Raw genomic sequence first — 138,157 nt, 5'->3', positions numbered from 1 at the left:
GTGCCAACTGGATGCCCTTGGCCACAAGACTTCCTGTCCTTTAGCTGCTGATTCCAGGTTTCCCAAAATGAGCCTTGCCTGAGGCGGAATCTCTGAACCCACGAAAGGGACAAGAAGAAAGACAGGCATGGGCTTTGGCCCCGGTCATAGGAATAGCTAAGGCGAAGACCACTCTGACTTTAGAGGCTGAGGCTCTGAGTGCGAGGCTTTCCACGGGGGGCCACAAGAACAGGCTTTTTTTTTTTACTGTCTCTGTATTTTTTCTATTTTCTTTTTTTTAAAATAATATTTTATTTGATCATTTCCAAGCATTATTCATTAAAGACAAAGATCATTTTCTTTTCCTCCCCCCCACCCCCCATAGCCGACGCGTGATTCCACTGGGTGTCACATGTGTTCTTGATTTGAACATATTGCTTTGTTGATAGTATTTGCATTAGAGTGTTCATTTAGAGTCTCTCCTCTGTCATGTCCCCTCAACCGCTGTATTCAGGCAGTTGCTTTTCCTCGGTGTTTCCACTCCCATAGTTTATCCTTTGCTTATGAATAGTATTTTTTTCTCCTAGATCCCTGCAAATTGTTCAGGGACATTACACCGCCACTAATGGAGACGTCCATTACGTTCGATTATACCACAGTGTATTAGTCTGTGTACAATGTTCTCCTGGTTCTGCTCCTCTCGCTCTGCATCACTTCCTGGAGGTTGTTCCAGTCTCCATGGAACTTCTCCACTTTATTATTCCTTTTAGCACAATAGTATTCCATCACCAACATATACCACAGTTTGCTCAGCCATTCCCCAATTGATGGGCATCCCCTCGTTTTCCAGTTTTTGGCCACCACAAAGAGCGCAGCTATGAATATTTTTGTACAAGTCTTTTTGTCCATTATCTCTTTGGGGTACAGACCCAGCAGTGCTATGGCTGGGTCAAAGGGTAGACATTCTTTTATTGCCCTTTGGGCATAGTTCCAAATTGCCCTCCAGAATGGCTGGATCAGTTCACAACTCCACCAGCAATGAATGAATGTCCCTACTTTGCCACATCCCCTCCAGCATTCATTACTTTCCTTTGCTGTCATGTTAGCCAATCTGCTAGGTGTGAGGTGATACCTCAGAGTTGTTTTGATTTGCATCTCTCTGATTATAAGAGATGTAGAACACTTTTTCATGTGCTTATTATTGATAGTTTTGATTTCTTTGGCTGAGAACTGCCTATCCATTTCCCTTGCCCATTTATCAACTGGAGAATGGCTTGATTTTTTGTACAATTGATTTAGTTCTTTATAAATATGAGTAATTAAACCTTTGTCAGAGGTTTCTATGAAGATTTTTTCCCAATTTGTTGTTTTCCTTCTGATTTTAGTTACATTGGTTTTGTTTGTACAAAAGCTTTTTAATTTGATATAGTCAAAATTATTTATTTTACATTTTGTGACTTTTTCTAAGTCTTGCTTGGTTTTAAAGCCTTTCCCCTCCCAAAGGGCTGACATGTATACTATTCTGTGTTTACCCAATTTACTTATAGTTTCCTTCTTTATGTTTAAGTCACTCACCCATTTTGAATTTATCTTGGTGTAGGGTGTGAGGTGTTGATCTATTCCTAGTCTCTCCCACACTGTCTTCCAATTTTCCCAGCAGTTTTTATCGAATAGTGGATTTTTGTTCCAAAAGCTGGGATCTTTGGGTTTGTCATATACTGTCTAGCTGAGGTCGCTTTCCCCCAGTCTATTCCACTGATCTTCCTTTCTGTTTCTTAGCCAGTACCAAATTGTTTTGATGACTGCTGCTTTGTAATATAGTTTAAGGTCAGGGACTGCAAGGCCCCCATCATATGTGTTTTTTTTTTCATTATTTCCCTGGATATCCTTGATCTTTTGTTCTTCCAAATGAACTTTGTTATGGTTTTTTCTAAATCAGTGAAGAAGTATTTTGGTAGTTCAATGGGTATGGCACTAAATAGATAAATAAGTTTGGGTAGGATGGTCATTTTTATTATATTGGCTCGTCCTACCCATGAGCAGTTAATGTTTTTCCATTTGTTCAAGTCTAGTTTTAGTTGTGTGGAGAGTGTTTTGTAGTTGTGTTCATATAGTTCCTGTGTTTGTCTTGGGAGGTAGATTCCTAGGTATTTTTTTTGTCTAAGGTGATTTTGAATGGGATTTCTCTTTCTAGTTCTTGCTGCTGAGCTGTGTTGGAGATATATAGAAAAGCTGATGATTTTTGTGGGTTTATTTTGTATCCTGCAACTTTGCTAAAGTGTTGATTATTTCAATTAGCTTTTTGGTTGAATCTCTAGGATTCTTTAAGTAGACCATCATGTCATCCGCAAAGAGTGATAACTTGGTCTCCTCCTTGCCTATTTTGATGCCTTCAATTTCTTTATCTTCTCTAATTGCTCCTGCTAGTGTTTCTAGTACAATGTCAAATAGTAGAGGTGATAATGGGCATCCTTGTTTCACTCCTGATCTTATTGGGAAGGCTTCTAGTTTATCCCCATTGCAGATGATATGAAGAACAGGTTTCTTGAGAAAACCCAGGAATAGGGCTGTGAATGATGGCTATTCATTGTCTGCTCCAGTGAATTTCAGTACTCCATACCATTCCCAGCAAGACTCGCTTGGAACAAGTAAGGAGCTCCTTTGGCTTGGAGATGGAAAGCAATGTGAAGACCGAGTGGCCAAAGGCTTGACCAAGGGACACAGCCCCTGGGTCATGGTTTCCCCAAACCCAGGGCGATGACGGATGGGCCTTGGCAGGAGCGAGAGCCTGGGGGCCCGAGAGTGCTTCCCACGCCCCTGTGGACACGGGAGCACCTCTTGGGGTTCCGAAGGTGGTTTTGTGGCACTGGCAGACGAGGTAACCATGCTTTTTGTCTGGGAACGTGGGTCAGGCAGCTGTGGGCGAGGGGAGCCAAAAGGCCTTTCAGGAGGTGTGTGAGGAGTAGATGTTTGGGACCTTTCTCCAACTTCAGCCTGCCTCTTTCCTGGGGCACAAACTCCCAGGATTCTGGGGAAGGGTGATTTCCAGTTACTGGAGCAAGGGAAGCAAGCCATGCTGTCCTTTGGCCCTGAAGGCTGTTTCAAAGGCAATAGTAACTCGGGGCCTGCAGGAATGCCAGCACGTGCCCAGGGCTACTCTTACTGGGTACGGGCTCTTGTGCCAGATGCCTCAGAGGGAATCTCTTGTTGGGCACAGACTCCCAAGGTGCACCCTGTATGTGTCCCTCCCTCCCTCTGACTTTCCTTCTAACCTTTCTTCCTGGCTCCTCTCTCCCAGCCCCACAGGGCCCTTTCTGCTCTTCCTTTTTTCTCCTCCCCCCAGGGCGAGGCAAAGTTGGGATGGACATAGGAACCTTGAAGCACGACTCGCTCACTCGCTAGTAAATGGAATACCAGAACGTTGTGGGCAGATCTGGGGGCTGGGGCCTGCACTGGGCCCGTTGGCAAGGTTGGGCTCTTGTCCTGGCTCAGTCCTTGCTTGACCCTGCTCCCTCATCTTCCTGTCTCCCTGTGGTTCCCTCGGGTCCAGCTGGCATCAGGAATGTGGCTCCCAATAACCTTGCTTGCGCTGCCTGCCTGCCAGGGAGCTCCCATGAGGGGCGGCAGGAGGTGGGGAGAGCCCCAGGGTTTGCGCCAATCGTTCCGCCGCATTCTTGCCCTTCACACAGACTCCATTTGGAGTGGGGGAGACGCCCAATTTTAGGAAGGCCGGTCAGGAGGGGGAGAGGGCAGGCTGTCTCTGTGGGTGCTCTGTGGAGGAGAAGAGGAGAGAAGCCTGGGGTGGGGCGAGGCTGGCCAGCTGTCCTGGTGGTGGAAGAGGACAGAGCTCACTGGCTTGCCTCAGCCCTGGAGGGGGGCTTCCTTTCCTAGCAATGGGAGTGAAAGGGGCTGGCTGCCTCAGTGGAACCAAAGGGCCAAGATGTGCCAGAAGGCAGGCGAAGAGCTCCCCGGGCTGCGATGACATCACGTCCTGCTCATGTCTGGTCCGGGGAAATCTCAGTGTGCTGGAAGGCCCCGAGCGAGCGAGGTGCGGAGGAAGAGCCTGATAACGCATTTCAAAGGAAGACAAGATAGGAATTTGTTCTTGTCACCAAAGGAAACACTGTTATCCGGTGGCTGGCCGGGGGCTTTCCACTTACTGGAAACACGGAGTGCTGCTGGGGACGGAAGATAAAGGACGGCGCCCGCCTTTGGCTCCAAGGCCCAGCAAAGGACATTTTGTTGTTGCCTCCTGCTTGCTATTGTTAGGGTGGGAAGATAGATGGGCCCAGGGCTGGGCTGCCTGGGAGGCCCCTCTCTTCCTTGATGTGCTGCCTGTCCGCCTGGCTCCTTCCTCATGCCCCAGCCCAGTCCCTTTGGTGCTCCCACCTAGCAGGTCCCCGACCCCAGGCCCTTTGGCAGTATCTCCTCTGAAGACAAGGAAGTCCTCTCCAGAGCCCTCCCTCCGCTCATCGGAAGCCCGAGGCTTTAGGAGCTTTTCCTGTTTCCCTGTGGTTGGCCTAGGGGGTCTCAGAGGGTCCCTCCCAACTCCAGTTCTGGGTTACTCTGTAATTCTATCCCCCCACAGTCAGTGCTCCCAAACCAACTGGCCTTAGACCTGGTGGAATCCTGGCGGGTCTATGCTGGGCCTGGGCAGGATCATCCTTAACATTGGAAGGGATCTGAATTCGGATCCTCCGGCCCGGGACTACTTGGCATTATCCTAATGGCTTTGGACAAAGGCTCTTCAAGGGCATGGAGGAGGGAGCCGCTGAGCCACTGGCTGAGCAAGAGGCAGGATCTGAACAGACCTCAACAAGTTGTCATCAAATTCTAGAGCTAACAGACCACAAAGCCCCCAGACCCCCAAAGGGTGCCGGCTGAGGTCCGTCCTACATGTGAAATCGTGCAAACAGATTCCAGAGGAAAGATGATGATGGCGGCAAGGAAACCGGACTTCCCTTCGCACTCGCAGCTCATCGTGGCGGCGAGTGCAATGCGACTGGCTACAGTGAGGAAATCGAGCTTATCCCACATGGGCTCAAGACTGCCCTTCTCTGTCTTAGAGGAATACCTCATTGCTCTCTGGGGCCCAGACTTACCTTCTCTGCCATCTTGGAATCAATGTTGAGTGGCCATTCCAAGGCAGAAGAGCGGGAAGGGCCAAGCAATGGGGATGAACTACTCCTTGCCCAGGGTCACCCAGTGTCTTAGGCCAGATTGGAACCCAGGACCTCCCGTCTCTGGGCCTGGCTCTCCAACCACTGAGCCACCCTGCTGCCCCTGCTGTCCCAGCCTTTTGTCAAGGCCCCGTGTTATTAGAGTCCGCTGGCAGATCTGGGCATCCTGCCTGTCACTCATGTGTTAGGCTTCCCTGCAAATTTGAGCAGTATGCCACGGATGCTTTTACTGCTAACGTGAGCAACCCAAACCATCGAGAACAAATATCGAACAGCCTAGAACTGTGGAAGAAGAGCCCCCGCAGGGTTCCCCTAGGCACCTTCCTCCAAGCTGGCAGTTCTTGCTGGATGTGTTCACCCAATGGGCCGTTGGCGTCTCAACCTCCGCATGTCCCAAACCAGACCCGTCGTCTTCCTGCCTGCTTCCAGGTGCCCTGCCCTCCTTTACACACATGCCACTGTTTCCTTTGGGGGTTCCACCTCCTTTCCAATCACCCCAATTCGAAAACTTGGCATCCACATCCCCAGGCTCAGACACCAGAAGCCTCTGAGGAAATACCAGATGGGGCTGGAACACAGGATAGACATTGCTCCTGCATACAGGTGAGGAAACTAAGGCACAGAACAGCTCAGCAATTTGTTCAAGACCACAAGGCTGAACTTGGGTGTCTCCGTGGCCCTTTCTGGCTCCAACTGATGCTATTCGAATCAATAATTCTCTTGAGGGTTCCCTTGTCAAGACTCAAGTATGGTAGGGAGGTGGCCCGTGAACCGGATAGCACCTCACTTGAAGATCAGCCATTAGGCAATGTCAAGAAGTGCCTGCGGCCCTATTAACCTGCCTGCCCAGGGCTGGGCTGTTCTGGGTAACTAAATCCTCTGACTGGCCATGGAGTCCAGGCAGCAGTAGCAGACTCTCTGCCGAGTGACTGGGGGACTTTCAGGGTTCCGTCTCTTGGGCAAGTCCCCGGGCTCTGTGATACACCAGGAAGGAGCTGGAGATTTGGCCGAGTGTGAACCAGGCTCAGGGCATCCTTTGGCATTTGCTTGTCTTCCAGTGGTCTCCCGTGCCAGTTGGTTTCTTTGTCATTTGCCCCTAGGATTTTTCTAAGAGTCCAGTACTGAGGGCCACTGGATGGCTCAGTGGATTGAGCACCAGGGCTAGAGACAAGAGGTCCTGGGTTCCATCTGGCCTCAGCTACTTCCTGGCTGGGTGACCCTGGGAAAGTCACTTTACCCCCATTGCCTAGCCCTTCGCACCTTCTTTCTTGGAAGGGATACTCAGTATTGATTGTATGAAAACAGACCAAATGAGTACCCCATTCCAGGGAAGGAAGGGGCTGAGGACGTCTTTGGCTTGGCTTCTAGTGAACAGCCCTTTGATCACAATGATGCCACCCAGGGAGAATCCCTACCACAGTGTGCTTGGTGGTCAGGACCCAGGAGCGGGGGGGCCTTCTAGAAGAGATCCCCCCCCCCCCCCCGCCGCTGCCAGGTGCTGCTGAATGTGTACTAAACTCCTCCTCCAAATGGCACAAACTCACCAACACGACACACCTGGAGATCTCGAATGCTTTCTCGGTCCTTCCTTTTGAAACCCCAACCCTCCTGCAGAAAATCAATTCCCGAGTATTGGCTCAAAGGCAGAAGAACACTCAGAGTCAGGTGTAGCGGTGAGGTGGCTCACCCAGGGCCAGCCACCCAGCTGGGAAGAATCTGAGGGCAGATTGGAACCCAGGACCTCCCATCCCCTGGCCTGGCTCCCCATCCACTGAGCCACCCAGCAGCCCCTTCTAGAGCGCTTTCTTAAGTCTAGATAATCAACCAAATGCCCAAGCAAGGCTCAAGGGTTGTGTCTTAGACGAGAAATGGTGTGAGCAGTCGCTGCTTTGTATTGGTAAAGGGCGTTTCCTCACCTGGGAGTTCTCTCGGGTGTCTGTCCTTTTGCTTTGCTACCTCCATCCCGCCAGGACTCAGGGAAAACCCTCCAGGTCATTGAAGGTCATGGGATCCTAGATCCTGGCAGTGCTCGAGGGACCCCTCGTTTTCCACTGGGGGAAACTGAGGCCAGGGGGCAAGGTCACCCTTAGGCTTAGAGCTGCAAAAGGACCTCAGAAGCTATGAGAGATGGAACCCAAGCCCCAGCAAGGGTCATCTGGCAGCAGCACAGGTGAGCTTTGAACTCTTTCCTCCGCACCAGCTCCCTCTCCCTCAGACATTCTGGATCAAGAGGGCATGGAGCAATGCCAGATGAAGGGACGAAGGGGTTAGAGCAGCAGCTCCAACCCCAGATGTCTTCCGCAGCTAAGGAAGGGGCTCCCGCTTCAGGAACCCTCCCACACCGTCCATTAGCTCTGGCGCACACCGCAAGCTCCTAACCAAGCACTCTCTGGTGAGAGGCGGAATTCAACCCGATTCTGCACCCGGAGCCTCTAGCATAGACCGCCCTTGACAGGTGCTGCCAGAGACATCCACGCCAGTGGGGACGGCACAGGGCACAGGATAGAAGGGAGAGGAGGCCGAAGTGGCCAATGTCCGAGAGCCCTCCGGCATCCCCAGCTTTCAGACCCCCTCCTGTCTGGGGGAGGTCAGTCCCACGAATGCGAACAATGTTAGGGGAAGCCCAGCCCAAGCCCTCCCCAAAAGATTGGCCCAGCATTTCCATTCAACTCCATGGACAACCGCTGGGTTTGAAGTACCTCTGTACGCTAGGCCTCGGGGTCCCACGACAGTAGGGAAAGCGGCTCCAGGCCTCTGACCAGGGGAGATGTGGAAACAGATGGGCCCAGACTAGACCATTTGGGGATGTCGAGGCAGCTCGGTGGCCGCTTTCTGGCCATGTGTGCCCTCACCTCTCCCCCCGTCACTTCTTCTTCTGTCTTCACCCGGTCACCACACCCTTTGCATCCCTGCCCTTCTCGCCTCACCTCCGGGTGCTTCCCTGATTTAGTCCCTTATCCGTGGCCGTAGCCGGGTGGTCATCCTGTTGGCCGCCTGCCTTTCTGGCTGAGCCGCCTTTGGAGGCTGTGGCTGGAGGGGTTTCGGAGCTTCCTGAACTTGAATGGGGAAAAGATCCCATTTTGATTTCAGGAACTTGCTTTCCTCTGTGCTTCTTCCTAGCTCTCTTTGTGTCTTCAATGCCAGGATTCCGGAAGGAGATTGCCAGGCTGCCAAAGGGTGTGTGTGTAGGGGGGGGGGGCGCAGCTGACCCCTTGGTGGTGCACCTATCACCTCAGGGATCATGTGTGCCACAAAACGTGACCAGAAGGTACATGGGTCCACTGGGGAAATCATTCTTAGTGGGCAGGTTTGATTCCGAGTATGGTTTTTTTTTTTAAAACCCTGACCTTCCATCTTGGAGTCAATAGTGTGTATTGGCTCCAAGGCAGAAGAGTGGTCAGGGCTAGGCAATGGGGGTCAAGTGACTTGCCCAGGGTCACACAGCTAGGAAGTGGCTGAGGTCAGATTTGAACCTAGGACCTCCCGTCTCTAGCCCTGGTGCTCAATCCACTGAGCTACCCAGCTGCCCCCTACCGAGTATGTTTTCATTACAAGATAATCAAGTGGCAAGGTACTGTCATTACACATTAACTGTGTGACCCTGAGTGAGTCACTGACCTTTGGTTTCCTCAACTACACAATGGGGCTAATAATGGCACCTCCCCCCCCCCCCGGGTTATTGGGAAGCTAAAATGACAGGCTGCTTGGGAAGCTCTTAGCACAGTGCCCAGCACATAGTAGGTGCATGATGATCAATACTTCTTCCCTCTTCCCTGTCCCAGTTGCTTGCTGTGTGGAGGTATCTTTGCTATGCCACGGGATGTCACCTAAGGGGTACGGAGGGAATGCCCCCCCAAGAGTGAACACCCTGTTTTCTTTATTTCTTTCTCCAGACTTTCTCGAAGAGGCTCAGAGGCTTTGGGGGCCAGTGGGTCCCCCGTGTATAAAAAGGCCGTGTTTGCAGAGTACACCGATGGCCTCTTTCGTCAAGCCAAGCCCAGAGCTCCGTGGATGGGTAATGATGATGAGGGTACCTCAGTGTTGCAAAGAGTTGCAACCTCCACCAGTGGGGCTGCTCTCTTCTCTACTACAGAGCTCAGCCCTTCCCCAGAGAAATCCGCTCCCTCCATTGGCCAGTCTCTCTCTTTCTCTCTTCTCTCTCTCTCCCTCTCCCTCAGTCTCTCTCTCTGTCTCCCCCCTCCCCCTCGGCTTAGGGACACTTGGGAAGCAGATAGCAGAGCTGGGTTCAAAGTCTGACCCTGCCAGAGTTTGCCTTAAGGGGAATTTGTGCAATGACTAAGACAGGAGCAGAGGCAGGAAGTGAAGTGAGCCTGGGGCTTTCGGGTGAGGGGACTGCCTTGGCCCCTTCTCTGCAAATGGCTTAGTGGCAAATGGAACAACAGGCCAGAGGCCCAAAGCCCGAGAGCTCTGGTGCGGCAGCAGCCTGGACTGGGCCCAGCCTTTGCTGGGCCTAGTCTCCTTCCGGGCCCACTCCGACTTCCATCTCCCCTTGATTTGAGAAGGCCCCAAAGGCGTTGTTGGTCTTTGAATTCGACCTTGGCCTAGAAGTGGAAAGGAGAAATTGTTACCTCTCAGACCCGGTAGATGGTGACTAGGCCCCAGCCAGATTGCCTTCGTCTGGGCGAACGCCATCTTTTTGGTGTCCCCTGTAAATGGTGGCTTCTCAAACTGGCCCAGATTCCAGCCGTGGTCCCAGAGGTACAAAGCAGAGCATGTCTGCTAGCTCATCTGCTTTCTCTCTTCTCTCTCTCAGACAACAGTCCTTTGGGTTCCATTTTGTAAACTCTCCCCTTCCATCATGGAAGTCACGAGGCAGAAGAGTGTTGAAAGTTAGGCAGTGGGGGGGCAAGTGACTTGCCCAGGGTCTCACATCTGGGAAGTGGCTGAGGCCAGATCTGAACCTAGGACCTCCCATCTCTAAGCCTGGCTCTCTATCCACTGAGCCATCTAGCTGCCCCCAAGGATCACCTTTTGGCCATGGAGCCCCAGGGCTTTGACTACAAAGTCTGCCTTGCACACAGTAGGTATCTCACAAGTGTTCACCTGAGTTTTCTAGCGTGCTTCGACTTGCCCAGTGAGCTTGGGATTGCCTTGAACCAAGAACCGAAATTCCCATTCTGTTCACCATCCCAAACTTGCAGTGTGTCTTCCTTCGAGACCTGGAGGCTTAGCTTTTGGCCTTTTTGCTTGGCTGTTCAAACCCCCCTTTCAACCCTCACGCCCCACGGTCACCCCCTTTATAAGAACGACTGCATGGGAGCTGGGCTGGGGAACAACAGTGTCTCCATCTTCCAGGTCTCCTGGGTCCTACCATTCGGGCAGAGGTCCATGACACAGTGCTCATTACTCTGAAGAACATGGCTTCCCACCCAGTTAGCCTCCATGCCATTGGGGTATCCTATTGGAAGGCCTCAGAGGGTAAGTGAGGCAGGCAGGCAGCCTTCTTGCCGCTGCCGGCTGTGGGGAAGATGCTGGAGGGCGGGCCCCTGACTGCCACCGGGACCTTCCCAAATGTGCTGTACGTGGGGCGTGGGGCCAGCATCCACATCAGCGGTGCTTGAAGATGCAGACTCTCCTGCAATCAATGGCACCCCGAAGTGACAAAGGACCAGCCCAGAGAAGTGGGCCTCTTAGGAGCCTTTGGGAGTCCAGAGGGGGTTTCCAGGGGTCCCATGGGATGGAGCTTAGGGGAAGTTCACTGCTGGTACATTTCTGAAGTTCAACTTGCCAAGAGAAAGTGGGGGAGAGGCACTTTGCTGACTGCAGAGAGAGGGCCTGCACTCCGGATGCTCTCAGTGGTTTGGGTCCCAGGTGATGGACTCTTCTTGGTTCTGCTTGGGGTCTTCTTGGTACAGATGCTTCACCTTCTCTCCTCTCCTCTCCTCTCCTCTCCCTCTCCCTTCCTCCCCCTCATTGACTCACATGGGTGCAGCCATCATCTCTCTTCACATGTTACATGACAGCCCTAATCTTTCCATGTTGCCACTTAGACAGCCCACAAATAGCTCCAAACTCAAACTACTGGGGGAGCCTGGTAGCACACACAGTGTGGATAGAGTGCCGGGCCTAGAGTCACAAAGACTCATCCTTTTGAGTTCAAATCCAGCCACAGACACTTACTAGCTGGCTGAGTTCCGGCTCATGGCTCGCTGTTCCACCCTTTCCCTCATTCCAAAGCTTCCCGCCATTACTGAACAGGGCCACGAGGATACAGACTCTGTGCCTGGCCATCATCCAGCAGTCCGGATACTGTCGGGCCTCAGTCTGACCATCCTCCCTCTCATGGCTCCAGGGGCCAGGTACAATGACCAGACCACTCGCGCAGAGAAGGAAGATGATAAAGTAGCCCCAGGTGCTAGTTACACATATGTCTGGCGGGTCCTGAAGGAAAACAGCCCCATGGACCATGACCCACCATGCCTCACCTATGCCTATCTCTCCCATGTGGACACCGTGAAGGACCTGAACACGGGCTTGATTGGGGCTCTGCTGATCTGTAAAGAAGGTAAGTGGAAAGGCAGCTAGGTGGCTCAGTGGATGGAGAGGCGGGAGGTCCTGGGATCAAATCTGGCCTCGGACCCTTCCCAGCTGGGTGATTCTGGGCAAGTCCCTTCACCTCCATTGCCTAGCCCTCACTGTTCTTCTGCCTTGGAACCAACACCTGGTGTGGACTCTAAGAAAGAAAGGTTGGGTTTTGAAGAAAAGGAGATAAGTGGAAAGAAGAGAAGGGCAGATGGTGGGGAGGAATGATGGGCAGGGAATGGCAGCCCAGGAAAATGCCCTAAGAAGCTTCTCCTGAGGGGACCAGACAGCTCAAGGGGCCTTGAAGGCCATTCAGTCCAAGCCCCTCAGTAGACAGGGTCACCCAGAACCAAGGTCTGAGTCCAGATGCCTGGGGGCAGCCCCGGGAGATTTAGCAGGAGCACCCTGAGATCTCAGTGAGGAAGAAGAGATGCCTTTCCTTTCCTCACTCTGGCAGGTGGAGAGAGTCCCCTCTTGGAGAACGAATGTATTGAGACTTCAAAGTCAGCTGCCTGGAGCACTGCCCAGAATTCCAGGCCTCGGTTGGTGCTCTTGGGCTTAGTGTTTGCCAAGAGCCAGAGCTGCTTAGGGCACAGCCCAGATGCTAGGTCCCACGGAAAAGAATGAGGATGAATGGATGCATGTCCTTGGTGGGGAAGTCCCAGGCCCGCCCCCCCCCTTCCCTAGAAGAGTAGAGAGTGGCAGGAGACGTCCCAGCTGGGCACTCCTCTCCTCTCACGGGGGGGGGGGGGGCCTTTGAGGCCCACCAAAGGTGTCCGTCTTCTCCTCTCCTTTAGGAAGTCTGGACAGAGACGGGGCACAGCACTTACAGGAGTTTGTGCTGCTCTTTGCTGTCTTCGATGAAGGTGAGCCCACAGCTCCCGACTTGCCGTTGGACCACCCCACGGAACAGCCTGGGTCAGAGGGACACTGAGAGAGCAGCTGGGGATTGGGGGCCAGTCCAGCCTTGGCCTCGCTGAAGGGGGCCTGTCTGAAGGCCGATCCTGCTAAGGCTCCACACTGGGTTCGGGCCAGACTAGGGTCTGTCCGTGGTGCTTCGGAGCTGGGCCATGTCCCCAGTGTTTGGTATTACTGGAAGCGATGATGAATCTGGGAGACGGGGGCGAAGGAACCTACTGAGCATCTTCTTGTCTGCCCTCTCTCTCCCTCCAGGGGAAACCTGGCATTCCGAGGCAGCCGGCCCCAAGACACAGACTCAGGCATATGGGGCCAAGAAACCATCCCCCAAAGTGCATACGATCAATGGCTACACGAATGGGTCTTTGCCAGGTAGGCAAGAACCTTCCCAAGAGCCCTAAAGGCCCTTCCTGGTCAGGCCAATGAACCCTACAATGGGGTACAATGGCCAATGCCCCGTTGTAGTTGGGCACTCAAAGACAAAAAACCTTCCTGCACTGGGCCGCCTCCAGGAGCTAATGTTCTGCTCGGGGGTGCGACTCAGAACCAAAGAAATGGCTAAACGTAATCCAAGGAGAAAGAGGGCACCAGGAGCCATGAGCAAATGAGGAGGGCTTTCTGGAGGAGGTGGGTGGCCATGAAGCCATTCTGGGGGCTTTTGCAGGGGATTTCTTTGTCACGACCTTTTCTGACATTCATTTTGAAAACGTGGAATTCCCAATTGTCTTCCTGGTTCCTCCACTCCCCACCCCTTGAGAAGGCAAACGACACGTGAGACGTTTCCGTGTTGCGCCGACCAGAACCCCGAGGGAGCAAACGCCAGATGGCAGCTGCATTCTGCGCCCCTTCTCTGGAGCTCCGTCAACACCAATTCATTCTTGCAGCAAGCGCCGGATTCTAAGGGGCCTGGTGTGGGAGGCAAGGGGCTGGCCAGTGCCAGGGACGCAGATGGGAGATGGGATGCCAAGTCTGGGGAAAGCACATGGGCCGTCTTCTCTGGTAAAGGGAAGAATGGCCACACCATAGGCTTAGAACAGAGCAGCAAGCGTGAGAACTGACTTGGGTGGAGGCCGGCTTCGAAGGACACCGATGGGGGCTGCCGCAGTCAGTGAAGAGGGCTGGATCTTGGCTGGTGGCCGTGGGGGCACAGAGAAGGGCTGGTGGGGGTGAGAAGAGGGAGAGGCAGAAGCCTCCCATGTTGGTGCCAATGGAGGGTTAGGGTGGGAGATGGGGCAGGGGAGGAGGGAGAGAGATCAGTCTAGGAGGGTGGCCAAGGTCAGGAACAGGAACTTGGGTGACTGAGTGGATGGTACATACTGCTCTCTGCAAAACAAGGAAAGGCCCTTTTGTGGGGTCTGGGGCAAGGGTAATGGCAGCCATCTGGGACAGCTGCAGATGGAGATCCTGGGATAAAAAATGGAGAGCCAGAAGGGACTTGGGAGGTCACGTCCTCCAGGCTAGACAGCATTCTACAGCCATCTATGGGACGGTCCCTTGGAGACATGCAGCTTGAGCTTAGGAGAAAGACTAGCAAGTGTGACTGGCTAGGGAGGGAGGGAGAGACAGGCAGAGAGAGAAGGACAGAGAGAAGTTGAGGAAGAGAGAGAATAGAGGGGGAGACAAGGTGACCAACAGACGGGGAGAGAGACAGAACAAGAGACAGACAGACAGAGAAAATGAAGGACAGAGAGGAGAGAGAGACAGAGACAGAGAGACAGAAGAGAGAGAGGGAGGGGGGTGACAGGGAGAGAATTTTTAGACCTGGGAGCCATTAATGGGGTCACCAAGAGACAAGGAGTAGAGAAAGAAGAAGGTCCAGGCCAGAGTCTTGGTGGATCTCCTCTGGAGGGAGGATGTGGAAGATGGGGGCAGGAAAGGAGAACCAGGAGTCAGAGAGGGAAGAAGAGAAACAGGAAAGAGCTACATGAGGAAGGCTGAGGAAGAGTAGCCAGGCCTTTGGAATGGCCAGACGCTACAGAGAAACCAGGGAGACGAGGTCTGAGATGCACAGGCCTCTGGATCTCACCATTAAGAAGCCATTGGCCTCCCCGAAGAACAGTTTCAGGGGAGTTGGGGCTCACAGCTGGATGGTAAAGGGTCGAGGAGTGAGGGAACAGGAAGCCAAGACAGTGAGCATAGGCACTCGGCTGGGAGGAGGAGGAAAGCTAGAGGGGAGCTCAAGGGATGGGGTGGGGGCAAATGCATAGGGGTTTGGGGACCAGGCCAGAGAAGAGAAAGACCAGGTGCCCTGGGGCCCCTGAGGGGCAAACCAAAGGCAGGAAAGGAAGCCCAAGGGGAGCTGGAGTCTCCTGAAGGCAAGGCTGGGCATTTAGGGTTGTCCAGTAGAAAGAGCCCTAGTTGGAGAGTGAAGAGAACTGAGAGAGTGAGTGCCCAGGACTAGGAAACTGGAGAGCCGGGTTCTAATCCTGGCTCTGGATGACACCAGGCAAGTGTCTCCTCAATGTCTCTGGGCTTCCACAAAATGAAGAGCTACAGCCAGATTGCTTCTTTACCTTTAACTCTGGGATTTCTCAGAGCTTTAGTCCCAGCTCTGCTACTGACTAACCATGGACGAATGCAACAAAGTCCCTGAGCTTCTGTTGCCTCAGCTTTTCGCTGGCCTACCTACTTACTAGCTGTTTGACCTTGGGCAAGTCCCTTCCCTTCTCTCAGTTTGTGCATACAGTGGGGACCTTTTGGCTCATCTCACAACAAAGGCCACAACAGATGCTTTGGGCCTGTTGGCCCAGCAGGTGTCCCAGATGGCAATATCACCCTCCCCAGGGTGGGGCAGCCCTTCTGAGTGCAATGAACTTCTCTACTCTTGGCCATGGCCCAGTGGGGTTAAGAGGGCTAGATGGTCAGTCAGAGCTCTTCTTGGATACTTACTCGATTAGATCACTTAGCACTCAGTTTCCTCAGCTGTAAAATGGGACAGTAACAGGCCTGACTTTCTAGGGCTGTGGTGAGGTGCTCTTCAGACCCTCAAAGCCTTAGAAAAATGGAAGTAGTGATTATGATAGTCTGCTGTATCTAGGGCCCCTCCTTGGGATGCCAAAGTCTCCAAACTGAGAGGGGGAGCCTGATAGGCTAGTTCTCTGCTCCCTTCCAGCTCTCCTGCTTGCTCTATGGCAAGCAGAGCCTCTGAGTGAGGGTGGCTACCACCTTCCTAGGTCAGCTCATTGTCCTCTCCTGTTGCTAGTACCAGCTCCTTGGGGTCTTGTGGCTAGCTCCAGAGCTGGCTGAACTCTGTGCTCCTGCCACTTGGACCCTGAGGCTGCCTGGACACCCCGCCTCTTTTGGTAGCCCTAGTCTTGGGTGCCAACATTCCCCCTCCTCTGAGGGTCCCTTCGAATCACCAGGGACTCAGGAGGACGAATGCTTCATTGGGAGGCAGGGATGGACAGGGAAGGAAGGGCTTCCCTTCTGTGGCTCAGGAGGGCCAGCCAGAGAGGAATGAGGCCACATCTGCTGCATCTTCAGGCAGGGTTTCGAGAAAATGCTGAAATCCATGTTAGCAAGGAAGGGAAAGATGGAAGGCCATGAGGAAGGAGGGGAGGGAAAGCAGACCAAGGAAATGCGAGAGGATGGAAAGGCTAATGCCGAGTGTGGTCCAGGCTCCACCAGGGAGCCCCTCTTGTGGCCTCGTGGGACCCTCACTTTGTTTGGCCCTGCCCCATGGTTCTTTCTGGGCAGAGGGCTGCCTCAGTTTCTGAAATTTGGAAGTGGGGGCAGACCAGCCGGAATCTTCGAGCACTGGCTAAGAAAGGCCACCACTGGGAGCGGAGAACGGGGCAGCAAGCACGCTGCAGTTAGGCACCAAGGGTACTGGGGCGAAGAGCAGAAGGGGGTCCAGAGGAGAGAGGTTGAGGGACATGGGATGGGCTAGTGAAGGCAGGCAGACCATAGGGGAGAGGCAGAACTGGGACTCCTGGAACCACGGATGACAGCCTGGTGCCCTTGGCAGCATGGAGCAGCTGGAGGGCGAAGAGGTCTCCCTCTGGGCGGCAGCCTGAGGGCCTTGGAGTCACCTTGGGCTTCGCTCGTGAACACAGGCAGACCCTCTCCAAGTCATCAGTGAAATGCCCAAGCTGCCCCGTCCCGAGCATCAGTTGGTACACAGCTGTCTGGAATTTGTTGGGGAGACCACCAGCAGTATCTAGGTGGCTTCCCTGCTTGGGCCCCTGTTCTGGAGCTGGGCTTTTGGGTTAATATCTGATAGCTCCTTTGATCTTTGGGGCAGTTTGCACATGACCAGCCACTTCCTTCTAGGCCAGAAACTTCTCTACTACGTGTCTAGAAAGGGGCAGGGAGAGGCTGGGGGTGGGGGTGGCAGCACGAGATATGGTCTGAGCTCCCACCTCCCCTGGACTAACTGTGAGCTTCCAAAGGTGGGAACCAGGGTCCGGTGTTTTCTGTGAATTCGAGTGGCCCAAATGGCGGGGCCTCAGGAAAGGGCCAATGGGGCTGCCTCCCCATTTCTGACCCTGGCTTAGGAGCAAACTCAGGATAAGAGCACAGGGCCCAGGCCAAATGGGGGTGAGAAGGTGACGAAGGGACAGGAGGAAGGGAGAAGGGAGGGAGAGGGGATGGCGAGTCCATTTGTATCCATCATGTAGCAAGCTGATACACATCTGTGCATCTTGTGGCTTTGGTTGGGATGGAAGGTCTTTGAGGTCAAAAAGCACTCGGGACTCTGTGGCTCCAGTGCCAGGAGGGGCTGCAGAAACTCTCTGATCGATCGATTGGTTGGTTGATCGCTTGCAGATCTGGTGGTGTGTCACAGGAAGCTGATCCATTGGCACGTGATCGGGATGGGCACCACTCCTGAAGTCCACTCAATTTTCCTGGAAAGCCACACATTCCTCGTGAGGAATCACCGCCTCACCTCCCTGGAGATCTCCCCGGCCACCTTCCTCACTGCTCAGACGCTGCCGATGGACACCGGCCACTTCCTAATGTTTTGCCAGATCCCGTCTCACCAACATGGTAATGTCTAGGGGACCCCTGAAGGGATCCCCAAATCGAATTGTAGTAGAAGACTCACCGTGGATTGGGGGGGGGGGCACATAGTCTCGTGGTGGACACAGGCCTTGATCTCCGTCTCCACTCCCACATCCTGGCAAGTGGGTGTTCAGGCCCTATTGGCCATTTCGACACAAGGAATGTGCCAGGTCGAATGTTGCATCTGGTCCCCTCAGAGTGCTAGAACATTGTTTTCCTTTCGCCAAGCCCAAACCTGTCTCTTCTCCCCTTGCATTCCTTGCTCTCCATTCTGCCCTGTGGGGCCCAAAGGAACAAGTCCGGTCCCCCTTCTCCTGTTGGTCCTTCGGGTTCTCAAAGGCAGCTCCCCGGAGCCCTGAGTCTTCTCTTCTTCCAAGCTAAATTCTGCCCACGGATCCTCATCCTCCCTGGCCTCAAGAGCTCTGTCTAGCTTGACCCCACTCCCTCTGCACCCTCTTAGGTTTAGTGGCATTCTTCAGATGTGCTACCTAGAACGGAACCCAATCCCCCAGCCGAGGTCAGAGAGAATGCCACCTCCCTAGCCCTCTTTGGGCCTGAGCCTGAGATCCCAAGAGCCTTTGTTCAAGCCAGCTGTGGCACCCTGCCCGCTGGCAAGCAGGTGGGAGTTCTCACAAACTCCAAGGTTGCCTTCCAGGCAGGCAGTCTAGATAAGCTCTAGGTGATGCTGCAGAACCTCTGAGAACTGAGCCCAGCCCCAGAGCTCTCCAGCCCCATCTGTGGGAAAGCGGCCTCAGAGCTGAGAGGACCCGCCTCCTTCCCAGCAGAGCTGCTTCCTTCTCTTGGAGGCTGAGCCAGAGCCTTGAGCTTCTCCTCCTCCCTTGGCAGAGCCCAAAGGAGTGGTGTCTTTCCAAGCCCCCGATGAGAAGAGCCGTTGCCAATGGGCAGGTGGGAAACAGGCCCAGAAGAACTCTCCCGGGGCCCAGATGCTCTTCTTTGGGCCTTTCTGCTCTTCTTTCCCTAGGCTCTTGGTCCCTCCTTCAAAACACGACAGCAAGTTAGTTACGGCTGAATTATTATTGAGAGTCCCATGCTATGGCTGCATGGCAAAGGTGCTAGAAGTCCTGTGGGGGCAGCTAGGTGGCACGGTGCCTGGAGTTAGGAAGGCCATCTTCTGGCCTCAGACACTCACTAGCTCTGTGACCTTGGGCAAGTCACTTCAACCCGTTGGCCTCAGTTTCCTCATCTGTACAATGAACCTGAGAAGGAAATGGCACAACATTCCAATGTCTTGGCCAAGAAAACCCCAAAGGGGGTCCCGCAGAATCAGACACAACTGAAAAATGACCCAAGTGACAGACAACAGATGGACTGTCCTAGCACAGCTGGCGAAGGACTCCTAGAGCGGAGAGTCAATGGCAACCCCTACTGGTCTCCCAATACTATTGCAGCCTGGTCCACTGGCTGTTTCCCATAACCAAAGCTGAAAAGAGGACAGATGTGGGTCTTCCAGAGTAGAGGGCAATATTCCTGTGGGCATAACTGCCTTCATCCTTGGTGTGTGGTGGGGAGGGGGGATTCCTGCCTGGCAAAAGTGGCGAGAGAGCAGCAAAGGCCAACAAAGGAGGAGACAATCAAGGGAGACTGAGGGTGGGCTGGGACAGAGGCCAAAGTCACTCCACCGTCTCCCTCTTTGGGGCCAGAGAGCGGCAAAGAGGAAACATGGGAGCAGATCAGACTGAGAAGGGGGACTCAGCAAGGCACCTTCCTGCCCATGTAGTTGTAGGATGGCTTTTCTTTCACAAGCTCACCAGGAAGGAAAGAGCTTGGCAAGCCCTAAGTGCCCCCTCCCATGCCCTTTCGGTCAAGAACCCCTGCATACTGAAGGCCTGAGGGCGAGAGAGCACTCTGGGCAGGGGGAGCCACACAGGCAAGATCCAGGAGGCTGGAGGCAGTGCATCTGTGCCAGAGAGAGACAACACGGATGTACTCAAGAATGGCCCAGGGACCCTTGGGATTTGAGGGCTGGAGGAGACAAAGGCTGGGGGAAGGCCAAAGTAGAGACTTGGGATCTGGTGGGCAGCCAAGGGATCAAAGGGGAGGTGGGCAAAGAGGTGCCAGCTGTGCTGCAGGCGCTGTTCTCACGCAGGACACGCTCTCAGGCCTTCTGCTAAGAGAGCCTTGTCTCCTCGTACCCAAGATGGCATGGAGGCCTCTGTCCACGTGGAAGCCTGTCCGGAGGAGCCCCAGGTTCGGATGCACAAGGATCCCGAGGCTTACTACGATGACTATGAGGAAGACACTCAGGTGTTCCTGATGGCTGGCGGCGGCGGTGGCGGGGGCACGTCTTCCTTCCTACAAGCCCGCTCAGTGGCCAAGAAGCACCCCAAAGCATGGTTTCATTACATTGCAGTGCAAGAGGTCGACTGGGACTATGCACCCGCAGCCCTTGCTGACCCCTCAGCCGGGTGAGTTGGAAGAACCAGAGAGCAAGGGGAAGCAGGCCTCGCCTGCTCCCCTCTGAGGGTCCGGCCCTCGCTCTTGGACCCCTGCTCCAAAGGCATCCCTGTCACCCCAGAATCTGAGGCTCTATGTGGGGTGGAGCTTGTCACAGCTGAGGAACTCTTTCCCTCTATTTGGAGACACCCAGAAGGTATCTTCTAAACAGACCCCCCGCCACAGCCACACACACGCACGCACGTGCCACGGTAGCTGAGAGCAGACAGGGGTTGTCCCCTTCTATCCCACTGTGACCATACTGGGGGCAGATGGCTCCAAGGACCGAGGATGAGGATTCCAGGCTCCAGCCACTTAGTGCCAATGTGACATCAGACAAATCACTCTAGCCCTCTCGAGCTCAGTTTCCCCTTCTGTAAAATGGGGCCAATAATAGCTGCAAGTAACCACCTTCTAGGACTGAGGAGGGTCAGCTCAAACACAATAAGATCTGGAACCCTTCCTGGTTCTATGTTCAGGCTGATGGGGACCAGGGTGGAAGCCTTCTTCGAGGTCCTTGGCAGCCCCACCTCCTGGGATTAGCTACACAAGCTTGCCTTGCTTAGAGACCCTCAGCTCAATTTCAGCCCCTCGTTCTTCCCTTTGGATGAGTGATGATAGCTTGGTGCCAACTCCCCGGCCTTTTTCCTTCTCCGTAGAGGTTCTAAAAACCGTTATCTGAACGGCCACCTGCAGGGGCTTGGCAGGAAATACAAGAAAGCCCGCTATGTGGCCTACACAGATGAAACCTTCAAGACTCCTCAGTCTAGTCAGCATGAATCGGGCATCTTGGGACCTTTGCTTTATGGAGAAGTTGGTGACACACTCTTGGTAAGAGGGAGAGGGAACCTGCTAAATTGAGCTGGAAGAGGGGCTGGATTGGAGTCCCCAGGCCATCTCTGCCAGTTACTGCCCATGTGACTTTAGGCAAATCATTTCCCTTCCTCTCTATTTCAGCTTTTCAGCTCTTGAAAATGAGAGCTCAGACTAGTCGATGCCTAAGGCCCCTTCCAGTTCTACATCCTCATCCTTTGATTTTAAGCCAGGGCTGGAGTGGGCAGCTAGGTGGCTTAGTGGACAGAGAGCCAGGAGGTCCTGGGTTCCAATCTGCCCTCAGATTCTTCCCAGCTGGGTGGCCCTGGATAAGTCACTGAACCCCACAGCCTCGTCCTTACCGCTCTTCTGCCTCGGAACCAATAATGAGTCTTGATTCGAAGACGGAAAGAAGATGGGGCTTAAAGGAGAAAGCCGAACAGGGTTTTAGGGTTGGGGTTAGTCATAGGGAGGCATCGGAGGCCATTGAGGGGGAGTTGGCATACTTCAAGACTATTACTCTGGCAACTCTAGCCCCACCTCGGAAGTTTCCATGGTTGTTATTTCTTTTTAGAGACGAATAGACTGGAGTGGGGAGAGGCTGGGGAGTGGGGGGCAAAAAGACCAACCATCAGACTCTTGCAATAATCATTCAGGGCTGAGGCGATGTCAATGCAAGACTTCCTCAAGGTAGAAATAACTTGGCCCCCTTGGGCTTCTCTGCCACCCCAGCCTTCTCACCGGTGAATGGTGGGCGGGGCGGGGATTCTGAACATGTCAGGACATCTTCTTCCGGAAATGTCCTCTATATCGCTGTGCTAAGTGCTTTACAAAGCTGATCTCCTCTTCTCCTTACAACGCTGGGAGGTTGGTGCTGTTATTAGCCCCGGTTTACAGATGGGGAAACTGAGGCAAACAGCTGTTATATGACTTGCCCAGAATCACACAGTGAGTATCTGAGGCTGGATTTGAACTTGCCTCTCCTTGAATATGTTGCAGCACCCAGCAGCCCCTCATTGTCCTAGAACCGGAACCAACGTCTCCTTTGTTCTTTCAGATCGTATTCAAAAACTTAGCCAGCAGACCATACAATATTTACCCTCATGGCCTCACCAGCGTCAGTCCTCTGCATTCGGGGCGGCTGCCTAAAGGTAAGAGCCTGGGTTGGGCTGCACGTCCACGCTGGCTACACACACCAGAGGGCTTCAGAAGGCCCTTCCACCCCTATGGTTCCAATTCTCCAATCTTGCAGTCAAGGAAACAAAGCTTGAAGGAAACCGAGACTCTTGCAGGGTGAGGCAGCCCAGGAGGTGATCACGGGCCCCCAACTCTCCAGTGTCCTCAGAGTAATCAGCAAAATGATCCCAAGAGGCTCAAAGCTGTCGCCCAGATGTTGCTTTCTAAGTACTGACAGAGCAGGGACTGGAAGGAGAGAGTTCCAAGCATGGCGACAGCCAGGGAAAATGCCTGGACTCAAGAGACACGGCGTGATGTTAGAGGAACAGCCAAGTCCTCAAGGGCTCTGAAGGCTGCCTAGAGCATTTTTGGGTCGATCCTGGAGATGCTAGGGAGCCAGTGTAGTTTCTTGAGGAGGGGGGGACATCCTCCGATCCACTCTTTAGGAAGACTACTTTGACAGCTACATGGAGGATGGCCCCGAGTGCTCCAGCCATTCTCTGAGCCCACGATCTATGGGGAAATGTCAGGATTTGTGAACTTTCCTCTTCTAACCCTCCAAAGCGTGGCACACCTCCATGCCCTTTAACGACCCCAGGGGAATTGGCCCCTTTCCCTTCTTCCAAGCTGGAGGAGCTGGTCTGGCTGGGTTCCAGCCCAATGGATGATGTGCTTCTCCAGTCAGAGGTGGAAAGATCCTTGGGCAACTCATGGTCGGGGCCCTCTCCGCAGTACTCCTTTGAAAAACTAGATAAAATACACAACTTCTAACCTCTCAGCCAAATGTGGTATGGGCAACAGGTCTGGGGTGTGGGCGTAGGCTTATTCCATTCTATTTGGTCCCCTGACTTCAAGTGACCTTTGGGGAAATGAAAGAGCTGTTGGACATCCCTGCCTCCCTTTAGCCATAGGTACCTTCCTTCTTTTTCAACTCTTTGTCATTCGCTCCCCACCTAGCCCTGGGGACGTCTTGGTGGCCTTGGCCTTGCCATGTTAGGAGAAAACCAGGAAGGCACCCATCCAGTGATTGTGAGTGTCCGGAGGACATCATCCAACTCCCTTCCATTCCCCTCAACCCTCCCACCCCAAAGTTCCAACCAATACCACTGGCCATTTCCACTGGGCCCTCCTCCCTTGGGCATGCCTCTTCCATGGGAAACCAACTCACCTTCCTTTCTCCATGAGTTCTGGACCTGGCTCCTATTCTTCTCTCCTCCCCAACTCCTTCAACAGACATATTGTCTCTCCCCCAGACACCCTAACCACTCAGTTCCTTGACCTACTCACTTGCAACGACCTAATATTCTCCTGTTCCCCCTTGGCCCCACACAAAAATGGCCATCACCCCCACATGCACCATGTCCATGTTCAAAAATTCTGAAATCATCTTCTCTGAGCAGTATTGGTTGGCTTTCCGCTTCTGTGTTCCCTTCCGGAACCCAATTCTTTATCCACACTGTGCCCTCAGTTCTATCCCAGACCATCACTAGAGTTGCCTCTTTCTGCCACTTTGCCCCCTTGGCCTACATCGTCCTCTTCTCTTAAGTCCCTAGACCCCTTAAAATATTGTTGACCTCATCCTGGCAAGCTTTAGGCCACTCCCACCATTGCCCATCTTGCTGCCTCCTAATGGACGGCTGAACAAAGGCACAGAAAATCAGTCATTCCAACAGGTTTATGTTACATAGATATGACGACTGGGCTCTCACTGATGCCAGGCAATCCTTCTACCCTTACCAATTCATGCTGCAGGGCAGCCCTCGTCTTCTAGTCATCTTTCCCTGCTTCTTCCCAGATGCCTGCAGACACGGCCATGTCACACCCATGTCTCCCTCAGCCTCAAAAACCCCTCACTCGAGCCTTCCATGCCTTGCTAAGTGTCATCCTGCATCTCTTCTGCTCTTGTGGCTACACTTGTGGAGCTTCTGACCTTAGAATTTGAGGGAAACTACTCTCTTCAAAGTCAACCATTTCAGTCTCCACTGCCTCTGGGGTGACCTCATTTGGGGTTTTCTCAGCAAAGATATTGAGTGGTTTGCCATTTCCTTTGCCAGTTCATTTTACAGACAGGGAAACCAGGGCAACGGAGTTAAGCAACTTTCACAGTGTTGCCCAGCTAGTAAATGTCTGAGACCAGATTTGAACTCAGGTCTTCCTGACTCCAGGTCCAGCCACTCACCAAAGTTACCAATGACTCTTTTTCTTTTTTTATTAAACCCTTACCTTCTATGTTAGACTGGATAAGAAGTATCTGTTCCAAGGCAGAAGATGAATAAGGGTGAGGCAACTGGGGTTAAGTGACTTGTTTGAGGTGAGTCACGTGGCCAGGAAGTATCTGAGGTCGGATTTGAACCACCACTGGCTCTTAATGACTTTTCTCAGGGTGTTTGTCACCCAGGCAGGTTTTGTACCTTTTGTGCCAAACTGTCAAGTCTCTTTCCAATTCTCTCCTCTCCTCCATAGCTGTCCTTTCCTTTCCAATTTTTCCCCTCAAGCACCCTCATTTCATTGATCAAAAACCATGATGACAATATTTTCAACCTGTTGGAAAAAGTTCTTACTTCATCTCTTCCGAGAATTCTAGTCGAACCTGTGCCCAAGCTGTGTTTTTCTTTGAGGCTTTGCTTGAGGCTTTTTGGGAGCTGTCATTGACTTCTTCTGGGATTGTGGCCTGAGGGCGCATAATCTTTTTAGGGTGAGATTCTTTTTGCCAGTCTCCTTCCTCATTCTGGATCTTATTCCAGGTTGGTGTTCTTGTGCAGGGAGCATCTGGGTCAGGCCCAAAGCTGCTCTTGGGGGTTCTGAATGTGGTGTTCCTCAGGATCTCGGGGACAGCTCAGCCTCAGGACCTGCAAGCTTTCAGTGCTCCTGAAGTCATCTAAGCCAGGGCAAAGTTTGACTACTGCCCCCGGCCTGAGCTCTGTGAGCCCCTGACCCGAGTTTAGGTCTGAGCAACAGTAGATGCTTCTGGCTACTGTCAGTTGGAATTGTAGGCTCCCTTTTGGTCTCGGTTCCTCCCTTATTGGTCCACTGCTGGCTTCCCAACCAGGTGGAGGCCAGAATCCAGACCCTCCTCTTGACCTGTGGTCAGAGCTGCACTGCTGCCGCTTGCTTCTGAGTTTGGGCCTGTGGCCTCTCCCTATCTCAAAACGCCCTCCTCTGGTCCCAGGTCCTCTCCTCCGGGTGCCCTGGCTCTGCTCCATGGAATTGGACCGCTGTTCCCTTGTGCCAGTTCTTGCCCTTTGTCACAGGCTCTCTCCCTCATGCCTGCTCTGGGCCAGACACTGTCCCCAGCGCCATGGGATGGTTCTGTCTCCATTCAGCACCTTGGGCTAGAGAAGTGACTCCCTGGGATTTTGCTGTGAACTTGCCCATCAGGATTTGGCCTGGCATATTCTCTGGATCTGCTTGGGGCGGGGGGAGGGATGGGGACAGCTCAGTCCTACGGCTTCCTCAAGCTCCTGGATCTCTAAGCGGAGGATTCTCGGAACGGAACGTGGGGAGTGACGTTTTGCTCTGCCTATCAAGGGATGCCCATAAGCTGGCATTCCCATGTGTGGTTCCTCACATCTCCTAAGGTTGTTGCTGTTTCTTGCCTTGGCTGGGGGTAGGTGTGAAAGACATCAAGCACGTGCCCATCCTGCCGGGCGAGACGTTCAAGTATAAATGGGACGTGACTTTGGAGGAGGGACCGACCCAAGCAGACCCGCCGTGCCTGACAAGGTACTACTACAGCTCCGTCGATGCCCAACGAGACCTGGCTTCAGGCCTCATTGGGCCCCTCCTCATATGCCGCAAAGAAACTGTGGATCAAAGAGGGAATCAGGTACGTCCTTCCCCTTCCTCCCGTGGGCACCCCCAGACCTCGGGCCTGTTCCAGTGGGAGGTGTGCCATGGGGCTGGGGGCCAGGAAGTAGCTTTGCTTGGGAGCCCCCAGGCTGCCTTTCCAGGAGCTCCAAGAAAAAGACGTTTAATGAAAGAAACTAGTCGAATGAGTTTCAAGAGAGCCTTTGCCCCTAGCTGGGAATATCCTACCCCACAATCACTATCCCGACAACCAGAGAGGGGCCAAATACAGAGAGCACGTGCTTTCCCCACTCGAGTAGCAGCTGCTGCCACCACTGCCAACGGACGGACCTCCCGGCATCCCGAGGGCAAGGAGAGCCAAGGAACGGCTTGGTATCTGGCCTCCGTCTTTGAGCGAGACTCTGCTTGTTGCCCCTTTCCTCCCCAATGGAACTGAGGGTTATTCAGTTGGCTTGGCTCCCTTCAAAGACTGAGGACTGAAAAGAAGCAGAGGCAGAGGTCCAGAAGGTAGACCCGTGCCAGATTGGCAAGAGCAGAAGTTCCGGGGATAGCAAGCTCACTCACCCCTCCTGCGTCTCGAGCAGAGTGACGCATGATACAGCTTCTTTGGCCAGGGTTCTGCCTTTACTCTTCCGCAGAGCTAGGAGTGCCGGGTGGGGGCCCGCCCCTCCTTGGGGATCCCTTAGTTCTCTCTCAGTGGCCGTTGAGCTTTTGACCAAGGTGTGCTCCTGGCTTCTCCCTGTAATAACCAACCGGAAGTGGTTCACTTCAGACCAAGATGATAATCTGGATGGATCCCTTTGGGCTCAAGGTGCTTTTCCAGTGAAGGGTGGGATTCCTCAATACCCCTCCTCAATCCAAAGCCCCCTGGAACCAAATGGTTAGCCTTTAGAGCACACTTACCGTGAACCAGGCATCTTCCAAATAGGAGCTTGTTGGATCCTCACAGCAACCCTAGGAGGTAGGAACTACTGTGATTCCCATTTTACAGATGAGGAAATGGAGGCAAATGGAGGTGAAGTAACTTGGCCATCTGAGGCAGGATTAGAACTCGGGGTCTTCGGCGCTCAATCCCCCTAGCTCCCTACATAACATCAGGGGATTCTTCTCTCAGGAGCTCTAGCAACTCCCTCTCTGGGGCACGGAGTAGGGCAGCCCGTAATCTACCTGGGGGAGCTTTTCCGAAACCTCAAAAGCCCAAGATTTTCCATGAAAAGTCCTATTGGAATGGCCCTGGAGAATGAGGGATCTTTTTAAGACCATTTGTAAAACCTTTGCCTTCTGTCTTAGCATTGATACTGAGGGGCAGCTGGGTAGTTCAGTGGATTGAGAGCCAGGCCTAGAGAGGGGAAGTCCTGGGTTCCAATGGGTGACCCTGGCCAAGTCACTTCACCCCCATTGCCTAGTTCTTGCTGCTCCTCTGCCTTGAAACCAACACCCAGTATGGATTCCAAGACAGAGGGTTAGGGTTTACAAATGTATACTGAGTATTGCTTCCAAAATAGTCGGGGCTGGGCAAAGGAGGTGAAGTGACTTGGCCAGGGTCACCCAGCTAGGAAGTGTCTGAGAAGGCCACAATGGAACTCAGGACTTCCCCTCTCTAGGCATGGCTCTCTCTCCCCTGAGCCTCCCAGCTGCCCATATCTGGTGGTAAGCTTATGGGGCCTTGGGCGCATCAGTAATGTTGGCAGAACCTTGGCAGGACACTTGGTTTCTATTTGGTTGCAGTCTGTGCACCTGTTCTTGGCAGGAGTTCAAGAATTCCACAAGGCTCCACCCTAAGACTGTTCTGGGTTACAAACCTCTTAACCCATGCCGTAGTACCTGCCTCCTGCACAAGGCGTGATCGGAGCTGAGGACCGAAGGGTTCCAGGGAAACAAGGGGGAGGGAGAGCGCCATCATAAGGGGACGGAGCTGCTCAGAGCCCGTTATACCATTTGTAGGGTGGCAGAGCCTCTGAGAGAATACCGAGAGGCCCAAGAAAGAGGAGCCCGTGCCCGCCTGCCCGCTCCCTTATTACTAGGCCTTGATGAGGGTTTGCTGTGTTTGTTCCCGGTTGCCAGTTGCCCCGGGCAGCGGGCAGTGGCAGGGCAGAAGAGCAAGTTGGATCCCCCCACCAGCCCCCGGGCCAGGCCAGATAATAACAAAGTAGGAAGAGAAGAGAGGTGTGTGCACGGGGCCAGGGAGGACCTAGGCTCATGTGCAAGTTCTCCCCAGGGATAGGGGGAGCTTCTTGGCTGTTGGCCTTTCCTCGAGGGAGTTTCCATTGCCTGTGGAGTCAGAGGTCCTGTTCCCAGGCTTGGGCTCCCCTGTCTACCTACAGCCACGGGAAATGGAATATCTCGCCTGAGAAGCAGAGCCAGGAGGCCAGCGTAGCCAAAAGGCAGATGGCATAGAACCAAGGCGGTCCTCAGGAGATGGGAAACCCAGGAAAGGGCCAGCTTGTGAAGAGCCCCGAGTCCCCAGAGAGAGAACTGAAGATTTGATCCTGGAGGGAACAGGGAGCTCACAAAGCGGGGAGCGGGAGCCCCGGGGCAGAGACTTGAGATAGGAAAGTCAGCGAGGAGGTGTCAGAGAAAGGTGATGAGGTGAGGAAGACCACAGCTTAGGGTCCTTCCCAACTCTCCAGCCATCTCCTTCAGAGCCCCGGCAGCCCAGCTCCCTTGTGTGGGCGCCCTCTCTGAGTTCTGCAACTGGGAATTAGGATGGAGTCAACTCTGCTGCTGCTCCATGAGAGGGGGCATCAGTCTACCCCACTGCTTTCCTACTCGGTGGGAAATGGGGCCTCTCCCTGGCCACCATTGCTCTCGGGGTCCTAGCTCTCCCTTTAACTTCTTGAGTTTGGGAACTGTCTTTGTTTTTCGTGTCTGTCTCCCCAATGCTCGGCACAGCACACAGTAGGTACTTAATGAATGCCTTTTTTCCAGTACTCTTAGAATCAATACTGTATACTGGTTCTGAGGCAGAAGAACTGGAAGGACTAGGCAATGGGGGTCAAGTGACTTGGCCAGGGTCACCCAGCTAGGAAGCGGCTGAGGCAGGTTGGAACCCAGGATCTCCTGTCTCTGGGCCTGACTCTCAATCCACTGAGCAACCCAGCTGCCCCCCAATAAATGCTTTTTCATTCTTCTATCACACTGCAGAAGCTCCAAAGCCAGGATCTCTAGAACACATTGGACAGAATATTGGGATAAAAAAAGGTGGCGTTCAGTAGTGATGAAGGGAAAATCCTAGGTGTGGGTACAAGATGGCGGAGGCATAGGCAGGCAGCAGGTAGCTGGAAAAGATCTGGGAGTTTTAATGGACTGCAAGCTCAACAGGGGCCAGCAGAGTGATATGACCCCCGAAATGGTTGGGTTGACAGTAGGCTGTATTAAGAGAGACATACCAGGGAACTCTCATGTGCGGCTCTAGTTGGGCCATGTTGGGGTATTGGCATGGAGTTGTAGGGACTACGTTTTAGGAAGTCTGTACTAGAGATGGCACAGAGGATGCAAAGTCCCAAGATCAGGGATCAAGAAGGCTGGCTAAGAGAACTAGAGAGCAGGGTGGCTCAGTGGATTGAGAGCCAGGCCTAGAGACTGGAGGTCCCGGGTTCCAATGTAGTTCAGACACTTCCTAGCTGGGTGACCCTGGCCAAGTCACTTCACCCCCATTGCCTAGCCCTTACTGATCTTGGAACCACAGTATCAATTCTAAGACAGAACCTAGAAAAGAGAAGTCAAAGTCTATTTAAGTACTTTAAGGGCTGTCATGTGAAAGAGCGAAGACACTTATTCTGCTTGGCCTCGGAAGGCAGAACCAGGAACATTAAGTAGAGAATGTAATTGAGTCCGTTGAGACTAAACGTGAGGGCAAAGGACCTGACTATGAGAGCAGCCCCAAACGGCAGCAGCTCCTGCTCCCCAGTGAGAGGCCTAAAGATCACTTGTCGTGGACATGGCAGAGGGGCCTCCTTTTTGATGACGGTTCACACCATCATTTCCAACCCTGAGAGGGTGGGCCTGGGGACAGGCTGGCTAGACGTTTATTCTTTGGTTTGGAGAGGCTTCTTGCCACCTTGGACTAAGGGTGATGATGTTTTTGGCCTTGGCAGCTCTTAAAGAGCATCTACTGAGTCACCAGGAAGTGGTCATGGGCATTGGTGGGATGGTGGCCCTCGCCAACGGGAACGGTCTTCTTTTGGTTTCTCTAGATGATGTCGGACAAGAGGAACGTGCTCCTCTTTTCCGTCTTTGATGAGAACCGCAGCTGGTACTTGCCAGAGAACATGCAGCGGCTCAGCTTGGACGCAGCTGAAGTGCACCCCCAGGATTCTGAGTTCTACACCTCCAATGTCATGCACAGTAAGCTCTGAGGAGATCAGCATCCAGGAAGTGGCAGTGATAGTGAAGGGAAGGGAAGGGAATGTTGTCTCCATGCAAAGGAGCTGACCTTGGACCTCGGGGTTGAGAGGCAGCACCAAAGCCCTTCGTTGTCACCTCTTATTCTCCCCTTCAATCCACTAGTAACAAAGAAGGTGACCTTTCTCCTCCCCAAGGCCAACCCCTCGATTCCATCTCCTCTAATGTCATCTGAAAGATTGTCTCCACCATCTTCGATCTCTTGCTGTCTATTAACTCCTCCCCTACCATCATGCCAGTCTCTCTGACCCTTGAAAAGCTCTCCCTTGGCCCTTCCATGTTCCCAAGCTCTACCCCTCTTCCCTTTCACAGACAGACAGACAGACACCCCCCCATCCACATGTTCTCTTCTCATACATATCTCAATCCCTTTCACTCTGGCTGCCAACGTCTTTACTCAACAGAAACTACTCTTGCCAAAGCCACCGATGAATCCAATGGGTTTTCTTGGTGGAGCTTCCTCTTTCTTGACTTTCCTGTGAAATCTGACCCTGTATATCCTCTGGAATGCTTTCTTCACTCTCCATCTCTCCATTTGCATGACACCTGTCTCTTTTGGCTCTCCTAGCCATCTTACTATTTCTTATCCATTGCCTTCGTCCTTGAATCCTCACCCAAGATCTTCTCCCTAACGATGGGTGGAGTCAGCCCGTCTATATATATATATATATTTAAGCCCCTGTGATGTGCCAGACACTATGTTAAGCACTGGAGATACAAAAAGAGGCCAAAGACAGTTCCTGTCCTCAAGGAGGACACAATCTAATGGGGAGACAACAAACAAATAATTATGTGCAAACTCTCTATAGGATAAATGGGAAATAATTTAACAATAGGGGGCCCTAAAATTAATTGGGATTGGGCAAGGCTTCCTGTAGAAGATGAGACTTCAAGGAAACCAGTAGCCGGAGATGAGGAGGGACAGTGTTTCCAGTATGTGAAACAGATAGCCAGTGAAGATGGCCAGAGCCAAGAGATGGCTCTTGTTGGAAGATCCTGGACATGTTGAAGACCAAAGTGTGCGAAGACTTGAAAGGTCAGAGAGCATTTCGTATTTCATCCTAGAGGTGATTGAGAAAAGGGTATGTGGTGTGCTCAGCCCTCCACTTACCTTGGCAGATGAATGGAGGAGAGACTAGAGTGGGGAAAGACTTGAGGCAGGAAGACCTTTCAGCAGGATGTTGTAATAGTCTCATCATGAGATGCTGAGGGCCAACACCAGAATGATGGCAATAGCTGAGGAGAGAAGAAGCATTTGTATCTGAGTTAAATGGATGGTTCTGGGCAACAGACTGGATCTGGGGGGGCAGGGAAGACGCAGTAAGGAGTTGAGGATGCCAACTAGCATGGAAGTCTGAGAGATGAGAAGATGGTGTGGCCTTCAGCAGAAATAGGGAAGTTGGTGATGGGGGAGGGGGGGCTTTAAAATGAGGCAGCCTGATGTCTATTTGGCTTCTAGTGCAAGATGTCTGAAAGGAAGCTGGAGGTCAGCAGAGAGACTGTGGCAGGATAGGTAGATAGGACATGTACCAGTGAAGGGATGACATGGGAACTGATGAGATCTCCAAGTGAAGTAGCAAAGAGAGACAAGAAAAGAAGCCCCAGGACAGAACTCTGGGGGATACCCACAGTCAGCAGGAAGAAGATTGTGAGGGAGACTGAGATGAATTAGGGTTAGGTCAGGGGAGAACTAAGAGAAAAAGGTCTCTTCAAAGCCTAGAGAGAAGTGAGTGCCAAGGTAGAGAAGGTGATCAAGCAGTATCAAAAGCTGCAGAGATGGAGGAAGAGGGGGAGGATGATGGAGAAAAGGCCCTGGATTTGGCAATGAAGAGATCACTGGGAACTTTGAAGGGAGCAATTCCCATCCAAAGGGGTTAAGAAGAGAGTGAGAGGGGAGGAAGTAGAGGCACCCATTGTAGGTGGCCTTTTTGAGGAGTTTAGGGATGGAAAGATCAAATGGGAAAACATGCGCTTGTCTGTAGTTGGCCTGGAGCAAACCAAGGAGGAGAGATTGTAGGCAGAGGGGCCAGTCTTTTGGAAGAGATGGGATAGAATGGGGTCACGTGAGCAGGGAGAGGAGTCTGCTTTGGCAAGGAGAAGGGCCCCCTCTCTGAATGAGACAGATGTGAATGAAAAGGAGATAGTAGCAAAAGCATATCCAAGTGGTCTGAGCTAAGGAAGAGAAGAGAAGAGGGAGTTCATGGCAGATGACCTCACTTTTTTCCTTTTTGTAAACTACAAGGCAAAATTCCCTGCTGAAATCTCCCAGTGGGGGAGGGGGGAGGAGCCACAGGAAATTTGAAGAAGGATGAAGGAGCTAGGAAAAGCCATAGTGGAGAGTTAAAAAACAAGCTGCTGAGGGAGACCTGGTAGGATTGCCATGCAGCAGTGAGGACCCAGCTGAAGTTATGTAACATAACATGTACACAGTCAATTTCCTGTTCTTCTCCCGCCCCCAGCTCAGCAGCAGGGATGTAGGAGTGAAGGTGGAAGATAGTGAGGATGATCCAGGGTGAAACTGGTGAAATGATAAGGGAGAAGTGACTTCAGATAGGAGAAAGGTCTAGAGTTTTGAACTGGCTCACCAAGGGTTAGGATTAGGGTTAAAGGGCAAAAAGAGGAGGGAGTAGCCAGTGCAGAGGAGACCATCTGGGAAAGAAGTGAGGAGCTCAGGGACTGGAGGGAGTAGAATTTGGTAAGGGAAGGCAGAGGCAGAGGTGGAGAACCAAAAGCCTGCAGCCAGATAAGGCTCTGTCCCAGGCCCTCTTCTCATCTCTCTGTGTCTCTCTGCTGGTTGGCCTCATGGTCCCCATCTCTATGCCACTGACTCCCAGCTCCAAGTATTTATTTAGCCAGACCTGGATTGGCTTCTGAGCCCAGGCCTGCAGCAACAACTGGCTAGTGGAGATTTTGAACCAGATGCCCTTCTCGAATTCAGTATTTCCCAAAGAAACATTCATTATTTCCCCCACCCCATCTGATCCACCCTTCTTCTGGATTTCCTTCTGGATTTGAGTCCACTGTCATCCTTCCAATGAGCCAGGTCAACCTCAGTGTCATCCTCGACTTCTCCTAATCGGTGCCCTCATCTCCCCTCAGCTGGAGCCACAGCTGCCTCCTAATCGCTTTCCTTGCCTCAGGTCTGGCTCTTTTCCAATCCATCCTCTGCACTGCCACTACCCATGAGTGCCAGAAACATGGCCCACTCCCCTCCTCGAAAAGGCCCACTGGTTCCTTGTTGCCTCTAGGAGGAACTCTCCTGGGGGGTTCTTAGAAGCTGGGCTGGTTTATTGCATAGCACCCCCCCCCCTTTAGGCCTGCACTCTACAAGGCACCTTCTTGTTGATCCATCTCTCATCTCCACGCTTTTGCATCCCTGAAAGGTCCTTGGCCACTTTGACCCTCCAAGCTCAACTCAGGTGCATCCCCCTTCCCTAAAACGCTTGGACTGATTTCTTTCTTTTGGAGGCATCCAGTATCCCCTTCTATGGGCACCCCAAGAGAATGTCAGCTCCTGGAGAGCAGGGACTGCTTTCCTTTTGCCTCCCAACTTCCCCTACCCAGCACAGTGCGTGGCACAGACTGGGCGTTTACTGGATGCTTGTTTCTTGGCATTCATAAAGCGTGGCTATTCACCTTCCTGCTGGTCTCTGGTCCTCCTTTCTGGAACCAAGCCAAGGAATAGCTTCCTGGCCTCCAGGTCTTCTCTTTACTGAGTGATTTCCAGTCCCAAGATCTAGCAGCATCTCTTCGTTCTTTGGCCCCTCCGCCTGCTTGACTCCTCCCTTTGTGTGTGAGAAGAGGGCCAGGCTCTTCGTGATGGCAGAGTTATATCTGGGTAGGCGAGATCCTCAGATCTCTGACGCAGACTCACCTCAGGCCAGTGCTTTGACTGATGACTGGCACACATCTCTGACAGCCTCCACTGTCTTTGCAGGTATCAATGGCTACGTGTTCAACAGCTTACAGCTGGCCGCCTGTTTGCACGAGGTAACCTACTGGCACATACTCAGTGTTGGGGCGCAGACCGACTTCCTGTCTGTCTTCTTCTCTGGCTACACCTTCAAGCACAAGATGGTCTTTGAGGACACGCTCACCCTCTTCCCATTTTCTGGGGAGACTGTCTACATGACCATGGATAACCCCGGTCAGTTACACAGAATAGGGACCACTGGCTGTGCCAGTATAGCCCTCAGGGTGTCTACATTGTAGCAAATCTTTGGGCTGAGGCTAAAACCCAAACTGATGGGTTTGGAGAAATAGGAAGCAGTGGCCACTGGGGGAAAAACAAGCCTTCCCTCAGAATGACAGAACTGGAACCCCCTGAGAAACCAAGTAGTCCAAATGGGGAAACTGAGTCTCAGGCACACTCCAGAGCCTCAGTCTGTGCCCAGAGAGCAGGAGTAAGAGTGAAGGAGGGCACTGAAGAGGCATACTTCAGCTCAGTGGCAAGAAAAACTACTTGACAGTTAGAGGTACCCGAAAGTGCCAGGGGTTGTCTGGGAAGGCGATGGGCTTCTCTTTATGCCACATAATTCAAGATGAGTCCTGCTGACTGCTTTGGGGGCTGCTTGTTCAGGGAGGGATTGGGCGTGATGCTTCTGGAGTCCCTTCTAGCTAGGAGATACCGTGATTTGTGTGCTCCTTCACGTACAAGTGCTCGAGCATGTGACTGTGTCTATGTGTGAGAGCATGTAGCTACACTGCGTGCCTGTGCTGATATGTGCTGTCCTTTGACTTGGCCACTTCAGGCCCCAGGAAGAGGGCAAAGAGCCCTCTGTGGCAAGGACACCTCATCCTGGGGGAGAGCCCAGTCAAGGTTTTCTAATGAAGGCTGTGTTTGTCCTGCTGGGCCAGCCGAGGCACCAAGATCCCTCCGCCACTGGGCTTGCTGTCCCTGAGAGAAAGACTGTGTCCTAAAGAACAAACAGGAGGCAGCTGGATTCTAGGTCCCTTTAGAGGCCAGGGAGGGGGGTCCTTGGATGAAGAGCAGCACCTGCCCCCCAAGCCTCAGGCAGCCACTTCCCCGACGGGTTCTCCCAGCAAGGCTCCCACCTGAGGTCCAGCTCTCTCATTTTATCCCTGTTCAGACCCAAAGAGAGGCCTTGCTCTCACCTGAGGAAGGCCGTCTCCAAGAAGGCAGCTGGAAATGAGGGCCACAGCAAGAAAAGGAAGCAGTTTCCCCGCCACAGCTCCTGCTTCTCTTTCCACTCGGCTCTTATTTGGAACCACTCTGGCTGGCATGGCATGCCCAGCATTTCCTCTGGCAATCTAGTTCCAGGCTTGAGTGAAGGCCTAGTTCAGTTTGTATTGGGGATTTCTAGTTCTCCTCTCCAGGCCTTGGGGGAAATGAGGTGGTTAGGGACTGACGGATGCATTCTGGGTTCTGGAGTGAGTCACTCCCATCCACCCATCTGGAAAATGGGCCCAACTGTCTCTGAGCCAATAACTTCCCAGGGCTGGTATACAGAAAGATCAAAACGGAAGAGGGCAGCTGGGTGGCTCAGTGGATAGAGAGCCAGGCCTAGAGATGGGAGGTCCTGGCATCGTGTGACCTCAGCCACTTCCTAGCTGTGAGACCCTGGGCAAGTCCCTTAAGTCCCCTCACCTCTCTTCTGCTTTGGAACCAGGCTACTGTACTGATTTTAAGACGGAAGGGAAGGGTTTAAAAAATACATTGGAAATCCATGGTATGGTCAGTTTATGAGAGAAGAAAGAGGAGGAGGAAGGAGGGAAGAAGGGGAAAGGGCAAGGGGGAGAGAGAGAGGGAGAAGTCAAGACAGTCAGAGTAGGAGGACAGGCACATGGTGGAGTGGGAGTCCTGAAGAGCTCTCCCTCCTCACACACTTCAGCATTGGGGGACCCTGGCAAGGATTCCTCACCTGTCAAGTAGGGCTAAAGCTTCCTGGAATGCATTTGCCCCAGGCGTCAAATTCACGGGAGACAGTCTCCAGAAAGTGCTTTGCCACCAACTTTATGGCAGTTGGCACGATGCCAACTCTGCTTCTCTTCAATCCAGGCCTCCCCTAAGGATGTTGGGAGAGGACATCCCCAGCTGGCCTCAGAAAAGAGAAAATGCTCCCATGGGCAGATGAGAGCAGTGCCCTGGCCTGGGTTTCCTAATAAGCTGCTGCTGTTCTTCCCTTATCTCCAGGTACCTGGATGCTAGGCTGCCACAACCCTGAGTTTAGAAACAGAGGCATGACAGCCTTGCTGAAGGTGGCCACGTGCCCCCTGAACACTGACTATTCTCTGGAGTACTACGATGAGCCACCGGCTGATTTGTTGAGGAAAGACAGCTTCCTGGAGCCCAGAAGCTTCCGGAGCACTGGGCATCAGCCCCCATGCTCCAGCAAGCTGCCCTCCCCAAGCACCGCAACAGCTCAGACTGACCCCGTGGAAGTCTATTCCCAGCACCAGGACGACAGCCAGGTGCTCAAGGCACAAAACCCGATGTCTGGGCATATTCCAGGGCTTCCCGAGCACTGCTTGGCCGACCCAGGCAATCTGTTCCAATCAGCTCCAGAAGATACAACCTATGAGCCTCTTCCTGTGGACTCTCGCCCTGGGCCAGGAGAGCAAGGTGACCAGGGCCTAGGCAGGTCGCAAAAGCTCAGGCAGCCAACTGATTCCCTTGCTTTAAATCAAACGTTCCAGCACCCTAGGACTGGGCCATGGGTTCCACTACTACAGCCTGGCCTCCGACCCCAAAGCAGGAACCCCTCCTGGGGACATCTGCAGGCACCAATCAGAGTAGCCATGAGGAAGGATGCCGAGCTTCCAGGGTCCTCGGAGAGCGTTACTTTTTCTCCAGACGTTTCATCTTCTAACGTAGTGACAGCAGACCCAAAAGGGACAATCGCAAGGGTCTCTTCTGTTCAGTGGAAAAGTGCAGGGCCTGTGGCAAGACATCCAGAAAGCCTTTTCCAAAAAGCCAAGGTCCCTCCCCTATCTGAGAGAGCTACACCCATGCACCTAAGCAACCCTAACCCTGCTGACTCCAAAGCTTTAAAAGTGGCTTTGATGGATGGGAAGATCGTTCCCCTAGAAAGCAAAATGTCTTCCCTGCTCAGGGACGGGGGATTCCAAGAAATGAGTGCTCAAGGAGCTGTAGAAAAGGCCTTCGAGGGGGACGTTTCCTTGGCCAGATCCAGTATAGTAGCCCACAACTCTGGAAGCCCTCACAATGCCCCGATGCTTTCCCAAAACAAGTCGTTGATCCAGAAGGCTATCGTGTCAGTAAAAGATACAGAGCCTCACAAAATGCCTTCTCGTAGTTATGGCAGAACTCTTCCAGACAGGAACGGAGGCCTTCCTGTGCCCCCTCAGCTGCCAGCTGATGTCATGGGCCTGAGAAAAGAGCTCACAGACTCCCTGAGAAAAATAGACTTGGTCCCACTGGCTAGAGACAATGTGAGGGCTTCGTCACCTCACCGGGACGGGCTTCTCTTTGGTGTGGTGGCACCAGCAGATTCGGGGAATAGTAAGAGGGCGATGAAGAGAAAGGACTCCCAGAACCCGGAGACAGAGACTGCCCTGGATCGTCCTGTGACCGTGGTTTCGGTACTTGAGCTTTGGAGCAAGCAGAATCCCTTCTCACAAAAGAGCATGATGGCCCCAACAGAGGAGACATTCACAAATGGGCCAGACCTCAGAGGAGTGAGAATGACAGGTGACACCAGGAATCTGTGGCCTACTCCCTCCGTCCCCGGCTCAGGGACACATGCCCCCAGACAAAGACCACAGCTTCAAGAAGCCACAGAAAGGAAGGAAGGGCCCGCCTCAGAGAATACGACGGCCTCCCTCCCTCCCTACTCGGGGGCCAACAGAGAGAAACTCCTGAAGTCCCTTTTCTTGTCAAACATGAAGACTAGCACATTGGAAAGAGGAGTTGAGAAGGCTACGCACGAGCTAGTCTTGCCAAACTCCCAGCTTTTGACCAGTACAGTGAGTGGTCCAACCAGTGACGCAGGGCTCCAGAAGATGCATTCATTTGCCAGGGAAGGGATGCTACTTCAAAAGAGTGTGCAAGAAATGAGCCCAGAGAGTCATACTTTGGACAGTCATGGTGAGCACAGAATGGACAGAGACCTAGGTCCAAGCCAGTGGAGCCATTCCCAGACAGAGATGGAAAGAGGAAGTGAGCTTGAAGACAAGACCATGGCAAGCCAATGGTCAAAAAGAAGGCAATTTCTACTCCAAGGTAGCACCCTCCAGATACAGAAAGATGTCACTTCCCACGCTCCCTTGACATACTGGCCTGCAAGTAACCAGGGGACCTCGGGGCCTGATGACTCCACATTGCCTACTCAAAAGGCCCAGGGAGTCCCATTCCCGAGCCCTGCCCAACTCATTCAGCCCTCTTCCTATACAGACTCTACTCCATTACACATTAACCACCTCAAGGAAAGAAGCTGGGCAACTGAGGAAGGCTATCGGGCTATGCCCGCAGTCGGAGGGCGTGCCAGTCCTTTCGACACCTTTGACTTAGAGCTTTCAGAAGGCCAAGAGGTGGGTAGTGCCCAGGGAGAGGCGACCTCTCTCAAAAAATATCCTGGAAATTTGGTGCCTGGAGAAACCCTGACCAACTTGGACATGGGGCCCGGGACGCAAGTGACTCCACGTTCAAGTGTCACTGAGCACCTGCCTCACTTAGCAGAGGCTCTCTCTCTTAGAGCACAGGCAGCTACTAAATCTGGCCAAGGGATGAGGTCCGAGGAAGTGGCCTTAAGAGAAGGGAAAGCCAAAGCCTGGGCAAGGCCTTTCCCAAGAGAAAACTATCCTTTTTTCTGGGCTAGTCACACTGCCAAGCAGATGTTTATAGAAGATCATCAGTCAGACAAGCAAGCTTTTCTCCTGACAGAGACCATTCCCGACCCGAGCCTTGCCAAGAGAGGAGAGGAACAAACAGAGAGCACAAGTCCGAAACGAGCTGAGCTCCCCTCTACCTTGGGCAGCAGTTCTTTTGGGAGCCCTCAACAACCGTTTGCCTCAACTTCAGTCCAGCCAGAGACAGAAAAAGCCAACTATGATGACAGCAGCCTGGAAATTCAAGTGGAAGATTTTGACATCTATGAAGATGGTGAGAGCCAAGGACCTCGCAGTTTCCAGAAGCGCACTCGCCACTACTTCATTGCTGCCCAGGAAAAAATCTGGGACTATGGGCTCAACCAATCTCCCCACTTCCTAGGAGGCCGGTAAGGTTCCCAGAGGGTTATTTGTCCTTCTGCCCATTTGGTTTGCCCCTCGTTTCTGTTAGCGTGTCTTTTGCTCAGGCTGATGGTCAGCTGAGGGCTCTTCTGACTCAAAGGGCAGCATCTGGGTACTTTGGTGCTCACCAGGGGAACTGAGCACAGAGTGAGGGGGCCTGAAACAAAAGAGGGTGAGTTTGACTCCATGAAACTGAAAAGCTTCTCCACAGACAAAATCAATGCACCCAGGAGACGAAGGGAGGTGGGGAAATGGGAGAAAACCTCTTTGCAGCAAATTTCTCCAGTAAGAGTTTGGTATCCAAGATATCCAGTTAACATACAGAATACACAGCTATCACATACATGTGATGTATATATCCTTAGTATATATATAGTGTACACACACACACACACACACACACACACAACCCGAAAGCCATTCTCTAATAGCTAAGTGGTCAAAGGATTATGAACAAACAATTCTCAAAAGAAGAATTGCAAGCTACTAACATTCATGACCTACCTCATGATAATGATCAAAAATGAGTCCTCCTGGCTTCCAATCTGGCCTCAGACACTTCCTAGCTGTGTGACCCTGGGCAAGTCCCTTACCCCCTATTGCCTAGCCAGAAGGTAAGGGGTTAATTTGTTAAGAGTAGCTGACAGCTGGTTGGTTTCTCTCTTTCTGTGTTCCTTTAGGGTCCAGAATACCAGTGCCTGGGAATATAAGAAAGTGGTTTTCCAGGAGTTTGCAGATGGTTCCTTTACAGAGCCTCTGGTTCATGGGGAGCTGACTGAACACCTGGGACTCCTGGGGCCTTATATCAGAGCAGAAGTTGAAGACTATATTGTGGTGAGTTGGGAAAATATCAATCAAGAGAAAAATCTACCTGATGATAATGATAATGATAATTCCCCCCCCCCCCAGACTATTTTCTCAACTTGTGCTTACACTCACAAATCAGATCAGGTCCCTTCTGGGGACTTGAATTTTAATCCTGAACAGGTGTGTGACCTTATCCAAGTCATGTTTGTCACCGAGCCTTGGCATTACATAAAATAAATAGGTTTAATACCTCCTGAGATTGTTGTAGGGCTCAAATGGATCCTGTCTATAGAATGGAGAGGATGGGGGAAAAGCAGCAAGTCTGGCCAGACCATGCTGACTGAAGTCAATGTCAACGTTGACCGCCCTGTAGCTGGTCAAGGCCTAGGCCAAGACATGGCAGCTGTTGTGTGAGAGACCTGCACCCTAGCTCCACTGATGAGGGGTAGGCTGGTTCTTCTTGCCCCCGAGGGACTCCAATTTTCTCCAGATTCTACTGGCCTAGGATTGTACAAAAGCCATGCTCCTCTAAAGTTCCCACAAGACAGAAGCTGGGTTTAGGTGGTAGTTGGGACAGCCAAGGATAGGCAGCGAGCTATGTGGAGAGGCCGGCCCTGTTCTGGAAAGGAACTTGGTGGGAGAGCTGTACAATTACTTGTAGAGTTGGCAAGACAGTTAATGGATATCAGGAGTGTGTGGCCTTCGTGGCAGAACCAGAAGAGAGGTTGGGTCCAGGGATAAGAACCAGAGAAGGAAATGGCAAATCCCTCCAGTGCCTTTGCCAAGAAAACCCCATGGAGAGCACTGGTAGCTACTCTGACTACTCTGACACAGCTACTGTGACTCCACTGAGTCACAAAGACTTGGGCATGACTGAACAACTGAACAAAGAGTGAGTATAAGGGCTGGGACCTGATTGCTAAACCCCACTTCTCCCCGTGATCTCCCACCCTGAGTATCTTGGCACACAGTGAGCCACAGCTGTGTGGCTGGATCAGCTTTGCAAGGTTCGGTTTTGGCAGGAAAGCCAGAGTGGCCTCTGGTATGGGTGCTTGTAATAGCATCAGGTTTAGCAGAACGCTTCCTTTGACTCACTGGCACTACCTAACAAGGAAGCTAGAAGGCATTGGGCTCCAGGCTGCCTCTAGTTTTCCATTTTCATTTAGGGAATTGTAGCAGTACGTCAGCTTTGTTTGAGGTTGGTATGCCAGGTGGGTCTCTTATGTACTGATTAGAAAATAAAGTCTAGCTCTATGTGGACACCTTCCTGGAAAAGTTGTTGAAGTTCTAGGTGAAGAATGGGTCCCCCAAGGGTTTTAAGAACCAGAGGTTTTCTCAAGAAATGATCTGATTTCAACATGGCTGATGGTCAGAATGAATTCTGGCCATTGGACTCGCCCAACTTTCCAAGGAATATCAGACTTTTGTGACACTTCAAATGTATGTAACTGGGAGGAGAGTCTCATCTAGCACGGCATAGCGTAAAGAGTCCCCAGCTTGGAGTCACAGGTCCTGTCTCTGCGGATCACTCTCTGGATCTTTGGCAACTCACGTCAACTCCTTGGGCCTTAGTTTCCTGCTTTATATAACAAAAGGCTCTGAGGTTCCTACCAGAGCTAGAACTAGGATCCTGTGATCATCTATGGAAGAAGAAGAAGGGGGCACGCATCTATTAAACACCTACTATTTACTTTCCAGATTCTGTGCGAAGTGCTTTACAAATATCTCCCAATGCCTGCTATCTACTGACACTTCCTTTCTTTCCTCACTGAGGAATCTGTCTCCTCCCAAACTCCTGGCCTCCAACTTTTTCTAACCGCTTAACCTCTGAGTTCCTTAGCTTACATATTTCCCATGAGCTCCTCTCCACCTGCTTCAGCTAGACATAGCCCTGATCTTGCCATCCCCACAACGGTGGTACTACCTCCATGCTGATGAATTCTCAAGTTTCCTTACTGGACCACAATCTGTTGCTATTCCCCCTTTCCCTTGTGACTTAGAGCCCTGTTCTTCTTCCACACCACGGCCTCCAGTCCCTCAACCTCTCAGCTTTCTTCCAGACCATCACTAGCTATACCCACCTCTTTTCTCTTTCATCCCTCAAAAGAGGGACGTCCTTTTCCCCCTTCTCCTATCACCCACCTTGTCCTGCTGAGCCTCAAGCTCGGATCGTTCTTACAGTCCTTGGCCTTCGCTCTCACACATGCCTCTGACCGAAGATAGAGAAAATCCCACAACCTCATGTCACAAACTAATGTTACATAATCTCAACTGGGTCCTCACTGCTGCTCGACAATCCTAATCTCCCTCCCTTAAGCGACTCACTCTCCTGCTCCCCACCCAGAGGCTCTTCCATTTTCAAGCCTTTTCATCGCTCCTCAAAACGCTCATGTTTCCTTTCTCCCAACTTCTTAGCAGAGAGCCTGGCCTCAGACTTTCTTGAAAACAAACAAACAAACAAACCGAGTCTGACCAGAGAGCTTTCTCTTCTCCCTTCCTCCTTATCTCATCATCCAGACACCTACTGCCACTCTCTCTTTTACTCGCAGAAAGAGTGGACTCTCCTTACTTTGGCAAACCCCTCTACCCCATAAGCAATCTCATTTGGGAGCAAGGTTGATCTCTGGTCATGCCCACCCTTTCACTTATCTTCTTCCCCCTCTCCCCTGCTGCCTGTATAAATATGCCCAGGCCTCCCCTATCCTCAAGAAACCCTCATTTGATCCCCCCATCCTCCCTCACTCTTGTCATATATATGTCTCCTGCCTCTTTGCAAAAGCGGTCTAAAATCAGTGCCTCCATTTCCCCTCCTCCCTCCCTCTCTCTCTCTCTCTCTCTCTCTCTCTCTCTCTCTCTCTCTCTCTCTCTCTCTCTCTCTCTCTCTCTCTCTCTCTCTCTCTCTCTTCCTAACTTCGGACAGCCTGGCTTCTAACTTCATCATGATGCTCGAATTGCTCTCTCCCAAGTTACTAATGATATTTGAATTACGAGATTGAATGAATGGCCTTTTCACCACCCTCATTCTCAACTTCTCTGCAGCTTTGACACCCACTTCTCTCTCTCCTTTCTAGGTTTTCTCTAGGGCACCCCCATCCTCTCCTGGTCCTCTTCCTCCTCCTTATTGGTTCAGTCTTTCTCAATGGTACCCTTGGTTGAATTCTTCTCCCAGTCACATCCGCTAACTGCAGCAGTCCAGGCTCTGGCTTGCCTTGTCTTTCTTTGTCTCCATTATTTCATTCAGTGATCTTGTCAGCCCCCCATGGGTTCCATTATGGCCTCTGGGCCACCAATTCTCAAGGCTACTATGGCCTTCAGCCCCCATCTCCAACTGTCTGTTGACCATCTTGAACTTGCTGGCCAGTAGATATCTTCAGCTTAACCTACCCGGAGCTCAACTTCCATTATCTTCCCACCCAAACCAACCTCTCTTCCAGATGTTCCTATTACCACAGAGACCACTGTGATCCTCCCAACCTAAGGGGCATCCTGGACTCCTCATCTTTCCCAGTCCTCATATCCAAGGTGTCGTCAAGGCCTGTCTATCACTCAAATATACCCTTTTCTCTCTCCTCTGACACTCCTGTCTCCCTGGTGCAGGCCCTCATCACCTCACCCCAGGACTACTGCAATAGCTTCTGGGGCTCCACCTGCTTCAGGTCTGTCCCTACTCATGGACATTCTCCAACCAGTCACCAAAGGGATTTCCCCAAAGTTCAGGTCCCACCATGTCACCCCATGCACACACTCAACCAACTCTGGTGGCTCCCTATCACCTCCAAGATCAAAGACACAATCATCCATTTCTCATCCCCACCTCCTGGCTCCTTTGAGTCGCCCCCCCCCCAGCCCCTAAAATCCCACCTTCTCCAGGAAGCCTTTTGCAATCTTTCCTAATGCTAGCACCTTCTTTCAATTATCTCCACCTCACTGTACCTCACTGTCTTCCCCATTAGAATGTAAACTCCCTTGAGGGCAGGGACTGTCTTTTGCCTTTCTTTGTCTCCCCAGTGCTTGGGCATGCAGTAGGTGCTTAATCAGTGCTTATTGACTGGCTGACCAACCTATGATCCAAAATCGAGAGGAGAGGTGGCCAAATCTAGGAACCCTCAGAGGTCTGGGATTGTGTGAGAGAACTCAGAGAGAACAACCATGAAAGGGAGACTAGGTGGGGTGGGAGGGACAGGGATGGGCTAACAAAGAATCAGAAAAGGGCCTGGGGATCTCACTTCTTCCTGTGGAGACGTTGGAATCCTTTCTACCTTGCAGGTCACTTTTAAGAACCAGGCTTCTCGGCCATACTCCTTCTATTCCAGCCTCATTTCCTATGAGGAACATCAGGGGCCTGAAAGTGCCCTCAGAAAGAAAGAAGTGAGACCTAAGGAGACCGCAACATATTCTTGGAAGGTAGAGCCCCACATGGCCCCTACTGACAAGGAGTTTGACTGTAAGGCCTGGGCTTATTTCTCTGATGTCGATATGGTAAGTGAGGACCTATTTTCCTAGCTAATTTCTCATCTAGAACGAAACCACTCGGCCTGAGCTGGTGCCCTGCAATGGTGCATGAGGCCTGTTTACTGCGTGCCCGATGGAGACGATGAACAGTTGGGTACTTTGACACTCCAGCAGTTCTATGATCTGGTGTTCGATGGGGCTCAGTGGGCCTGTCCTGGAAAGGGCCCTAGGGATCTGTGCTTGGCCGGGCTGGCCTAGTCCATGTTGTGACGGAGGATTTAGCTAAAGCTCTAAGTGGTCTGTTCATCAGACTTGCCTATGACACCGAAACCGAGTAGGGGAAGACAACTACCTAGTGACAGGCGGGATTCAAGAGGACTTTGATAGGCTAGGAGATTGATTGGGCTGTAGCCCTGAGCATGAAATCTGATTAGGAGCAATGTAAAGTCTTCTACTTGGGTTTCAAGAAATCAGCTTCACACCTGTACAAGATGGATGGTCTGAGAAAAGATCTGGGGGTTTCAGAGGATTCAGAACGGGTTCACGGTGGGATGTGGCCGCCCCAAAAAGTCAAAGCATGGACTGAATTCAAAATAGGGAAGTGATAGTCCCATTGTACCCTATTCCATTCGAACTGTGTCTAGACTATGGTGTTCTATCCGGAGCACAAAGATTATGTTTTAATAACCCTCCCCGACCCCCATCTTAGAACCAGTACTGTGTATTGGTTCCAAGGCAGAAGAGCAGAAAAGGCTAGCAAGGGGGGTTAAAGTGACTTGCCCAGAGTCACACAGTTAGGAAGTGTCTGAGGTCTGGATTTCAATCCAGGGCCTCCCATCTGTACACCTGGCTCTCTATCCACTGATACACCTAGTTGTCCCCGGAGTATCAAGTTTTAGGAAGGCTATTGGATGGCTTGACAATGTCCAAGGAGAATAACCAACAGGCTCAAAGTCTTAGCACTAGGTGGCTAGTACAATGGAATTCTTCTCAGAGTTCAACTACTACCTGAAATACCACCAGTGAAAAGTCATTCTTCTGACTAGACTTGAATGCTGGGCACAGTGTAGAGAATGGGATTTGAAGGCCAAAGACCCAAACTTCAAATCCTACTTCACGTGCTTCTTTGATGCTCAGTTAGGTTTTCCCCCTCCCTTTCCCAGGAAAAAGATCTGCACTCAGGGTTGATTGGGCCAATATTGATCTGTCACCCCAACAAGCTGAACCCATCTTATGGCCGACAGTTGACTGTCCAGGAATTCACTCTGTTCTTCACCATCTTTGATGAGACCAAGAGCTGGTATTTTGATGAGAACATGGAGAGGAATTGCAAGCCTCCATGCAAGGTCCAGGTGGATGACCCTGGTTTTCAAAGGAACAACCGCTTTCATGGTAAGAAAGGACCCTGGCCACCACCTCCTGCCCTAGAGCCTGCCATTGTTGCTCCTGTGGCCACTGCAGCTTCACGATGCTCTCTGTAGAGCTGGGTCTCCATAGCAGTCAGACTGTGTCTTTGGGGCAGAGGCAGCATCTTCCAAACTAGGAAGGCCAACATTGGTCTGCTTCGCATCCCTACATCTCTGTCTTTCTGCATTATTTTAACCTCTTCCTCCTGAGATCCTCTAGTAGGCCAAACTAGTCTTCTCTCTGTTCTCCTTCTCTAGCAATCAATGGTTATATGAAGGATACCTTGCCTGGATTGGTGATGGCTCAGCACCAAAGGGTCCGATGGTATCTGCTTAGCATGGGTAGCAATGAAAATATCCACTCCATTCACTTCAGTGGCCAAGTGTTCACTGTGCGGACAAGGAAGGAATACAAAATGGCGGTCTACAATCTCTATCCCGGTATGATCTGGCCCATGGGTGCTCTCTCTGACTATAATGACCTCCTTCCTCCTCTTCTCCAATTTTTCTTCCTTCCCTTACTGGGATGCCAAAGCAAACTCTCCCAGGAACCCTTTGCCAAGTGACTCCATTCAACTGGCATCCATGTGTGTGTCTTTGAGTGTATAAAGGCTTAGTCTGTACTGTAGGAACTTGTGCTTCATGGTCTGTTGTTGGATATTTGTTAGCCTTTCTGCATGTATGTACGTATGTGTGCAAGTGGGTGAATATGTATGTGTGTGTCCCATGTTCCCAATAAGTTTTCCTACACCCAGACATAACATCTCCTCCTTTTCCATGTTGAATCCATCCCAACTGGGAGGCAGTCAGTTATTGTTGTCCCTTGGATAGCTGGCATGTCATAAAGTCAGAATGACATTCATACAATCTTTAAAGATGGTGCCCTGAGATTTGGGAAGGCAGAGCCAAATCTCCTCTTGGCAAATTCCCAAGCTGCCTCCACAGCTATTCTCAGCTAGAAACCCTCGGACTTCTGGTTCCCATTATGAGGGAAAGATCTCTGACCCTTCCTTAGGCTTCACCTGCCACTCAGCATAGGAATGATCCTGATGCTGAGGTGAAATGAGGTCCAGAATTGGGCCAGGGAAGGCTCTAGCACTCCAGTTTGGGAGGGTTCATCTCACTGTGATTCCTGGATGGTGCCCTTTGGAGGGATGATGGCATTGGGTGGCCTCCAGAAAAGGCAGGGGACATCACAATCTTCAGAGGGGTGAAACAGTGAGGAGAGACCCACTACTCTCATGCTCTCTCTATGCCTCCCATTTGTCTTGGAAAAGGTGTTTTTGAGACGGTCGAAATGCAGCCATCTCAAGTGGGACTGTGGCGGGTTGAGTGCATGATCGGCAAGCACCAGCAGGCTGGGATGAGCGCCATCTTACTGGTGTATGACAAGCGTAAGTAGCTCACACTGCCTCCTTCCACTGTTTGCTGCCCTAGCCTGGGGAATAGGCATCAATGGCTCTCAAAGCCATAGAACATTCCATTTGAAAGGGCCTGTGAAGGGAAGGAAGGTTAGGTCCCCCAAGGGAAAGAGCCTGCCAACATCTCACTAGCAGAGCTGAGACTAGAACTCATCTTTGTAAGAACCAATCTTGGAAACAGCTAGGTGGCTCAGTGGATAGAGGGCCAGGCCTAGAGACAGGAAGTCCTGGGTTTAAATCATGTCTCAGACACTTCCTAGCTGTGTGACCCTGAGTAAGTCACTTCATTCCCATTGCCTGGACTTTACCACTCCTCTCTCTTGGAGCCAACACACAGTATTGATCCTAAGATGGTAGGGTTAAAAAAAGAAGAAGCAATCTTATCTCGTTTCCAGTTCCATCAGGGTAGGGGGGTTAGGGTTAGGGTTACCAGAAGAGAAAGGACTTTACAGCTAGCTGCCAGAAGGGAAGCTTTACAAGATTTCCATTTTCCTGCAACTTTGCTAAAGTTGTTGATTATTTCAATTAGCTTTTTGGTTGAATCTCTGGGATTCTTTAAGTAGACCATCATGTCATCTGCAAAAAGTGATAACTTGGTCTCCTCCTTGCCTATTTTGATGCCTTCAATTTCTTTTTCTTCTCTAATTGCTACTGCTAGTGTTTCTAGTACGATGTCAAATAATAGAGGTGATAATGGGCATCCTTGTTTCACTCCTGATCTCATTGGGAATGCATCTAGTTTATCCCCATTGCAAATGATATTAGCTGATGGTTTTAGATATATACTGCTTATTATTTTTAGGAATGACCCTTCTATTCCTATGCTTTCTAGTGTTTTTAATAGGAATGGGTGTTTTATCAAATGCTTTTTCTGCATCTATTGAGATAATCATGTGGTTCTTGTTGGTTTGCTTGTTAATGTGGTCAATTATGTGGATGGTTTTCCTAATATTGAACCAGCCCTGCATCCCTGGTATAAATCCTACTTGATCATGGTGGATGACCCTTCTGATCACTTGCTGAAGTCTTTTTGCTAGTATCCTATTTAAGATTTTTGCATCTATATTCATTAGGGAGATTGGTCTATAGTTTTCTTTCTCTGTTTTTGACCTGCCTGGTTTTGGAATCAGTACCATGTTTGTGTCATAAAAGGAGTTTGGTAGAACTCCCTCTTTGCTTATTATGTCAAATAGTTTGTATAGTATTGGGATTAACTGTTCTCTGAATGTTTGATAGAATTCACTGGTGAATCCATCAGGCCCTGGGGATTTTTTCTTAGGAAGTTCTTTGATGGCCTGTTGGATTTCATTTTCTGATATGGGATTATTTAAGAATTCTATTTCCTCTTCTGTTAGTCTGGGCAGTTTGTATTTTTGTATATATTCATCCATATCACTTAAATTGGTATATTTATTGCCATATAATTGGGCAAAGTAATTTCTAATGATTGCCTTAATTTCCTCTTCCTCAGAGGTGATGTCCCCCTTTTCATCTTTGATGCTGTTAATTTGCTTTTCTTCCTTCCTTTTTTTAATTAGATTGACCAGTACTTTGTCTATTTTGTTTGTTTTTTCAAAGTACCAGCTTCTTGTCTTATTTATTAAATCAATAGTTCTATCACTTTCAATTTTATTAATTTCTCCCTTAATTTTTAGGATTTCTAGTTTGGTTTTCTGCTGGGGGTTTTTAATTTGGTCACTTTCGAGTTTTTTTATTTGCATTTCCAATTGATTGATCTCTGCTCTCCCTAGTTTGTTAATATATGCACTCAGGGATATGAATTTACCTCTGATTACTGCTTTGGCTGCATCCCAAAAGGTTTGAAAGGATGTCTCGCCATTGTCATTTTCCTCGATGAAATTATTAATTGTTTCTATGATTTCTTCTCTAACTAAACGATTTTGGAGTATCATATTGTTTAGTTTCCAATTAGTTTTTGATTTGGTTTTCCATGTACCATTACTGATTGTTATTTTTATTGCCTTGTGGTCTGAAAAGGCTGCATTTATTATTTCTGCTTTTCTGCATTTGTGTGCCATGTTTCTGTGACCTAATGTATGGTCAATCTTTGTGAATGTGCCATGTGGTGCTGAGAAGAAGGTGTATTCCTTTTTATCCCTATTTATTTTTCTCCATATGTCTATTAATTCTAATTTTTCTAAGATTTCTTTCACTTCTTTTACCTCTTTCTTATTTATTTTTTGATTTGATTTATCTAAATTTGATAATGGTTGGTTCAAGTCTCCCACGAATATGGTTTTACTGTCTATTTCTTCCTTCAATTCTCCTAGTTTCTCCATTAGAAATTTGGGTGCTATATTATTTGGTACATATATGTTGATTAGTGATATTTCCTCATTATCTAAAGTCCCTTTTAATAAAATATAATAACCTTCCCTATCCCTTTTGATCAGGTCTATTTTTGCTTTGGCTTTATCAGATATCATGATTGCCACTCCTGCCTTCTTTCTGTCACTTGAGGCCCAGAAGGTCTTACTCCATCCTTTAATTCTGACCTTATGGGTGTCTACCCGCCTCATGTGTGTTTCTTGGAGACAACATATGGTAGGGTTTTGGATTCTAATCCATTCTTCTATTCGTTTACGTTTTATGGGTGAGTTCATCCCATTCACGTTCAATGTTATGACTGTCACTTGTGGACTCCCTGGCATTTTGATATCCTTCCCTAATTCTAACCTTTCTTCTTTAGCTCTACCTTTTAGTCCAGTGATTTACTTTAAATCAGTCCCCCTTGTATTTCCCTTTCTACCCCCCTCCCTTCTTATTCCCTCCCTTATTTTCCCCTGTAGTCTTTTTAAAAATTCCCCCCCCACCCTCTCCCTCCCTTGTACTGCTTCCCTCCCCACCAGTCTGTTTTTTATCCTTCTACTCCCCTATAGGGCGCAAATCTATTCTCTTCCCCAATGGATTGGATTGTTCTTCCCTCTTTGGGTCAGTTTCAAAGTACGTAAGAGTTGAATATTTCCTGTCTCCAACCTCTTTACCCTTCCAGTGTATCGATGTTCTCCCCCCTCCCGCCATGAGCTTCTTTGTGACATATAAATTTACCCCCATTTGTTTCTTTTCCCATTTCTTTTAGTCATAACCTCTTTTCTTTTTTAGCTTTAGTCATGTGTATATATATATATATATACATACACATGTATATGTATTTATGCATGCATATCTCTATATACCTATTTATGTCTTTAGCAAAGTTGCAGGATACAAAATAAACCCGCATAAGTCATCAGCTTTTCTATATATCTCCAACACAGCTCAGCAGCAAAAACTAGAAAGAGAAATCCCATTCAAAATCACCTTAGACAAAATAAAATACCTAGGAATCTACCTCCCAAGACAAACACAGGAACTATATGAACACAACTACAAAACACTCGCCACACAACTAAAACTAGACTTGAGCAATTGGAAAAACATTAACTGCTCATGGGTAGGACGAGCCAACATAATAAAAATGACTATCCTGCCCAAACTTATTTATCTATTTAGTGCCATACCCATGGAACTCCCAAAAAATTTCTTTACTGATTTGGAAAAAACCATAACAAAGTTCATTTGGAATAACAAAAGATCGAGGATATCCAGGGAAATAATGAAAAAAAACACTAATGAGGGGGGCCTAGCAGTCCCAGACCTCAAACTATATTACAAAGCAGCAGTCATCAAAACAATTTGGTACTGGCTAAGAGACAGAAAGGAGGATCAGTGGAATAGACTGGGGGAAAGCGACCTCAGCCAGATAGTATAAGATAAACCCAAAGATCCCAGGTCTTGGGACAAAAATTCACTATTTGATAAGAACTGCTGGGAAAATTGGAAGACAGTGTGGGAGAGATTAGGAATTGATCAACACCTCACACCCTACACCAAGATAAATTCAAAATGGGTGAAAGACTTAAACATAAAGAAGGAAACCATAAGTAAATTGGGTAAACACAGAATAGTATACATGTCAGACCTTTGGGAAGGGAAAGACTTTAAAACCAAGCAAGACATAGAGAGAATCACAAAATGTAAAATAAATAATTTCGACTACATCAAATTAAAAGGCTTTTGTACAAACAAAAGCAATGTAACTAAAATCAGAAGGAAAACAACAAATTGGGAAAAAATCTTCATAAAAACCTCTGACAAAGGTTTAATTACTCAAATTTATAAAGAGCTAAATCAATTGTACAAAAAATCAAGCCATTCCCCAATTGATAAATGGGCAAGGGACATGGATAGACAGTTTTCAGATAAAGAAATCAAAACTATTAATAAGCACATGAAAAAGTGCTCCACATCTCTTATAATCAGAGAGATGCAAATCAAAACAACTCTGAGGTATCACCTCACACCTAGCAGATTGGCTAACATGACAGTTATGGAAAGTAATGAATGCTGGAGGGGATGTGGCAAAGTAGGGACATTAATTCATTGCTGGTGGAGTTGTGAACTGATCCAGCCATTCTGGAGGGCAATTTGGAACTATGCACAAAGGGCGATAAAAGAATGTCTACCCTTTGATCCAGCCATAGCACTGCTGGGTCTGTACCCCAAAGAGATAATGGACACAAAGACTTGTACAAAAATATTCATAGCTGCGCTCTTTGTGGTGGCCAAAAATTGGAAAATGAGGGGATGCCCATCAATTGGGGAATGGCTGAACAAACTGTGGTATATGTTGGTGATGGAATACTATTGTGCTAAAAGGAATAATAAAGTGGAGGAATTCCATGGAGACTGGAACAACCTCCAGGAAGTGATGCAGAGTGAGAGGAGCAGAACCAGGAGAACATTGTACACAGAGACAAACACACTGTGGTATAATCGAATATAATGGACTTCTCCATTAGTGGCAATGCAATGTCTCTGAACAATCTGCAGGGATCAAGGAGAAAAAAACACTATCCAAAAGCAGAGGACAAACTGAGGGAAGTAGAAACACCAAGGAAAAGCAACTGCCTGACTACAATGGCTGAGGGGACATGACAGAGGAAAGACTCTGAGCGAACACTCTGATGCAAATACTAACAACATGGCAATGGGTTCGAGTCAAGAACACATATGATACCAGTGGAATCACGCGTCGGCCACGGGGGGGTGGGAGGGAGGAAAAGAAAATGATCTTTGTCTTTAATGAAAAATGCATGGAAATGATCAAATAAAATACTATAAAATTTAAAAAAAACAAAAAAAAAACAAAAAAAGAAAAAAAAAGATTTCCATTTTCCAGATGTACTTGGAAAAGACTGATGGAGACATGGGAGGTTTACACGCCCAAAGTCAAGCTGGGAATCAGTGAGGGAATTCCCAGCTAGCAAGTGGTTGGTTGTCTTCCTTCTTTTAGACCTGAATAGAGTTGGAAGTCTGCACTAAATTCCACACGAGGAGGAAAAAACCCTGGCCTGGTAGGGGATTTTCATTACAAATAAAATGGCTATGCTAGAGCCCAATGGGAAGGAAACTCAAAACTCTTGGGGCATCTCTCTTCTCCCCTGCATGGCCCAAAAGGTGTGTGTGTGAGAATTCAGTGCGATTTGGTACACATTTATTAAGGCAGTACACACACACACACACACACACACACACACAGAGCAGATAGTTTCTGTCTCCCTTGCCCCCAAGGAATTACACTCTCCTGAAGGATGTGGGGAAATGGAGGCAACAATGAAAAGGAATCTTCTTTGTAGGAATAACCTCCAGCCCAGCACAAGCCCTCTCACAACCTGAACTTCCCCAACCATGGCCTACTTTCCCTAGGACTGTTGAGGGCACCACCATCCATCGGTCAGCCCGACTCTCTCAGAATGTGGCTCCTCTTCCTCATCCTCCATCTTCTCAGTCTTCTTGTACCTTTGAACCCTCCCTTCCATGTACTCACCCTGGCTGTTCCTCTCCATCATACTCCATCTCTGGATTCTGGACCTTTTCCCTGGCTTTCCTTCCCCAAGGCCTGGAAGTCTCTCCTTCCTCCCCATCTGCTGGCTTCCTTCAGGTCTCAGCTCAAGTCCTGTGTTTTACAAGAGGTATCTCCTGGCTGCTCCAGCCCCAACCTGTTTACGCTACATATATCTTAGAGGTGTGTTGTGATTTGCTCATTTTGTTGACCATTCAAATGTGAGCTTCCAGAGGACAGGGTCTGGACTTTTGCCTTTCTTGGTATTCTCAATCCTCAGCAGATAGGAAGCATTTAATAAATGTTTGTTGCCCATATGAAATGGAGAAGGGACACAGAGTGGGATGGGAGATCTGGGCATGTCGGAAGGTAGCAGGGAAGAATTCAGTAGATAGAGGACAATTAAAGAGTGATGATTATTAGCATTCAATGAATTGGATTGGGGAGGGGCAGAATCAAGATGGCAGCTCAGTAGAGCAGCAAAAGATGAAATTGCTCTGAGAATCCTACCAAATCAATGACTTGAATTAAATTCATTCAAGATGATTGTTATGGAGGGAGTTATGGGAGAAGAGGCAACTAGGACCAGTGGTGTTGAGATTGGCCTTGGCTAGAAGGACCATCCTTCTTCAGAGACTGGAGCAAAGGAAGAGGCTGGAGGATAATGCAAGTGGGAAGTAAGGGAAAGCATGAAGCTCATCACAGACGGTCTTCATTTTTCTTGGTAAATTATAAGGCGAGGTCTTCTGCAAAGACTTGAGCAAAGAAGAGGGAGTCTTGACCAGATATCATGGGCAGTGAGATAAGAAGAATCAAGGCAGAAGAGAAGAATTTCTGGAAGTGATGAGAGCCCAGTTGACATCAGCTACCATGACTTTGGAGTAGAGCTCCTTGGGACTAGTTTCTGGCTGCTGAAGTCCCTGCCAACTCTGCTTGGAGGACTTCTTCTGGCAGCAGAGCATGCAGAGTGGAAGGGGGAGAGGGCACGAGACTCAAGGAGAGAGTTCCTTGAACTGCGTCGAGGCTATGGAACAAGATCAATTTGGCCATAGCAAGAGTGCCAAGAGAAGAAGAGGAGCTATGGGGGGAATCTGGATTGCAGTCGGGATGAAGAGTGGGTTCTGGAGAAGCAAGGGAGAGCATTGGGAGACTGTGATCAGAGATGGAAACTTCCATGTTCAGAGCATGGAGGTGATGGTCAGAGGCTATGAGAGCTCTGAGACGGAAGCCATGGCAGCTGAGAAGGTTGATGAATACTGGGAGGTCAGAGGGGGATATAAGGTTAGCACCCTCTGTGCCAGAAGTTACCAACCGTGAGCACAGGGTGGAGAGGAGGGGTTCTCCTTCCTACTCCTTTAGGGTTTCGGGAGGGAGAGGAGACCAGCAGAACCTAAAAACAAGTCTGTGGACAGGGCCACAATGCAGATGCAGCAGAGGTAGCTGAGTGGTTTCTGTTAATTAGGCGGTATGGTGTAAGACACTGACATTGTCTCCTAGGCAGGCCTGTGCTCATGCCATCAGCTGAGGAGTTCCCCCAGAGCCCCTCTGAGCAAATGTGCATGAACCTTCCACACTGATGTGCTTAGTGCACCTAAGCAACTGGGCAAGTTTTTAAAACTCCTGCTAGTTGGATTTGGCCTTTAGATTAGAGAGTGTCATCTTGGGCCTCTCATTTCACCATGGCTAAGGGAACACAAGGGTGGATAACTGAGGATCCCCAGAGAATGGCAGGGCCCTGTATGGATAATGTCAGTAGTGGCAAAGCCCAGACTGAGAAAGACCAAGCGGGATTTTCCAGCTGGGTCAGGGGCTCGGTCTCCAGGGTCGAAGGGACGGAATGATGGGAATCAGGAAGCTGGAAAAGTTAGACCTTCTTGAGTCATATTTTGCTACTAGTTTCTGCACTGGACACCGTGCTCTTCAGACACCTAGGGAAAGCTTCAGATGGAAAACAGTTGAGTAGGGAAACCACAAGAGAAATTGGCTCCATGACCATGCCCTCAGGAAGTCCAAGTTTGGGGGGGGAGCGGGGGGAGCCCATCCTAGGGTCCGGAAAGAACTAGTGGATGGAATCATAACCCTGATCTCTGAAATTTACTGAAGGATGAGGACAACGGCTTCATGCCCGATACTCCAGAAGGCCATCGCCTTCACTTGGAGAAGGTCTCCCCAGCAAGTTTGTGGCCAGAAGGGCTTTCGGTTTAGGGCTCACTCTGCAGCCTGAACTCGGTTAACAAACAGTAGGGCCCTCTCCAAAGCCCGGCACTCCATATACGCTTTTCCCTCTCTGTGTCACTCCCTTGTAGAATGTCAGAATGCTTTGGGGATGGCATCGGGACAGATCGCTGATCCTCAGATCACAGCTTCTGGACAATATGGTAAGTAAGCTGGGCCGGCTTCTTTCACATCCCTGGGTTTGCCCTCTAGTCTTGCTCAAGACGTGTTCTGGTATCCTGAAGTCCCCTGGTGGGTCTTCTATGTGGGCTGTATGCCATTCCATTGACCTACCAGCTTGATCTCTCAGAAGTTTAGAATTGGAGACTTAGGTAGCCTCAGCCATCCCTCCCCTGCTGCCAGAGAACATGCATGGCCTCTGCTGCTGTAAAGATGTCCTTGGTGTTTAAGAGTCCGTTTCATTGAACTCTTTCTAATACATTGTCCCAAAAGTCTTAGTGTGGCTTTAAGCTATTAAAGTTCAAAACTGCATAAAGTCTTTTGGCACATCCTGTCTATGGGAAATACTGAAATGACCCGTGGATTCCCGAGCTCTCTTTTGGCTTTCTGATCCAAGTCACTATGACTGATAAAGAAAAGGGAGAGACCCCTGCAAAGTGGCAAGCTGGCTATGTGCCAGGGTGATAGGGAGCCAGTCCCACAGCTAGCGAGAATGGCTTCTTTCTCACCGAGGAAGCTTTTTGTAAAGGAATTGGGACTCTGGAAGACCCAGCTTGGCCACTGGCTGGTGGCCCAAGGGCTGTTCTTTCTGAGCACATTTGGGAACGAGCTCCAACAGGGATAATGGCAGGTCTCTGAGAAATTGCGCTTTCCAGAAGTATTCATCTCCCTTTGATCTGATCCTCAGCTGAAGAGATCATGTTGGAGCAGGGCCCCAGAATGCACATCTTGTATCACAGACTCTCTGAAGGGTCTGCCAAGCCCATCTCGTTCAACCCCTTTTTTGGCTTTAGTTTTGAGTTCTACTGATTCCTGTTCTTTGCAAATCACAGTCATGTCCAGATATGGGCCTCCCTCCAGTGAACTTCCTTTGTCACCCCTACCCACCCACAAAGCCACCCCAAAACCTGAGCCCCAAATAGCTGAGCAAAACTGGTGCTTACAGCCCTCCGCCACCAGAGCCTCTGACCTAGAGCACACAGCATGTTTTCTTTAGAGCTGAGCTGGGCCACAACTGCCCGGAACATAGAGAGCAGGGAAGGGGAGAGGCCTGAAAGAATAAGAAACACTTCAAATCCCTTTCTCTTTGGTTTGATGCAGGCCAGTGGGCCCCAAAGCTGGCCAGACTTAACTCTGCTGGGTCGATCAATGCCTGGAGCACCCAGGATGCCAATCCTTGGATCAAGGTAGGCCTTATTCAGTCATAGCATCATCCTCTGAGAAGGCCAGAACTGTACCACACATTCAATAAGAGCCTCTGATATACAAAGCACGGCACTGTGGCCATGCTACTCCTGCCTGCTGGAAGCTTACGTTCTCGGAACTGGGGGGGAAAGCTAGGCAGCTAACACGAGGTAGGATCTGATGAGGCCAATGGGAAACTGGGATCAGGGAAGATGGGAAGAGAGTCTTAACACCTTCACCTGAGGGAGGGCTTTGGGGTGCAGGGTCAGGGAAGGACTCTGGGAGAGGGAGGAGAAAGAGGAAGGAGAGAAGGAAGAAGAGGAGAGGCAGGAGGGGAAGGAGGTTCCTAAGCTGGAGCTAAGGCAGTTCTCTGAGAAGAGGTAAGGAAGGACCACATTCAAGGCTTGGGGTTTGGGGGGGCAAGTGCTGCCAGGAAATCCTAGAAGACCTTTGGTGCCAGGCTAAGGAATGTGGATTTGATCGAGAGGTAGTAGGGATCCCCTGGAAGTCTTTAAGCAGAGAAGTCCCTTGGTCAGAGCTGGATATTAAGATGTTGGCTAGATGCTGAATCAGAGGAGCCACCAAGATAAACCAGTTGGCTTTTCCAGTAAAATAGCAGGCAAATTACACATGAGCAGGGAGGAGAGATAGACAGAAGGAAAGCCACCAGGTCTACTCTCTGGACAATGGGGCAGGGCTCAGAATTGGGCTGTCTACCAGCTTCTTTGACCAAATGAGATCCTATTTGTAAAACATTTGGCCCAGGGCCTGGTCCAGAGTAGGTGCTAGAGAAATGCTGCTTCCTAGCCCTTTCTGGGAGGGGCAGTCCATTCTGGGTGCTCATATCCTCTGAGACCTCTGCACCCTAGGGTTTCCTAGGGGATCTCTAGTTATTTGCTCAATGTACGGCTGCTCTCAGGGTTGCTCAAAGCTGAACTGCTTTGAGCTCCCCAAGGAGTCATCCACCATTGACATGGTAGCTTAGGGGATGAGCAGTGAGGGTTAAGATGCTCCTTTGCCCCGAAAGACCCATTCTAAGGTGAAGGAGCCACAGTGGGCTTGGTGATCTGGAGCAGAGCCAGACTCATCTGGTGGGCATCTGCTTAGTCGTCTCTGAAGGGCAAGCAAATGGCTATAGTTTACTTGGTGGTGGTTCCACATCTGCTTGATGGAGTGAAAAGCACTGCCTGACTAGCCCTGGGGCTCTAGACCTTCATGGCCCAGGTTGGGGCCCTAAGCAATTGACTCTGTGTGGTCCCAAGGTCCTCGTTCCCTCCAGGGGGCCAGCAGGCCATTCGGCAAACAACTTATCAATGTCTGAAGTCAAGGCTCTCCTACTGCACTTATTCTCCCTGGGATCAAGGTGGGGAGGAAGGGGGAGGGAAATTGTACAGTTTAATGTCTAAAAATTTTGCCAAAGTCCCAGAGTTCATCAGGGACATCATTCCAAGACTGTTGACTATGGAGTTCTATTTAGATTCCTTTGCCTGGCATTCAAGGCCTTCTCAAGCCCTTTTCTGGTCAATGGTGTTGAATACTTATATTATCTTGAAATGGAAGTTGCTGGAGCAGACGACCTCTAAGGGTCTTCCCACCTCTAATCATCTATGGCTCCATGACTTGCCCTAATTGAATGACCTGCCAGGACACAAGCAGACTTCATTGTGAAGACAGGTCAACTCTCACTGTGCCCGGGGTCACTGCTGGTCCCCACTCATATCTCAACTCTGTGCCTCTCTTGGTGCTTGGCCCAAGGGGCTCTCTGCTGGGGATAGCGAATAGAAAGAAGTCTTGGAGTTAGTTAGAATGGCCAAAGGCAGAAGGGAGAGGAAGAGATTGAAACAGGAAGTATTTGGAGGCTATGCCTGACAGGATTTGGTGATTGCTTCTGGAGAAGAGAACAGTTCAGGGCTTGCTTGGTTCAAGCCTGTCTGCTGGAGGGAATGAGTGCAGGAGAGCTTAGTGTCCACAGGAGAGAGGATGCCAAGGGGTGGGGAAATACCACAAACTTCACATGAGAAGCAGCAATAGGGAGAAAGTGGTGGTCCAACAAGGGCCCCTGGGGAGGAGCCTCTGACTCCGGGAGAGGCACCCTGTGCTCTTAGGAAGCTGCCCTGCTTGCCCCCACTGACTCCCCTGCTCAACACACTGGAGCAAAGGTCCAATGATGTTTCGCCTCCATGACCTTTCTGGTCTTCCTGGCCATTCCAGCTCTCTGGTCCCTCAAGTTAAATTCTGCTGATCTGCAGTAATTAGGCAAATGCTGCCCCCCTCAGTAGAGTGAGAGTGCAGGAAGTCGAAGAGTAGTTTGGGCCTGCCTGTGTCTGCCGGTGGCTGGCAGGGGGCCTGGGATATTCTATGATATAAAGGTCCATGAATTTGTCCCTTCCTGAGTTCCCTCTGGTGATGGAGATCACCACCCGTGCACCCCAGCCCATTCCTGTGAGACTCCTGTCTGTGTCCTTCAAGGTTGCTGCTTCTTCGTGTTCCTTCTGTTCTCCTAAGATTCCAGCTTTCTGTTGGGGCCTCTGGCTGTCCGCCACCTGCCATCCTTCTCTTGGGACCTTGAATGTGGAAGGAGCTTAATTGTCAAACTGAGTTTCCCCTAAGGGATTCCAAGTGTCCAAGAGACAGACAGAGAGACATGAGATTCTGGCTTAATTGGCAGGTCGATCTGTTGGAGCCAATGATTGTCCATGGTATCAAGACCCAAGGGGCTCGACAGAAATTCTCTAGCCTCTACATCTCTCAGTTCACCGTCAGGCACAGCCTCGATGGACAGACATGGAAGAATTACCGAGGAAACTCTACTGGGGCCTTGATGGTGAGTAGGCACTCCTAAAAAAGGGGGGGAAAAAGTCGTCTACTGGCCCATTAACTGACTTTCATGCCTTTGCTTGCAGGATTCCCCTCACATGTCACATACCTCCATGCATACCCTTCAATTTTCTCATCTTTCTGAGTCCTAGACATCCTTTAGGGCCTAGCTCAAGTGCCATCTTTGCCAGGAAATCAGGAAATATTCTGGGACTTCCCCAGGAGACTTCTTGAACCCTAGTCTCAAGGACCGTTCCTCCCCCACAAATCAAACTCATCTTTCCCCCTAAAATTGCTCACCTCCTGACCTGCATTCTCCCAATGGTAGCCTGTTCTCCCAGGCAACTATGCTAAAGATCTGAGCTCTCTCTGATTCTCTCCTGTACCCCATGCATTCATTCACCATGTCCTGCTAATTCCATGGCCCCAATCTTTTTTGTAGTTGTCCCCTGCTTCCTTTTCCCTGCTGTTGGCCGCCTGGTCCAAGCCTTCTTTGCCAGCCCGAATCATGACTCTAGCTTCTAGCTTCTGTACAATCCCTCCTCCTCCTCTGGCACACTGCTCTTTTCTGGTGCTGTCCTGAGCCGCCTTCCCCTCTCCCTCCATACTGAGAGTTTGCTGTGTCATGAGTTCCTTGACTAATCAGTCTGGGGAAGCCTAAAGTCAAATCCATCCATCCAAAGGATCACAAAGGAATCCAATTATATTGAAATATTATTTTCAAAATATTTTTCAAAACAAGTTTATGGAGGCTCAGTGGTCCTGGGTTCAAATACTTCCTAGCTGTGTGACTGTGAGCAAGTCACTTAATCCCCACTGTCTAGGCCTTAAGGGCCTTAAAGGCCTTAGGGTTCTGCCTTGGAACTGCTACTTAGTGTGGCTTCTAAGATAGAAGGTGAGAGTTTAGGCAAACCAAACAAGTTCATGGGCCCCAGGTCCATTCTATGACCCTGGGTGGTCTTGTCAGCTTCCTTTCCTGTCCCCTTCTCCGTGGAGAAGCTTCGTGGATCTAGCCATCCAGTTCCTGGGCTCTCTCCTGAGCTCCGCCTCCTCGTGCATGATTCCACCTTGGTATAACTTGAGCGTGTCAAGCGCAACATGCCCCAATCAGAACTCGTCTTCACCCTCCTTCATCCTCATCCCTTCTGCATTTGCCTGTGACTATGAAGCATGCCACCACCCAACCAGACTACATGCTGGCTCACGCCCTCGGTGACATCCTCCACTCTCCTCTTGCACTCAACTGACATACCCTATTGAAGCACTGCAGATACTCTTCGACCTCTTCTACCTTCGCACTATCTCTCACTCACCCCCTTCCCTCACAGGTTCCTGGCCCCAGACAGGGCTTCATGCCTGGTCTATGGCCATAACAGCTGGTGGGGCTGCTTGCCTCAAGTCTCTCTCTCTCCCACTCCAGTCCACCCTTCCTTCAGCCACCAAAGTGATGTCCCTGAAACACATGTCTGACTGTGTCACTCTCCTACTCAAGGAACTCCAGAGGCTCCCTATCACCTCCAGGACCAAATCTAAATTCCTCTGGTAAGAGTATCCATGCCAGAGAAGGAAGAGGTGGCTTGGCTAGAGGAAGTCCAAGAACATTTCTTGGCAGATAGAAACCCTGAGCTGGGGCCTGAGAATGGCCAAGATTCCGAGAGATGAGGAGGCTGAAAGGAGAGCAGTCTGGACCGTAGCTCCTTCTGTCACGTCCAGGTTTCACATACGTGCCCTCCAGACACACAGCTTGCAGTTCAGCCACAGCAGTCACTTGTTCCTCTTTCATGGTCCTCCATTTCACTGGTATCCCCGTGCCCCAAATGTGCTGTCATCTGCCCCCACCTTCTTCAGGAGGCCTTTCCCCCCTGAAGCCATTTGCTTGTCGTCGTTGTCGTCGTTGTCATCCTCCCTAGAATGTGAGCTCTTAGGGCGGACCCAAGATGGTGGAGTAAGGCAGGAACTCACCGGAGTTCTCCAAGTTCCCTTCCACACAACTCTAAAATAAGAGCTCAAAATCAATCAGTACAGTACAGTACAGTACAGTAATCAATACAGTAGATTCTGAAACAGAAGGGAGGAGTTCAAACAAAGAAAATAGACTGAGGAGAGTTCATCCTACCTGAAAGTCATGATCCAAAAAGGGCCTGGATGGCATCTTTCAAGGAACACGACCCCGAAATCCTCATCGAAATGAGAAGAATCCCCCAAACCCCTCAGGAAAGAGATCCATCCCCAAGTAGAGCATGGGTGCTTTCACGGCAAGGAGCATGCTTCGGTCTCTGTAGTTTGTAGTACCAGTGTGCGAATGGTAGACGTGCCACAAATGCTTATTGACTGAATTTCTAAACGGAATTGTTGACTAGGGTGGCACAGATGAGCCATATGTGTCATGGAGCTGGCACTTGCTCGACAGACATACACGAAAATCAGTCAAGGCCGTGTGGAACTTGTCTGCATTTCAACTGATGACAGCAAACACCTCGTGCTTCTCAGGACTTCCCTCCATCCCTCACAAGATAATAAATAATAGGTAGCAGTCAAAAGTGCTTGAAGGTTTGTCCAGTACTTGACCCACATTATCTCATTCTCACAATATCTCTGGAACTGACCCTCATTTTACAGATGAGGAAACTGAGGCAAACAGAGGTTCAGTGACCAGGCCAAGCAGCCAGGAAGTGTTTGGCTCCAGGCCCAGTGCTAGAGCCACCCAGCTACCAATCATGGTAGGAATGAAGGCACATGTTGCTGGCTTAAATCTCCCCACTTCTTTATTGGGGGGGGGGTTCTTCTAACCACTATTAGAGCTAGAGGGGATCTCAGAAGCCAAACCCCTCATTTCTACACACGAAGAAACTGAGGCCCTGAGAGGTTCAGTGACTTGCTCGGGGTCACACAGTTAACATCCCAGCAGATTTGAACCCAGGTCTCCCTGGCTTTAGGCCCAGAGTTTTCTGAGCTACAGTTTCATTTCAGAAGAGCATGTTATCATCATCCCTAGGAGGCCACCTAAACTGGAGACCTCACTTATGCTGCCCTCTAGTTCTGTGAGTTTGGCGAGTACCTTTGCCCCTTTGGGCCTGGGTCTCTGCTGCCTCTGCAGCAGTTCTGTGGGAACTGGCCAAGATGGCCTTGAATGCCCAGCTCTAGAGGGTTGGGACTGTGGTGGACAAATGCAAACTGGCTGCCCGTGGGCATGATCTCCAAGTAGCTGGGAGTGCTAGGTCCCGGGCCTTTGCCACATGCGCATGCTGGGAAGCCACCTTTGGGGGTCCGCAAACAGCCTGGCTTCCCGAGGTGCTGAGGTAAGGGGTGGGGCGGGGCCCTCGTCCCATCAGCCCTCTGGGCTGCATAATAAAGGGGGAGCCTCACAGTACCCAGCTGGAAGCCCTTGAGAATGGTGCTGGTGCCCTCCCTACCCTGGCCCCCACACCCCAGGGAGGTGGCTCTCTCCTTCCCCGACTGGCCTGCGTTCACGTGCTGTGACTCCGTAGGGCTCTGGGACGTGGGGCGCGAGCCGGACGAGCTCCTAGGAGGGGCGCAAGGAGAGCGGGCAAAAGGGGGACCCGCATGAACCCAGGAGAGCGCGTCCCAGACAGTCACTGGGTGGGCAGAGGGGGAGAGCCGAGAAGCAGTGCCCGGCCTTTGCCCCTCACCACAGGTCTTCTTTGGGAACGTGGACGCGTCGGGAATCAAAGCCAATGTCTTCGACCCCCCCATCGTGGCCCGCTACATCTGCCTGCAGCCCTCCCACTTCAGCGGGCGCAGCACTCTGAGGATGGAGCTGCTCGGCTGTGACCTGGCCAGTGAGTGTCTGCGCATGCGTGGGCGCGGGGCCCAGAGACTGGGTTGCACGGGGTGGGGCCCCGACGGCCGCCGCTGCTGATGCTGACCCCTCCCCCGCCAGGCTGCAGCCTCCCCCTGGGCATGGAGGATGGCGGCATCTCGGACGCCCAGGTCACGGCTTCGTCCCACAAGGCCGGCGCCTTTGCCAACTGGGCCCCTTCCCAAGCCCGCCTCCGCCTCGAGGGCCGGACCAACGCCTGGAGGCCCCAGGTAAGCGGTATGCGGGGCAGAGTGGACCGGGTCCAGGGCTCCCTCATCCCCGCACCCGAGCTCCAGGGCGGGGGACGGGGAGCTGCCAGAGACGGGCCCAGCGCGGGGAGACTGAGGGGCTCTTAGGCGGCGGCGAGGCTCCCTCCGGCTCCCCGGAAGTGCAGGCTCTGCTTAGGGCCCAGGGTTGGACGGGGCGGCGCTGGCCTGTCGGAGGCGCTGAGCGCGGCCCCTGCCGTCGTGGGTCCCCAGGAGAACGGGCGGAAGGAGTGGCTGCAGGTGGACTTCGGGAAGCTGAAGAAGGTCACCGGCGTGACCACGCAGGGCACGCGCTCTATCCTCACCAGCATGTACGTCAGGGAGTTCGCGCTGTCCAGTAGCCGCGATGGCCGACACTGGACCTTCTTCCGCCAGGGGGACGGCGTGAAGGCACGTAGCAGGAGGAGGCGAGCCCCTGGGGTGTCCCGCCCAACCCCCCGACGAGTTCCAGTGGGTGCTGGGGAGGACGCCCTGGGGGTGGAGAGCGGAGTGAGAGCTGACGGCTGGCACCTTTTCTGAGGGAGGCCTCTGAGGGGCAAGAGGGGAAGGCCGGGAGAATTCTAGTGGCTGCCCCTCCCCCTAATGTGGTCCTCTCGATTTCTCTGTGACCTTCACTTCTTTCTCTCCATCTGTGTCTCTCCCTCTCTCTGCCCCTGTTTCTCTGTGTATCTCTCCTCCCCTCCCCCCATCTCTCTCCCTCTGTCTCTCTTTTTCTCTGTCTCTCTGTGTGTATCTCTCCACCCTCCCTCTCTCCCCCTCCATCTCTGTCTCTCCCTCTGTCTCTCTGTGTGTCTCCCTCTGTCTCTCTGTGTGTATCTCTCCCCCCTCCACCTCTGTCTCTTTCCCTCTATCTCTCTCCCCTTCTCTCTGTCTCTCCCTCTGTGTGTGTGTCTCTCACCCTCTCTCCCTCTGTCTCTCTCATATTTAACCCAGTGTAGGGCCCATGTGAATTCTTGGCTTCCCTTGATTACTGAAGCAGCCAGAAACACTGGATTTGGAAGTCAGAGGTCCTTGTTTCCGGTTCAGCCTGTGTGCGCTCGGGCCTCGGTTTCTGTATCTGTAAAATGAGAGGCTGGGTCGGGGCAACCTTGGAGACTTCCTTTAGCTCTCACATGTCCTGAGCTCGGCTGGTGACTGTAGTTCCACATACCATGATCACCACTAAACTAGCTGGGGGGTGGTCTCCGAGAGCATTCCTCGTGACCAGAGCGTTGGGCTCAGGGCCAGGGCATTCCAACTTCTTAAGTGGCTCCCTATTGCCTCTAGTTAACATTAGGAGTGGAGCAGTGGGGTGGCAGGGTGGCTCAGAGGATAGGGCACCAGGCCTGCAGCTGGCGCCAGCACCTGGGTTCAAATGTGGCCTCAGCCCTTCCTTGGAGCTGGTCCTTCGTGTGGCTCCGTAGACAGAAGGGAAGGGTTTCCAAACAAGGCCGTAGGAAGCAAAGGTGAGGTGGTGCCCACCTTGGGCTCCCGAGGGGCTCCCAGTTCTCTGCCTGGGGCCCAGAGCCTCCCTCTGCTTCCTCCTGTGTTCCAGGACCTAAGCTGGAGCAGCCCCTGCCAGCTCTCGAAGCCCTCCTCCTCCTCCACAGAGGGCACGAGAGTGGCAGACATAACCAACCACATGCTGGGATCCCTGAGCTAGGCCCTTTTGGCCTCTTCTTTGTTCCTCTCCTATTTGGGAGCATGGCTGGCTGGCTGTCCTTCCTCCCTCCATCCCTCCCTTCTTCCTGGCACCTCCGCTTGACCTAGGCAGGCCAACCTCTGGGCCCAGGCTTCCTTTGAGAACGTCTGCCCAAGCCACAAGAAGCCCCTTTTCCCTTCCAGATCTTCAAGGGAAATCGAGATCACTCCAGCCCGGTGGTGAACCCCGTGGAGCCGCCCCTGTTTGCCAGATTCCTGAGGATCCACCCCTGGAGCTGGGCTAACCACATTGCCCTGAGGGTGGAAGTTCTGGGCTGTGACACTCAGCAGGTGGCCTGAAAGCTTGGCCTGCCCACCCTTACTGCCACTTCCTCTTCCTACACCCTGCCTGGGAGGCCCCTGCTCTTAGGGGCATCAGGAGGTCAGGGAGACTTTGGCTGGGCCTGCCTGCCCTGAAGCCCTGCCACATGCCTCACTGGAATCCCCCCCCAGAAGTAGCGGCACACCCTCTCCAACAGAGATTGTGGTCAAGGAGGGAGGGCAGCCCACCCCGCTCCCAACCAAAGTGGGCCCTGCTGGTCTGGGGGTGGGGGTGGGGGTGGAGGCCATTATCTGGGATGATTTCTCACAGCCCATTAAACCCTACTGTTTCTGCAAATACGGTTCTGTTGGCTCATGTCTCCCAGGCCAGGATGGGGACTCTCAGATCCACTGAAACCCTTGCCTTCTGCCTCCAAGGGACAGGAGCAAGAAGGGCTAGCCAGTGGAGCTTAAGTGACTCATCCAAGGTCACCCAGCTAGGACGTGTCTGAGGCCAGGTCTGAATTTAGGATCTCACATCGCTAGGCCTGCCTCTCTATCCACTGAGCTAACCAACTGCCCCTCACTCCTTTGCTAGCAGGCCTCCCCTCCCTGCTTGGGTGTTTCCACTACGAACAACTCAGAGGAAGGGGGAGGACAAACATTCATTAAGTGTCTGCTGTGTGTCTGGTACCGTGCTAAGTTCTTTAGAGATAACATCTCATTTGGTCCTCACGCCAACCCTGGGACACAGGTGCTCTTATTAGCCCTATTTTACAGTTAAGGAAACTGAGACTTACTAGTCAGTGTCTGAGGCCTGCCTGACTCCAGGCCCAGTTCAAGAGGGAGAAGGAAAAATGAGAGAGGGCCTCTTTGGACCAGAGGGCAAAGGGAGCTAGAAAGCCATCACCTCTGAAGGAAACCTCCAAACAGGAAGTCCAGGAACAGCAGAGCCCAAACTCAGGGCTCCTGCATCTAAGAGGAAGTCCCAGTTCTTTAGGGCCTTCCAAAACCTGGCTTTCACCCATTTTCTCAGTCTCATTTTCTTGCCTTCCTCAAGGAATTCTTGTACCCGCCAAGGTGCACTTCCTGTAGTCCCCAAAGAGCCCACATCAAGGCAGTGTGAGTGGAGCTGGGAGTAGGGCAGCTCTGGGCACCTCCTAGGAGGATGGACCTCCCCAAGTCACCTGCCTGTTCCAGGGCTAACAAGGACAACCCCCTCTCCCAGCAGCCTCAGTTTCTCTCCCTCAGGGTCTTCCTCCTACCAGACCCTGCAGGCTCCCCTCTTGTCTTCTGGATTCCTCCCAGCATCTCTCCTGTGCAACTGGACCCACAACCTCATCCCATCAGACTAACCTGTGGCTGCTGCGTCCTGTTCTGGCTGTAGCTTCAAAGGCTGGCTGGGGCCTCTTCGGGGAATTCTTAGAGACTCCAGAACTTCTTCCCAGCCTAGGGAAGAAGGGAGAGACATCTTTCAGCAGCTCCTCCCTGACCCACGTGCCAGTCGGCTCCTTCTTTCCTTTTCCTTCTTTGAAACCCTTCCCTTCTGTCTTAGAATCAATACTGTGGAGCAGTTCCAAGGCAGAGGAGAGGTAAGGGCTAAGTGATGGAGGTTATAACTGACTTGTCTAGGAAGCATCTGAAGCCATATTTGAACCCAGAACTCCTGTCTCGGGGCCTGGCTGCCTGCACCCCCCAATCCTTTCTTAATAGCCCTCCCTGAAGGAGACACTCAAAGGGCCAAGTGAGAAACAGTGTGGGACCTAGCAGGGCCCAGAGCCTGATCTCCACTTTTTGGAACCTGCCATTCTAAAGGCCTCTTTCCCTCTGAATCTGTTAGGACTTCCCCTTCCTGCCTGGAGGCCACATCCTAAGGCTCTTCCCCTTTGGGGCCCCAGTTTTTTCCTCTGTGAAACAAAGGAAGATGGCCTTGGAGCTCCCTTTCCACTGGGAGGATGCCACCCTCTGATTTGATAGTCCAGGGGAAAGGATTATTCCTGATGGACAAGGGGTTGGAGTTAGGGAGGGCTTCTTGGAGGAGGTGACCATTGACCTGGGCCTTCATGGAGGATTTGGTGAGGCAGAGATGAAGGGGCTGCCCAGTGTGTTGAGGGTTAGGGGAGCCCTGGTGCCAAAGAGGACACCCAGTTCTCTCTAGTCAAAGAGATGGCAGGGAGAGTGGATTGGGCATAATTCACTAACTTAACCAATGGTCTCTTTAGAAAGTACAGTGTCTTGGGTGGTGAGCCTGGCCGGGCTGGGCCCAGGGGTCTGTTTGGACTCTGTTGTCACAGCAACAAGGGAATGTTTGCTAACAAAGTGGGTGACCTCACAAAGGCTAGTCTTACTTATCCCTGGCTGTCCCGAAGCCCAGGGCCAGACAGGAGCCGGCTGGGAGAGAGGTTGGAGGCAGAGGAAGTCCACAGTTGGACTTTGCCTTGGCGGAGCTCTGACTGCTACCAAGTTTCTATCCTGGTGAGTGTCCTTCTTAGCACTCATCCAGAAGGTTGGGGGAGGGGAGGCCTACTGGTAAATGGGGCCCACTCGGCCCCCTGCTCGGCTCTTTGCCTCTTGAAGAAAAAGACTTGGCCCTGCTTGGCCCCTGTGGTGGCTTAGGCTTAGGCTTATGGGGGTGGAACGTGGGGGCAGCAACTCACCTAAGGTCACCCAGCACCACACAGTGTCAGAATATCCAAGCCCCCGAAAACCTCGAGGCCTACTTAACTCACAAAATGAGCACAAACACACCCAGAGAAATGGAGGATCTGAGAATCCCCCCCCCAAAGATGGGCTGGCATGTCTGTGTGAGTCAAGTCCATACATGGGGGACTTCAGCCAGCACTTCAGCTCTCCCCTTCTTCCCAAACCTCAGTTTCTCCATCTGTAAACTGAAGGCCCTGGTTCTAGATCAGCCATCTCATGCTTCCAGGGTGTTGTTACTGTTATTATTATTATTCTCCGATTGTCTGGATTTAAGAAAAGAATGGAGAAATCGTTAATGACAAAGTGTCCAGCAGGTCATGTGTATTCCTCCCCCCACTCAAGAGAGCTGGCTGTTAAACGTTTATCAACTCACCCACAAATGTCTTTTTAGAATATTTGGGGGCTATTTTGTTTTCCCAATGGCACGTGGCAACGGTCTCCTGCATAGGCTAGAAGGTCCCAATCTTCCTTCTTTCTTCCTCCCTCCCTCCCTTCCCCTGCACTTCCCTGTGGGCCATGTTTGAAAGCAAAAGGCACAAATGAACTGGGAAATAGGTGAACAGAGGTAGGAGGTCCGCTCCAGTCAGCATTCTGCCTCCAGTACTGCTTCTTCCGGGGCTGGAGAACATCCTCTGCCCCGAGTCCCTTCCAGGCTGTGACAGACAGGTTGGTATGCGTCCAGTTAAGGCCACACCTCAGCAGTCATCTTCTCTTTTCAGCCTGACAGCCCACGGAGCCTATGTCCAAGTAGAGAGAGAGCTGGGGAAGAGAAGAGCCATGCGTTGGTCTCTGATTGGCTGTATGCTGCTTCTGTACCTGATGCTCTCCATTTCCTGCTACCCCCACCTGGAGCCCACAGTCCACAGATCTCAGCCAAGCTTTGGCCAAGGCGCGAAAGAGAGAATGGGCCAGAAGCCATTCTTGAGGCACATGTTGGCTGTCAAGACTAAAGATCCCGTCTTCGACAATGACCAGAGTTATGGCCGAGTAGTTATGAGTGAGTCTCTAGAAGTAGTGTGATGATTAGGCAAGATGGTGTGAGGCCCTCCTACTGCCTCTCACATCTCCAATAAATGATCATCACCTGGCTAGGCTGCTTCAGAGTCTCAGCTCTCAGATGGGGTCCAGAGGCTCCCTAAGGGGGCACCTACTTGTGCTGCCCACTTTATGAATCTCCTCTCGCAGGACAACTTGGGGAGATAGGTGCTGACACTATTATTGGCATCAAACCGAGGCAGACAGTGGTTCAGGGACTTGCCCAAGTCACACAACTAGTTAGGTGTCTGAGGATGGATTTGAACTCGTCTGTGGTTCCCTCTTCTCCTCAAACGGTGTGCTTGGACAGACAGGGAGGCTGGGGTGTTATCTAGGAACTGCCTGAAGGGCTCCAGCTTTTAAGAAGGTAGCTAAGGTGGGTGGTGAGCCACCCTCGAAGAGCCCCTGAGGAGGGAGGGCTCAGTGCTGGTAAAGGCCAAGCTGGAAAAGGGAAGGCCCCGCAAACATCTCCCCCTACCCTCACCCGCCATTCTCAGGCACTCACACACACTAAACACAGACACCGGGTACTCTAGACCCTGGCCACCAGCCAGCCCAGTTCAAAGATGGTGGCCCAAGACAAAGGAAAAGCATTCATTTGGGAAGGGAGCCACTCAGCATGGGGCCAGTCAAGTATGAGCAGGCATTGGCTCACACCAGTAGAGGGGTGTCTTCATCTGGAAGATCCCTCCGTCACTTTGAGCATCCCTACCTATCCTTTCTGACGCCCAAGCTTGCCCTAGAAGGCACTGAAATGAAATCATTTTGCCTGTGAAATTGGGGGCTCAGGCAGGTTACACAGATAGAAGTGTACAGCTTTCTTGGCTCCCAACTAGGTCCAAACATTCAGGCCCATCAGAAAGTAGTAAACATGCTCGAAAATACCCAAGAACAGGCCATCTCAGCTCTGATCTCATAGCATCTTTGCCCTGAGCCATAAATATCAAGGCCATCTTGGACTCTGTGGCCCTCCTGACCACCATGCAGATTCTGGCTGCCATTTTCTGGCCCCCTCCTCTTTTTCCAGTTTCTGCAAGGACAACTTGGGGGCACTAGAGCCTTCTAGTATCAGAAGGGCCCTAGCCTCCCATGAGGTCTGGGACAAGAAACTGGAGGGTACTAACTAAAGAGGCAAACCCTCCTTGGGCCTCCAATGGAAGGGGGGTCCTTTGGAGATTCCCCATCACTGGAGGGTTTGGGTGGACTGGAAGTCCTCTGAAGGCCCTGAGGTGGAATTTCTGTGATTCTTGGGGCTCTCCAGATTGCCCCCCAGCTCCTGTCCTGTGCCCCTGATTCAAAACTGCTGCTGCTGCTTCTAGTGAGAAGAAGCTGGTAAGCATTTGCCCAAGGTAAATGGCTTCTCCCATTCAGGATCTGCTTGTCTGTTAAAAGCCAGTGAGTGATTGGGGGTAGGGATGGAGGGAACACACTGGGTGAGGTGAGCCCCGAATGACCAGGCAGGGCCTTGACCCCAAGGTGATGGCGATCCTGATCTGATCCCTTCCCCTTTCATTTGGTTCTTTTCAAGAGGTTACTGCTGGGGAAGGCAGCTCCCCGAGCCACACCTTTGCAAGGTGAGAGGCTTGCCTGGCACTTTCCGCTGTCCTAGCCAGGTCCTTTCTTGTTTGGTATCCCGGAGTTGACACAGTTTTTGCAACTTGCAGGGATAGAACTGGAGGATCTCCCATTGTCTTGAATAGTCACCACTGAAGGGAGAATGGGTTTGTTGGTGGGGTTGGATAGTCTCGGAGTAGCACGGTGTTTCTGGTGGACGGACTTGGTCTTCGGTTTAGAAGAGATGACGATAGATCGAAAGTTGGCCAGAGCCAGAAAAGGCGTGTTTGAGGAATCCTTATGTCACGGCATTTCTCGCACCAAGAACAGTTTTCTGTGTTCCAGCCAGTGCCGTACTGTATTCATTATCTATGGGGCTAGTGGCTCCATTTGCTGTGAGTGAATAAGCCACCAGTGCAGAGTCAATGAAGGTGTCATTGAGGTCCCAGTGCTTTTGGACACCTTGGGGGCATGACCAAATGGACAATGAAGTGCCCCCGCCCCTCTGGCTTTGGAGCACAGTGTAGCCGCCCACAGGCTTTCCTTGCACATGATGACAGGAGGTTTGGGGGCTTTGGTTTCTTTGGTTGTCAGTCACACCAGCCATGAGGTAAAGCTTTAGACAGCTTTAGTCAGTCAACTCCCGGTGGAGAAGCTGCTGGTGTTCTTGTTTGGGGAGTGGCCAATAGATACTTCCATACCTCGCTTAAGGGATCAGACTTGCATGTGAAGCAGCGATTTGTCCTGGACCTCTAGGGATCTTCCTGAGCCCACTCCCAGCTCTTCCATCCAGAGGAACTGGTCTCTCCATTCTTTTGAATCTTTCAGTTGCCCCTTAGATTCCATTTGGAGTGCTGCTGTGCTGGATGCTATAAAACCAGAAATTTTCCACATTTCCTCCTCCTTTGGGAGTCCTTTCAGTTGTTCGCTCTCCTCTCTTCCCCCATCTCTGTCTATCTGGCTTTTGTATCTCTATCTGTCTCTACCTCTGTCTGTCTCTTTGTTTTTCTCTCTCCACAGCTTTCTTCCTAATCTGTCTCTTCCCCCCCCCCCATCTCTCTGTCTTCCTTTATCTCTTTGCCTCTCTCTGTCTTTGAGTCTCTCTCTCCCTCTCTCTCCCCTCTTCTTTTCTCTTTATCTCTGTCTCTCCATGTCTGTGGCTTGGTCTCTCTCTAGTTCTATCTATCTCTCAGTCTTTCTGTGCATCTCTATGTTTATGTTTCTCTGTCTCTTCATCTTTTGATTTCTGTGTCTCCATTGGTATCTGGCTGTATCTTTTTATTTCTCTTCACCCATCTCTCTCTCTTTCTTTGTACTTATCTTTCTGTCTCTGTCTTGAGCTCTCTTTTTTGTTTCTATATTTCCCCTCTCTGTCCTTCATCTCTCCTCACCTCTGTCTCCTTCTCCTTCCCTCTTTCTCTGTCTTTCCCAATCTCTCTGTCTCTCTAGCGGTCTGTTTCTGTCTTTCTCTTTCTCCATCTTTGTCTTCTGTCTCTGGTCTTGTCGCTGTCTCTCTTCCAGCTTTACCACGACATTTGTTCTTCCTCTTCTCTCTCCTATTTGCCCCACTAAGGAAGCCCCTCAGTGACCCTAAACCTTACTCTTGGGGTGACTGGTGCTTTTCTCCAGCTGTGGGGCCAAAGCTCCTACTAGAATAGAAACTCCTTAAGGCAGGGACAGGGTCTTATCTCACCTCGGTCTCTCGCAGACACCCGCTGAGTGGCTCTGTAACAGTAGAGTTCCAGAAACCCAGTCTGGCCCTAGCCCAGAGAACCATATTGGACCGATTGGGAAGCAGTCAGTAAACATGTAGTAAGTGCCTGCTATGCGCTAGGCACTGGTGACACCAGTACAAATGAAGACAGTCCTAGTCTCACACACCCAGAGGGAATGGCTGGAAGAGCCCTGGGGCTAGAGTAGCCCAGCTCCTTAAAATGGGCTTCCAGTAGCCCCTAGGCTTGCCCCCTCCAGACAGAGGGTCCAATCTGAGGGACAGAGGGGGCTGAGGAGGTGGGAGGACCCTCAGACTCAACCTTGCAGCATAAGGAGAGCTTCCCTGGAGAAGAAGGAAGGCATGATGGAGGCCAAGAGGAGGGGAGCTGGCAGGAAACGGAGAGGGGGGGGGAAGATGATCTAGCTTTCTACTTCGACGTCCAGGTCAGGCCTGTAGAAAAGCAAGGATCTCGCTCTACTGGGTGTAGGCCCACTCCCACTCTGTTTTCTAAAGGTTCCAAGCAAACCAATACAATTCAATTCAGTTCACTCTCAGAGACTGGGCAACCCCAAACCCCAGCAAAAGCAAACAGCCAAATTCAAGGATTTTTTGCCTGAACTAGGAAAATCGAAGTGAAGCAAGCTCTCACTTCCCCCTTCTTGAGCCTTGGTCCCCATGCCTATCTAGCCAACCAGCCAGCCAGTCCTCCGCTGCTTCTTCACAAGGAGGGTGGGTGAATCTTCTCAGCTTGCTAACAGTCTCAGAGAGGGAGGGAGGGTGGGAAAGAAGGGAGAGAATTTGGAAGTTAAAACTGAAAAAAAAAGAATGTGAAAACCCTTGCTTTTCCATGTGATGGGGAGAAAATCAAATGTGGCTAACAAACAAAGCAATGAGGCTGTCTCTGTTCCTTGTAGGAAGCATGAGAAGAAATTACCAGATGTCCTCTTTCCTGAACAACTTCTGGATCAACATGTCGGATTTGCTGCCCCGGTTGGCCATTTACGCTTTTGTGGTCTCCTCTGCAGTAATATCTCTGCTATTCTGTCTCACGTAAGGCCCTGGTTTATACATTTTCTCGACTCATTGGGAGAAGGTGGACTGGGGACAGACACATGGCGTGAGCATGAAGTGGGTGATTCTGGGTGGTAGTCCAGATGCGGGAGATGGAAGGACAGAGACGAAGGACAGGCCATCCAAGAGGGCACTAGCAGGAAGGGGGAGAGTAGCTAGCCCTAAAGAGCCATCATGTCGCTGAGGGCACAGGCTGAGAGAAGACTAAGGGGCTGCCATGTATTCCCATTGTAGCTCTTCTCTCTAGAAAGTTTCCTGCTCTCATAGCTGGAATTCAGTGGCCTCCCCAAAACTTCTCTCTCTTAGACAGGGCCTCATGGAGGAGGTTGGAAGGCAGAGATGTTAGTCAAGTCAAGCAAGGTTGATAGTGATCTCAATAAGCCAGACCTTGCAAGATGGAATTTCATCGCAATCAGTGTAAATCTGGCACTTAGAGAAACAAAACTGGCCTCACTCATATGGGCCAGTTATAGCTAGAGAACTGGTTATGTGTGTGGGGGGGGGGAAGCAAAGATTGAAGGGATTTCATGGGCCTTGTCACCAGTGGGTGGGAACATGATCTCAGGCAGCTGCGTTTGGAGGGGCCAGGACGTGGCAGTCCACAGGCCCATTGGCATCTGCTCCAGGCAAGAACATTTGGAGTTTTGTGTTCAGTTCCTGATGCCCCAACTGAGGAAGGAGATCTAGCAACCAGAATCTATTCATGGGGAGGCAGTCTCTGTATTGGAAGGAAACTCCCTCCAGCAAGGCAGATCAGGAGGGGGTCCAGCACCTTAACTTGTAAGGTTTAAATGCTTTAGGGACCTGTATATGGTCCCAGTATGTCAGGGTTGGCTGGCCATCGGACCTAGGGCCTTCCCGAATCCAAGGCCAGTCATCTAGTCACTGGAGGTCCATCTGTCTTCTGGCGTGTCAGAATGTCTGGAGAATAGATGGTCAAGTGGAATGATCTGGAAAGTGAGTAGGGATCAGCCCCTCGATGGCTGTTTCCTGTGGGCCTCCTTCCCTCCTTGTCCTGGTCTGTTCCTAAGTCTGGCAGGAGCATTTCTACCCAGCTGGTGAGCGAGCCAGACTTGCTCTGGCTTACACCAGAGTTGCTGGGTGGTCCTCTGCTTCATGATGAATGCTGGCAGAGGCCCCAGAAGGGGAAGGCATTTGATTTACTCCTGTAGTCAACCCCGGTTCAGCAACACTATGCTGAGCTCTCCTAGGACTTCCCTTTAGAGAAACACAGTTTTAGGGCAAAAGGCTTGGGAGGGCAAAGTCCAGGCCCACACTCCATTGGTTTCCCAAAGACCTAACCTGGTTGTTTTAAAGCATAGGACTTCACTGCTAGTCAGGCTCACAGCTCAGCGAGCGGCATTAAGAGAGTCGGGTTGCTCTAGTTAGTACAATACTTTGAGATCCTCAGCATCAAGAAGCTGTGGGTGGACCCTCAGCCTTTTCAGGGGCTTTTCCAGGTACCTTTCTGTGTTTTTAGGCCCACTCTTACCATTTCTTACAAGGTCCACCCTTCTGGCTCCCTGTGACAGCTTTTTTAGGTCCACTACAGGAGAAGGATTTATTGCTTATTTTTGACTCTCACTTTTGGCCTTGGAATGGATCCCAAGAATCCGTTTCAAGGCAGAAGAGTAAGCAGAAAGGCCAGGTTAAGTGATTTGCCTAGGGTTGCAGAGCTAGGAAGCATATGAGGCCTGCCATTCTATCTGCCCCACTACCCCAAAGCGTTATTTATTAAAGGCCATCTCTAGTGCCTTTTCCCCAAAATCGGAGGGCCACATGTATGTTCCTCATGTATTAATTACATGCATCCACTTGGGACTGCCTACATGTAGCTCAACGGAAGGTCAGGGTTAGGGTTAGGGTCTGGTCTCCTCTGCCCACCCTTCTTCTCCAGGGGAGATTTTAGGTTCCTGACAGATCTAGAATCAGATCTATCTGCCCCCAGGGGAAAGGCTGGTTATTGCCTAATGTCCCTTAGTGGAAGTATCCTCCCAACAATATATCCAAGGTCTTCCTCCAAATGCCAGTTACACAAAGCGCACATGTATCAATAGCCACTAAACCATTTGAGACCATACTGAAAATGAGAAACCAGAGAAGAAGATGCTGGGAGCTCTGCTGGGAGGGAACTGATCCAACTTGAGCTGGAGAGGCTCTCAGATCTCAGCCATGGGGAAATTCCCCAATGTCTTCTTTAGCAGGGAGCAGGGGATAGGGTTACAATCAAGGCCCCAGTTCTCCATTTAGAGAATCTAGAATTATAAGTCTCCTCTAGCAAGGAAGAGGGCCTCTCCTCAAGCTCGAACTAACTCAGTCCTTCATAGTCAGTAATTGGTCTCCACAAAGTCTTCAGAAAATGGGCTCTCCTTACCAAAGAATAATGACTTTGAAAGACCAAAGAACTATGAGAATTCAATGACTATGTCTTTGGAGGACGGCCTATAAAAAACACAGCGACTCACTGTTCCTTCATGATCCTTTCTTTCTGTCCTTGATATCTGAAAGTGTCTAGGATGGTTCTTAAGGTTATCATTTTAAAAAGAAAACAAATTGGGGAAACAGGAAGTTGGGAAACCCTTGTTCAGCTCTCAGCTTGGCCGCTAGGTCAGATTGCTTCATCTCTCCAAGCCTCCATTTTCTCATTTGAAAAATGAGGAAGTTGGGCGAGATGACCTCTAAGCCCCTTCCAGTTCTTAGGCAAGAAGTTGGAATCTTATGAAGTATATTATTATCATTCCAGTCTTGCAGATAAGGAAACAGCCCTGGGGTGGGGGTGGAGGGTGATGTTACTTTCCCATGGTCACTGAACTGAAAGGCCACACAGAAAAATTCTAAGCCCAGAACTCTATAGGCCTGTGTTGGCAAACCTATGGTACACATGTCAGAAGGGGGCTGCTCTCCCCTTCTCCACACATGCCTGAGGATGCTTCTCACATGACCAGCCCCTCTACCCAGCAGCCCAGTGAGAGCACTTCCTCCTTGGATGCTGATCTCTAAAAGGGTCCTCATCACTGCTATAGGCCATGTCACATTGTAGTTTAACAGAAGGCCATTAAAAAGTCAATGGAACCAGCTTCCACCAAAGCTTCAGCCTGGCAGATGAGGAAGCTCAGGCCCAGAGAAGCAGTCATTTGTTCACACAGGCAGCAAGGAGAAAAGAATCTGCTCTCATTATACTTCACTGCCCTGGTTGGTGGCTGCCATCCCTTGCTGGATCCACTTAGAACTAACTAACCATCTGCCAAAGCCACAGTTAGGAATTGTCATCATTTACTTTAGGCCATTCCAGTCTGAGAAAGCCAGTTTCTGCCTCTTGCCTTTATTATCACTCCTGGGTTGGGCCTTGTGGGGCCCATCAGGACCAGAATAATCCTTTCCTCACCAGAGAGCTCTTTTGATATTGGAGGGAGGGCTCTCTCACTGTGTAGAGCTTCTTGTTGCTAGTCTCCTTTCTAAATCAGAGCATGGCTCTGTTGGAGAAGGGCTGCTAGGCCAGTCCCTGGGTTCTAGACCTCCATCATTTTTTTTGCTCAGCTTCATTTTGACTCAACACCAGCTTACATCTTGCAGTTGTTCTCCTTTGTTCCCCAGGTTTCTCTTGGACAGCAGAGGCCCCTGAGGTATTTGAAATGAGTCCTCGAGTTCCAAGCACAATCCATATTGGGCTTCCTGGAATGACAAAAGAGGAAATGGTTTCTCTGAATTAAATTCAGACTTTGAAAACAAACCGTTGGCTTCCATTTCTTCGGAGTAGAGTTCTGAGTGTGTCAGTCCTAGCTGGAGACCTGTCCAGAGCAGATGTGATCCAAAGAGGGGGCCAATTCCAGAGTCAGCGTCTTTCTATTTCATTCTCTTTGGCATGTTGCTCCCACTTAGAGTTCCAGGAAAATCTTGACGATGAAACATGGGTATGGCTCGGGGTCTAGGTTTTCTCCTGTCCTGTATCGTGAAGGACAGGGTTCCAACTCCTGCACGGACAAGGACACCATGTACAACACGGGTAAGAGTTGGTGAGACATGGCTTTGATTTCTTCAACCACAGTAAGACGCACAAGGAGCCCCTGGGTGGATGGGAGCAGAAAGCAGGTAAAGCCACTTTGGGGGCCACTGACCAAGCACTCCTTCACCTCAGACCATCTGTGCTATCTGAGTGTAGCATGCTAGTAGCACAGAGGGTTGGCAAGGTCAGCTTTCTAGTCCCCTCGGTCCCTGGGCTTTAGTCCTCTAGCCACTGGTGCCCTTGGGGGGGAGCCTCTTCTTCTCCAGAAAGCTTCCTCCTCTTGGGAGGCCCAGAGACAGAATTCAAGAACTCTTAGCTATGTGGGAAGTCTTGAACCCCACTCCCAGGAATGTTAGTCTCTGGCCCAAAAGGAATCTGGAGGAAGCCAGGAGGTGGAGGGCCAGCAGCTACCTTCTCAGGCTCTCTTGGCCAAGTGTGCTTTGGCCATTTTCTGCTCCTGGGGGAGGAAGTAGGAAGGAGAAACCTCCTCCTCTTCACACCCATGTTGGACACTGGTGTGTGAGAAAGCTCGGAATCTGAAAAGGGAGAAACACTCCAGAGCTTTCTCTCCTGAGCTGAGGGCAAATTGGGTGGTTCTTCTGGCCTGAATCCCTGACTCAGCTAGCTGTCGACCCCAGGGCCTGGAGATCAATGGAGAAAGGTCCCTGAATACTCTCAGCAAGGGGCTGGGGCCCACTTAGACCTTCCGACAAAGGTCTCTACCTAAGAGTCTTGATAGGTTGAGAGAGAGAGAGAGAGAGAGAGAGAGAGAGAGAGAGAGAGAGAGAGAGAGAGAGAGAGAGAGAGAGAGAGAGAGAAAGAGAGAGAGAGAGAGAGAGAGTGAGAGAGAGTGAGAGTGTGTGTGTAGTGAAGAGGTGAAACTAATCAAACTGATCACCCTCTTACAAACAAATAAGAAAATAGAGATGACCTGGGTTCTTCTAGCATGGAATCTTGGTGGGCCTTAGTTTCCTATTTTGTAGAATGAGGGGGAATGGCCTGGATGGTTTCCAAGGTCCCTCCTGGCTCTACATCTAGAATCCTATGAGCTATTGACAAGGAAAAATGAAATTCCCTTCTCTCTGTTTCTTTTTCCCCTCCCTTTTTCATCTCTCTCTGCCTTTGTCTCTTCTCTCACCCTCCCTCCTTCACTCTTTGTTTCACCTTCCCCCTCTTCTCCCTATCTCATTCCCTTTCTGTCTCTCCTTCCTCTTTCTCTTCCTTCTCTCCCTCCTCTCTCTGTCCCCCTCCCTCCCTTTCTTCTGTCTTACTACCTTTCTCTTTCTGTCTCTCCCTTCCTCTTTTCTGTCTCTGCTCTCTCTATTTTTTCTCTTTCTCCCTTTCTCCGTCTCTCTCTCCCTTCCTGTGTCTGTTTGTCTCTCTTCCTCTCTCTCTCTTTCTCCTTTTCTTTTTCTTTTTCTGTCTCTGTTTCTCCGTCTTCCTCTGTCTCTCTCCATCTCTGTCTCACTTTCTCTCCATGATGAAGTATTTCAAGGTAAGTGGAGATTTAACCTTTTGTGGCTTTCTTTGACAGGCACCTTGGGGGTACAGAGTTGTGGCTTTGTGAAGGCAGATGGTGTGGATATGAGACAAGAAATTGCTCATTGAACTTGAAAGGGAAGGGAGAGGGGCAGATAGGTGACTCAATGGATAGAGCACCAGGCCTGGTAGTTTGGGAGGTTGTGGGTTCCAATGTGACCTCAGACATTTCCTAGCTGTGTGATCCTGGATAAGTCACTTAACCCCTATTGCCTAGCCCTTCCTGTTCTTCTGTCCTGGAAGTAATACAGAGTATTGATTCCAAACCAGAAGGGAAGGGTTATAGACAAAAAGTCTTTCCACTGCTTCCTGGGGACCATGGGTCTTCTGAATCGGAATGGAGCCTGTTTGCTCTGGAGAGCAGGGACCAGCCCGCTTTTCTGTTTGTATCCCACACAGCAAGCACTTGATAAATATGTAGTCAGGGCCTTTGCTGCAGAGAGCTAACCCCAAATACAAGAAGCTCCAAGTCGAAAGGAGCCTCCGAGGCCATCGGGACCAGTTGATGTGAATGGAAATTCTGTGGCCACTGTTGCTGGCAAGTGGCCACATTTCCTGCACTTGAAGGCCTCAGGCCTACTTGGGATCCTGGCTGTCTCCATCAGGGTCTGAGGGGAGATTGGTAGTGAGGCAGAGACTTGCTTGGCACCCGCTGCCACCTCTCCCTCAGGGTGTCTGGTTGCCTCAGCCAAGTTGGCGTAGCCACCCTGTGGGTGCCAGTTGGTTGGAAGCTGATAATGGAAGCTGGATCCTTTGGAGTTGCTTCTCTGGATAATGGTCATTAGGGCTGGGACAGAAGCAAGAGTGATGATGGTCAGGGCTGGGGGTCACGGGTGCTTCTGCCCCCTGGATCAGGCAAAGTTCCTGGCTTCCAACTTGGAACCAATCAATCCAGGTGGCCCGTGGCTGGGCAGCTGTCCTTGCTGGGTTTGCATTGGGGGCCACCCTTGAAGATCAGGGACTGGGGCAATCTCAGGACTTCAAAGTGGGCTGAACCATCTGGTTCAGTCTCCTGTTTTACAAAGCAGGGAATGAAGACCTTCAAGGAGAAAGGGTTAGCAGCAGAACTGACTGGACCATGGCTTCTTCTCTCAGCACTCTGCAGTCTTTTTAAAGACAAACTGGCATTCTTACCATCGAGGGGCCTTGAGTAATGTACCCAGAGCATGGCACAGTACAAAGAGTGGTGTCTGACTGGGGCCTGGGTTCAAATCCCAGATTCGCCTCTTGCTACCCTTGGTGAATCTCAGCTGTGTGGATCTCGGCCTTCTCTGGGAAGACAAGGGAGTTGTACTCCTCCTGGCTCTCAGTCTCTGGGGCTGTGACTTAGGTTGGGATTTCTTCTCTGATCCTGGGGAATGGGGCAATTCTTGGAGTCCAAGTCTCAGGGTTCTTGCGGTGTTCACATGAAGGGACCATGTGTGGATAGTGCCCTTAGAACTATCAACTGCTCTCTGCATTGCTCCTCCTCAGCAGCAGCTTCAGGAACCTCCTTGCTGCAGAGAGCCAAGGCTGGGGTTTCCATGGATGGGCCAAAGTATCCCTTTCTCGGGAATGACAAGCTGCCTGGGTATAGCTAGGCAGCAGTTAGAGAGGACTGGGAGTTCAGGGAGATCTCAGTTCAAATCTGACATCAGACACTTCCTAGCTCTATGGCCCTGGTCAAGACACTGAGCCTCTGTTTGCCTCAGTTTCTTCATCTGTAAAATGAGGATAGCCATAGCACCTACCTCCCAGGGTTGTTGGAGGGAATCAAATGAGAGAAAATGCTCAGCACAGGTTCTGGGACAGAGCAGGTGCCACATAAATGTTAGATATTATTCTGACTAGTCTTTGATGCTAGGTGGCATACAAAGATGCCCACAAGCCTAGGAGGCAGGAAACTGATCCGACACATGGCAAGCACCTTGCTAATAGATTCCGGATTTGTCTCCTGGCTCCCTTCTGGCCTTGCTGACCACTCCTCCTCTGTCCCTTGGCTGGATCTTGCCTGCCAAATGCAGGTGTCCCCCAAGGCTGTCCTTGGCCCTCTCTCTCTCCCTTTGTGTTATTTCACTTGGGGATCTCATCCTGTGATCACAGCTCCCAGGGTCCTCTCTGCTGATGATTCTCACAACTGTTTAGCCTGCCCCAGTCACTCTCCAAAGCACAAATCTGCCATCGCCAATGGCCTAATGAACCTTGCTAACTGGACATCCAGTAGATGTCTTCCAAACTGACCTCATGACTCCCAAGGGAGAGGAGGAAGGGGAATGGGGGAAGGGAGAGAGAACAAAGGAAAGGGAGATAGGGGAAAGGGGGATAAAAGAAGTGGGTAGAGAAATAGGGGAAGAGGGACAGAAGAAAGGAGGATGGGGAAAGGAGATAGGGAAATAGAAATGGAGAAAGACGGAGGATACATAAATAGGGGAATAAAAGGGTAGAGAAATAGGGGAAAGGGGGGATAAGAGGGGATAGGAAAATAGAAGAAAGGGAGAAAGAAGGGGGATACATAACTAGGGGAAAGAGGAATGGAGAAATGGGGAAGGAGTGGGAGAAGGGGATAGGAAAGGGGGATAAAAGAGGGGTAGATAAATAGGGGGTGGGGAAGAAGAAAGGGAGATAGAGGAAAAGGAGGCTAGAGAAATAAGGGAAAGGAGAGAGAAATGGAAGGGGATAGAAGAAAGGGAGATATGCGAAAAGGGAAAGGGGGATAAAAGATGGGGTAGAGAAATAGAAGAGGGTTTGGGGGAAGAGGGAAAGAGGAAAGGGGGCAGGGGAAAGCTTTTTCAGAGGAAATCCCCTTTCCCAAAATCCCTTTCGTGCTCTGGACCCGGACGCCCAGGCCCCAGTGCTGTCTCTTCCCCCCCGGAAGGCAGGTCCTGCCAGAGAGTGGGGCGGGGGAGGGGGGAAGGTTGGGCCGGAGCTGGATCCTGGGCCGGGACCGGGGCGGGGGCAGCCACAGAGCAGGGGATGATGGCGCAGGCTCGGCTCCCCACCGCATCGCTCCGAGATGCAGTATGCACAGCAGGCCCCGGCCGAGCCAGGCTGACGTGGCCTTCTCCCCAGCTCTGCGGGGCTGATACTGCGGCCCAGGGGCGGAGCCGGCGCGGCAGGGGCGGGCGCGGCTGCTGGAGTCCAGGGCTCCGCCGGCCGCCCGACCCCCCACGGCGTCGGCTGCTCCGTGGCTCCGCCCCCTGCCCGCGCCCCCGCCTCCTCCGCCCATCTCGCTGTCCGGGTCTCTCTGGTAGGCCCGCCCTCCCGCCCTCCGCGGCTCTTCTCCGTCTCTCTCCCTCCGGGATCGCTGAGCGGCGGGCGGTTACGAGTGTCGGGCCGCCGCGTCCTCCCGTCCCCGCGGCCCCGGTCGTGTCCGGTTCTCGGCAGGCTCGTTAGTGGCCGAGATGACGCTCAAGTCGAGCCGGAGGGAGAGCGTGAGCAGCATGCGGACGGCCCTGTCCGACCTGTACCTGGAGCACTTGCTGCAGAACCGCGCCAAGCCCGAGGTGAGCCCGCGCCGGGGGTCGGGGCTGGGAGGGCGGCCCTGCGTGTAGCCGCGGCCCGGCTCTAACGGTGTGCGCTGGGAGCGCCGTGGGGCGAGATGCCGCCGAGTCCTCCGCCTCGCGCCGCGCGGAAGCTGCTCGAAGCACCCGGGCTGGCCGGGCTGTGTGGCAGGTCAGAGGCGCAGAGCGAGGAGGGGGGGAAAGTGGGGAAGGAGACGAAGAGCCTCCCCTCCCCGCCCTCACCTGCAGCCCACGCCGCTGCCCCTTCCCGAGGGCCCGGCCTCGGGCATCCCCTCGGGGCCGGACCTAGAAATCCGTCCGCCGTGGGGACTTCCCTCGAAGTGAGCTTGCTGTATTGCCTAAGGGCGCCTCCCCCCCCCCCATCCCCCTCGGCCGGGGTACAGCCACTCTGCCGCTCCGGAGCCCAGCTGGGGGGAGGGGGCAGGAGAAGCCGGGCCCCAGTCTGGGTGGAAGCTAGAAGCCCTAGAATGAGTCAGTCAGAGTGAGCCTAGAAAGGGGCTCCGAGGCCCCGAGCCAACTCCTTTACCCCGTGGGGAGCTGGCTCTGCGCCGGGCCAACTTGGGCAGAACCCGGGGCCTCCCCCATTTCCCAGACGACTCCCCCATTTCCCAGACGACTCCTTCCCCGTGAGAGGTCCGAGCCCAGGGACAGATGCGTGTATGGAAGCCAGGCAGGCTCCTGGGCTGTCCTGCGGTCTGTCCTCTGAGCTCTCCAGCTGCCTTGCTTCCTGGGCCTTATGGAGCCCGCCTCCCCAGGCCAGGCACTCTACCCATTTCATAGATGAGAGAATCGAGGCCGCCCTTTAGCCACTGCCGTTAAATTAGAGCCGCCCCACCTGTGCAGAGCCTCTGATCTCAAGCTACGCCATCAGCCAGGGCTGGGGGATGCCGTTCTTCCCGTGGTGGGGCAGCTGGCTCACTGACTTTTCCCGAGCCTGTGGAGGCGGTCTAGGGGAAAGCTAAGGCTCTGAGCCCCAGTTCACTCTGGGCCCAGGGCTCCAAGGAGCTTCCTAGAACCCCCAGGCCCTTGGGCCCAGGAGCAGCAAAGGACCCTCCCTCTGCAGATTCTCCAGGGACTCCCTGGAGCCCCTCACTTGATCACTCACCTCTGGGCCCTGACAGCCGGGCCTCTTTGGCATTCCAGGTGCGAGGCTGCCAAGGGCCCACGACCTAGTCGTGTGGCTCTTCCCTAGTGCCCAGCCTGCTGCAGACTTGACAGCCTTCCCGGGAGCCTCCCCAGAGCTGCACTAGCACCTCCTGTGCTTTCCTTCCTGCCTTCGGACTGCTGTGTGCCTTTGGGCCCTGCTCCCCTCTGCTCTAAAGCCCTGTGCCAAGGTCTCAGTGGCAGGGATGCAAAGGGCATGAAGGCTGAGGTAGGAAGAGGACACCGAAGGCCAGCTCAGCTGATGTCATCGCCTGACTCTCCGATGAGGTTCTGGGGAGGTCCAGCAATCCATGAACTGCCTCCCCTTCCTGTGATTCCATTCTTTGTGCGCCCCCCCCTCAAGAAATGTCTTGGTGACAAAGGAAGGGAGAGCCAAGTGGGAAGGGGAGGGCCACTGGCAAATTGTGCTTGGTTGGGAGGCAGGTGTGCAGCCTTGCCAAGTCCCTTCCAGTCTACTTCTCGGTGAAGGAGAACCCTAACCCTATGGGGCTTTACAAAACGAGCTTGGCCTGGCGCCTGACCAGTCCCGGGGTGGGGTGTCTTGGCCTCTCCCCGGAGGGGAATGATGGGGGCGTGCTTGTCTAAAGTGAAGAATGGTCTCCTTCCAAGCACCGTGTTAGTGGGTCCGGACCCTGCCTGTGCCCTTCTGGATGCCAGTCTTTGTTTGAGCTAAGGACCAAAGCCAGGCTCTCGGCTGGGGCAGGGCAAGTTGCAGATTGGCCAGAGCAAGGCAGAGTTCTGGCCTGCAGAATCCACTGGGCCCACGCAAGCTTGAAAGCAAGCAGGAGACTAGGAATTCTGAGAGGGAAAAATGTCACCAGAGGGCATCGTAGGGCCCAGGGGTGACAGGTGAAAAGGCTCCAAATTGGGTGGCAAGAAGGCCGGTTGAGCTGGCGTTCTGTCCTTTGAGTCGTGCCTGATTCTTTAGGATCCCAGTGGGCATTTTCTTGGCAAAGACACTGGAGTGGTTTGCAGTGTCCTTCTCCAGCTCTCTTTACAGATGAGGAAACTGAGGCAAACGGGGTGAAATGCCTTGCACAGAGAGGGTCACAGAGCTAGTAAGTGTCTGAGGCTGGTTTGGCACTTGGGTCTTCCTGACTCCAGGCCCAGGCCTGTATCCTCTTCCCCACCTAGGTGCCCTACAAAGGGCAATCTATGGCATTTAGAATTCGAACATCGCTTATGGCTGGAATTCCAGATGTGTGTACTTAGAGCAGCCAGCTTAGAACCTTAGAAAAGTCTTTTCAAGATGGAAGAAAGGAGAATTGAAAGTCTCCCAATGGGAGGGCTAGACCCCAAGAGTAGAAGCCACTTAGGAGAGTGTTCTAGTACTCTTGTTCTCCTCCATTTCTCCACCAGGGCCCTTGTCCTCACTGCCATTCAGCCTTCCCCCACAAATATCAGGTGGTGGGCGTGCTCACCTTTGCCCGGCCAGGTAGCACAGAGATAGAGCTGGCCCTTCTCCTAACAGGAACAGGCGAGCGAGGCTGCTCCTTATCTCCAGAACAGCCTCTGAGGCCCAGGTCAGAACCAGCCGCGCCTGGAGCAGAAGGCATGCAGATTAATTGTGTATAGGGCTGAGAAGGCAGAAGAACGGGTTCTCTTCTCATCCTGGCTTTCTGGCCCTTGGGGCAGTCCCACCCTGCCAGCCCAGTAACGTTAGGGCTCTCCTTCATTAACCAACGTGACTTGTTCACTTCCAAGCCCCAAGCCCCAGTGGTTCAGACTTTGCCCCAGTCTCCCAGGCCAGGGATGGTAAATCTTGTTGGATCGGCAAATTAGGGGATGCCGGGCGGGCGGCTGGGTGCTTGCTTCAACTTGTTTGTCCACATCATTCCTCATTTAGCCAGTCAGTCTATAGTAAGCATTTATTAACTGCCTAGTGTGTTATCTATCCATCCACCCAGGACGGAACCCGAGGTTCTTGGCTGCCTCAGCCTAGTGCCCATAAAGTTGTCAGGGCGGGTCGTACCCCTTGCCCTGGGTCAGCCATGCCACATTTCTCTTCCCCATCTGTAAAGCAAAGTGGGTGAGTGAGACGGCCTTTGGAGGTCCTGGCCAGCTTTGAAGTGGACTGTTTAACAGAAAACTCACTTCGTTCCTTCTTGCTCTCCTCTCGCCTCAGTTTGCTCTCTCTCCAGTGCAGGAGAGGCTTCCTGAGGGTAAAGCATATTTCATTTCTCCTTAGCTCTTGGACCTGCCAGTTGGTTCTCCAGTCCAGAAACCCTGCTGTCCCTGCTGTCATTGCTGAGGGCAAACTCCCCAGTAATCCCTGCACATTGTCAACAGCTTTGTGGCTTAGACCCTTGGAGAGATGGTGGCCTCAGGGGGCCCCCCAGAGGTTGGGTCACTGATGAGGTGGGACTTGAACCTGGGGCTTCTCCTAGGCTTTGCTGCCCCTTCCTTCTCCTGGGTACCTGCTTGTCAGATTTGGGGGCTAGGACAGAAGAAGGGGAATTCTGCCTGACTTTCTCAGAAGGGAGGTGGAGAAGAGGGTGGGAATTATGCACGTATCAGAACTCCCTGTGTGCCAAGCACCATCCTGGGAGCCAGGAGCTGAGCGTCCAGCAAAAAGCAGGAACATCAACCCTGTTCTCAAGTTGACGAGCACAGCGCCTGACCTGTGCATGCTAGCCGCTTACTGCGAATTGAGAATTGAGATGAGCTCCTACTCTATTGGGAGAGACAAAATGTGAATAGCCAGGTGCACATGGAAGAGAAGGACAGGGCTTCTGGGGAGTGCAGAGTAATTTAGAATATTTTTCCATGGGTCTATGATTCGTGGTCTTTTCCTCCCCTCCCCCTGCCCTCCTGCAGCTGACGTGCAATTCCTCTGGGTATTGCATGTGTCCTTGATCAGAGCCCATTTCCTTGTTGCTGGTGTCTGCATTAGGATGTTCATTTAGAGTCTCCATCCCCAGCCACGTCCTCTCGACCCATGTAACCAAGCAGTTGTTTATCTCCTGTTTCTGCTCCCAGTGTTTCCTCTGGATGTGGATACATTCTTTCTCAGAAGTCCCTCACAATTGTCCTGGGTCATTGCGCTGCTGCTAGTAGAGTTGTTCATTACATTCTATTTTGCCACAGTGTATCAGTCTCTGTGTACAATGTTCTCCTGGTTCTGCTCCTCTCGCTCTGTATCAGTTCATGGAGGTCGTTCCAGTCTCCATGGAACTCCTCCACTTTATTATTCCTTTGAGCACAATAGTATTCCATCACCAACATATACCACAATTTGTTCAGCCATTCCCCAGTTGATGGGCATCCCCTCGTTTTCCAGTTTTTGGCCACCACAAAGAGCGCAGCTATGAATATTCTTGTACAGGTCTTTTTCCTCACACACAATGTCTGGATCAAAGGGTAGATATTCTTTTGTTGCCCTTTGTGCATAGTTCCAAATTGCCCTCCAGAATGGTTGGATCAGTTCACAACTCCACCAGCAATGAATTAGTGTCCCTACTTTGCCACATCCCCTCCAGCATTCATTGCTTTCCTTTGCTGTCATGTTAGCCAATCTGCTAGGTGTGAGGTGATACCTCAGAGTTGTTTTGATGTGCATCTCTCTGATCAGGAAGGATTTCAAAGAAAGTATTTTATAAACCCTTAAGCAGATAGAGATTTGTCATGAGCTCCTCAACTGCCCTCTTTAGTTCTGATCAAAAGACTTTGAAGTGATCCAGTGGAGAGGAGTGAGATTGGAAGCTGCCGCTGCCACCGCCGCCACCGCCGCCGCTGTTGCTTATTGCTCATGTGGCTTTGGGGAAATCACTCTATGGGTCTCAATATCAGCATCTGTGTTTGGCCTTGATGTTTTTCTCTGCTTCCTTTCCTCCCCCAAGAATGGAATTGGAGATGACCTTTACTAGACCCTTGAAGCAAGCCCCTTGAAGGCAGGTAGTGGTTTGTGTTTGGATCTGTTGTGCCTGGTGGGGGGGCTTGGTTCATTATCGACACTTCAGAAATATGGATTGGATGAGCTTGGTTTACCACTGTAGATCTGGGAGTTAAGGATTGCATTGGTAAACGACATCTCGATGGCCTTTGCCACAGCCCTGGGAAATAGCCTTTCCAGGTGTTGGCTCCATTTTACAGATCCAGAGGAGTGGAGTAACTTGTTTGTCCATGCTTCTCCTCACTGATGAAGGCAAGAGCTGAGAGCTACCTACCTACAAGGTTGGAGATTGGCTGGAGGGTAGGTTTTGAAGGAAGGCCTATAGATCACCCCCAGTCAGGAAGTGAGCTCCCTTCCTCAGAGCCTAGGGTTATGGCCACTTCCTTTTCTTGAGTTTTCCCTAGAACCCTAGATCCAGAACTAGGAAGGGCTTCCAAGGCCATCCCTTGTGTAATTCCCTAGCCAGATTCCCTTCCATTCCATGAGCATTTTTTCAAGCTGGTTCTTATTTTGAACTCCAGTACTTCCATGAGCAGAGTCGAGGGTGAAGCATGAACCCATAAATCTCCATTCTTTCTCGCTCTTTTTGTAGAGTTGCCAGTGAGTTCCACAGCCCCTTGCTTGCCTGCTCCCTGCTGAACTTCCTTCCATTCTTGTGCAGTGCAGAAACTGTGTCTCTCCTCTCCCCCCCCATTAGAGAACAGGAGAACCTTGTGCCAAGTGAGCGTGGTGAATGGCCACATCCAGAAGGGGCCTGGTCTAGCTGCCGACAGTCAGAGAGAGGGTCACTTGCTGCCCTAGGTCTGCTCCCTTCACTTTGCATCAGTAGGCGTGCAGTTTCTTGCAAGTGACCCTTCCCCCATTAGGCTCTGCCCCCCTAGCCCCCATTGACCTTATCCAACAGTGTTCTTCTTTCTTTTAAATCACCCTACAGAGCTTCAGGATCAAAGGGAGGATTTGTTGTGCTTTAAGCTTTCCCTTCCTTCCCCTCCATCCCCAAGGGTCTCCTAGCTGAATTGTCTGTATTTCAGGCCGATGCTTCTCCCGCCCACCACCATATGTAGGTAAAGAGGGGAGCTGTGGACCCCACATGTGTGGTGAGGTTCCAGAGGGAGGCAGAATAGACATCTTTCTTCAAGGGAGACCTTCATTTCTGCCAGGAGGGAAGCAGCACAGAGGCCACCATCCAGGGGATGTGATCAGGTGCCGCCTCACTTCAGATCACTTGCCATTGGCTGGACACAGGAGAGGGAAGAGCCAAGACAACTCGTTCACCCAAATCCCAAGAAGACCGCTCTCCAGAGAAGGTGACCAAAGAGGCTGTCTCCTGGATAGACCATCCAGAGAGAGTGAGGCAACCCAGCCCTAACCCAAGGAAAGAAGCTCTCCTTAGACTGCTGTAGCAGGCTGGGAATAGGCACATGATGGAGACTGCCAGCTCTTTCCAGAGTCTTCTTGTTTTCCAGACTTCAGCAAATCGAAGGGGGAGAAGGAGGGTGGCTTCTTCTGTCTTCTTTCTTTGAGCTGGAAGGCAGCTCAGTGCTATGCAAAGAAGAGTCCCATGCCAATGGGCTTTGGGATAAGGATTGCACACGGTCAGATCCTTTGTTCCTCATGAGCAGAAATCGTTTTACCCTCTCCCCCTTTCTACTCTATCTTCCCTTCCCCCCTTGTAGACCCGCCAAGCAGAGCCAATGCATCCCCAGGGTCTCTACCTTCTCTACCTCCCTCTGTGCCCTCTGAAGACTCGAAAGTCTAAGGGGGACTGTGGTTCTCCTGCCTCCATCCCCCCATTGGAGCGTTAGTGTCAACCCAGATCCAAGGCAGTTCTGAGGGACTTCCAACAAAGAATGTGGCCACCTCCAGAGAAAGAGCTGCTGGAGTCCGTGGATGCACATCAAAGCATGTGAATTGGGGGTTCTTACAAAAATGGCCAATACAGAAGTGTGTTTGCATGAGAACACACGTAGAACCCGGATTGAACAGCCTGTCAACTCTGGGAGGAATTGGAAGGAGGGAGACAATTGAGGTCATACGACTTCTGTGGAAATCTGGCATTCCATGTCCTGGTAAAGAAAAACAAGAACATTTGCCTTGCAGTAGCACCTAGCCCCAGGAGCCGCTCAGATACATTTGCTGGATTTCACTAGGCTTCCCTGGACAGGACTCTTTCCACTTCAGAGTTTCTACTGAGCTATGTTGTTTTCCTTAGAAATGCTCGAAAGGCCCATCTCCCCTCCTTTGGGGGGAAGATATCCTTGCAATTCTCAGAGCTCATTTTGAGGAGACCCATCATGCTTCCTTCTTTCTGGCTGCTCCAAGGGCCTTTTCCTTGATGGTACGCCTGGCCTCTTGCCTGTAGGGCAGTTGATGTCTTTGGCTCTTCACTTGGTCCTCCGGTTCTGCCAGATGAGTCTGCTTTTCATTGGTGATTCCTGAACTCTTTACTAGATCCAGTCTTTTGTTCTGGATCTCGGGATTCTGACCCGATTGCTTCTTGACCTGCTCCCCAGGGCACTTGTTTTTGATCTCAGCGTGCTCACATTTCCTTCTGTCATCTGGTGGGATTCTTTCTGGCTTAGGGTTGGCCACTTTCATTGCTTTGTTTCTCCTGCATATTCCTGTGGGAAAGCTGCAAGATCTGGTTTTGCTTTTGATGCCATCATTGCCACCTTCTTCTTTGGGATCATTTTTATGCTGCTTGGCACCCTCTTTGGTTTTTTTCATCCCTCCACTTGGAGGGGTTCCTACATTGGAGCTTTGTGCCAGGGACGGCTCTGCCCATGATGGACTCTTTGCTTGCTCTCACCCTGGTTTCTCCTGGGCTTAGGCCCCCTGAATCTTGCTAGATGAGGGAGCAGATCAGAGAACTGGGTGTCTGGAGTTTGGTAAGGGGTTGGAAACTGCCTCATCCACCTCAGACTTGAAAGGAACGCCTTCTGTTAAAGGGCTGACACGTTGGCATCCAGCTTCTGCTTGAGTCAGCCAAGGATGGGCGGCGGGGAGCCCACCGTTGCCCCGAGGTGATCTGGGCCACTTTGGGATGCATCCTTTTGCAACTTTGCTGAGTACATTGAGACTGTCACCTCCTTCTTCCTGGAAGCCCTACTGTTTCTAATGCAGTCCAGGGTCACGGGGTGGCTGGCAAGCCTGCTGACTCATTGAGCTTGTGGTCCACTCAAACCTCTAGCTCTTTTTCAGAAGAGTTGCCACCTCCCTCTGCTTCCCATTCCTATACTTGGAAGGGTGCTTTTTTGGGATCCCTAGTAAGTCTTATCTTGAGCTTCCAGCATGCTAAAATCACATGGGATCCAGCATGCTGTCCTCCCTCCGTGGTGTCATTTACAGATATCATGAGCATGTCATCCTGGGCCTTGGGGGCAGCCAAGATCCCTGAGATTTGACACTGGAGACCTCCTTCCAGGTTGGCATTGAACTCGGAATCCAGCCACCCACCCAACTGGATTCATTGTGATCCCTGTCATCTCCTGGCCTGCCCTTGCCTGTTCTCCAGGAAGCCAGCCTGGCTCTGGGGCCCGATTGCTGCTTCTCTTAGTGGATCCCTCCTAGAATCTCCCCAGGAATTAAAGTCAGGCTCCCTGGGCCCGCCCTGTAAAGTTCACAGAGTCTTGAAGAAGAAAATCTCTTGGGGCACAGAGTTAGCTCAGTGGCCAGAGTGCTAGGCTTGGGGATGGGGGGGGGGGACAGGGACCTGGAATGGCTCCGACCCAGCACCCTTTCTCCTGAATCACATCAAATGAAAACTGGGCACAACTACTTCCAGGGTATGTGTATGTATGAAGTGCATGCGTATGCCTGTGCGGGTGAGACAATGTGTGTGTGTGTGTGTGTTGGGGGGGGGGGGGTCAGGGAGGGCCAGCCTGGGTGGGGCGGCTCCTTAGACTCTGAACTCTGCTTTATCATGCCAGGCCTGCTGAGAAAGGTGAACTTATCTCTTACTAGATGACCCTGAAACTGCTCCCCATCTTCTTTTGTCCCGCCTGGCTGGAGCCGTGGTGCGCCCTTTGGACTCCACGGGCTGATGCTTTCTTTAGCGAAGGTGATTTCAGGCCAAATGGGCCAGGCCCTTTGAGATTGGTGGTTGGCCAGAGAAGTTCCCCCTCCCCCTCAGGGCTCCAGAAGGTGAAGGTCCTTGGGCATAGGAAAGGGACTGGCGAAGAAGGCTTGTTTGGGAAACAGCCCAACAGTGACTTTGGGGGTCACTGGATCAAAGGGTACATGGAGGTGACTAGAAGGGTAAGGAAGGGATTTCAAAGCCTAACCAGATTTTCTGGTAGATTCTGGAGGCATGGGACAACAGCTAGAGCACTGATCCTGGAGTCAGAAAGACCTGAGTTCAAATTCAGCTTGAAATCCTCAAGTAGTTATGCCCTTGTACAAGTCACTTAACCTCTGCTTTAATTTCCTCAACTAGAAAATAGAGACAGTAATAGCATCTACCTCAAAGGGTTGTTGTGAGCTTAAATAAGATAGCATTAGGAAGTGCTTAGCACGATGCCTGGCACAAGTGCCTAAACAATTATTCCCTTCTCTTCCCCGCCACCCCTCACTGGCGTTTATTGAATAGGCAGGTGATGCAGTCATACCTGTGATTTCGGAAAATCACTTGGATAGTGGAGGGCTGGAAGGAGGGACGGACCGTCCCCGGTAGCTACTGCTGTAGTCCAGACAGGAGGTGATGATGGTGTCAGAGGAGAGAAGGGGATGGGTTGGAGAGAGATTGCTACGGTCAGATTGGTAAGACTTGGCAACTGGTTGGATGTAGCTGGGGCCAGGCTGGTCCAGTGAGGCTGGATAACTCTGAGGATTCTGGTGGCCTTGACACTCACTGGGGAAGCTGGGAAGAGGGGAGCTGAGTTCAGTTTAGGCTATGGGCCATCCAGTTGGAGACATCCAATGGGAAGGTGGTGACAGGAGCCTGAGGGCTGGGCCAGGAGAATCACTGAATCCTAGAGAGCATTGAGATCATCAAGCAAATCAGTATAGAGGGCAAAGAGAAGGAGCCCTAGGACAGAACCATTGGCGAGTGTGGCCTACATGAGAGCCCAATTAAGGAGAACCAGCAGAGAAGAGTATCGAGGCAGAGCAGTGATGACCGAGAGGGCCAGGAGAATGGGGATGGAGACAAGGCTGTTGGATTTGAGTGGATTTAGGAAGGGCGTTTCAGATGGGTGATGGACAAGGTAGGAAGCCAACTGCAAAGAGTTCAGAGAGTGAGAGTAATAGAAACGGAGGTACCTGGGGCAGATGGCCTTCTCAAGGAGCTTAGCCACAGGGGCAGAAGAGAGCTGGGCGGATGACTGGGCATTTCCTGCCTAGCAGGCTCTTTTTGTCCCCCACTATCTCCAGATGTCTAGCCAAGCTCATGTTCGTGGCTTCCATGGCACTATCTCTCCATCCCACCATCCACTGTCTCCTCCTTTTCCCTTCAGTCTTTTCCAACCTCCAGGCCTTCTCGTCAAGGTTCAGCTACAGTATTTGTCTTTCCAGTGAGTAGGCTGAATTCATTTCTTTAAATATTGGCTGACTTGCTGTCCTTGTTGTCCAACGGACTTCCAAGAATCTTCTTTGCTGCCACAATGCAAAAGCATCCAGTGTGCAGCTCCTTCAGCCAGATGCTATTACTGGCAAAAGCAGTGCTACAATGTTTAGAGCTAGGCCCTGATTGGAGCTAAACGTGGCTTCCCTGAAATGGAGTTATTGTGGATGTAAAACACATTCATTGGTTCCGCCCCAATAGAAATATGCAATGAGAATTCCCACTTCAGGGAACTCATAATCCACACTAGTGCAGACTTTCCCCCCAGTTTGTGGTGCTGTGGATCCAGCCTCTCTGATGCCACTTACCCTCTGGCACATGCTGGCTGTGTGACCTTAGGCAAGTCATTTCACTCCAGGGCATAAAAAGAGGGAATTTTGCCATTGAAATTCCAAGTCTAGCTCCTGCCCTTATTAATGGCTGCTTCCTATCTTCCTGTCTCCTCTGCTGTTGAAAGAGCAATGAGAAATGAGAGAGTTAAAAAAACTGGAAGTTTTATTATGCTTAAGCACAGCTCCAGGCTGGGGGGAGGGTCTGCGAAGCAGGGGATGACCCTGAACCAAGGTTAGGATTTTCTGGCAGGCTTTTGCGTGATTCTTTGTTTGAAAGCTTTCTTCAGTGTCATAAACGCTGAATCACTGGAGCTAAGCAAAGTCACGATCTCCTATCAGCTCCCCCAAGGACACAAACCTGAACTAAGCCCGGTTCCGTATGGAATTGCACTGAGAGCATTCCTGCTATTCCCAAAGAGATTTACTCCTTGGTGAATCGAGGTCATAGTCCAACAGTCTTCCCTCTACACTCTTATTCCACGTGTCAGCTCTTGGTCACATGAGGTTCACATTAACAGCCAGAAGTTCCAGGAAGAATGGCCTGGAACTGGAACAAACATGAATCAGAGGAAGTCTAGCATGGTGGCTAGCTCTGCAGCGCCGCCTCCATCGGTGTCTCCACATTCGAATTTGGGCCCGTACTTCTTTGGCCATCATCAACGTTAGAGAACACCAAGTCTCCTTCATCTAGCTCGTTCCTGACAAGCCATTTCAAGCATCCATTTCAGCCCGGGTCTCAGCTGTTCCATGTAGCCATCTGACCAGGCCAGTCCCAGTACAGCCACTTCCCTGGTTCCCAGTCACTGGCTAGCGATGAGACTTAACGATGAGGTAGTAGGACCTCGGGCAGCCTCTTCAATTTAGCCCTCCAGCAACTAGCTCAGGGAGTGCAAAGCAGTTCTAATCTGATGAACAGACCCAGAGCTCTAAGCAGAACAGGAAATCAGGAGCCCATGATTCCCTTGAAAAGTCTAGAGCACGTCAGCCTTCGTGTACCACTCGCCCCCCCTTTCTGCCTGAACCATGTATCACATAGGGGTAATGGAGGAAGACTCTTTCAAAAAGCCTGTAATGGGCCTGACTGGAAAACCAAGGCCTCCTGCCTCTTCGTATTAACAGATGGAGGCTTCAAAACTGGGGGGAAAGACCTCGTCCTTCCTTTACATTTTATATCTCGATCCAGTTTTGAGACTTTCAGGTGTGTCTTCTCTCACAACGCGAGCAATATGCAGTGAAAGCACCGGTAGAGGCCTCATCAGGCTATTTGCCACCTCACAGAGGGAGAGGGAGAAAATTGGGGTCCTAAAATGTCCCAGAACAAGCATCAAAAAGTGGTTCTAAAGAAATAAGAGTGGCAGACCTCACAGGAGGTCTTTCCGTGCAGAGGCCATATCCTTTATCAACAGATCACGTGGCCCTCTTAATAAATGATGTTACTCTCAGGGAAAACCCCCAGAATTGAATCCTGTGTATCCCAGGGGAGGAAAAGCCTTTACAGATCATTCATCTGGGTACATGACTTTGTTCTTACCTTCTTTGTTAACAAATGTCATCCAGAAGCATCGGATTTCCTTGCCCTTTCCCCATTATTCTTAATAGCAATCTTTCTATAACTGTCCGAGGGCGCAGACCGGCCTGATTTAAGCCTCGCCAGCAGAGTCACGATTGCCCTTTATTTCAAAACATCAGAGGGCTACTCAATTCTTCCCAGGGGATCACCGCTGGGCTCCACAATTAGCCAGGTGGGAAATGTTCCAGTTTAGAAAGGAAAAAGCACAGAACGGAGCCAGGAGACTGGCTCTGCTATTACCCTCATAAGGTGGTCCTCTCAACCTTCCCAAACAGTTCTGCGATCTCACAGCCTTTCAGCAGCTCATGGCGTGTCCCTGGAAGAAGGGCGAACTACCAGATGAATGAAATCCAGACCGTTCGCTTCAAGTCAAGATTCAGAATGATACGTCCCATGCCGTGTGGCTTCTCAAGGGGACAGTTAGGTGGCTCCGTGAATGGGAGGCCTTGGTTTCAAATTTGGCCACAAGACCCTGGCCAAGTCACTCAACCCCCATTGCCTAGCCCTTAGCGCTCTTCTGCCTTGGAACCAATGCACAGTGTTGATTCTAAGATGGAAGGGAAGGGTTTGACCCCCAGTTTTTTGGCCCTTCACTTGCCCTCCCATCTCACCTCCATTTTCCCATTGTAAGCCAGGCTAGCTAAGGCTCCACTGCATTTCTACTGTCCAGATTTTCTCAACCATGGCTAATGAATTGCAAAGAGGAACATTTTGAGTACATAATCTGTCTGCTTGGGTTTCTTTTAGACAAACAATTACAGTCTGTGAAATCATTCATGAAGAAAATGCAATGGGAAGGCCAAAACATCCTCCCAGGATTGAAGGCTCCCTTTGTATTCTCCAGGCGGTGACATCAGTTTCCAGAGATTGGGAAGGTCATCTTCGCCCCAGGCCCCCACCCCTTTCCCAGTTTCTGGAAGCATTCAAATAGAGGCCATTTCCATTCGGGTTCGAGCCCCAAAGAGCTAACAAATGGCCTCAGCCTAGCCTCCTCAGGCATTTCAATTCTCTAAACCACTTCTTTCTGGGAAGAGTTAGGGCCAGGACCCTGACTCCTTGCTCCAATAAGGAAGTGGTGTTTTCTGCAGGCAGATCCCTCAAAACAGGCGTCTAGGCCAATGACAGGATTTCTGCCCAAATGCGACAATAAGCCATCCGGTTAGGGGATTCGTTTTCTATGCCCAATCGGAGCCCACAGTTGTTCAGTCATGGAGTCACTTGCTAAGTCCTTCTCTGGAAACCAGCTTAAGTGACTTACCCAGGGTCACACAGCTGGTAGGTATCTGCGGTCAGATTTGAACTCACGAAAGTGAGTTTTCTTAATGCCAGGCTCTAACCACTACACCACCTAAATCAAATGGTACTTCTCAGGGCCATGGAGAGCTATCCCCTAATGTTAATGCTGTCAGACAAAGTTTTTCGAAAAGTCCATCAAATTTGAACAGGTTTCCTTTTGCTGGATGAGTTCATGCATACTCAGGATTATAATCGTATGGGGTGTGTTCACTGTCATATAGATATTCTATTCATTTGATATTCCCTGTTACAACAAGTTTTTATTTTCCCTCTTCCATATCTTGCTCGTTAACTGTTTCATAATCCCCACTTTATTGCTCCCAAAGGAGACTTTGTACATGTTCTCTCCCCTCCCACCATAAGCACAGATCCCTAGTTTTGCCAGGATCAGCTTGTAAAGCCTTCCTCCCTTCTGTCTCCAGTGGCTGACTTGTCTTTATTTTAGAAGTTCAGTGTACAAAAGCTTTGAAAACGAAAAGGACTTCATTTAAAAGAACACCTGGGGACAGCTGGGTGGCTCAGTGGAAGGAGAGCCAGGCCCAGAGGTCCTGTGTTCCAATCTAGCCTTAGACACTTCCCAGCTGGGTGACCCTGGGCAAGTCACTTGCCCGCAATGGACTAACCCTTACTGCTCTTCTGCCTTGGAATCAATGCACAATATTGTTCAAAGATGGGAGGTGAGGGTTTAAAAAAGAGCAAGGGAGATGGCCCAGTATGTCGTACTTGGCCTGCCTTCCTTTCTTGTCGTGGACAAAGAACCTTGTGCACTTCCAGTTGGTGTGCTTACAAACCATTTGTTTTTATGCTTTGTTGATTGGGGGGGGGGGGGGCTAAGGAACCTTTTTGGTGTTTGCACTCAGCTCTCTCTAATGCTGTGTTTTTCACTAGAAACCTCCAATGTAACCAAGAAAAAACCAGTTAAAAGCAATGACCAAGGAATGCAACATTCTGCATCTGTAGGCCTCCCCCTCTGTGAGAAAAGAAAAGTTGTCATCAGTTTTCTGGGATCAAGATTGATCATTTTAAAAATCTATGACTTCATTTACCTGACTGTGCTCATTGTCTGTGTGTGTGTGTGTGTGTGTGTGGAGAGAGAGAGAGACAGACAGACAGACAGACAGCTTTCCCCTCCTGATTCTTTTTTGTTTCACTCTGCTCTTGGTTCTACAAACCTTCTCAAGTTTCTCTACATTTTTAATGCTGGTTCTTATTGCATAATAGATATTTGATTACATTTCTAGACCAGAAGCAGATACCAAGCATTCCGATTTTGGTTTTTTACAGTTTTCTCTTTAACCAGATCGGTAACTCTGAGCTTCTCTTTCTGAGCCATTTCTTTTCATTTTATTACTTTCATTTGCTCTATTCGTCTATCTCCTGACACACCAGTTTAATAACCCAATCAAAAAAGGCTGATGGGACACAACCTGGCCTCGATGAGATAACGGTTCTCTGGAATCGTTCACCTCGTCCTTCCCTAGCTGGTCACTAGCCCCAGTGATCTGCTCTAGCACTTTCTGGGCACAGGAGGCCAATTCTCTGGCCTGTAGTTTGAAGATTATCCTCTGCCCTCTTTTGAAAATCAGGACAAGATTTGCTTCTCCTTAATCTGTGCCCTGCCACTGACTGGTACAGTGGTCCAACCTCTCAGTTCTATCAGGGCCCAAGGACAGCATTCATTTGGACTCAGGGACTTGAATTCATCATGGCTGTCCAGAGTCTCTCCATTGCTTTCCTGATCTTAGGCTTCAATCCCTGTTGCCTTTTCCCTCTCCTCTACCCCCCCCCCCCATGCCACCATTTTCCAGGGCAAAGGTTATTTATTCTTCTTGGAAGAGAAAACAAGTGCAAAGCAAATTACTTGAAATAACTGTGAAGAGTCAAGCAAAATCAATTCCATCCATGGCTCATTCTGCACCGGTACTACACTACCTCTTTGTGCGGAATAGCATGTTTCAGCTCTGGTCCTCTGGTTTCCTCTCTGGGCGTGTTTTTACAGTGTTGGTGGAATGAAAATTGTTTTTGTTCATCAGTCCTCCGAATTGTTCATACGATGTTGATATTATAGTATAAATTGTTCAGCTGCTTCATATAGACCTTTCTGTAACTCTTACCTTCTATCTTACTATCAGTTGTAAGACAAAAAGAGAGGTAAGTAATCAGGGTTAAATGACTTGCCCAAGGTCACATAGCCAGGAAGTGCCTCAAGCCGAATTTGAACCTAGGTCCTCCCAACTCCACCCCTCCTGATGTTCCATGCTCCTAGTAGGAGTTTCTTTGTATTTTTTCTTTGATTTCAACAGCTTAAAGGGATGACCCGCCAGCCGCGGTGTGCTGACCGGGTGTTTGTAGGGCAGGCAATGCTTGGGACCCCTTTTCTAGTCCCCTCCCTTGATTAGGGTGAGCAGTGCTGTCCTAGAGAGGGCTGCTCAGTCACCCAGGATGCTGCCGAACGTCCCTGCTGCCCACAGGGCTGAGCAACCACTGGTCCATGGGCCGCCTACGTGCAGGATCGTGACTACAACTGCCAGTGGTCACCTCCACCTGTTGTGTCGCCACTCCCCCATCGCCGCAGGTCTTGAAGAGGGTGGACGGGGTAAGGATAGATGAGTGTGCACAAAGACACTTGTGCATGAAAGAGATTTAAGTGGAAAAGCCGATGCACAGAGACAGTCCCACTCTCTCGGCTTTGGAAGCCTGGGTCCAGTGGCACGAAAAGTCGTTACACCTGGAGACTTCCTCAGCTGCATTGGATGGCCGTGTTGTCCTTTGTGCTCCAACACGCCCTAAGCACTCCACAGTGCTTTGCTGCGTCGCCCTCTCAGCCGTTGAAGATTCTTATTTATTATTATTATATATATTATCTATATTCTTCCATCTATTTGTCCGAAGCAGTCTTCACATGCTGGCTGAGTAAAGCCCTGGTTCACCGGGGGTCTATGACCCGATGGCTACCCTCATGAGGTTTAGCTGGCCTGCCGAAGCCGTTGTCCGGGGTGTGGCCGCTGCTGCATGCTAGCAGCTACTGGGAGCCACAAGTGAGAGCTGGGTGTCAGATGAGGGTCAGAGGCTAGAGAGCTGCCCTAGGAGGGCACGATAAGTCCTCCATACCAGAGATACTACCCCTCCCTGAGCACCACATACACCCCTCCTGCTATAAGTCTTTGAAAACATCGGTTTGCTCATTTCTTTTTTTTTTAATTTTATAGTATTTTATTTGATCATTTCCATGCATTATTCATTAAAGACAAAGATCATTTTCTTTTCCTCCCCCATAGCCGACACGTGATTCCACTGGGTATCACATGTGTTCTTGATTCGAACCCATTGCCATGTTGTTAATATTTGCATTAGAGTGTTCGTTTAGAGTCTCTCCTCTGTCATGTCCCCTCAACCGCTGTAGTCAGGCAGTTGCTTTTCCTCGGTGTTTCTACTCCCACAGTTTGTCCTTTGCTTATGGATAGTGTTTTTTTCTCCTAGATCCCTGCAAATTGTTCAGGGACATTACACTGTCACTAATGGAGAAGTCCATTACATTCGATTATACCACAGTGTGTTTGTCTCTGTGTACAATGTTCTCCTGGTTCTGCTCCTCTCGCTCTGCATCACTTCCTGGAGGTCGTTCCAGTCTCCATGGAATTCCTCCACTTTATTATTCCTTTTAGCACAATAGTATTCCATCACCAACATATACTACAATTTGTTCAGCCATTCCCCAATTGATGGGCATCCCCTCGTTTTCCAATTTTTGGCCAACACAAAGAGCGCAGCTATGAATATTTTTGTACAAGTCTTTTTGTCCATTATCTCTTTGGGGTACAGACCCAGCAGTGCTATGGCTGGGTCAAAGGGTATATATTCTTTTGTTGCCCTTTGGGCATAGTTCCAAATTGCCCTCCAGAATTGTTGGATCAGTTCACAGCTCCACCAGCAATGAATGAATGTCCGACTTTGCCACATCCCCTCCAGCATTCATTACTTTCCCTAGCTGTCATGTTAGCCAATCTGCTTGGTGTGAGGTGATACCTCAGAGTTGTTTTGATTTGCATCTCTCTGATTATAAGAGATGTAGAACACTTCTTCATGTGCTTATTAATAGTTTTGATTTCTTTATTAGAACTGCCTATCCATGTCCCTTGCCCATTTATCAGTTGGAGAATGGCTTGATTTTTGTTTTTGCAACCAGAGTTTTTTTTTAATATATTTTATTTGATCATTTCCAAGCATTATTCGTTAAAGACATAGATCATTTTCTTTTCCTCCCCCCCACCCCCCATAGCCGACGCGTAAATCCACTGGGCATTAGATGTTTTCTTGATTTGAACCCATTGCTTTGTTGATAGTATTTGCATTAGAGTGTTCATTTAGAGTCTCTCCTCTGTCATGTCCCCTCAACAGCTGTATTCAGGCAGTTGCTTTTCCTCGATGTTTCCACTCCCATAGTTTATCCTTTGCTTATGAATAGTGTTTTTTTCTCCTAGATCCCTGCAAATTGTTCAGGGACATTACACCACCATTTATGGAGAAGTCCATTACATTCGATTATACCTCAGTGTATTAGTCTCTGTGTACAATGTTCTCCTGGTTCTGCTCCTCTCACTCTGCATCACTTCCTGGAGGTTGTTCCAGTCTCCATGGAACTCCTCCAGTTCATCATTTCTTTTAGCACAATAGTATTCCATCACCAACATATACCACAGTTTGTTCAGCCATTCCCCAATTGATGGGCATCCCCTCGTTTTCCAGTTTTGGGCCACCACAAAGAGCGCAGCTATGAATATTCTTGTACAAGTCTTTGTGTCCATTATCTCTTTGGGGTACAGACCCAGCAGTGCTATGGCTGGATCAAAGGGTAGATATTCTTTTGTTGCCCTTTGGGCATAGTTCCAAATTGCCCTCCAGAATGGTTGGATCAGTTCACAACTCCACCAGCAATGAATGAATGTCCCTACTTTGCCACATCCCCTCCAGCATTTATTACTTTCCTTTGCTGTTATGTTAGCCAATCTGCTAGGTGTGAGGTGATACCTCAGAGTTGTTTTAATTTGCATCTCTCTGATTATAAGAGATTTAGAACACTTCTTCATGTGCTTGTTAATAGTTTTGATTTCTTTATCTGAGAACTGCCTATCCGTGTCCCTTGCCCATTTATCGATTGGAGAATGGCTTAATTTTTTGTACAATTGATTTAGTTCTTTATAAATTTGAGTAATTAAACCTTTGCCAGAGGTTTCTATGAAGATTTTTTCCCAATTTGTTGTTTTCCTTCTGATTTTAGTTACATTGGTTTTGTTTGTGCAAAAGCTTTTTAATTTGATGTAGTCAAAATTATTTATTTTACATTTTGTGACTCTTTCTAAGTCTTGCTTGGTTTTAGAATCTTTCTCTTCCCAAAGGTCTGACATGTATACTATTCTGTGTTTACCCAATTTACTTATAGTTTCCTTCTTTATGTTTAAGTCATTCACCCATTTTGAATTTATCTTGGTGTAGGGTGTGAGGTGTTGATCAATTCCTAATCTCTCCCACACTGTCTTCCAATTTTCCCAGCAGTTTTTATTGAATAGTGGATTTTTGTCCCAGAACCTGGATCCTTGGGTTTATCGTATACTGTCTTGCTGAGGTCACTTGCCCCCAGTCTATTCCACTGATCCTCCTTTCTGTCTCTTAGCCAGTACCAAATTGTTTTGATGACTGCTGCTTTGTAATATAGTTTGAGGTCTGGGACTGCAAGGCCCCCCTCATTTGTGTTTTTTTTTCATTATTTCCCTGGATATCCTTGATCTTTTGTTATTCCAAATAAACTTTGTTATGGTTTTTTCTAATTCAATAAAATAATTTTTTGGGAGTTCAATGGGTATGGCACTAAATAGATAAATAAGTTTGGGTAGGATGGTCATTTTTATTATATTGGCTCGTCCTATCCATGAGCAGTTAATGTTTTTCCAATTGCTCAAGTCTAGTTTTAGTTGTGTGGCGAGTGTTTTGTAGTTATGTTCATATAGTTCCTGTGTTTGTCTTGGGAGATAGACAAAATAAAATACCTAGGAATCTAAGGTGATTTTGAATGGGATTTCTCTTTCTAGTTTTTGCTGCTGAGCTGTGTTGGAGATATATAGAAAAACTGATGACTTATGTGGGTTTATTTTGTATCCTGCAACTTTGCTAAAGTTGTTGATTATTTCAATTAGCTTTTTGGTTGAATCTCTAGGATTCTTTAAGTAGACCATCATGTCATCTGCAAAGAGCGATAACTTGGTTTCCTCCTTGCCTATTTTGATGCCTTCAATTTCTTTTTCTTCTCTAATTGCTACTGCTAGTGTTTCTAGTACAATGTCAAATAATAGAGGTGATAATGGGCATCCTTGTTTCACTCCTGATCTTATTGGGAAGGCTTCTAGTTTATTCCCATTGCAGATGATATTAGCTGATGGTTTTAGATATATATTGTTTATTATTTTTAGGAACAACCCTTCTATTCCTATGCTTTCTAGTGTTTTTAATAGGAATGGGTGTTGTATTTTGTCAAAGGCTTTTCTTGCATCTATTGAGATAATCATCTGATTTTTCTTGGTTTCCTTGTTGATGTGGTCAATTATGTGGATGGTTTTCCTAATATTGAACCATACTTGCATCCCTGGTATAAATCCTACTTGATCATGGTGGATGACCCTTCTGATCACTTGCTGGAGTCTTTTTGCTAGTATCCTATTTAAGATTTTTGCATCTATATTCATTAGGGAGATTGGTCTATAGTTTTCTTTCTGTGTTTTTGACCTGCCTGGTTTTGGAATCAGTACCATGTTTGTGTCGTAAAAGGAGTTTGGTAGAACTCCCTCTTTGCTTATTATGTCAAATAGTTTGTATAGTGTTGGGATTAACTGTTCTCTGAATGTTTGATAGAATTCACTGGTGAATCCATCAGGCCCTGGGGATTTTTTCTTAGGAAGTTCTTTGGCCTGTTGGATTTCATTTTCTGATATGAGATTATTTAAGAATTCTATTTCTTCTTCTGTTAGTCTAGGCAGTTTGTATTTTTGTATATATTCATCCATATCACTTAAATTGGTGTATTTATTGCCATATAATTGGGCAAAGTAATTTTTAATGATTGCCTTAATTTCCCTCTTCATCAGAGGTGATGTCCCCCTTTTCATCTTTGATGCTGTTAATTTGCTTTTCTTCCTTCCTTTTTTAAATTAGATTGACCAGTACTTTGTCTATTTTGTTTGTTTTTTCAAAGTACCAGCTTCTTGTCTTATTTATTAAATCAATAGTTCTATCACTTTCGATTTTATTAATTTCTCCCTTAATTTTTAGGATTTCTAGTTTGGTTTTCTGCTGGGGGTTTTTAATTTGGTACCTTTCGAGTTTTTTTATTTGCATTTCCAATTGATTGATCTCTGCTCTCCCTAGTTTGTTAATATATGCACTCAGGGATATGAATTTACCTCTGATTACCACTTTGGCTGCATCCCAAAAGTTTGAAAGGATACTTGCCATTGTCATTTTCCTCAATGAAATTAATTGTTTCTATGATTTCTTCTCTAACTAAACGATTTTGGAGTATCATATTGTTTAGTTTCCAATTAGTTTTTGATTTAGTTTTCCATGTACCATTACTGATGATTATTTTTATTGCCTTGTGGTCTGAAAAGGCTGCATTTATTATTTCCCCTTTTCTGCATTTGTGTGCCATGTTTTTGTGACCTAATATATGGTCAATCTTTGTGAATGTGCCATGTGGTGCTGAGAAGAAGGTGTATTCCTTTTTATCCCTATTTATTTTTCTCCATATGTCTATTAATTCTAATTTTTCTAAGATTTCATTCACTTCTTTTACCTCTTTCTTATTTATTTTTTGATTTGATTTATCTAAATTTGATAATGGTTGGTTCAAGTCTCCCACTAATATGGTTTTACTGTCTATTTCTTCCTTCAATTCTCCTAGTTTCTCCATTAGAAATTTGGGTGCTGTATTATTTGGTGCATACATGTTGATTAGTGATATTTCCTCATTATCTAAAGTCCCTTTTAACAAAATATAATTACCTTCCCTATCCCTTTTAATCAGGTCTATTTTTGCTTTGGCTTTATCAGATATTATGATTGCTCATTTCTTATAGTAAAATAATGCTTCATCACCTTCATATACCACAGGTTGTTCCTCAGATGATATGATGGGCATCCCCTTAGTTGTCAGGTTTTTGCCACCACAAAAAGAGCTGCTCCAAATATTTTGGTACCTCTATGGCCTTTTCTTCATTTTCTGATTCCTTTTCAGTACAGGCCTAGCAGTTGCTGCATTCCAGATTGTTTTCCAGCATGGTCACACCCATTCCTGTGCCCCAACAGTGCATCCATGTGCCTGTTTTTGAGAGGGAATTCCAGAATTCCTTTCATTTTTGTTCCTCTCATCAGTAGTGATTTTTTCCATATGCTTATAGATAGCCTCCCCCGTGAGAGCTGCCTATTTATATACCTTATAGACCATTTATCAGCAAAGTCTGAATGAAAATGAGGCCAAGATTTCCTCAGTTCCCTTGGATTTGTGTTGGTTCATCTTTCTAGCCTTGGGCTGGTCTTGATCTTTTTAGGCCTCCATAGCCCTGAGGAGTAACTCTGTCTACATTTTGCTACATTTCTTTTACGTTTAGGCCCCATCACAGGATATGAGGTGTTGGTCTTCTATCTTGCTGTCCAATTTTCCCCCCAAGAATGAGGCCTCAACCTTTGGGTTGGTGTTTGGGGGTTGCTTTCATTCCCTGTCGTTGAAGCAGCCTTCATTGTGCTTGTGGCACTAGACTCATTCTCTTTTCTGCCTTGCCTACAAAAAGCCTCCGGCCCTCCAGATCCTTATAAAAGCATCTCTTACCCTTGCTGCCTTCTCAGGCTACAGTTCCATGGCTCAATCCCTTTGCACCGCCAGCTCTTGGCCTCCACCTCCCTCACTACCCACTCACTCTTCAATTCCTTTGGAACCTGGCCTCTGGCCAGGGAAGTGCCAGGTGCCACTGCTTCCCTCAGACCCAGCCTCCCTGAGTTCTCGATTATACTTTTGTCTTCAAGGGTACCCTTCCCTCTGGCACACTAAAAACAGTGCTAAGCCAAGGAAATTATGGGGTGGATCAGGTTAGCCTGGAAAGACTTGCATGAACTGATGCAGAGTAGAGCAAGCAGAACCCAGAAAACACCAAGCAAGATGACCAGACAATGGAAATTGAAAGAGCGATTAGGTGAAACTGAAGACAGGTGATGATGGTGACCACTGGTGACCCCAGCCCCTTCCCTTCCCTCCGAAGTTTGCAGTTCCAGGCGGAGCTGTGGAAGCGGACTTTGCTGAGCAGGTATTTGTTTCCTTATTTAAATCGATCAACCAGCATTTATTTACTGAGTACCTGCTCTATATGCCAGGCCAGGTGCTAGGTGCTGGGGCAACAAACATAAGGAACAGAACATCCCTGACTCCACAAGGAATTTCCAAAGGAAAGTGACTACAAACCAGAGGCTTTCACGAAACCTTTGGGGAGGGAAGAGGCCCTAGATTCAAACTCTGACTGGCCATGTACTGCTTCTTGCAACCCCAGATAAGCTGCTGCACCCATAAGACAACAGGGACTCGTATGCTATGCTCTCTTCTGGCCCGAGAATTATGGTCTTGCTACTTTCTCTCAGTCTTTCTCCTCTTACCCCCTCCCCGCAAACCCAGCAGACTGAGTTTTCTGGCCCAGGCCTTTTTGTCTCTCAACACTTTCATCCTAGGCAACCTCAGCCATCTACAAAGCTGGCCCCATTGGGTTCAACCTGATTCTCTGGAGAAGGCAGGAGAGAAAAACAAATGTGGAGAGACATGCAAAAGAAATTCCCATGTTAGTCAGGTCCAGAAAAAAAGGAAAAAAAGGAAAATGGGCCTCCCTCGGCCCTCCAAGTCATCTAATCTCTTCCTCTGGAGTCCTCTGGAAGGGCATGTGGAGGGTCACTGCGTGGCTGGGGATCCCTAAATCTTTCACAGTCCTTTGTCTCTCCAATATTGCTGTTACTGCAGAAATTCCAAGAGCATTTCTGAAGGCTGGAGGCTGGGCACTGGGGATCCAGAGATGCCCATGTCTTGGTCCAGGGAGAGCTTCCATTCTAGCTAATTGGATCTAATCAGCCCTAAAGCAGCTCAATAGGTGGCACAATGAGAGCGTGCTGGGCCTGGAGTTCATGACCTTGGGCAAGTCACTTGGCCTCTATCTGTCTCAGTTTCCTCATCCATAAAATGGGGCTCATTAAAGCATCTCGCTCCAATGAGCACCTGGCACACAGCTATGTACATTTTAGTCATGCTTCTTTTTCAAGGGTCCCAGAACTCCAGTCCCACATCCCCAAGTGCCTCAAGGCCAGAGAGGTCCAGCTGGCAATCCAAGCTGAACTCAGCACCTCCCCAAAACCAATGAAAGCACCTTGCGGGGAGGGCCTATTCCCTTTTGACTCTGTATGTCTACTGCTCTCTCCAGGGCAGAGGGGTCACGGAATTGGAGATCTCAAGTCATTCACTGAGGCCAAAGCCTTCATTCGAGAGACTGTTTACAGTCCAAATTCCGTCAAGTGGCAGGACCATGGAATTTAGACTTTCAAAATGGCTTCGGAGACCTAGTCCACCCTCCAGATGTTCAAGGGAAGTTCTCTGACCTGCTGAAGCCTTCATCCGGAATAGCAGAACTGGGATTTCATTCCCAGGCTCTTGGACCTGGAAGTCAAACACTCAGACAAGCTTGGGGTGGTTGATTTGTACCTAGAAGGAAATGAGGAAACAGACCTCAAGGAGGAAAGTGATATGCAACAGGGTCAAGATTTGAACCCAGAACTTCTCACTCCTCAACAAGAAGAGAACTTAATCGGTGGAAAGCTGGGAAGATAACTACAAGGGTCACTGTCTAGTGAAGAGGCCAAGTTGTCAATAAAGAGTATGAAATCCAAGTGGACCCAGGCAACAGAATTTTGTGACTTCCTACACTATGCGCATATGTGAAAGGAGGACCTGAGAAGGAGATTGGAGCCAGAACACGAGAATAGTTGAAAGTTCAGAGACCGAGTTGTTGAGAGAAGGAGGCACTAAGTATTTTGTTGAGAATGCTGACTCTAGGATCAAGGTAGCTTGGAAGAGCAGGGAAGGCCCCAGTGAGGTCTAAGCTGGTGAGTTACACAGTGAGGAAAGAGCTGAAAGACCAAGAGAACGTGGTCAGAGAAGGGACTTTTAAGAGTCCAAGGTGACTTTCCAGGCAGTTCCAGAAGATTCACGTGCAACCAGCCCAGTTGGGGCTGAGCTAATGTGGAAATGGAGACTGTGGGAGGGAGGGGAGGAGTCATTGTGAATATGGAAGTCCCTAGGCATGGAGACCAGGCTGGAGAAGATCAAAAGACCGAGTCAGACCCAGAACTCGGCTGAGAAAGGAGAACCATGTGGAGATGAGCTCAGGGAAGATTTAGACAGCGTGGTGTCAGCACGTGGTGTCAGAACCTCAGAGGAGAGGCTGCCAGTGCTTGTGGTATGAGAAGAGGGTGGGAGTGACAGCACCGGCTGAGGCATTCTCCTTTGGCCCAGTGAATAAAGAGGACCAGAAAGGATGGAGACTGTGTCAGCTGCCAACATTGGCCCGTTGGCTTTCTGGTCTCCCAGGCTCCTCACGGCTCCCAAGCTTTCTGGGCTTTCTGGTTTCCTTCCTGCTCCTGCATTTGCTTGGGCTGGTCTGGGAGGGAGCCTGATTCCCAGAGAATAGGATTCCAATTACTTCCTTCACCATTGCCTCTGCCTCCTGGAGTTAACTTCTCTAGTAAGACCTGCATCCCTGCACTCCATGGGCCACAGGGGGACAGTGATCTCGGCACATGACCCAGAAAAGGTCATGCTATGGAACTGGGGTAAAGGAGAAGATATAAAAGAGGGGCTTCCACGAAGTGGGCTCTCTATTTGCTCAGGCACATGGCGAAAGGATGGTGGCTACTTTAGAACGGGCTTCCTTCTCTCTATCTGTCCACCTTATCTTTTTCAGGTAAATCGTCAAACTCCATGGAGATTAAGGACTGGAGTCTAATTTTGTTTGTAAGACCGCAGGAAAGGAGCCCAGCCAGCCACACGTTCTGGGCCTGGCATACATTGTCTCGGTTTTTCCCATAGTCCCTTCTGGCTTCTTCACAGAGAGAAGAGCCTCCGAGGGCCTCCCAAGGTGGCCTCATGGCCCAGGGGCCTTGGCTGCAGACTCACTGCCAGGTCCCTTCCCTGATGCTTTAACTCCAGTGAGTGCTTTGTTCTTCTTAGGTTGCTTCCTTCCCCTCAAATTCTGTGACTGAGGACATATACACCAATGGATCTGCTGCACCAGCTAGTCCTGGGCCTGGCCAAGGCAACCACCGCCACCGGGAGCCCCGGAAAGTACGCTTCATCCAGTTTGAGAAGGTCACAGAAGAGCCCATGGTGAGTGTCCATCAGTCTTCCCTTCTTCTCCCTCTCCCTCACTGGAGCCTGAATCCAGCTGGGAGCATAGAGAGCAAGAACCTGAGGGTCTTCCCGCTCACATGCTTGCCTTTTCTTCCTGGGGAGGAGGTAGGAAACTGCCGAAAGCTGCTTGCCCCATTACTGTGAGACTATTACAATCAGGAAACCCTCAGTGGTATAGTGGAAGACAATACTGGCCGGGGAGTTTGGAGACTTGGCTCTGAGGCCTGGCTCAGTCAGAATCACTTTAGCTCTCCAGGCCTGTTTTCCCATCTGTAAAATGGGGCTGAGGCTACTTTCCGACAAGTCCTCCAGGTGCTTTAGTGATGGTGAATGAAAGGCACAGGGAACTCGTCATCGTTGGGATGAGCTTGGCATGGTATTGCAGTGCATATTCCTTAATGCAGAGTGCCCTGTGCATCTCCTTTTCTTCCAGGGAATTACTCTGAAGCTGAATGAGAAACAGTCGTGCATGGTGGCCAGAATTCTCCATGGGGGCATGATTCACAGACAAGGTAGCTTTTGGTGATGCCCCATGGGAGCCCTTCTTTGGTGTAGGGGAGGGAATGTGGCCATGGCTTGCTGGGAGATCCCATCCCCCCAGACCTAACGGTGGGAGCCCTGTGCCCAGTGCAGCCAGTGTTGATTGGTTAGCCTGCAACAAGCTAAGTGCTGCACACACCCGGCCCTCAAAGACCTTATGTCCAATGTCACATGCTAAGTCTTGTATGGAGCTCAAAGATTGGTTTGGGCACTCAGAGTCGAGGGGTGCGCGTGTGCGGTCCATTATTGCTGTCTCTCTTCCTCCTCAGTGTTTCCCCTTCAGCTCGTGTGCCAACAGGAATGGGTGCTGGCTTAAAGGATTCCACTTCCAGGAGAATGGGAGCATCTTGGGCTCCCTTTTTTTCACTTTCCATCTTAGAATCAATACTGTGTTTTGATATCAAGGCAGAAGAGTGGCAAGGGCTAGGTGATGGGGGTGAAGTGTCTTAGGCCAGATTGGAACCCAGGACCTCCCATCTCTGAGCCTGGCACTCTGTCCACTGAGCTCTGCTGCCTCCACCTTTAGCTCCTTGTAGCCCCTCCCCAGCTCTTGTGATGCCCACACAGTGTTGTCTTGGGGCCACTTGATCCTGGGCCCAGTGTGGGAGAGTGGCTGATGGGGTGTTGAGTTGTCCTTCCTCAGTTTGGCTTCTCTCCCTGGCAGGCTCCCTTCACGTGGGAGATGAGATCTTGGAAATCAATGGCATGAGTGTGACTAACCACTCTGTTGATCAGCTACAGAAGGTGATGGTAGGTATTGGGGGCAGGGCTGCAGCCCACCATAGCTTTGGGGGCCCATTGATGCCTCCCACTTCAAGGTGATTGCTCACCCTTTTCTTCAGGTGTGGAAAATGGGGTGGCGAGATGGCATGGGGGGGGGTTGGCCGGAGCTCAGTGTATGAGGCTTCCATGAGGGGCCACTAAGGGTTTGCCCTTCAGAGAGGATGTGTTGGGACCTTGCTGCTGTAGCTTCACCCCCATTGTCCCCACAGTGCCCTACTACACTGTCCCCCTGTACTACTCCTGAAAGCACTGAGAAACTCAAAACCAATGGGTGTATGTTACTCATTCCTGCCTTTGCTTTCCTTTGTCCAATAGAAAGAAACCAAAGGAACGATCTCCTTAAAGGTGATTCCCAACCAGCAGAGCCGTCTCCCTGCTCTCCAGGTATGTGCCTGTGTGCTCTCTGGAAGGTGTTGTTTACAGAGACTTGAAGGCCATGCCGCTAGCTTGGCCCCTTATGGGCCTGCTTGTGCCTGCTGGGCAGGCCTGGGACTTGGTTTGAGAAGATGCATGTGTTGTTGTGGAGGAGAAGGCCATTGGCAATCTCTGTTCTCCCATTGGGAGTGACTTTGTGAATGGGAATGGCCATCATCTCAGGCAAGAGTGCCACCCATTGGCTCAGCTCAAGGACATTCTTTTTCTAATTTTATTTTTATTGTCAGGCAAAACCCACTTCAATAGTGGTCCAACATTGTTGTAAGAGCACACTCATACGGAGCCAGAACCCCCAAATTAAACCCCCATTCATGGATGTGAAAGATAGTATGCCTCAATCCGTACCCATCTCATTCCTCAGGGACACTGTTTGGGATGGACACTGAGACTCTCACTTTAGCTTTAGGTGGCAACTTCCTTCCTTCCTTCGTTCCTTCCTTCGTTCCTTCCTTCGTTCCTTCCTTCCTTCCTTCTTTCCTTCCTTCCTTCCTTCCTTCCTTCCTCCCTCCCTCCCTTCCTCCCTTCCTCCCTTCCTCCCTTTCTCCCTTTCTCCCTTTCTCCCTTTCTCCCTTCCTCCCTTCCTTCTCTTCCTTTTCTTCCTTCCTTTCCAGGTTTCCATTTCATTCTCTCCTTCCCCCTCTTCCTGCGCCTCTCCCAGAGCCGACAAGCAGTTCCCCTGGCTCGTACACCTGCTGTCACTTGGTACTTATTTCCACATCATTCATTTCTGCTATGGAGCGAGCGGTCTTTTAAGGCCCAAACCCCAAATCACACCCCATATGTACATGTGGCAATACATGATGTCCTGTGTTTTGCGTTTGCATTTCTGCTCCCACAGTTCTTTCTCTCAGCATGGTTAGCGTTCTTCCCCGTAAGGCCTTCAGGATCATCCTGGCCTGTTGCGTTGCTGCTAGTGCAAAGGCCATCACAATGGGCTGTTCTCCAGTGTACTAGCCTCTGTGTACAATGTTCTCCTGGCTCTGCTCCTCTCACTGCATCAATTCCTGGAGGTTGTCCCAGTTCACGTGGAATCCCTCCACTTTATTAGTCCTTTGAGCACAATAGTATTCCGTCCCCATCAGATACCACAATGTGTTCAGCCATTCCCCAATAGAGGGACACCCCCTCATTTCCAATTTTTTTGCAGGTGGCAACTTTAGGAACACCCCAGATCCTAACTCTGGAGGATCAGTGCCGTTAGGGCTTCTGCCCCAACAGCCTCTGGTACAAAGCAGCAAGGGACGATGTTATATCATTACCTTCCCCTTGTTTAAGTCCTTATGTTTATAGACTGCTTGAAGCTTTGCATATGGTGCTGAGAAGAGGGGAGGTATTTCTATTATCCCCATTTTACAGAGGAGCAAACAGTCTCAGAGACAGAGTATTGGGGCCTGGGTCACCCAAGGACTGACAGAATTGCTTGAAAGGGAAGGACTTGGGCAAGTGACAGCGGTAGTGTTGAAGTCATCAGTGGCTAAAGTAGGTGACCTTTGGCTGTGACTGGACCCAAGCACTGGTCTTTTCCCATGGATCACCCAGGGACATGGAGACCATTCTTAGGTAGGTCCGCTCCAAGCCCTCTCCCCCAAAGCACAGTGTTTCCAGACATCGGCTCCTTTTATCAGTATGTGCCTACTGTGCTTAGGCACCAGGGGTAGGTACAAAATGGGTTAGGCCCTGCTCTCAAAAGAACGGATACTCAACCTATCTGTGACCCATTGGATTGGGTTTGTCTTCATTGCTTGGGGCATCTGGGCCTTGTTTTCCTAATCCGTAAAACGAGAAGATTAGACAAGATACCCTTCATGAACCCAGTGCTGCGAAGTGCCATCTGAACAGCAGCTCCTTGTGTTTTCTCCAGAAATACACCTTTAGCTCAGGAAGGTAGTCCGACTCAGCCAAAGCGCATACCTTTTCCCCCAGACTACCTTTTTCATGGGTAGATCAAGGCAGCCTCTCTGTTGATCCCCAAATTTAGCATCGACCAGAACCACAGAAGTGACTTGGGTTGGTTTGTCCAGGGCTCAGGCCACCTCTGAGGTCCCAAAGTGTGGCGAATGGGGGTGAAATCTGGGTTCACATTCTGCTCCTCCCACTTAGTAGCTTTACAGCCCTTGGCGAGTCATGTAGGAGACCCGAGCCTCTGTTTCCTTATCTGGAAAATGAAGAGGTTAGCTGAGATAGTCCTTAAAGAAGTCCTGCCCAGCTCTAAATTTGGACCACTGAACCCTACAGTTCTGGGACTAGAGAGCATTTAGAGGTGCTGGGGACTCCACAACAGACATGTGGATACAGATTAGGAAATGTAAAAGGGTTCTAGTTTAGGGGGTGGAGAGTGTTTGGAGATCTTGAAGGGAGTCTATAAAGGAAGAGCAACCCCCCCCCTTCCCTTGGGCAGAAGGATTTCTCAGGACTTTCTCTTGGGGGCAGGGGGAGGCAGGGAAGAGGGCAGGAGGAGTAGGGCATGGAGGAGAGAGAGAGATGGCCTGTAAGGAAGGACAGCCAAGGAGGTGAGCACAAACCCTCAGCATCGTCTCAGCCTTGCCATGACCTTGCCTCTCAGCCTGCCTGCTCTGATGAGCAGGGGATCCTGGGAAAGACAGTGTTCCTCAGAGCTCAACTGCCAGATGCCCAGGATGTAGAGGCCATTCAGCCTGACAAGTCTCATCTTTGGCAGACCCCCAGATCAGCCCCCCCCACTCCAATCCCATCCTGTGCTCTTTTCCCCACCACTGTATCTTATCTCATCAGGGGCTTGTTTCTAATTGGGGGGGGGGGTGGATTTCTGTAAACAATACAGTCAGAGAGGACTTCTTATCCAAGGCCCTCCTTTCACAGAAGAGGAAACTGGGGCTTCAATAGCTGCGCTGGCTTGTCTGGAGTCCCATGGGCACAAAGGGAACAAGTGAGTGAGGATTCAAGCCCAGCTTCTTCTCAACTCCCAATCCAGGCTTGTCTCTCCACATCCTGAAGACTTCCTGCCCAGCTGGGCTGCCTTTTGGGTCGTATTCGTTTGACCTTGTGTACATAAGTGAGCAAGTGAGTGAGCTTTCCTAGCTCATCTACACAGCCCCAACTATGTAGACCACTGACACATATTCTTTGGGAGTTCCTTCCATGACCTGAAAGTGACTGTTCCCCCGGACTGGCCTGGGCCCTCTTCTGTCTACACTCTCGGAGAAGTCACATCTGTGGCCAATGCTGTGGCCATCACCTCTCTCTTTGCAGACATCCCTAATCTAGTTCCATGTGGCCAAGTGCCTGCTCTGCTGGATGCCTCTACCAAACTAACCTTTTGGTTCTACTTCCCCATGGGTCAAAAAACCATGAAGCTTGCTTGTCTCCCGACATCTCCATTTCTGTTGGTGGCACCATCATCTTCCCAGTCACCCACATTCAGAACCTCAGGATTGCCCTTGCTTGACCTTTCCATCTCCCTCACCCCCACATCCACCCAGGTGCCAAATCTCCTCTGTTTTACCCCTAGGGCTTTTCCTGCCTTCATCCTCTTCTTGCCTCTCATGTGGCTCCCAGCTTAGTTCAGAGCTTCAGCCCCTCCTAGTTGAATTATTGTGGCAGCCTCCTCATTGACTTCCCTGCCTCCGAGCTCTTCCCATTCTAGAGCAACCTCTAGACTTGTGGGCAGTCTCCCCCACTGCCATAGGCCTCTAACTTGGTAGATGGTCTTGGAGAATTTCCACAGCCAGAAAGAGCCATCCATCCCATTGCCATTTTGGTGATGTGCCTCTCCAAACTGGACGGAAGTCTTTGAAAATGGAAAGTCCTCTCCATGCTGTGATGAGGCATTGGGAGGGAGAGGGAGTGGAGCTGCCAAATCAGTCATCCTTACAATGTCCCAATTGGAGAGTCTCTCCCCCAGCTCAGAAGTCAAAGTTCTTTGGGTGCCATTTAAAGCCATCGCCATTCGGGATTAAAACTCTGTTTCACATGATCATCATGAATGGCCTCCATCTTCCTCTTCCAAGCAGACTGGCTGAGTAGCTCACTGCTTGCTAAGTCCAGCCCTCCCTCTTGCCCTCTCTGCTTGGGGGCCATCTCCTCCGGGAAGCCTTTGGAGTCTCATGCATTTGAGGCCTTTCCCAATATGCATTTAAGAGGAGGTCCATGGGCAGACTGCCAAAGAGGGGAGCCAGGATCCAAGAAAGGAGAAGACGCCTTCCTCTCAGCTTTCAGTTGGTAAAGTCTGCATTCATTGGTACAGATGGCTCTGTACCAGGTGTGACACTGTGTGCTGGAGACAGATGAAAACCAGGCCCTGCCTCCCAGTGTGTGCCAAGATGGGGGTGGAGGGTGCCTGGATCCGAGAGATGGGGCTAATGCTCCCTGTCTAGCAGACCCTCCCAGGTGTGGGGAGGCTCAAAACTGCTGGAAGGCCTCTAGGGCCCTAGCAGGGTTTTGGGATACTTCTCGTTACCACCCTCAGTGCCACGAGGCACCCACAGAAGTGGTTCCAAGCCTTCTCTTCCTTTCTTTCCCTCTGCTCCCTGCTCAGCTCTGCCTCTTTCCAGGGAAAATTGAGGCCAATCAGGAGCTTGGCCATCTTCTCTTCACCTCCAAACCCCTTGGCGTCATCGCCATCTGCCTTGCTCCTTGGTAGCCCTTCTCCTTGCCAAGGACAGCCCCTGACATGTGATGACATCCTTTTGTCTTCTCTGGTACACTGCTGCCTCCCTTGAATGGCCAACTATCCCCGGTCTGCTGGTTCCTTCCCCACCACCTCTGGATTCATCCAAGGCCATCATCACTAGATCCCACCCATGCCCACTCCACCCCCCAACTAGCTGTCATCCATACCTCTTCCTCTCCTTTCAGTCAACCCCCTTAGGAAAGGTGTCCACACATGTGTGTTACTTCCTCTTCTCAGTCCAATAGGATGCAAGGGCCTCTGCTGGGCGGGTGAGAGAGAGAAGGCTTCTGAAACGGGATGGGAGGCTTAGGAAGAGCTGCCACTGAGGACGATGGGAGAGCGAGTTGAAAAGGCAGGTGTAGAGACATTGCTAGGCAGCAGAGAGGCTCCAGGCGAGATTATGTGACATAAACACGTTTTTGGAGCCTTCCATCTTAGAATCGATCCTGTCTATCAGCTCCAAAGCAGATGAGCAGAAAAGGCAGCCTAGGCAATGGGGGTGATGAGACTTGCCCAGGGTCACACAGCTAGGAAGTGTCTGAAGCCAGATTGGAACTCAGGACCTCCCGTCTCTGGGCCTGACGACTCTCGATCCACTGAGCCATCCAGCTGTCCCTCCCAGCAGCTCATTGTCACAGGGCCTGTGAAGAAGCCTGTAATAGACCTTCTAAACTCTCCATTCCAATCCAGGAAAGGGGTGCAGAGGGCCCTTCCACTATGTATTATTCCAGTTAAAAGGCTCCTGTGACCTCCAGCCTAGCCTGGCTATTGTCCCAGCTTCCTTATGGGCCTCTCTGCCTCCACACCCTTCCAGGCTCCACACAGCTGCCCAAATGGGGCATCTTCCTAACCCCCAAAGCAACCACGGCACTAAGGGGACACCAGGAGCTCCCCCTTAGCCCACCCCAGAGTTCCCAACTCTGGCCTGGGAGGACAGCCATGGCCGAGGCAGGCCTTCAGTGTGTCAGCATCAGTTGTGGTTTGTAGCCAGTGGCCTAGGTGGTGGCTTCCATGGCCACCCAGAAGGTAGATGGCATTATCCAAGTTTTACAGAGGAGAATGACTAGAGCACCGACCAGAAGGTATCTGGGGAACACCCCAAGGTCAGTTCTCTGTCCACTAGGCCAGATGGCCTCAACATTGGGGGGTAGGAGGGAGGGGAAAAAGTGCTTTTAGGACTGTAGCTCCTTTGATCCTCACAACAGCCCTGGGAGGTGGGTGGTGTTCTCAACCCCATTTTGCAATTGAGGAAATGGAGACACACAGTGTACTGTTCGTTAACTGTGAGTATTTAGGGTAGAATTTGAACTCGTCTTTCTGACTCTTAAGAACAGTGCCCTCTGCTGCCTCTTAACTTGACTGGAGACCATGGCCTGAGTGATGATGGCCAGCCTTGGGACAGACCTTGGAAGGTCTTGGTTGCCCATCTTTGAAATGCTTTCCAGACCTGAGGCCCAGCTTTGGATGGGCCATGCTGGCCATCAACAGCCATCTAGGGCGGGGGCGGGGGTCCCAGAGTATGGCGGGCACCGAGGTGCCCTGGTCACTTGGGAAACATCTCAGGTCAGAATCCTGGCGGCCCAAGTCCGAGCCGGCTGACTCTGTTGGACAGATGTTCATGAGGGCCCAGTTTGACTACGATCCCCAGAAGGACCCCCTGATCCCCTGCAAGGAGGCGGGCCTGAAGTTTGCCACTGGGGACATCATCCAGATCATCAACAAGGATGACAGCAACTGGTGGCAGGGCCGGGTGGAAGGCTCGGCCAGGGAGGCCGCGGGCTTGATCCCCTCTCCGGAGCTGCAAGAGTGGTAGGTCCTGGGACCCAGGGGGGCAGGGTGCCCACGGAGAACGTGGCCAAAGGATGCCAGACACTGGGCCATGAGTTGGGCATGCAGAGACCTCAGGAGAGCGAGCAGTCCCAGCATCCTCTAGGAGGAGCTGTGAAAGCAGCACAAGGGCGGGAGGCTCATGGGCTGGCCTGGACTCTGAGGTCTGTGAGCAGAAAGGACAGACCCCGCACTGGGGCATGGTGACCAGACTCAAAGAGCCGGGGGCATGTCCTGAGAGGGCATCGAGGCCCATCTCATTCCTTTCCAGGGGAGGAAATGGGCCTAGAGCACACAGGTTAATGGAACTCCCAGTCAGCCCCCACACGGGGCACTTCAACTCCCTTAGGAAAATGTTTGCCCTCCAAAGAGCCTGGGGCCTGGAGGGAAAGGACTTGGGTTCCAGTCTTCCCTCCCTTGCTTCCTGCCCAGGCCCAGGCCTGCTTCAATACACAGCCTTCAGTCTCCCTGGAGGGAAAGCCCAAGGCTGTGTATTCGAGCTTTGCTTAGGCTCTTTCCCTGCCTCAGTCTTTCCTTCTGGAAAAAAGGGGCTGGCCTACCTGGTCTCCAAGCTCCCTTTCACCTTGGAGCTTTCTCCCTGTATTTCACTCTGAATCTGTTTCATTGGAACAGCTGAAAACTCTGGCACTTAAGTCCGGAGAAGCCTGGGCTCAAATCCCAATGGTGCTACTTCCCAACTCAGTAGTTAAGTGCCTCAGTTTCCTTTTCTGAAAATGTGCAAGCTTCTGAGCTTCTCTTGGGCTCTGGGAATCCCATGTGGCCTGCCTGGTCCTCAGTGCCCATGAAAAAACCAAGGCCCTCTTAGTATAGAATCTGAGATCTGGGGACTTGCCCAAGGTCCTACAAGTAATCACTCAATCAGTTGCTTATTGTGTACTAGCCATTGTGCCAAGCCCTGGGAGTAGAAACCGATGGGCAGAAGGCAGTCCCTGCCCTCAAGGAGCTTCCTGCTTATGGAAGGGTCAGAATTGGAACCCAGATCCCCTGATTCCAAAGCCAACATTCTTTGAAAATAAACATTTCCTCTCAATAATCATTCTCAACCCCCACCCAAACACCACCAAGCAGAGGAAATTGTCTGTGAACTTACGTTCTACCATGGGATGCTGTGTATTGATTCCAAGGAAGTAAGGGAAGGCTGGGTAACAGGGCTAGGTGACTTGACCAGGGTCACACAGCTAGGAAGCTTTTGAGACCAAATTGGAACCCTGGACCTCTGTTTCTAGGCCTCGCTGGTTGCCCCCTGAAACGACAAATTGGATTACGTGGTTTGCACAATGGCACCCCCATAGTCCAGGCTGTCCCACTCGCTCAGGATTCCAGAGTCTTCTGGGTCCTTTCTGTAGGATGTTCTCTAACCATTGCTGTTGCCATTGCCCACCCCCATTCCTGCTGGCCCCTGGCGGTGCACCTGGAGGGCTGGGGCCAGTCCCAAACCTCAGAGGCTGAGGCCACCCTGTCCTGGGTCCAGGAAGGCTGACGGTAACTCTTGTGGAGAGGGGGTTAGCCTCATCCAGGGCTCAAGTGTGATGGAGGTGAGGACAAGAGAGATGAACTTCCCTGGTCCTGGCAGATGGCAATCCAAGGCCCTGCTGCCCTGGGTTCCAGAACTCGGCTAGAGGCCTTTCCCATTCCGTGATTCCATTTGGTCATCTCAGGAAGAACCTTTGGGCGAAAGGATCCTTATTGGTAGGGGCCAGGCAAGCCAGCGTTCCTGTGACGCCAAGCTGCCTGGACAGTGGTGGAGGACCCAGAATGCTAAGACATCCTGTCCTGAGTAAGATGAAGATCAGGAGGGACAAATGGCAGCCCTAACACCCAAGGACAGTTAGACTTGGGGACCCCAGCTTCATCAGGGAGTCCACAGGGGGGCCTGCTAGAGTTCAAGGGTTCTCCTCCGCCCTCGAGTGCCCACAGGCATCGGGGAAGCCACAGCTGAGGAAGGTCAGTAGGAGGGCGCCCACATGGCCTATGAGGAGACTTTGGAGGGCCTGAACCCGGTCTAATCCGGAGAAGACATGATGCAGGAGGACACGGAGGGGGATGGGGAACTTTCCAAGAGGCCAACTTACTGGGGACCAGTTTTCAGGCCTGCAGGGCCTCCCCCCATGTGTCCCCAAAGTCTCCTCCCTGCTTCCCACCCATTTGGTGTCCCAGATGGAGCTGGCCCCCTTTAGCTGGAAGTTTGTAGATGCTTGGAGATCCCTGACTGAAAAAAGGCTCAAAGGCTTTCAGCCAAGCGAATGCACTGGAATGGGGTAGCCAGGCCTGGCCACGCTGCCACTTGGGCTTCTGTGTGCTTGTGCATGGCCAGGGCCTTCTTGTGAACCCCGGCCAATGTCCTCCCAAGAGCCCCCCATCTGCCCTGTAGCTGTGGGAGGGATGGGCCAGTGCCAGGGCCCTTCCTCAGAGCAGCCCGGGGGGCCATTGAGTGGCGTCAAGACAGGCGGTTAGAGCTGGGGCTTGTCCCGAGCTGGGCTCTCCCAGGGCAGAGAGGAGGAAGGAAAAGCCCTGGACAGTGGTCATGCAAGGGGAAGGTGGCTGCCACATGCCCCCCACCCTGAGTTATCTCTGGCCTTGGTTCTCTAGGCGAGTGGCGAGTGTGGCCCAGTCAGCCACTCGGGCCGAGTCCCCGAGCTGCAGCCCCTTTGGGGGGAAGAAGAAGAAGTACAAAGACAAGTACCTGGCGAAGCACAGCTCAAGTAAGCTGGGGCCCTGGCAGCCTGCCCCCCCTTCTCTCTGCCTCCCCCGGGAGCTGCCACAGGGTTTTGAACCAGGATCACGGATCACCGGCCCTGCCAGACCTGGGGGGCTCAGCTTAGGGTTAGGTCCCGTTCCCTCTGCCCTTGCTGGAAAAGGAAGAGGCATGCCCCATTTCCCCTCCAAGGGAGGCCTGTCGATGGAGTCCCTGGGAAAGGGCTGCGTGCAGCCTTCCAGAAGAGTAGGCCACGACCCCCACTCCTCTGGCACCCTGGGGCCTGCCAAGCACACTGTGAGCTCATCTCCAAGGTAAGTGTGTTCTTAGCAGCTGCCTTTGTCCTTCTGGATTAGGACCCTGGGGCAGTCAGGCTACACAGTGGGCCCCAGGGCCTTGTGGTCCCTACGTTCAGCACCCAATGTGCCACAGGGCAAGTGAGTGGGCTGCCAATGGAGTCTGGGACCCCCACCTTGGAAGGACCTTTGGACACAGACCCAGAGGAAAGCAGTTGTACTGAGAGGCGGGCACGCAGGCTGAGGCTCAGGAGGCCTGCTCCACAGAACATCAGAAGGAGCAGAATCAGGAGAGAGAGCCAGAGCCCTGACCATGCAGGGTGGGCATCAGTGGGTGCTGAAGGCCTACAAGGGCCAGAGCCACAGGGCTCGCTGTCCCCCAGAGACTGTACCAAGTGAAGAGGAAGAATTTAAAGGAAGGGGAGAGCAATAGCAGCTGGGGAGGTGGGGGCTGAGGCAGGCAGGGAAGGCTTCAGGGAAGAGGTGGCACCTGAGCACTGTATTCTGAGCTGGGGCAAAGGAACTTGACAGTTATTCCCCCAAATAGAAGAACCAGCAGGTCAGTGAGGGAAATGCCCAGATCACTGTCCTTGCCAAGCAAATGACAGGACATCCTTTCAGCAGGGAAACAGCCTGGTCAAGCATGTCTTGGTCACAAGATGTGGGGTCTTGTGCACAGGGGTGCACAGTGCATAAGGCACTGGCCTTGGAGTTACGTGTAGCCAGTGTGAAAGATGCCAAGTAGGGAGCAATTGCAGGTGAGAGGAAGGGAATGGTGGGCCACGGTCTTAGAGGAAATGAAATGGTGGAGGGATGGGACTGAGGACACAGAGGTCAATGCTGGCCTTGGAAAAAGAAGGGCGACCCTTTGGTTGTAGACAGGAGCAGATGAAGGAGAAAATGAAGGATGAGGGAGAAGGGCTTTAGGGTGGTAGAGCAGAGGGGAAGAGGGAGCTCACAACACACACTTTTGGCAAAGTAGGAGACTGCAGACGAGGCTGAAGGGGAAAGTGGGGCTGGCATTTTCTCTGGCTGGCTGTTGTTACAGACAAAAGAGTGGTTGCCATAAACTGTGGCCGCGAAAATGTGGGTTCAAGACTGTGAATTGTCAAACTGTAAAGATAATTTTAGTGTCTTGATTTAAATAAAAAATAAGTGGTCACCATGGGAAAAATTCCCAAATATGAAATACCCAAGTCAGCTAGGTTTTATGGAGATTTTATTTAATATAAATGAAGGAATTAAGGGAAGGGAGAGAGACAAAGAGGAAATAATAGGAAAAGGCTAGGGCCTAGGCCTTTCACTTTAAGAGAGATCCTAAGTCAGTCTTTAATCACTCACCACAAGATCTTTCCAAGCAAAACTCTAGTGTTCAGAGACCCAGCAGCCTCCTCTGACTCCTGACCTCCACTTCAGCTTCCAAGGCTGAATTCCAGAGGCCTCTGTCCTCCTTTTAAAGAGAATTTTCTCCTATGTCACCTCCCCTAAATTTTCACATCTACCAATCACAGTAGATGTTTTCCAAAGAATTGACCATTCTTAATTCACATCTTGTTATCACCTTCTCTGGGTAGACTAAAACTTTGAGTATTTCACACCTCTTTGGTAAGGTTGTCCCTTGCAAGTTGCCTGACCTTTTAGTGATTAATTTGACCTTCATAGGTACTTAGTACCGGTTTGTATTAGATCTAAAAATAGATCTAGCTTAAGGGCTTTTGGCCTCACTATAAGTATGAGTTAAGTACCTTTTCATTGTTCAGTAAGGAGTTTTACAACTTTTATCTTCCCCTAAAGTATGCCTAAGTATGGGTGGAGTAATATAAAGTTCTCACATACATTCCTGACTAAGTACCTTCATTGTTTAAAATGGGGAATAACCTCAACCAAATGTTCTATGGTAGAGTCTGAGAAATTTTAAGATTTACAGCATCCCTCCTGCCCAATGTGCTCGCTTCCTTATCCTCACCTCCTGGCTTCCCCCCGCTCCCTTTGAGTCCTGGCCAAAATCTCTCCTTCCCCAAAGAGGGCAAGAGTTGACTGGCTTTCAGAGAGAAGACGAGTGCCGCGGCGGTGGTGGTGGTTAGGGTTGTCACATACCATAATTGCAGCCGCTAGTTCTTGGCTGTCACAGAAAGTGATCCTAGGAATATTGTGGTGTAGATGGGGCTCTTTCCCCATTCTTTGGCCCAGGGTGTGTGTCTAGCAGTGGAGTCTCTAGAGCAAAGGGCTATGGGCCTTTCTGTCCCTTCCTTTGCATCATTCCAAATTGCTTTTCGGAAGGCTCAGCCATGTGTGCCTGTCTTCCCACAGCCCTGCCAGCATTGACCCTTTCTATTTTTTGGTCACCTTTCTCAGTTTGCCGGGTGGGGGTGAATTCCTCAGGCCAGTAGGTCTAGGACCGCCTATCATTCCAAAGTGACTTCCTGCCCTTTAGTAGTCAACTGACCTTGGAAAAACCTTGTTCTCTTCTCTTGGCCTGGCTTTCTGACTGTGTGGCTTCTCAGGTCCCTTCCAGCCCTGACTCCTTTGTTTACATAAATGTACTTGAACCATGGACTCTAGTCTCATTTCCAGACTTCTTGGGGTACTCAAATACTTCTTCCAGAAGGTTTGGCATTGGCTCTGGAGTCAGAGGACTTGGGTCCAAATCCTTCCTATAGTGCTTCCTCCTCATGTGACCTTGGGCAAGTCATTTCCCATCCCTGCACCTCAGTTTCCTCATCTGTAAAATGAAGAAGTTGGGTTAGATGACCCTTGAGGTCCCTCCTGGCAATAGATCAGAAGAGGACAAATGAAGGGGACTGGAGAGGAAGTTTGTGCTCTGCCCCCCAGCACTTGGAGTGGTGAGGTGTCCATGGTCCCTTCTGCGCTGCCAAACATCGGTGTTGACCCTTTTTTGGTTCTCTTTCTTTCCTCCAGTTTTCGATCAGTTGGACGTTGTTTCCTATGAAGAAGTCGTGCAGCTCCCAGCATTCAAGAGGAAGACCCTGGTGCTGATAGGTGTGTGAAGAGGCCTGCTACATCCCTTAGGCTTGCCCCGCTGCCAGGAGAGACGTTTCTGCTCTCGCTGGAGGCGCGTGACAGTGGCATCACTCAAATCACCCTAGAAAGAGGGCTCAAAGGCAGCAGAGGTTCACTAGAAGAACTAGGGGCCATCAGAAGGGTGTGCATGGAGTTGGAGGGTGGGCGGCAGCCTTCTCCTTGGCGTCTGTCCTGGCATGGGGTGAGCCGAGGGGGAGACCTGGGCAGCTGCTGGGATTACAGAGACCAAAATGAACCAGTTCTTGGCTTCCAGGGACTTACAGTCAACTTATTTGAGCTGAAGGCCTGAAGTATTTACCCAAACAAAAAGAGATGGCCAGGGAGGTGAGGACGGAGAGGGTCCCAGGCCCCAGGGACAAGCTTTCAGCTCGGCTTCTCCAAGAAGAAATGCAGAGGCTGCCATCACATTCTTGATGCTTTGGCACCCGAAGAGATCTTTGATCTCATGGGACAGACACAGAGATGGAGGGAGGGAGACAGACGAGAGAGGTCAGCCCGCATTGAATGTGAAGCTTGATGCTTTTGCTGAAGGTTCCTCAGTGTTTTCAGATCATATACCATTTGAACATGTGTACACGCTTGAGCCTTTGTAGAAATGGCCTAGTCAGAGAGAGGAGGGCTCAAGGAGACCCTGCTCTCTCCCTCCCAGCATGCCTAGCATGAGGCCCCCTGGCCTTCCCATCATGCTCTCCTCTCCTCGCCCTGCCATCATCAATTAGAATGCCAGCAGCTGCCAGGAACTGCAGCACCCCTGGGCCCTTCTCTCCCCTCAACCAGAGCGCTGCTGAATCACACCTAGTACCTTCCTCTTCTCTCCCCAAACAGGAGCCAGTGGGGTAGGCCGGAGCCATATCAAGAATGCCCTGGTCAGCAAGAACCCAGAGAAGTTTGTGTACCCAGCTCCATGTGAGTGGCCCTTGGGGTGTCTCACCCCCAAGCTCCAGCCTGGAAATGGATTCAGCCACAAAGTGGGAGTGGGCAGCACTGAAGGCCTAAGAAACCTCTGGGAAACATGTAGCAATAGCCTGTCAGAGTAGGCCCCCGGCCCTTGCCCCTGCTTGCGGACCTGCTAACTTCATGGCCCAAGCTGGGAGTCTCATCCCACATTGCCCCTAGTCTCAGTGTCCTCGGATCTCGGGCCTTGACCTCTGATTCCACGGTCAGCCATTCGGCCAGTAACCCTGCTGGTTTTGCTGGCCAGTGGCCCTACTCTACCCAGGTAGGGGGGGTGGCACTGACTTTTGTCCCCTCCTAGCCTAAGCTTTCCAGTGTCAAAGGCCAATGGCAGACGGCTGGATGCCATCAGCTCATTTTCTGAGTGTCACTTGGCTACTACTGTGATTATGGCTGCAATTTCCGGAGCTAGGGAGAAAAGCGGTAGAGAGCCCAGCAGCCCCCTGACCACGGCCAGGGCCTTCTGCCCTCCCCTAACCAAGCCCCCTTTTCCATCCCCCCTCATTTGGGAGCTCCACTGCAGCTATGGTGGAGGAGGGAGAGGGAGGCTTGACTGCTCCCTGTCCCCTCCCCCCCAGCCCCATTTGGGAATGCTGTGATGGTGGAGGGAGGCTAGAGTGGCTCCCAGCCAGGGCCTGCATGTGCCCACTCTGTGTGCCATCTTTGGCACACATGCCATAGGTTCGCCATCACAGGGCTAGGGCATTCCTTCACGTGACAAGCATTTATTGTACAAGTCTTGGAGGGAGCCTGGGAGTCAGGAAAGTCTGGGTCTTGCCTCTGACACATACCACCCACAAGACTCCAGACATGTGGCTCGAGTCCTTATTGCCTGGGCCTTTCTCTGAGCACCAAAAGTCAAAGCTTTTCCATTTGTACTGGTGGGAGGAGTTTCCACACTGGGGATCCTCTCTGATAAACTCATAGACCCAAATTCCCCTTCCCCCCCAAGATCCATGGAAGTGAAGATACAGTTCTAGGAGCATCCATTCTACTGGGTGATTGGGGGGGGGGGGTACTGCCAAAAAAACAGGTCTTTTGTAGGAGGGAGGGAGTGTTGCCAGGAAAGGCCTCCTGCTGGGCCAACTGGAAGAAATGGGTGATGAGAGATGCAGCAGAATGGGAAATAAGTGGGGAGAGAGAGGGGGGGAGCCATTTCTGGGAGGGCTTTCAGGCCCGCCCACCGAGGCCTTGGTGCCGGGGGTGGGTGACTCGGCTTCAGGAGACCTGAGCTTTGATGTCTGGGGCCCCGTCTTCCCTGTAGATACCACCCGACCCCCCAAGAAGAGCGAGGAAAATGGGAAGGAGTACCACTTCATCTCCACTGAGGAGATGACCAAGAATATCTCGGCCAACGAGTTCTTGGAATTTGGCAGCTACCAGGGCAACATGTTTGGTACCAAATTTGAGACGCTGCACCAGATCCACCAGCAGGACAAAGTGGCCATCCTGGACATCGAGCCCCAGGTGCACGCCCTTTGCTGCCAGGGGGTGGAGGGGAAAAGCAGCCGGCTTCCGTGCTGGAGCTTCTGCATGCCCTCCCTTAGATGCAGTGGAGACTTGTGGGAGGCAGGATTTGTTTACTCGTGGAACGATGGGCTGGACAATCTGGTTGTCACACAGCTCAAAAGTGTCTGTCTGGGGTCAGATCTGAACCCTGCACCTCCCACTCTCCAGCCTCTGTGCTACCTAGCTAGCAGCCTCTCCTCTGTCACTTTTAAAGTAGATACGGGGAATGTTTTCTCTTAAGTTGAACCCTAACCCTTTAAAGTTGGGGCTAGGGCCACCTTTTCTTTGAGAAGTAATTTAGGGGGGCAGCCAGGTGGCCCAGTGGGTTGAGACGGGAGGTCCTGGGTTCCATTGTGGCCTCAGACACTTGCTAGCCTAGCCCTTATTGCTCTTCTGCTTTGGAAGCAGTACTAGGACAGAAGGCGAGTCCTAACCTAAGGGTTCCTCCTGCTGGGCAGTGGCATGGCAGTGCTGAGAGGAGGCCCCGCGTCTAGCAGAGGAAGAGGTACTGTCTGGGGCCTGGCCCCCTGGGAAGCCTACAGTACTGTTCTCTCTTCCCTCTGCAGACCCTGAAGATCATCCGGACAGCAGAACTGTCCCCCTTCATCGTGTTCGTTGCTCCGACCAACAAGGCCCAGCAGGTGGGGACCCGTGTGGAGGGCACATGCTGGGCTCTGGGTAGTGCCATGCCCTCACTGATCGATGCTTGACAGCCGGGCTGAGGCTCCACTGCCCCTGGACCTGGTTCTCCATCCACTGAACCACCCAGCTGCCCACTAAGGGTTGGGATTGCCGCGACCCTGACTCTCAGCCTGGTGTAACCCATGGGGCCAGCCCCCAGCTCTTTGCCTTGGTCTGTTCATTTCCCATTATTTTTCTGGAAACCTGCAGTGCAGAGAGGGGCTTAGATCTGATAGGGCCTTTGGGGGAAATTCCCTTTCATTCCCGGCAACTGGGAAGTGTTCAGCCTTCTCTTCCCAGCTAAGCCGGAAAACTGGAGGCTCTGCTCCCCTCTCACACAGGATTTCTGGGAGCAAGGTGAGGCCAAGATTTCAGATTCTTACTTCTCTGGGCCAACCGCCAGTCCCCCCGGCACGTTTGCTCCCAGGCCCTTCTCTGGCCGACACTGGGGCGGTTTGCGGTTTCCCTCTCCAGATACCCGTACATCCGCAGTGTAGCTGCTTGTTCCCCTCCCCACTTCTTCAACCCCTGCCTTCTGCCTCAGAATCAGAAAGGTCACTGGGGTTAGCCCCTAGGAAGTGTCGGAGGTTGGATTTGAACCCAGGACCTCCCAACTCCCCTGCCTCCTAAGTCACTTAGAAAAGTGACTTGGATTTAGTGAACTCTAGTGGACAGGCCTTCCCCGTCATTGTGGTCCATGCAGTGTGGCTGCTGTCACGTGGTGTTCCTTTCTCTTGACAGTCGGAAGCTCTGCAGCAGCTCCAGAAGGACTCCGAGTCTATCCACAACAGATACGCACACTATTTCGATCTCACGCTCGTAAACAACGGTATCGACGAGAGCCTCCAGATCCTGCAGGAGGCCTTCGAGCTGGCTTGTAGCTCTCCCCAGTGGGTCCCCGTCTCCTGGGTCTACTGAGCGCCCTCTTCACAGCTAGTCCAGGCTTGCTGCTTCTGCTCCTCAGCCTCCCCCTAGCCCCCAGCCCACCAAAGATGGATCAATCTTTGGGGCTTGGCCAGAAAGGCCCAGGTGGCACCAGCCAAGTCCCTCCTCCTGACCCTGCACGCATAAGCCTCTCCTTCCTGCTGCTGCAGCTGATTCAGCCCCTCCCCACCACCCCTGTCTGTGGGGGAATGAAATGCCAAAAACAGGGGAAACTCCTGTGCAGGGAAGCCTTAAGTAGCAATAAAAATGCCAGCTTTGTCTCAGTGGATGCTTTCCTGAATGCCGTGCCTGGTCACATTTGAACCCAGGACCTCTGCCCAGCGTTATACCATTATCTCTGGGAGTTCCAAGCCCTCCTACCTGTCCAGCCATCCGACATGCAATTGGAACCCCAATTGGACTTGGGGAAGATCCTGGGCAGCAGCTGTCCTGCTCCCTCCAAGGTGGTCACTAGATAGGGCAGGTTCAGGACGAAGTCTGGTGAAGGGGGCAGCTAGGTGGCCGAAAGCCAGGCCCGGAGAAAGGGGGTGCTTGGGGCCCCTCCCCATTCTCTTCTGCCCTTGAGCCACACAACCTCTGGGGAGGGAGGGCACGTGGGCCCCAACTGGGAACTCCTATTCGGCCCTGGCTGCTCCCAGGCGAGCCCTGAACTACACAAGAGCAGCAGCACTGTGTCTGGGTGGCCCTGTGGAGAATGTGACCCCTCAGCAAGGCTTGCCCTTGGATGGGCACCAACAATGGCTGCTAAGCCGTAGGCCACCATCTGCCCGAGAGTCCTGCATGTTCTTCTCCGGGGCTTGCCGTCTGGGGTGCGCCAGGACTTACCTTCCGAGGCAGTGGGGCCTGGCACTGCCCTGTTGCCCTGTTCAGGAAAGTGGCCCCTGCTTCCACACTCATTGAAAAACAAAGCAAGAATCCTTAAAAACTAATCCTTGTACTTTATTCTTTTTAATAAAAAGCAAATAAAAATTACAACTTCTCCTCTCCCACAAGACAGCGGGCACGAACTGTTTCTTCCTTCCCAGAAGGGCGGGCACCAGGAGCAGGTGTGTGTGTGAGGGGGGGCAGCTCCCAGGGACCTGGGCCTAAGGTGGCTGCAAACAAACACTGCAACAGGAAGCCCCACAAGCCCAAGAGCCCCCTCTAAGGTGGGGGCAGGGGGAAGCTGCCCATCCCCCAAGCAACAGAGGCTTCTTTCTGTCCTGTGTGAACATCGAATGGTTTTCAGCAGAGGGAGGGAGAAGAGACCCACCGAAATGCCCTCATTTTATGACGATTAAAAAGAACAGCACTTGCTCGGCCGCGGCCAGCTGCTCTGCCGTAGTAAGCAAGCTATGGTACATCCACATTCTGCTACTCCGGCGGCGGGCGGGCGGGCATCTGTTCCTGACCCACGCCCCCGCAAATATCCTTAAAACAGGACAAGATAGGATGGCCCCCCCACCCCCCAGAATAGCAGGGTCAATGGCGAGCCAAGGGCCCCTCCCTCAGGCGCACTGTCCTTTCCCAAACCACTGCAGTCGCCTTTTTTCCTCTTGGTCTCCCCCGGCCAGCCCAGCTCCTCTCACTACTCCGAGTCCTCGGCCATTAGTCTGGCTTTCTTCTTCTTCTTCTTCTTCTTGGAGCTGTCAGTGCCCTGAAGGGAGACACACAGTCAGTGTGAACACTGGGCCAGCTAGCACTGGCACCGCACAGTGTGCCAAGGGCCCACAGACAAGCCTCCAGAGGGAATACATACCGAATCCACGGATCTGCCGCTCGGACTCTCAACCTTGACCTTGATCTTCTTCTCTTTCTTGTTCTTCTTCTTCTTGCCTTTTTTGCTGACTTCCAGTTGAGGAACAATAAATGCTTTACTGTCTTCCTCCTCCTCCTCCTCCTGGCCACCTGGCGCAATTTCCCCCTCTTCCTCCTCACTCTCCATTTTTTCTTCCACCTCCTCCTCACTGTCATCTTGCTCCTCCTCTTCCTCCTGGCTGCTTTCCTCCTCCTCATCACCATTCTCGCCACCATAATCCCCGTAATCGCTGTAATCGCTGCCCTGGCCTTCGTCTTCCTCTTCGAGTTTCCTCTGTTCCCCAAACAAAGCCCCGGTTAAACTCCCCCCAGTGGAAGGGAATCCAAGCCAGCACCATTCCCAGGCTCCCTGCCAAGCCCCGCCCCACCAAGCAGTCACCTTCCTGGTCTTTTCGGTCTTCATGGGCACCACTGGGACCGAGACAGGCTCCGTCTTCACGGTGACACTGAAAGAAAGGAGGCAGTCAAATCCCTGCCACCCCCCTTCAGGAGTGGCCGCTCTAGGAGCACCTGGGGGTGTCTGGCAAGGCTGAAACCACCATCAACACACTGTGATGCTGGCCAGAAACAGCTTGCCATCACTTCATGTTGCAGACTGACTCCCTCTAAGGTCACGAGAGGAAGACCAGAAAGGGATAACTGTCTGCTTCCCAGTCGCTGCCCTCCACAGGCCACCAATCACCTGTAGTCAATATAGTCGTCCTTCCAGGCTGTAGGCGTGCTGTCGTTGGGCTTTCCATGCTTGTCCAGAAGACCCTGCTTGATCATCATCTTCTTTTGACTTGCCTCATGAAGAAAGAAAAAGTCAAGCTTCACCATCACATCATTAATGAGAGCTGGTTTAGTGGCAGGCCTGGAGCTGGGAGGTCCTAGGTTCAGATCTGACCTCGGACACTTCCAGTGTGACTGTGGCCAAGTCACTTAACCCCAAACTGCCTAGGCCTTTCTGCTCCTCTAAGAGAAGACAGAAGGGAAGGGTTTGGCCTGTTGAATTCATGGTGTCTTGCGGGACAGCAAGAGAGAACATGGGCTGGTAGGGCCTTGGAACACCAAAAGGCACTTTCTGTTTCTAGCCCAAGGGCAAGGAGGAGGAGGAAGAGGACTGAGAAAAAGCCATGGATCTGGCAACTTGCCAGTTGTTTGGGTGGAAGCTGGCACATAAGAGGCTAAAGAAGAGGACAGAGAGGAGGCACCTTCAAGGAATTTGGCTAGAAGGAGCTGAAGCGGCCAAACCAAGAGTTGGCGGGGCAGGAAAGAGGGATTGAGTGAGTGAGCAGCAAAGGAGCCTGGGAGCCTGAAGATGCAGTCATTTTTCTCCAGCATCTTGAATGATTGCCAGCAGACTTGGCGCCGCCCAATCAGACTGAGCCCACATGTTCCCATCCATCCCAAGCTACCAAGACAATGGAGGTGCTTCAAAGCCAAATCAGGAAACCCATCAGTTGCCAATGTCCCGTGGACACCGGGCTCCATTTATATACACAAAACCCACACAACTAAGGGTGTTCCTCCCCCCTTGTGCCACTGGATTCTAAGCAGTCAAATGTTGGCAATGTTGTCACTGTTCCTCTTTCCCTTATTGTCAAGTTCCTCACAGCTCCTTTGTTCTACTCAGCGGGCATCAAACCCAGGCCAGCCTACCAGCTGCCAGCCTGCCCCCAGCAGCCGCACAACTCCCAAGTTAATCACCAAGAGGAACAGCAGCCCAAGGAAAGCTTTCAGGGAGGAACCTGCCCAGCTTCAATATCAACACCAGTGGTTTTCCTCCTATACGGAGCGCCTTCCCAAAGAGATGCCACTATTTCTCACCAGGGCTGGCTGGCAGGTCCCCAAAAGAATGGTGTCCCTCAGGCCGCCACTGGATCCAACTCACCTTTGGGCCCAGACCCCACTTCCGAGGGTAAGTGTCTCTCTCCATGATAACTCTCTTAATCTTGGCCACGATACCATGGTCACAGGTAGAGATCACTGCGGTCGTCATCAAGGCAATGGCTATGGAAAGAGGAGAGAGAGAATGGGGGGGGGGGAGGGGCGCGGGGGGCGGTCACTGCACTCCCAAGTTCAGAACCTCCCCAAACTGGGTTGTCCTGGCAACCACCTTAAGCACCTCTCTTCAAATTGGAATGACAGCCCTTCAGAGGACACACTTGGAGGCAAACCCTCCATGGATGACACTCGTTCCTTCCTATCACTGCCACCAGAGCCCATGGCGATGTAGGTGACAATACAGGACCAGATTTCCCCCTTGCAGTTACCAGATGACACACTTCCATACAGGGGTCCACCTCTGTGGATGATAGTAGTAGTAGTAGGAGTAGGAGTAGTAGTAGTATATATCTATCTAGCTGTATCTCCTTTCCCTACAAGAAGCTCCCAGCCCCCAGGCACCACATTAAGATGAAGAGAAGTCAGGGTTCAAATTTAGCTTCAGACACTTCCCAGCTGGCTGCTCCCATTGCCTAGCCCTTACCACTCTTCTATCTTGGAACTCAGAGGAGCCTGGAAGCAGAATCTGGGCTTTAAGGAAAGCCCCCAAAGAAGGGGACAACATCCTAGTCCCAATTTTATGGGCTCACTCCCCAAAGCTGTAAGGAAGAGGGGCAATGCCAGGGACTACCAGAAGCACAGCCAGGATGCCAACACCCGCTGAACGCTTCTGGACAACGTTCCGGCCTATAGACAGACGGCTCCTCTCTTCAGGCACTGTGGGGAGCTCCCAGCTCTAACGTTTTGACAAAGACTCATTTCTGATCCTTCAACAACTCTCCCCGATCTGTCCCTGAAAACCAAAGCAGGGAGCAGGCAAGCTGCCGGGAGTGTGCCGCTGCCCCTTCGCTACACAGGAAGGAGGGAAGAGCAGCGCTTCCAAAGTCTGTCTCTACTAGGGACTCCACCAACCTAACTGCAATCTGGTGGAGTCAGAAGTGGGCAAAGGTTTTCAGCCTGTCTCTTGGCAGCAAAAGTTCTCCCATCTCTTACCCACACAAATGGCTTCCCCTTTGGTCGTGATGACTACAACTTCTTGATTGACTTCAATGCCGTCCTCATAGCGCAGAACCCCAGGAAGCATGATCTTTGCTCCATAGCAGATGGCATTGACCTGGAGGAAGGAACCGAGAGCTGAAAAAAACCGGGTCTTGTAGGATCTTCCCTCAGACAAGAGGCAACTCTCTGTGGCAGGTTAGACTCTGGGGTGAGCCTAGTCAGCAGGGACCCCAAACTAGGTCTCCCTGGCTCCAACCCAAGGCCCGTCCCAGGTACGAGGATTTTGCTGCTCCAATTCAGATATGAATTCAGGGGTGGGGAGATTCAGCTACCATAAAGATGACCAGCTTCTCAGCTAGGGGGTCAGGTGACAACATGAGGAACATTCCAAAAGGTTTCCTAAGCAAAGAAACTTCATCAGCCTCTTTGAAAGAAAGTGGATTGGGAACCAGGCCTGGGTTCAAATCTGACCTCAGATATCTCCTAGCTGTGACCCTGGGCAAGTCACTTAACCCCAATAGCAAAGCATTCATTCTGAGGATTCTTAAAAATTAAAAAAAGGGTGGGGGTGGGGGGGGGGCAGGGTTAGAGCTGGAAGGCTTGGTCAGATTGCTTGACACTTGATTTCACCCCAGCTCCACTTCAGGGTGCATGTCTGGTACCTCTAGAGGCTCTGGCCCCAGCAGCCCTAAGCACAGACCAACTTGGGAAGAAGCAGAACATACCGCACTGTCCTTCATGACCAACCGCTTGTGGGATGTTAACAGCTTCTCAAGAGGATAAATGACCCGCCGCAGATAGCCCTCATCCTTGTAATTGTCATATTGCCACTGGGCGTCCAATACATCGTGCATGGTCACCATGTGGTCCTGGAAGACAGAAGGGGATGACAAATGGGCTCACAGCCAACTTCGTGGCCCTTGTGAGAAAGTACTTACCTCCAATACACTGCCAAGTGGCAGAGTATCCCAGGGTCCCAGATCCACCTAGCAGGCACCCTAGTTAAGGGCACACCGCAAGGACACCAGAGCAGACTGTAGGCCGGGTGACAAAAAGGATAGAAGTCTTTTTCTATCCTCATTTTCCCCGGCCGTTCTTAATGTTCCAAAGTTAATTAACAGAACAGGGGAACTTCCCTGTGCTGAACTCAACACTTTGGATGGCTCCACCCTAAGAGGAAATGGGATTCCTGGGCACATCTCCATCCTACCTTCTCCCCCATGACTCCAGAGCGGATCCGACGGAGCTCCTGCATTTGGCCTCCAACTCCCAGTAACAGCCCCACGTGGACGCATAATGTGCGAATGTATGTTCCAGCCTCACAGCTCACCCAGAAGATACCTGCGATGTAGGTAAGATGAGCAAAGTCCATAATCCAATGGCCTTTTTGGGTTGTTGCCTCTGCAGCATCCACTGATGATGCTTGGGTTTCCCCCACTATTTTCCATTGCAAGTGACCAAAGGAGAGCCGAAGGCATAGCGACGGCTGATTAGTTACCTAATCTTTTTTCTGGGTCGTACTCCAACATCTTGCTCTCATAGATAGTTCGCACTCGGAGCTGCCGCTTGACAGCAGCAATGAGAGGTGGTCGCTGGAACAGAGCTCCTGTCAAAGTTTCCAGAGCCTGAAAAGAAAAGATGCTTTAAGCACAACACACAAGCAGCAGATCCCACCCCCCAAAATTTCAGCTCCTGCATCCAAGAGGCTGATCTGAATCCAGAGCACCCTTGAAAAGGGTCACGTCCCCGTGGAAGCTTCCAATCCGCAGGGACCAATGACCTCCTCAACATCTGCTCATCTCTGACTCCAACCAAATAGAACAATTTAGACTGGAAGTGTAATTGATCGCATTGGGTGTCTCCATCTACTATGGAGACCAGGTCACTTGCATAGACAGCAAGTTTAAAGCACCCTCTCTTCTCTTCAGCTACAGCGAGGGGGCGGCTGGGTGACACAGTGCCAGGCCCAGAGTCAAAGGGAGCCTCAGATGCTTCCTAGGCACATCGCTTCACCCCCATTGCCCGGCCCTTGACACTTGCTCTTCTGCCTTAGAACTGATACTAAGACAGAAGGGATGGGTGAAAGAAAAACTGTTCATCATATGCACATGCCAAGAGCTCTGGAAAAAGCCATTGATGTCTGTTTGTCATTAAGGAAAACAGAGCCAAAGGCTGGGCCTTACAGCTCAGTAACCTAAGGTTCAATGGTCTTTGGCATCCCATGATACATCTGTGGCCTAGAAGCCTAGAGGGCCCAGGAAGGTGAACGAGAAGCCCGGGGGTGGAGGGGCCTGAGACAATGTAACCGTGCGCCTGTGTGCTGCAACAGCGATTCTCATGTAACAGTAGCAGCCAGCTGGAGAAATGAAACAAAATCTCCAGTTGACAGATGCCCTTTGGGAAAAGCCAAGAAAGCAGCAACAGGGACCAGGCACTGGGCCAAATAAAGGCAGAGACACAGTAAATACAAAGTATAGAGTCACAGACACGGCTCAGAGAGCTGCAAACACCTCCAGGAGCCAACTGCAGGGCATCAGAAAAAGGGGCCTGCCTTTCCCCAGTAAGAGCAGTTGGACCCACGAAAGCTTACCCTGGAAAGCTGAACCTCACTTTCAATAGCATTGTGCAGTCGGATAACTCCCACATACTCTTTGCCTGGAAAAAAGGAGGCGGCAGCAATGAGGCGAGGGCCTCCCCCTTCCTGGTGGTGGGAGAGGGAGGCATTCGGGGCAGTCCTGGGGTCCCCCCCCCCCCCAGCAGAAGGCAAGCTTCTAAACAAACCAACACACCTGCACTCTGCTGAGATTTGACCAAGCGGGTAGCTCGTTCTATACACACAATTAAACAGCCAGTCACCTTCGGATCCAAAGTACCACTGTGGCCCGTCTTCTCAACCCGGAGTATTCGCCGGATCCATGCAACTACCTCATGGGAAGAGGGATTGGAGGGTTTGTCAAGGTTAATGAAACCTGTCCTAGAATGAGAATTTTTTAATCATTAAGACATTAGTATAACCGCCGCTTTCCCCTACCACACACAGCACAAGGCTCCCGAGACAACCACCACCCCAAGACCTGAATTGTGCCCACCCGCTAGTTGGCAGACCAAATGGCTCCAAAAGGCACCAAAGAGAGCCAAGAAGAGAAGTGGTCTGCAGTAAAGGCTCAAAACTAGGCAGGGAAACGACGGGCTAGCCAGAATTCTGTGCTGCGGGGGAGGGCTCACCTTGTAGGTCGATTCAGAACAACTCTCACTTTCCCCTTTACTCACACAAGCCAGTATTTGGGAAACTCTTTCAGCTCATCGCCTTTTAAAAATTGGAGTTTGGTCTCTAACTTCGCTGAACTGTTTGAAAATGCCTTTGCAATTGCCCCAAACTCAAGGCACTACTTAAACAAAGAATCGGGAACATTAGCGGCAGGTGGGACGACTAGAAGCAAACCCAAAGCGGAGGGAGCTAGCGTCAGATTTTCGTTTCTTCTGATTTGGTACTTGGACTAGTTCGTGATGGTTTGTTTCATCGTCAGTCGGCTATTAACACCGCTTTTTGCTTCCTTGTCTCTCTTCAAGGTCCCGATTTTACCCAATTATCCTTATTGGGCGTTGGTACAAAAAATGTGTTTACAATAAAAAAAAGAATAGAGATGGACAGATTATTTTACACACAGTGCCAAGAACAGACAACAATCAAGGGGCTGCACTCAAGATCGAGTCTAGACCAAGCAGTAAGCTGGGCATTCCATGGACTCTGACCAAACTCCGCACTGGCAAAATGCACACGTTGTGCACGCCCAATGCAGAACGCACACGTTGTCGACTGGCTTGCTGTGGGTGCTTGTCTGCCATTGCTTTGGAACAGACCCCTCCTAAGAAAATGGCTTGTGTCACTGGGCCTGCTGGAGCATGGGGAGGAGTGTGCCTGATGCCTCCCGCCCAGCCATGCCATGCCACCCCACCCCACCCCGCCCCGCCCCTCCCCGCCCCAGGCCTGGGCCCTTTGGGTGAGTGGGTGTGCCGGGGAATGTTTCAGGTGTGCAGAGATGAGAATGGCCACAGGGCAATTGCTGTTCACTCTCTCCCTCTCTCCCTGAAGTAGGAGAACCAGGTGCCTGCTGCTGGGGAAGCAGAGCATGTGTCTTGCCACCATATTGGTCAGGCGTGGAGCCACACAGTTTTTTACCCGCTTCAAGCCGAAGGAGGCGCGCGGCTGTGCCAGGGCTGGCTTACCTGATGTAGTCCGTGATCTCTCTCTTGAGAGGGTTCGATCCGGAAGGGAGGGGAGTATAGTGGGTGGTCCTTACGTTCAGCTTGTCAAAGTTCTAAAGCGGGACAGGAAGCAGATAAGTAAGCACCGGCCCAGAGTGAGTGGCAATGAAGGGCCGCCCCAACCCCCGCCCGCTCGCCTCACCTTCAGCAGCAAGGGCCACTGAGACGTGTCCAACTGAACTACTTTGGACTCGGGCTTGATGAAGAATTCCCCTTCGTGCTGGAGCTCCTAAGCAGGGAGGAGAGGAAGTTCAGCAGGGCTGGGGGGCCCGCAGGGGGCCGGAGGGAGGGAGGGAGGCCGGCCCTGGACCCTACTCACCGCCACAGCCGCGTCTCCCAGGACTTTGCGCTCCTTCTTTTTCTTGTGCTTCTTGGCCACGCCGACCACTTTCAACGGAAAAGGAGAGGCGCCAGTGAGTGTCCCCAGGGACCCAGGCCACCCGCACGTGCTCCCTTCCTCTGGGCCACCACGTGGCGGCTTCCGGGGGTGTCTGCCCCTAACACGGGTCTCTCCAGCCAGTCTGCCAGCTGTAGCCTCGGGGCTCACACGCGCCAGCCGCCGCCCCACTCAAGTTCAACAGAGTCAAAGTAACAAAATGTATCCCGGGCGGGCGCCGCCTCTCCCCCCTCCCAGCCCGGCGTGGCACGGCGCGCGCGGCTTCAGCGGCCCGCCTGTCAGCGCCCTAAGCCCGATAGAGTTCGGGGGCTGGGCGTCTCCAGGCCGCGCCGAGCCACATCGTTGCTGACGGGATCCAGACAACAGTGGCCCCGGGCCCTCCGCAGGCGGAGCAGCGCGGCCCACCCCGGCCGCGCGCCCAGCTCAGGCCTTGCCCCGGCCAATGGCAATCGGCCCAGTTCCCCCCACGCGCAGGGCCCTGCGTGACCCGCTCCCGCACGAACGCCAACGTTGCGCGGAACCAGGAGGCCTCAGCGGCCCCTCCCGCCTCAAGATGGGGCCTTTTCTTACCGTTGCTGTCCGCCATGTTGGTGGCTACAAGCAGGGACCTCCAGCCCGCGTGCTACGGCCCAGCGCACAGGGAAAAGACTGAAGGCAGCTCGCCTCCGTCCCGTGAGGCAGTGCGGGCCACGAGCCCACCCACTCCGGTCGACGCGTGACGTCCCAGCGGCTGGAGGCGGGACCACGGCGCAGAACGCTGCCGCCTGATTGGTCGCCACGGCCGAGGGCGGGCCAAGGGGCTCGGGCACGGGGCGCGCGGCCGGAAGAACGGCCGGGCGGGGCCCTGAGGCTCTGCTCGCTCCCGCTCTGACACACTCGGCGCTATGTCCCAGTGTGAGTGACCCTGGCCTAGCCTCGGCGCGTGCTTTCCGCACTTTCCTCTGCTAGGAAATGACGGGCTGAGGTTCTCATTCTTATGAACTGCTTACTAATCTCCCTCGCCAGCCCCTGGCCCCGAGA

At 51.2% G+C, this 138,157-nt stretch overlaps 3 protein-coding genes, 1 long non-coding RNA gene and 2 other non-coding genes across 12 annotated transcripts in view; 2 read left to right on the top strand and 4 right to left on the bottom strand.

The window, feature by feature from the left end:
• F8 (coagulation factor VIII) overlaps nt 1-66,260 on the top strand; it is a 71,414-nt gene extending 5,154 nt beyond the window's left edge. The window contains exons 2-26 of one of the 3 annotated variants that reach the window (XM_056809879.1): nt 9,053-9,174; nt 10,476-10,598; nt 11,473-11,685; nt 12,500-12,568; nt 12,876-12,992; nt 17,388-17,609; nt 19,732-20,050; nt 20,738-20,909; nt 21,949-22,042; nt 25,679-25,893; nt 30,071-30,221; nt 34,216-34,425; nt 36,433-39,475; nt 40,169-40,322; nt 44,562-44,774; nt 45,911-46,139; nt 46,412-46,594; nt 47,431-47,547; nt 55,786-55,857; nt 56,975-57,060; nt 59,727-59,882; nt 63,531-63,675; nt 63,777-63,925; nt 64,175-64,351; nt 65,786-66,260. In XM_056809879.1, coding sequence (XP_056665857.1) covers nt 9,053-9,174; nt 10,476-10,598; nt 11,473-11,685; nt 12,500-12,568; nt 12,876-12,992; nt 17,388-17,609; nt 19,732-20,050; nt 20,738-20,909; nt 21,949-22,042; nt 25,679-25,893; nt 30,071-30,221; nt 34,216-34,425; nt 36,433-39,475; nt 40,169-40,322; nt 44,562-44,774; nt 45,911-46,139; nt 46,412-46,594; nt 47,431-47,547; nt 55,786-55,857; nt 56,975-57,060; nt 59,727-59,882; nt 63,531-63,675; nt 63,777-63,925; nt 64,175-64,351; nt 65,786-65,941 — 6,907 coding nt within the window. In that variant the 3' untranslated portion in view covers nt 65,942-66,260. The remainder of the gene's footprint in view (nt 1-9,052; nt 9,175-10,475; nt 10,599-11,472; nt 11,686-12,499; nt 12,569-12,875; nt 12,993-17,387; nt 17,610-19,731; nt 20,051-20,737; nt 20,910-21,948; nt 22,043-25,678; nt 25,894-30,070; nt 30,222-34,215; nt 34,426-36,432; nt 39,476-40,168; nt 40,323-44,561; nt 44,775-45,910; nt 46,140-46,411; nt 46,595-47,430; nt 47,548-55,785; nt 55,858-56,974; nt 57,061-59,726; nt 59,883-63,530; nt 63,676-63,776; nt 63,926-64,174; nt 64,352-65,785) is intronic. The other 2 variants (XM_056809880.1, XM_056809881.1) reach the window with 2 other exon arrangements.
• Nucleotides 64,955-68,528, bottom strand: LOC130456199 (uncharacterized). 2 transcript variants are annotated; one of them, XR_008914793.1, is made up of 3 exons: nt 68,105-68,528; nt 67,259-67,351; nt 64,955-65,018 (listed from the first exon to the last, which is right to left on the bottom strand). It is a non-coding gene; the product is annotated as an uncharacterized LOC130456199 (long non-coding RNA). The 2 variants fall into 2 exon arrangements; XR_008914794.1 differs by lacking the exon at nt 68,105-68,528 and adding an exon at nt 67,956-68,098.
• Nucleotides 68,529-82,592: 14,064 nt separating this feature from the next.
• Nucleotides 82,593-127,955, top strand: MPP1 (MAGUK p55 scaffold protein 1). 2 transcript variants are annotated; one of them, XM_001363379.4, is made up of 12 exons: nt 82,593-83,003; nt 109,137-109,292; nt 109,750-109,828; nt 110,521-110,606; nt 110,955-111,023; nt 117,335-117,531; nt 120,160-120,272; nt 123,481-123,561; nt 124,429-124,509; nt 125,822-126,024; nt 126,633-126,707; nt 127,489-127,955. In XM_001363379.4, exons 1-12 carry the CDS (start codon nt 82,902-82,904, stop codon nt 127,663-127,665), a joined length of 1,419 nt encoding a protein of 472 aa, XP_001363416.1. In that variant the 5' UTR covers nt 82,593-82,901; the 3' UTR covers nt 127,666-127,955. The 2 variants fall into 2 exon arrangements, with proteins under 2 accessions (XP_001363416.1, XP_007506968.1); XM_007506906.3 differs by lacking the exon at nt 125,822-126,024 and having other exon boundaries at nt 82,720-83,003.
• A 655-nt stretch (nt 127,956-128,610) lies between these two features.
• Nucleotides 128,611-137,878, bottom strand: DKC1 (dyskerin pseudouridine synthase 1). Of its 3 annotated transcripts, XM_001374828.5 has the most exons (15): nt 137,708-137,878; nt 137,060-137,127; nt 136,883-136,969; nt 136,702-136,793; nt 135,264-135,448; nt 135,065-135,129; nt 133,973-134,099; nt 133,685-133,815; nt 133,200-133,343; nt 132,469-132,589; nt 131,363-131,481; nt 130,172-130,275; nt 129,869-129,935; nt 129,431-129,763; nt 128,611-129,328 (listed from the first exon to the last, which is right to left on the bottom strand). In XM_001374828.5, the coding sequence occupies exons 1-15, from the start codon at nt 137,721-137,723 to the stop codon at nt 129,260-129,262; spliced, it is 1,728 nt and encodes a 575-aa protein (XP_001374865.2). In that variant the 5' UTR covers nt 137,724-137,878; the 3' UTR covers nt 128,611-129,259. The 3 variants fall into 3 exon arrangements, with proteins under 3 accessions (XP_001374865.2, XP_056665861.1, XP_007506969.1); XM_056809883.1 differs by lacking the exons at nt 136,702-136,793; nt 136,883-136,969; nt 137,060-137,127; nt 137,708-137,878 and adding an exon at nt 135,700-136,058 and having other exon boundaries at nt 135,264-135,395; XM_007506907.3 differs by lacking the exons at nt 128,611-129,328; nt 129,431-129,763; nt 129,869-129,935 and having other exon boundaries at nt 130,168-130,275; nt 137,708-137,864.
• Nucleotides 130,004-130,138, bottom strand: LOC130456212 (small nucleolar RNA SNORA56). The gene has a single exon (XR_008914805.1). It is a non-coding gene; the product is annotated as a small nucleolar RNA SNORA56 (small nucleolar RNA).
• On the bottom strand, nt 133,507-133,635 carry LOC130456208 (small nucleolar RNA SNORA36 family). Its single transcript, XR_008914802.1, has one exon. It is a non-coding gene; the product is annotated as a small nucleolar RNA SNORA36 family (small nucleolar RNA).
• Nucleotides 137,879-138,157: the final 279 nt, after the last annotated feature.

Source organism: Monodelphis domestica, chromosome X (assembly GCF_027887165.1).
Source record: "Monodelphis domestica isolate mMonDom1 chromosome X, mMonDom1.pri, whole genome shotgun sequence".
NCBI lineage: Eukaryota > Metazoa > Chordata > Mammalia > Didelphimorphia > Didelphidae > Monodelphis > Monodelphis domestica.
This window is presented reverse-complemented; position numbering and strand designations above follow the sequence as displayed.

What these genes read in the sequence shown, in the direction of transcription:
- MPP1 (XM_001363379.4), top strand. Translation starts at nt 82,902, where the DNA reads ATGACGCTCAAGTCGAGCCGGAGGGAGAGCGTGAGCAGCATGCGGACG. An exon ending in AGGTCACAGAAGAGCCCATG is followed by an intron (nt 109,293 to 109,749) that starts GTGAGTGTCCAT and finishes CTTTTCTTCCAG; the next exon opens with GGAATTACTCTGAAGCTGAA. An exon ending in CGACCAACAAGGCCCAGCAG is followed by an intron (nt 126,708 to 127,488) that starts GTGGGGACCCGT and finishes TTCTCTTGACAG; the next exon opens with TCGGAAGCTCTGCAGCAGCT.
- DKC1 (XM_001374828.5), bottom strand. An exon ending in TGGGAGACGCGGCTGTGGCG is followed by an intron (nt 136,970 to 137,059) that starts GTGAGTAGGGTC and finishes CTCCCTGCTTAG; the next exon opens with GAGCTCCAGCACGAAGGGGA. An exon ending in GAGATCACGGACTACATCAG is followed by an intron (nt 135,449 to 136,701) that starts GTAAGCCAGCCC and finishes TTCTCATTCTAG; the next exon opens with GACAGGTTTCATTAACCTTG.